Source organism: Struthio camelus, chromosome 2, assembly GCF_040807025.1.
Source record: "Struthio camelus isolate bStrCam1 chromosome 2, bStrCam1.hap1, whole genome shotgun sequence".
NCBI classification, from domain to species: Eukaryota; Metazoa; Chordata; class Aves; order Struthioniformes; family Struthionidae; genus Struthio; species Struthio camelus.
Window position 1 is genome coordinate 24,583,948 of NC_090943.1, and position 144,179 is coordinate 24,728,126.

General features: G+C 39.8%; 1 protein-coding gene across 1 annotated transcript; it reads left to right on the forward strand.

Annotated features, from left to right (window-relative positions):
* Window positions 1-1,826: 1,826 nt before the first annotated feature.
* Window positions 1,827-112,737, forward strand: ITGA8 (integrin subunit alpha 8). The gene is made up of 30 exons (XM_068934689.1): window positions 1,827-2,069; window positions 2,161-2,285; window positions 14,157-14,257; window positions 16,881-17,004; window positions 19,311-19,372; window positions 20,416-20,461; window positions 21,458-21,583; window positions 22,724-22,768; window positions 25,260-25,303; window positions 26,302-26,358; window positions 26,550-26,602; window positions 32,236-32,441; window positions 34,157-34,348; window positions 45,984-46,029; window positions 48,095-48,202; window positions 53,682-53,737; window positions 54,270-54,424; window positions 55,530-55,667; window positions 56,086-56,153; window positions 57,154-57,301; window positions 63,575-63,667; window positions 69,140-69,219; window positions 72,376-72,456; window positions 77,237-77,342; window positions 79,091-79,249; window positions 84,458-84,583; window positions 87,846-87,959; window positions 100,500-100,601; window positions 108,996-109,118; window positions 110,255-112,737. The coding sequence occupies exons 1-30, from the start codon at window positions 1,864-1,866 to the stop codon at window positions 110,339-110,341; spliced, it is 3,177 nt and encodes a 1,058-aa protein (XP_068790790.1). The 5' UTR covers window positions 1,827-1,863; the 3' UTR covers window positions 110,342-112,737.
* Window positions 112,738-144,179: the final 31,442 nt, after the last annotated feature.

Here is a 144,179-nt window from a genome sequence, read left to right on the forward strand (position 1 = left end):
GACCTGTGTGAGATGGATGCAGCACCCGCATGTGCTGCCTTTTATTTCATGTACCACAGGTCTGGTGTGTCATCTGAGCAGTTCTCCAAACCTCAGTGACCTTACTTGTGAAACAGAGTATTGAACTTAACTTTTATTATGCTAAATAAGAGGTATTATTATTATGTAGCATAATTCAGTATTTCCTATAGCTGAACTTATATTCCTATGTATGGTATACAACTTTCAAAAGCCTTCAGTTGCCTTGAAACTGCATCACTTTTAAGAGTAGGAGTTAAGCTCAGAAGTCATTAAAGTACTTCTGAATTTATTATTGGCATTTATCTCTCAGCAATGTTTGTTCAATGTAAAATAACTAAAAAATGCGAATGGTTATGTTTCATTCTAAGAGGAAGAGGAGATACTGTTATAAGGAATTAAGGAAAATCACAAGCCTGTGGGGACAGCTAGGGGGTCACACAGTTAATGCTGGAAATAAACACACTGTTCTATTTTAGAGAACAGGAATGTCATTCTTACCAGAGTAAATCTTGCCATAAAGCACTTAAATTAAAACAAACACAAAAGTAAAAAAAAACACAGAACCTCAGAACAAAACAAAATATTCTCAGCTGCTTTTGTAGGTATGCTCTACTATATTTATAAATGGGCTTCATTCTGAATGTTCTCTAGTCTTCTGATTTTTCGGGGATATTTTTGGACTTATCTATCTGTATTGTAAATGCTGAAAAACAATCCTTTTTTTTCTTTCCTATTTGAGTTGTCTCAATAGAAATTAGAATGTTTTTTCCCTTTTCTTCCTATCTTTGAGTTGGTCAGAAAAAATAAGAACACCGTTCCCTCAAGGTGTAGGTCTGATGTCCCATTTAGCCTTGTAGGGGAAGGGAGCGCTTCAGGCAGGTGCAGTTTTAACATACTCTTAACAAAAACAACTCCGACACTGTTGTGGGGCTAGCCGTGGAGGTAGGACAATGGAAGAAGGGAGTTAGACAGCTTCACTGTTTTTTCGTTACTTTTATGAAGACGCTGTTAAGAGGAGCTCTGTAAAAGCCCCACTCCATGCGTCTTGAGATGAAGTAGTGCTGCTCCGTTCTGCGGGAAAAGAGGCATGACACCTGCTCTTGCACGAGGACTTGCGGCAACGGCCACAGAGCAGTGTTTTCCTCTGTGGGAATGCAAGGTATTCCCTTCAGCGTAACTAAAGCTTTCTCCGCGCAGCGAGCGCTAAATGCTCGGCCCCTCGCCCCACCCGTGCAGCTCAGAGGCTTCACCGCCCCGAACGGGGCACGTCCGCCCGCCCGGGCCCTCGGCGCCCTTCGCGCGCGCCTTCGGCTCGCGGGGCAGCCGGGCCCGCGCGCGGCGGCCGCTCCCCGCCGGCCGCTCCCGCGCGCCCCGCCCCAGCGGCTCCGCCCCCCCCCGCGGAGCGTCCCGCACCCCCGGCCGCTCCGCCGCGGCGGAGGGCTCCTGTAGGCTCCTCGATGAGCGCCTCGCCGCTCCGTGGAGGCTGGTGCGGGGCCCTCCCGCGGCTCCGCGCCCCCTTTCCCTGCCCCGCGCCTCCTCAGGGGCCGCCGCCGGCCGCCGAGCCGCGCCGAGCCGCCTGACGCGGGGCGCCAGGGGGCGCCCGAGCGCTCCGCCCTCCCCGCGGCGGCGGCGGCGGCGGCGGCGGCGCGGCGGCGGCGGCGGCGGCGGCGGCGGCGGGGGGTGAGCGGGGCCGGGTCGAGCCGAGCCTCCCTCGCCAGCCCCCCGCCCCGCCGCCCGCGCGCGGCGGCAGCCAGAGCGCCGCGGCAGCGCACGGCGCCGGGGCAGCCGCGCCGCTCCCCTCCTTCCCGCCCGGCGAGCTGCGCCGGCCGCGGAGGGGCGAGGATGCTGCGCCTCTGCCGCGGGCGCGGGGCCGGCCGGCGGCGGCGGCGGCAGCAGCGGCCGTGCGCGCTGCTCCTGCTGGCCGCGCTGCTCTGGCCGCCGGCGCTGGTGGCCTTCAACCTGGACGAGGAGAAGCTGACGGTGTACAGCGGGCCGCCGGGCAGCTACTTCGGGTACTCGGTGGATTTCTACATCCCGGACGGCAGCACGTGAGTGGCGGCGGCGCGGGCGGCCGCGGAGGGGCGGCGGGGCGAGAGCCGGGGGCGGCGGGGAGTGACCGCCCGCCCGCCTGTGTTGCAGAGCGAGCGTCCTGGTGGGAGCCCCCAGAGCCAACACCACGCAGCCGGACATCGTGGAAGGAGGAGCGGTGTACTACTGCGCCTGGCCCGCCGCGCAGTGCAGGCAGATTCCCTTCGACAACACCAGTAAGTGGGTGGCTGCGTCCTGCGCGGCGCGGCGCGGCTCCCCTCGCGGGGGCCTGCCGCGCCCGCCCCAGCCGGCTCGCTTCGGGCTGCGGGTCTGCACTTCGCTAGAGAAACCCCGCGCCTGGAAGTCCGCGCAGATGTGTGCTCTTTTGCTAATGCCGTAGCGAAAGTTGTTTCCAGCGGATTCCTCGTTTTGAAACAAGCCTCTGTCTCGCTCGCCCCTCCGAGTCCTGCAGATCGCAGATTGTTAGTCCTTGGTGTTATTCTCAGCCAAGGGGTTTTCCGTCTGTTCAGATTGATGAAGTACCTCATGTGGCATGCTTATTTAATTCTTTACAGAAAACAAGAATTTTCTCTCAGAGTATTGGAAGCTAGATGTGAACTGATTTAGGCACAATGTGGATAGATTATATCCACTTCTAAAGTCCGAAGACAGATGTTTCTTATTTAATTGGAGAGAACGCACATTTTAAACAATTCAGGCTGTTTATGTTTGCTGTTGTTTTCTCTTTATAGGTCTTAAAAATAATTTAAACCTAGTGTTACCAGGGACATTAAAACTGATTGGTTTAATTTAGGCAGATTTTGACACTTTAATCATTAAACAAAATTACGATTCTTTAGGTTATATTTAATCTTAACATTTATGGTTTGTTTGTATATGAACATAATACAATTCAGTCTTTTTCTAAGCGCACCAATTGAATTAGAAGAGCTTACTTAAATGTAGCACATAAGCAGTGCAAATCTTCACCCCCTCTAGCCTGAGCCACTCATGCATCCCATTACTACGTTGGCATCCAGCAGCTCTGCTCAGGACGACTCTCATTCTGCTGGGCATTCTTCAAAACAGTGTAAGAGACAGCTCCTTTTCAGAGAGCTTGCAGTGCCATATTGCACATGCGTCTGGCTGTTTGGGCATGTAACACAGGGTATGGTTATATATAAATGTAGATTTACAGACACGCACAGTAGTCATATGATATTTTGTTGTTTCATGTACTGTTTGTGTATCTTTAAAACCGAGCTAACATTCATGTATTTCCGTCTTATAACTAAATAATTCATGCAACGGAAGCTGAATATATTACTTATACAAATTAATTTCAAGCTTGAATGGAAAACTTTCCGACCAAACACAAATTCCATTGCATTTTAAAGGGGAATTTTGAAAAATGAATGAAAGCCTAGTGATGAAACTTAGGCCAACATCTATCTTGCCTGTGGCAAACTCTGGAGAAGGCCGCTGAAAAGACTTGGGACAGCTCCGCACTCTTTTGGTAGAGATTTCCATTTAGAGATACCGTGTTTGGTGTACAGGCACAACAGCAGGCTAATGGCTGCATTAGCAAGGCTTTAGATTGTATCACACCACTTTCCAGGTAGGAGAGAGAGCTTGGCACCTCCAAAGTGTGGTTCGTTCTATCTACCGGAGGCAGTTGTTTATATCTTCTGGGAGTATTTCTCTTTCCAGTGGCTTTTGAGAGGGAGCCTAAGGACAGTTTCAGGCCTGAGGATTATATGCCTGACTTATAGATGAGACGCAGCATTTAGAGCTGCTGACTCTCCTGCAGCTAAGTTACGCAGGAGAGAGCCCGCTGTATACACATAAATACTCTGTACTTGGAGGTGTGATTTCAGCACAGGCAAGCTTAGCAGTCTTATTAGTAGCTGTCTAATTCAGGTACCAACAGCAGTAAAGGTGTTGTTTCACACAGTTCAGCACTGGCCAGCTGCCCTTGTATGCAAGAACCCCAGGAAGGTTTGCATAGCTTGTACCAAAGCCCGTAGAGCTGTGTCCTTACTGCCAGCACATAAAGACCATCTCCCATAGACCTGCTATAACTCTTTGACTAAAGCGTGGCTATACGTTTCGTGTCAGCTGCTTTAGCTCCAAAATACTTTACTTACAGGAGCAAATTTTCTGTTCCTTTCTACTCTTCCCTCAAAGAGAGCAGTACACATCATAACTAGACTAGATGATAGTATTTTAAATAGAGTGTTACACAGAGTTCCTTTTGGAGCCTTTGACTACTGTAGTGGGATATAGCTAATCCTTAATCAATATTACAGTTATTTTCAGATTGTGGTTCTTTCCTGTACTCACTTTGCCTTCTCCCTGCAACATCCATGAGAAATGCTGTTATTCCCATTTTATACTTATATTTGCATTTTTGTATTTATTCTGAGAAACAGGAAAAAATTGGTCTGGCTCGTCCAAGTTCATACAGGAAGTTGGTGATGACACTGGGGGCTGACTCTGGATCTTTTCATCCTCCTCCAGTGCCTTAATCACAAGATTATCCTTCCTCCCAAAATAAAAACACCCAATAACTATTACAAGACTGGGTATTCAATTCTTACAGCTTTAATTTTAAAGGGTAATGCTTCATGCCTCATAGGAGATTTGTAAAAGTCTTGGAAAGGTTTTCTAAAACAGAGCAGAAAGAATACATAGACTGCTTCAGGGCTGGAAGATTTCATTTTGATGCATTTTTATACAAAGCTTGCTTTTTAAGTACTTTTGGCTAGAATCTAACTAAACATTATCAGCTCTTTTGGTTAGATTCAGAAAGCACAACAAGAGAAACAAAACTGCTGAATAATTAACAACATTCTTAATTAAGACCACAAGTTAAAATTGGGTGGAATTAGAAAGCAAGGAAGAATATGATGTAGTACTTAAATGGGAGTGTGATCCAAAAAATACGTACAGAATTTATTAAATCAGCATTTTTCAGCCATGAGGGATCAATGGAGGGACTTGTAAAGGATTTGCAAGAGAAAGGCAGATTCACACGTGCTATATCGCAAGCTAGGTATATGACATTTCTGCAGGTCGCAGAAATTGCAGTTTCCCCTATAACATAAAAATTGGAGAAACCTACAAATCCAAGTGGTTGAAAACCTCTGGCTTAAATTAATGCATGAGTATGAGAGCTTTTGACGTGTTTTCAGTTTCTGGGGGCTGGATACACAAATGTAATTCAGGTATCTTGTGTTCAATGCAAGTTATGTTCTCCCATTGAGGAGGCAATGTGTAGTGCACTTGGATGCTCTTTGCACTTTTACTGCCAGCAACAGCCAAGAGACTTCAGAAGCAGAGAAAGTTCAGTGAAAGAGAACACTTTTACCAGAAAGCCATAATAGTCCTTGTGATTTCCACAAGACTGCAGTTACCTCACAAGCAGTGAGTCTGTGCTGCCTAGCACAGGTACTGTAGTGTATGGTTGGAAACACGCGATTGCAAATCATTACATAATCTCACAGTGCGTCTGTTTTGCTTGTGGAAAGAAGCGTACAAGTGGCCACTTCATTGGACAAGTGAGGCTTATATGTAACTATACAGACTATTTCACTCTTTTCCCAAGGAGAACAGACCTAATTTCAAGAAGGCTTCCTTCATCTGTAAGTGCTTTCATGCTGTTTGTATTAACAGTATGATTGTCTTCAGCCCTACTAAATGAAAAAAAGTGAGGGATCTGACAAGTATGCTGTGATGGCTTCAGTCAAGAACCTGGGAGTTTCCTAGTGTCGTGATGTGACAGATGTGTTGTCGCTCTGTCATAGTTTATAGTTACTCTGTGTTTTAGTGGTATTGGGATGTGTACTGAATGATATGGGTCCATATCATGGGACTATAAAGTTAAACAAAGGAAAAAGGAAAAAAAACCTCTCTCCACAAACATTTGAGGCTTGTTAAGAAGTAAAGCACACACCCATGAGTCAGAGAAGGAAAAAAAAAAGGATAAAAACAAATGTAGTAAGTTTGTAAAGTATATATTTCCTCAGATAGAGGGGGTACTTTTTCAGGAACTGATCTGAGGGAACCAAGTGAGTGATAGACACATTACAGAAAAACTCAAGTTCACTTAGGTTAAAATTCAGTGGGAAGCAATAAGATGGGATAGTCTTGGGTGCAGGCTGTTTCATTGAAGAGTTCCTTTCTTTATAAACAGTATCCTACTTTTTTAAAATAACTGAAGCTTTAGTTTTAAGAAAGCTATTCTAGATCTCATGTCATAGACTTCTGAAGGGAGAATACAGGTGCTAAGCCTACCTGGACCCATCATCCTGAACCTGATGTAAGAAAACTTTTGATCTCTGCCCCAGCAGATCAGAGATATGACACCACAGAGTGACTGGCAAAGTGCAGCTTACCTTCCTGCCACCACTGTGGCATTCAGGACTAAACTCTGCCCTTTGCCTCATGTAGGCTTTAAATGACAAAAGGCAAATCCATGTGTGTTGTGAAGACCTCTTGCTCCTTTTCTCTCAGAAACTAAAATTATAGGAGAGAGAAGACATTGTGTTGGTTACTAATGTAAACACAACAGGAACACTCAGTGTTCACCCAATTCTCAGTGAAAGATATGAAGCTACCTTTAAAAATATGTCACTACTTCTGAGTGCCATGTTCCAACTGTCAAACACAGACTGAGTTCCTTACTACTGGTACTGACAGTCAAAGAGGATACTACACTCGAAATCGTGGGCTTTTCTCTGTGGCACAGTTCAGCACTATGTGAGTGCTGGTCTGAGTGCTATGAGCCACTGCAAAACTTGTGTTAATGTGGAGTGTGAGCCAAACTTCCCTGCTGAGAAGATTGCATAGTTAGAGTTAGAACAAATGCAAGAATATCTGCAACACATTCCTAAAATCAGTACCACTTGATTGAAGTTGTTCTAGAGGGAATTCTCGCAAGCTGTCACTAATCTCTCAGCTCACCTACCTTTGTTCTTCAGAGCAGTCAGTCCAGCCATTTCCAAAACACTAAGGTGACTTAACTGCAAAATAGCATCAGTAATTAGTCCTCTTGATGAGAAAGAGTGTTTCTAGCAAGGGATAGGGGGCAGAGGAGGAAAGAGGGACAAAGTTTTGATATGCATAGGTGAGTTGAACCCCACCCCCATCCACACGCAAGTCATATAACAGAGTATTCCCTTATGGGTTGGCCAATGACATGGCCTTCAGCCAAGAAGGAGCTTTAGCAGGAACTCTCCATGTTTCCTGCTCCCTTGATAGAGCATGGATTCTCTTTCTAGTCCCAGGTTTGCAGTCCTCTAAACCTCCTTAAATCTGGGAGATGGAGCAAAGACTCTGGGAAGAAGGTGAGAGCGCTGCCCATGAAAACGCAACTGATGCTTTAACCCGCTTCATTGTAGCAGAGAGCTGAGATAAAGAATAATGGAAGGGCTTTTAGTATCCCCTTACCCCAAGAGATACGGACTAAAGGGCAGAGATTCTTCTCACTTGTTCCCTTCTTTTCCTGCCCCGTGACCCTGTCCTACTCCATTGCCGTGTAAGGCTGTGATACTCTTTGAAAGTTAATGAGAGCACAGGGGAACAAGGATTGGCATTATGTCGGAGAGCTTTGATCTGGCTTTCTTCTCTTACCTACACAAAGCCAGCTTCTTTGTTTCAGTTTCTCCATTACGAAATAAAGCTTGCAATGACTATTTCTGCTCTAGTATTGAGGTACATTTGTGTTTAACATCGGTGCTCTTCCTTTCGGCTGCCAGAAGAGGTAGCAGGAGAGCAACATGAGGAAAACTTTTTTCCCCTCACTGGGTAAGTTCTGGAGCACTTAAAGCATCTTGCAGCCAGGAGTAAACTTAAATGCCCCCTGAAGTAAACTATTGCATTTGAGATCTGTTAAAAAGCTAATAGTTCATATTTCAGAAACTCGTTTTTCACTTTAAATTGTCATGCATAACACACTGCAACACATTCTTACCTTTTAAATTAAATTACCTGCCTCAAAAAGGCAGAATTCTTAGATATTCTTCCCCGAAGTTTGCAAGATTCACTGGGGTGTTGTCTTTGCTGTCAGTGAACTTTAGCAGGTTTTGGTCAAATAGGGAATGTTTTCTAAACCAAATGGAGAAAATTTGAATCATCTTTGAAGAGGAACAGGGGAGGGAAATATAGGTCAGCTCTGGCTAAACGTGCAGTTGATAGAAAACATGAGCTAGTCTGGCCAGAAGTTGAGCTGATTGTAACAGAACCCAGGTACTGTATAAGGAAAGGATGTATTGTGGGACTCGAGAGATTTAGTTACACGAAAAAATCATTAACTTAAAGATAGTAAGATTCTGGGGAAAATTTCTGTAATAAAACAGAATTTGCATCTCAAGACAAAGTGCTGAGGAAGAAGTAGTTCATTATACTTTTAAAATGTTGACACATTTCAGTCAGCTATGCTGATATGACCTTATCTGGAACCTCATAGCTCACAGGTAGCATGTAACCCTTTGTGGATTTCTTTTATACATCTAAAGAAGGGAAAAAATACCCTTAGCTGTGTTAGTTCAAGCTCTGAGATCTTAATTATTTTTTGTTCAGATTGTACTTAGGCAAAAAATCCTATTGGGTTTGGTCATTTCTTTTTCTTGACTCATGGAATGAAAGTCCAAACAAAGATCCCTAGATTACGATCTATTAAGTTAAAAGAACTCCTACGAATAGAATCTAGGCACAACTGAAAAAAAAGAAATCAATGTTTGCAGAATCAGATCAGTTTAAAAATAGAAGCTGCTACTCTTGTCATCCAAGGAATTTGGATGTCCTTACCGCCTCAAAGCACTGCAAGCCACTTCTTTTCCCCAGTGTTAACACTGAAGGCAATTGCTTGGCTTGGTTCTCTAAATCGTAGCCTTTAGACTTGTATTTATATTTTGTGTCTCTGTGGAAGGCCTAGTATCAATGATCCTGCGACTGTTACTGACTTATCTTTGATTAGCAATGTGTGATTCCATGTGAAACTGTTAGGATACTGATACCAGAAAGTGGCATCCTGCCGTGATGATAGGGGTGCCAAGACCATCTCTTTCTTCAATTCTAGAATATGGGACCATGTATCCCAGTACAAACCCCTCCTACTCCAACTTCCCTCCTGTGAGCCATGACCCTAAACATTCAGCAGGGCTGATTTCTAAGTTAAATTCGGTTGCTCAGAGCCTTATGTAGTCTACTTTCCAAGGAGGGAGATGCCGCAGCCTCCATGGCAGTCTGTTCCAGTGCTTAACCACCCTCACTATGAAGAATTTTTTTGTGTATCTAACCAGAATTTCCCTTGCTGCAACTTGTATGTGTTGCCTCTTGTCCTTTTGCTGCATACCTCAAAGAAGAGGCTGTCTCTGTTTTCTCTTTACCTATTAGATATTGGATATAGTGCCATTAGATCCTTCTTTGTTATATCTTCTCTAAGCTAAACAATTCCAGCTCTCTTCTGGTGTCCCAAAAGTATATATGGTGTTCCAGATGTCACCTCTCATATGCCAAGTAGAGGGAAATAATCACTTTCCTTGACCTGTATGTATATATTTGTATAAATATACATGTTTGTTATATTTATATATTTTTATTCACATATTATAAAATATGTATAGGTGATTATTCCCCTCCACTCTGCCTATATCTAATTATATATAAATATACATAATAGGTCTTATCTTCTCTCTATATATGTATTTTTATATGTATGTATGCACAGATACGTACATCCACACATACATATACATATGTCAAAATGGGTATTTGAAGGCATTTGCCATCTTGAATGTAGTCTGGATAGGTACGGATTACTGGGGGCATTATAACTGAGCCTGCTGCAGACACTGAATTCATGGTCATCTATGTTTATCCGTTTCAGTACATACACCCAAACACACACACACAGCATATGAAGATAATACTTTTAAAAGTTTCTGAAGAGTGAGAACTAACTTGAAAGAGTTGTAGATTATTATATTGCTGGATATGTTGCTTTGATTAGGAACAATTTTCCTGTGTTGATTTTGAGAAAAATTCCTGATTTATTTATGTTTATCTGAGTGTTTTCAAATTGTAATAATGTTGCATTTTTTAATTTTAGTTTTCAAGAACTGAATGAACCACAATGAACCACTATTAGTGTTTGCATGTACCTCTTTAGTATGCAGATCCTAATTAATAGATACAAAGAAATATTTGTAAGGGCAATGTTTGTCTGGTGCCTGTTTAACAGTTCATAATGTGCTCCCTTAGTGAGTGAGATGAGACCAATCCACTCAGAAAGCACCAAATTTGGTCTAATGTGTCTAAATGATGGATTTTCACTTGCACTCATTCCAGGCTCAGACTTCAATCTAAAAATGAATCCCTGCACTGTTGTTTGTAATTACATAGGTTTGCATTTTAGCATCTGGATTCAAATTTTTCTGTTTGTCAAGCTGCTTCTTTGGCAATTTAAGGGACCATTTTCCTTACTCAAACAAATCTTCTCGTGAAGGAAATGGACAGTTGTCATGACATGCAAGATATCAGGTGGAGTGTGGTCCACTGTAGCTTGGACTGCGTTTGTGAGTGATAACAAAGCAGCAGAGACTTGAGTGATCATAGCATACATCTCTTTCTGAAACTGTCTTCCATGACGCAGCTAACCAAGGTACTACTCTGAGCTAGTATGCGCCTACACCTGCTTATACAAAATAATACGTGCCCTTAGATAGCTCAGGGCTAGGTGATGGGGCCCCACTGGCAAGGCTGGTAAAGGAACACTGATTTTGTGAATCATGTTTCACTATCTCCAGAGCTTCTTCAAAGCCGGATTGTGGGATAGTGCCACTGTAGAGGAGACTTTAGACTCCTGCAGCAGAAAATGAGATGCTTTTGGGCTGCTAAAATGTGATTTGAGGATATCTTTGCCCCTAAATGACAGGGGCCCCTCTGCTCCTTAAATACTCTTGGTTAGCTTGGCCTTAGCCTGCAATGCACTCTTAGCCAGTGTAATTAAGAATGACTCCAGCACCGAGTTTCAGGCCAAATTTGCGAGTCAGTCAGACTGTTGACCATCTGGAACGGCTCCTGGGCTGGCTCTGAAGCAATCCAGCTGGTACTCAGGCACTCCCTGCACCACACGGTGAACAGTCTCAGGCGTTGTATGCCCAGCCCAGCTGCTGCCTTGAATCCTAGCTATGCTTGCACTAGCGTCATGTATCGTGATACAAGATAGCCTGGATTCCTTCCTGAAAGGGGCCAGGCTTTCTCCTCCAGAAGAGAAGATGACCTTTTTATACAGCTTGAATTCAATCCAAGTTTGAACTGCTTACAGAGGTATACCTTCGCCTATGGGTAAGGCAGATCGCCACACATAGCCTGTGGCCCTCTGATGCCCATAAATAACACAGGGAGGATCTTTCCCTGTCTTAAGGATGTTGTGAGGATACATGCATGAAATTTTTTGAAACACTGGGATAACACAGTTTTGAAGGATGTAACAAAGACAGAAATAACAACTTTGTGGTTTTTAGAAACTTGAAGTGGGATTTATCTAAGTAAACAATTTTTATCTGAGTCTAGTTTAAGCTGGTCATGTTTGGCTCTCCACAGTTAGTGAAAAAAACTAAGTACTTCTGTGCCATGATTCTTCTGACTTTCTCATATGTTTGCTTCAGGATGAGAAGAACAGTGTGCTACGTTATACCCTCCGTTGTAAATAGAGTCTGGATGACTAGCTCAGAAGTGGACATTTTCAGCGTCTTTAGTCAGAACCTTCTCGTCTAATTGAGTGCGACCAGTGCACAATAGGGACAGTCCATGTGTATCCATGCAAGTTGATTGTATATGTATCTTCATTTTGGTAAAGTTATAGGGAAAGCGCTTGCTGTTTAAGAGTGATCTGGAATACTGATTGGATGTTACATAAAAAAGACCAAACTGTATTTTAAGACACAACCTCAGAAACTGGGCAGATGACTCCATAGCTCCAGCAAGGATCTGAAAGAAAGGTGGTTAGAGAGTTTTTGTTGAAAGATTTTTCCAGGGAAAAAACTGTTTTGATTATACCAATTTGAGTGTCTGTGGTATTTTACTGATTATCTTATGATAAAAATTGCATACCACATGATGAAGGATTCATGCTACACCATATACCACTAATGGGGGGTTCTTGCAGCTCTACTGGTAAATTCCGCTATGGTTTTTATAAATCCTGCAGAAACTATTATCCCAGCCATTATCTGAGGTTTGATTCCAGAGGAGCACTACATGCAAACAGTTGTCCTAGTTTTAAAACCTTACTTCTCCTCACATTTGAGTATACTTTTTCAGTAGACAAGTATGCTGTTTTGATTGAAAATGTAAGCTCTTTTCACGTTAGAAAACTGGTCGTGAGGATCCTTGGAGCCAGGTTAGCATTGGCTGCTGTAAGCCAACCATGGCTGATTTTCAAGCTTCAAAAGCTTTGTTTCTATCAAGACCTCATCTGTGAACATTGATCATGTTCAGATCTGCTGGAGCATTAGAAGAAAAAAAAAAAGAGGCCTTTAAAGTTTGAAAGGGTCTGGCTTCACTGGGAAAATTAATCAAAAGTGGTATTGCCAGCAACAGGGTAAAAGTTGGCAGCTCCTACAATGCAGTGTGTGTCAAAGTCATTGTCTCCCAAGCTCTTAAAGTTTAGGCCTAACTTAAGTAAAATGCATTTTAAAAGTGAATAGCTGTAGAATGATTTTATATTATTCATCCTCGGTTTTGAGGATCTATATATGTCTGAAATTTACGTCTCCTTTGTGAGATGTAAAGAAGCTAAGCATGGATTTCCATATCAGCTTCTGTAACTGGTGCAGCACAGAAATGCATATTTTTATGGAGGAAGATGTTTTCCCAGAGACTTTTCAAACTTTCACAGATTCATTCTTATTCAATTTTCTTCCATGCTTATTGGAAAAAAACAGTGATAGAATCCCCCTGTTTTCCAAATATAAAGGATTTTTCTTTCTAATTCAGTTTATATTTGTAACATTTATGGGGTTACCACGTGCTGAGGTAACCAGTGATAAAACATCCTGGATAAGAATGCGGATATCTCCTGTCTCCATCTGGCAAATCCCAGAAAGTGTTGGCTTTTTAAAGGTGACAATTATAGCAACTGCATTTTACCCCAGTTTTTTAAAAATCTATCTAAATCCGTATAATATAATATGACATTTCTTTTTTTTTTTACATTCTATGGTAGACAGTGTATGTTTTTATTTTCGCTTAGGCTGAATAAAAAGAATAGATTCTTGTGAAATCCCCCTTGATAGGAACCAGAAACAAACATAAGGGAATGCAGATACAAGGGGAAAGGAGTAATACCCTACTTATATATAAATTGAGAAGTTCATTAGGAATGACTGCTAAGGAAAGAGCATAGCTCATGAACATATGGGAAATCAGTTTACTTCAGAGAACTGAGGGCAAAAGGAAGGGATGTCTGCTTTTTATTAAAACCTGAAATGCATTATAATTGGCCTGAGTCTTTACCCAGATGGCTTCTCTTAATGCTGACATCTGCAAGAGTGTATATAAAGCAAAGTTAAGAAGTTGTCTCTTGTGGCAGTGTGTACACATGTAATTCAGTTATAAACTAAGTCCTTTGCTATCTGTAATGCTGTTCTTTGAATGAGCATGCTGAGAAATTTCATTTGTTTGACAAAAGCTAATTATAGTACATGCTTTTTTCACGTGAAAAATTTCTATCCCTCATGAAAAAGGTTTAGGTACTTTCACTCATTTTTGTAGAGATTTTTGTTCATTCTTCATCATAAATTCCAGGTGAACAAACTTTTTTGTGTGGGAAAAGCAGGGTTTCTTCTTAAATTACTTTGTTCTGGAGTTTAAATGTAAATATTTTGAATATTCACATGTGGATTTCAATAAGGCATCTTTCACCGATCAGTAAAAAGCTTAAGTGATATTAAAATGCCCATTCCATATTAAACTAGTAGGAGGATGACAGTGAATGCAGTAAAATTAATAAAACCATTAGTCTGTTTGTTTGTGTCTGTAATTCACAGGGAAATACTTTTTTAAATAAGCTGTCAACATACTGCTTCTTTCTCTGTTAGACAACAGGAAAATCAAAGTCAATGGCACCAGGGAACCTATTGAGTTTAAGACAAATCAGTGGTTTGGGGCAACAGTCAAAGCTCATAAAGAAAAAGTTGTGGTAAGTCTTATGCATTTGGTGTTCATTTGGAGATAATGCTTATCTTTTTTCAAATGTATATTCTTAACAGATCTCTGTATGTAGATTATAGACAGAACTCTGTGCTTCAGATTATCCTTAAGTTGTAAAATAGGTGATATATATAACTCAGAAAATAAAAACAGTCTATACAATCACGTTGAGTTAAACACTTGAAGATGATCCTTCTGGCATGTCAAAATAGCAGAATGACATTTATTGCCTATGGAAGCAGATGATGATTTTTTAACAGATAATGGAAATATTTTTTTGAAATACAGAATAATTCTGATTGCTATATGCTTAAAATGTTTTTTTTATTGTGAAGCTTTATGAGTAATGTTAACTGCAGAATTATGTAAGAGAAGACAAGATGCCATACTGAAGATCAATTAATAAGATGTCTTTTTTCACATTCACATTCTTTGGAATAGTTCTGTCATGGTAAAAAAGCTCCAAATCAGAGGATTGCTGTCAATGTGCAATGTCTATATTCCAATTTCGCAGAACATTTTCCCTACGCTGATAGAGGACACCAGCATGGGTATTCCTCCTGTTGTTTTGGGTTTATTCTTAGGCCAAGTTTTATTGTTTAGTAAAGGTAGTGGTGATGTTGCTTGTATACAGACATATTTATAATTTATGCACTAAAATTTACATTGAAAAGATTGCTAAAAGCATTGTGATATGAGTCATTAGTGTGATCATATTTTATTATTTTTGCAATTCCAAAGCCATAGCTTTTGTCTTGGGATTTGTTTAGGTGTTTCAATTATCAAAATTATTGCTTAATGGGAAGAAGTATCTGAAGAAAATGTTTTCCTTCCTTTAAGTAGTATGTCTTGTTAACGCTAGAGAAGGATTTTGACATGAAACAGGTAATGAATAGAACATCACCCTCTTCTGTTAGAGGACTAGTATATACTGTTAATTCCCTGTTGGTTGTATCGGTGTTACCATAGCTCTCAAATTTCATGTTTGATGCCTTCATATACCTCTATTTGGTACATGTACTTTTTTATGTAAAAGTTAATTACACAAAGAAGGTATTTGTAAGAGTAAATATTGTGTCGCTTTCTTAATTATCAATGTAAAAATTCTAAAAATAGCTGAGAGTTTGGTTCAGAAACCAAAACGGAATAGTTCTTTACCACCATTCACTGAATCTGAATGGAATGAGGAGTGGGAAAAACTCATCACTGATTGCTGTGCTCTGTCCCTACTAAGCAAACTTTGTTTTGCTTCTGATAACTCTTCTCAGGCTTTCTGGAACATGGATAGAGTCAACACTTTCTAGGCAAAAACTTGAACAGCAAAGCTAGAAGTCTTTATGTTTAAGTTCTGTAGACTGAAAGGAGAGAAAGAAAACATGTCATGAAGTTGTTAGGGACTCTTTTTACTACAAATACAATACTAAACTGCATTAGTTCAATGTTTATGATGGCGTATAATCCCTGTTTCAATCCGTTTTGCTCAATGCATCTAAAATCACCCTCACACGACATGTATTCCTCTTTGCTGCACTCTGGTTTTGCTCTTGGCATGTTTTAGTCTGTAAGCTGTTCTAGGCAGGGGCATGTCTTAGAGTCTTGCAAGCTCTTAAAGCGAAGTTCTAGAAGCTCTGAGTAGCTCAGTGGTTCATCCTGCTGGAACTGACTGCAGAACGAAGACTTATATAGCGATATGAATAACAATAGTGCCTTGCCACAGCTAGACAGCTTTCTGCTTGGAAACGTAAGACAAGGACAAAAATAGAAAATTTATCTGTATCTTACAGAGGCCAGGTTGTATCTTTTTTTTCCCCCCCAAAATGAACTGAAAAGTTTTAGGGCACAGGAACCCTTGGAGAATGACTTACACACCTGAAAGCTTACCTGTTTTATTTGTCCAGTTACTTGAGTTACTTTCAGAAAAGATCTTGCCTCTTCCTACACACGTTGTATGTCTTTTATCCTTAGACTGTCATGTTTAGCAAAAACCTGTTCATTGTCCGCCAGACCTTACATGTTAAGTACGAAAGACTGGAGAAGACTTACTCCCCAGCTGTTGAATGCCATATCATCTCCATAAGGATCTGAACCAGGGATTCATTTAGTGATAGATAATCTGATGATTGTGATAGAGAGTATGACACCTCAGCAAACGTCCTTCCGTTCAGTAAAGCAGAAACATAGCTGTTCTGCTGCAACAGCTTTTGTTTTACGACTCCTCAGGACAGAAGTACGGCCCTCTTCAGCCAAATGTATGTGATCTACAGCTTAAATTATGGGATCAAATCCTGTACTGTGAGTAGTAATGGAGCAACCATACTCTGCATGGAGCAGGGTTGGGGAGGATGTATAATGTATGCTTAAATATGAGTTGTACTCCCTGTTGAATTTCACGTGCTGAGGGCTACAAGTGAAAGGTCAGACTATGTTTTCAGATTATAATTTCATTATAAGCAGTAGTGGTCCTGCATTTTCTTCTATCAATATTCTGTGATCGTTTCTACAGGAATGATAGACTACTAGAGAGAACCCTTCTAAACTGTGTAATAAAAAATGCATCTGCTAAATGCATGAGTGCATGAAAGGTATGTGTGACATGGTTCCTGTTTTGATAGGCTTGTGCTCCCTTATATCACTGGAGGACCCTTAAAGATAGCCCTGAGAAGGACCCTGTTGGCACCTGCTATGTTGCAATTCAGAACTTCAGTGCCTATGCTGAATACTCACCTTGTCGCAACAGTAAGTATCAATAGGAACCGTCTGGCATTGGAGAAATTGATACTGCACTCAATGTTTTCATCTTTTCAGTCTTGGTATAGTTTGGTTGAATGAAAATTGCTACATGACGTTATTGCATGGAAGAAGGATTTAAAGGAAAAACAGCATTAAATTATATGTCTGCAGTTGGATGCTTTATCATATAATTGAAAGAGGAGAAATTAAGTAAATTAAGCTCATGCGGTTTTAGTGATGTGATAAAATTGGTTCAATTTAAATGGCTTTATAATGTAGCAAACAGTTCTAGATAAGAACCAGACAGCATTTAAAACCAATTACTCACACTCATGCTGAGTATAAATCTCTCATCACAGGATCACCATCTGAAGTCCAGACCCTACACAGAAACATACAAGCCTACATCACCACTCAGGCCAATATCACCCACAATAGCTCATTTGTATAGGACTTCCAGCTTGGAAGAAAGCCACATGCATTAACACTGCTGTTCCACATGCCTCTCTGTGATATTCAGAGGATGTGTGTCTCCTCTCCACTTGTGGTGGCAATCTCTGAGCCTTACTCCCTGCGGAACAGGAAAAATTAATGCATGTTTTTAGACCCAAGCTCAGTTACCTAGAAGTCTGCAGAAAATGTCACATATCAGATCAGTCGCTCATTCTGTTCAGCATCCTGTCTCTAAGCATTTGTGATTGTTATTAATACTATTACTCTCATTACTTCACTGCTCCAGTGACTTTACTGAACTTTAGACTGGCCTAGGCATACAGCAGTTACTGCACTCACAGATCAGAGAACTGTTCTTTCAGTTACTTTCCTAAAGGTAATGCGTGCAAAATAGCAGATGTGATGGGCTTACCCACCCCTTACAGGGGAAACCTCCACAGCAGAGCTATGAAGGTGTTCAATTTAGCTGAGAGAGGTAGCTGTTTCAAGTTGTATGTGCTAGGCAATAGCAGGAGAAGTCTGGGCATGGTTCCTTGTCAAGACACCTGTTTTGCAGAGAACCTGCTATGGCAGCTAGCATTCCTGCCATGTGCACATGGGCTAATTTTGCAATGTACCTTCTAGCTGTTGCTCAGCTGCAAACTGTGCTCCCAACTTCAAGTTTCTCATGGATTATTATGCCAAGAAAGTAACAGGCATTTTACAGAAAAATGCAGACTTTTACTACAGACAATTAAGAGGTTTCCCTCATGTGAAGATCTGGAGACAGCATCATAGCATGTCGCTGTATTTTCCTGACATCTGACAGGTGTGTAATAATGTAGACCAGTGATGCTTTCTGTGGTCTACCAGAAAATCTGCACACCTAAAGCAACTGAGATATTTGCATATACATTCAGTGTTGCTCTGTGGTTTTCCTTTTCTTATAGTATAGCTCTACACTGAGTTGTGCTACCAAGTCTTCCTTTAATAGCCTAAGACTTACACCTGGATGGGCAGGTACAGAAAGAAACCGAATCGATAAGAAATTATGCCCATAACATCTTTCATTTACTGCTGATGTCTCACTGTGGCTTTTTGAAAAGCTAATGCCTCTTGAAAAGATAGTTCCAATGGCCATTCCTACTCTCTGTTTCCTGATCTTACAGACTTCAGCACTCCAGTGTTCATATGAAAGCTCTAAAATGGATGCCAACACAGTTTGTAAAATTCTATAAGAATTTTCTACTTTCTGTACATTTGGAAACTGGACATAAAAATGGCAGAAGCAGGAAGGACAATTTTCCATGTATAAATGTGCATCCAAAATATTGTATTACCCTTCAGTCCTTATTTAGCCAAAGTATATCAATTAAAGGGCTGCGCCTCATGAAGAACACATACCCCCTCTCCCTCACCATGCTACAGATAACCAGGATGTTGTCTGAGCATTGACCCGTGCTGACCCCATCCTCCATGTCAGCATTTTTTTGAGTTTGCCTTAGTAAATATTGAGTTTTGTGTTTATGGCAGTGCAAGCTGTGGCAGCCATTCTAGGATTTGTTGTTCTGTTGTTTATTTTCATTTCTGCAGCCAAATTCAGACCAAATTCTTGGTACTTGGAGACCTTCCTTGGCAATGAGAGGAGAAAGTCCCAAGTAACTGATCCCATTTTGCAAAAATCTTCATGGGGGAACTGCATGGTCAGGGTCCTATAACAGGCCTTAATTTGTTCTCTCTGCCTCTCCTAAAAAGGAATACACATTTCTTTCACCTATTTTGGTACTTTTGCATTTATAGCTTTATTGCTGCAGGAGTGTTTAGCTGTCTTCTACATGCACTGTGAAATCAATAAGATGCTTTTACCTTCATAATTGCAGGCAATGCGGATCCTGAAGGACAAGGCTTTTGTCAAGCAGGTTTCAGTTTAGATTTTTACAAGGTGAGATTCTGCTTCTGAAATTCTATGACCAAGCGTACTTCTGATGTATCCCAAATGTTCACACACTGTCCCAGTGACCCAGAGTTTATCCTCATGCTTGTGCATGTGAAAAATTTTATGAAGTTGTTGCAAATTCTGTCCTTCTTTGCAAACTTCAGACTTCCTGGTTTAATTAACAAAGGAAAGAGTGTTAACAGCACCTGTTTATCTGTTAGCAGCACTCCAGTTTAGCTCTCCTCAGTCTATTTTAGTTTGGGCAATTGCACTGTGGCACAGGTTGTTCAAGAATTATCTGTGCTTCTGTTTCTGTGTGCCCCAGTGAAGTTGCTTTCCAGAGACCTGACTTTCAGGAAATAATGGGCAGCAACCAGGTAGCTTTTTAAAGTCAATATAGTTTATATAAGCATGCATTTGGAGGCAGACTAATCTTTGAGTAAGACTGGTCACTTGCGGAGGTGATGGAGGGAGAGCTTAAGGGAAATACCTAGTTGTTCCTATATACCAACAAGATGCTCCAGTAGCAATATTGTGGATCAGAGAATAAACATTGCAGCTGCTGTTATTATCTATGCCGTTATTACACTACCAGGAGCCTACATGTATTTGATTATTACAATTGTTATTAGTGCTGTGGAGCTACGTTCTTATTCATGTTATTAATTGCTGAGCAAGAAAGGCCTCAATTTAAGTTGGACGTAACCATATTTCTCTATAAAACATTACTTTTACTTCATTTAATGTGAAAACCCTCTTTTATGCTGACTTTATGTTTTGTTGCAAATAATAGGCAATTTTTAGAAAGTTATGTAAATATTAAAAATTATGGCTTTAATTCAAATGAAGATGCCTAGACTGATCTTAACTTTAATTTAGCTATGGATTTTAATTAAAATCCGTGCACCTACATCCTTTCCTTGATCAGGGCTATTCTCCTTTATCATGATCTTGATGCTCTTTTGGTCATTTAAATTGTTTTTCCCATGCATGTTTAATTTTGTTGTGTTCATTTGTTGTGTAATTTTATTCAAATCTGCTTTTTGTAGAATGGAGACCTGATAGTGGGCGGGCCTGGTAGTTTTTATTGGCAAGGTATGTTCATCTGGCTGGTTAACTTGATCTAAGAAGTGAAGCATAAAGTGTGGAAAATGCTGTTCTAGATTTCGATCATTTTCTCAGTTTAAGATAACTAATTTCCGGTCCATCTTAAGGAGGTGTAGATCAGAAGAATTGTTTAACAAGCAACTGAGTGTAAAAGTAAATCCGTGAAAATTAAGGCTATTGGTTCTGTAAGAGATGAAGCAAATAGAAATAACTATTTTAATGTTGGTATTTTAGCATATTTGTCATTTAATTAATAAGATGACTTTTTTCTAGAAATACTGCTCTTTTAAAAATAATTAATATTTATACAGTAAATATAATATTTTCAAAGCTTTTCTCGCTGTTTGTTAGTGACCACAATTTTTTACTGCTATCTGTATATATTTGTAGTTTGTGAGAACAATGTAGTTTCCCAGCTATACTTTCTCATATGGCTGAAGCCTGGTAGAGGGATAGCAGGGTGTTTTTGCTTTAGCCTGTTTTGATATGTGTGATACAGCTGATTCCCATACTCTGCCCATGAATCTGCCTCTCGCCAGCCCCACTGATGTGTGTTTTCGCACTGACATTAAGGAAGGAAGATTGTAGTTGATTCTGATAGCAAGGCACGCATAGCTTTGAATTCTCCACTGAGAAATCACTTCCATTAGTCTACTACATCTATACTGTACATCATCAAAAGGTAGATATTATGGAGAAGCTGAGCTTGAAAAAGCTTGTTCTTGGTTTGAATCAGCACCTTGAAATGGATCTGGAGTTGTTCTTGTGACAGTTCAATAGATTATAAATGCCTTGTTATATTGATTTATATGAACTCATGAGACTCCCAGGGTAATACTAGAAAAAGATTGAGTGAAGATATCTACTTTCTGCATCTGTGCCGCATTATCCCCTGCAGTTCCGTTCTGATGTTCTGCGAGCCTTGTTTTGTAGAAGCTGGCTCTCCGTTGTGTCCCTTTCATTTATGAAGTTGTTTGAATCCAGGTCAGGTAATCACTGCAAGTATTGCGGATATCATTGCAAATTACTCCTTCAAGGATATTCTAAGGAAGCTGGCACGAGAGAAGCAAACAGGAGTGGCACAACCCACATATGATGACAATTACATGGGTAAGCTAAGCTATATGTCAGTTTGCAGTATGTCCTTAAAAGCTTAGTGAGGCTTATGTGAATGTGAAAACAAACCCAAAATTACTGATGTCCTAATCCTGAGAGGATTTAAACTCATGTTTTGCCTTAAGCACAATAGCAAATTAATAATTTGCTAATTACTTCAGTAGGTTTATGACTATTCTTAAAATTATGCATAGTGACAGGGTTTGAAGGATGCAATCTTAAATGGATCTTAAGTGGGTGTTATTTGTATTATTTGATCTTAAAACAAGTAAGCACAAATACAAAATTCTCCTGTTTTGGTCTTCTCTTATGCCAAGGAAATGGATTGAGTTTACAGTAATTAAAGACTACAGTTTTTAACAAATAAAAGAAAATTTAGGTCTACAGTATTTCATAAGTGCTACCTAAATAGACGAGTCAATTTTTCCCTGATGTTGCAAGATGCAGTTGAAGTAATAACCTAGCTGGTTTGAAGATACAGGGTAGTAAGTAGAAAAAGCCCTCCAGGTGTACCATTTACTAGCACTGATCTGTAAGAATTTGCTTGATAGTCACATATCTCTGAGAATAACGCAAGGCTTTCTTCACATAATTATAGAAAAGATGCAGTGCAATTTCAGTGCAAAGATACATCCTTTTGTCTCTGCCCATAGAGCTGGAGTTACAATCACTGATACAATCCAAAAGTCCTTACTCTGTCAATAACAATTATCTCACTTACAGGTTTACTAAAACCCCAGGAGGTATTTAAATACATCGTTGGAAATCTGTCTTCCACACAGAGCTAAAACAGGATATTTACACATTTACAAACCTAAATAGCAGCAATAACTTTTAGGACAAAATACTGTTGTTCCTGCAGGTTTTTCAGATAAATGTTCAAGTATTAATGCTTTAATGGCTCATTTTGGGAGGAAAGTAATAAATATATTGTCCTTGGAGACCTACAGTTAATTTAGTCATGATAATTTGATAAACAGTTTTCTTTTCTCCACTCAGTTTTAATATACTAATTCAGAAGTTTTTCATTCTGGTGATCAGATGAGCAGACAAATCTGATTGTCCCTGCAGAAGCATCTTTTCTGGAAAGAAACAGTTTGTCAATTTTTTTGTTTGCAATTTATCTTTAAACAGGATACTCAGTGGCTGCTGGGGAATTTACTGGAGATTCTGAACAAGGTAAGAAGCCATATACTTGAATGGAGACCATATGGCTGTGCACCTATTAAATTCCCCAGTTGGGGTCTCTGCACAGGCAAATACTTCCTTAGAAGGTGTAGCATGGCAGAGCAGAATTTTGGGAAGTCTGAAGTGCCTGTTACGGTATCCTTCTGCCTGTATGTCTGTTCTGCAGTCAGAGCTGTGACAGTGGCAAAGGTGGACCCACCTGGGCTACTTAATTTAGCCAGTTTGGTGACCAGTAGTAGTAACATGTGGAGCCAACTGTACAAATCTGTACAGTCTTTGGGTCCACAGTCCAGTTACTCACCTGCACTGAAGTGCTGGACCTCAGCACTTTGCTTGCCAGATGCAACTTGGTTTGGAAATGTCTGTATACACCGAAAGCACATTTCACCCCAAAAGAATCAGATAACATCTCACAAGCTCAACAGCATTACTTAAAAATGTAATCACTGTGAAACCTTCACCTGAAATGTTTCATGATCCCAAAAGCACCACCTTCTAGGACTGGATGCATTCATAGTTTGATAAAGTAGAGCAACATACATACACAGAGTAAGGAAGAGGTTTTAAACAAAAATATAGGATGACTATTTTTTTTTTAATGGGCAGAATGTCTCTGTATAACTTAAAATTTAGCTCAAACACTGCGGTTCATGTTGTTCCCTCTGGCAAAAGGTGACACAGAATCATTATTAGTTTCATATGGTCAGGAAAGACTGCAATGGAAGACTGAGGCTCCAGCAACATAGTTCTGTAGTTCTTCTCTAAGGGCAAAGTCAGAGCAATCCTTTCTGCTGGGTCTTGGATTAGCAGCAGCAGTTCCTGGAATATCACTGTGGTTTTAACTGAACACCAACAAGACTTGAACCACACTAAACTGATGTGCTGAACGTGTAGCCCAAGGTACTGTGGCAGAAGAACTAAAAACAAACTGACTGTTGTTAGATTTTTAAGTTGTAAAATAAACTTGTGTGTGTGTTAGAAATTAAACGCTAGTTTTATAATGACTGCAAGCTGCATCAGTGTAGAACAATTCCTGTCACAGCTCTCTATTTAGTAGAGTATGTTAAAAATAATCAGTTATAAATATAAATTTCTCCATGATTTATCTATTTTCAGAAATTGTTTTGAAATTGTATAGGATTTCCAAGTATATATTTCAGCTGAGAAAATAGGTGGTCCTTGGTGTTTCATACCTTAAGAGTTATTGTATCTTGTGTAAGACTGACAATCTGTCATAAAGTTTTGCTTGAAGGATAGCTTTCTTGAAAGGGTGAACAGCAACATGGTCCAGACTCACAAAACTGATAGAAACAGTACATTTCTGCAAATGGATCCAGCTGCCCAGAACTGCTGCTGCTTAATCCCTTTGAAGTTAGAGTTTCCCATCCTTTGCCGCTACAGGTTCAAAAAGAAATAGAGGACACAATTTTGAGCCTAACTCTGTAACTTGAAAAAAGGAGATGTATCCCTGGTAATGGAAGGTTGCAGCCACCTTTTTTTTAATACATGCTCACAGTTTTATAAGGGTTCTCGAATGAGTAAGTTGAATGAATGATTGGCACAAAGAACACCATTGTTAGCTGATCCAGCAATAGTCCTGTGTCCTGTTCAGTCCTTCGTTACTACTTGCATCTCCCCTTGACCTACCATTGTTCTCCACAAACAAGTAGACAAACTAAACAGGAGTAAAGGCAGATGTTTGAGCTGCTCTGATGCCTGAGACTCCTGGTGCTGTCTTCTGATGTGGGTATCTTCTGGAGGGAAAATTTAGACAGTAAGACTGCAGGCTGTAGCTTTACTTTTTTTCTTCTTTTTCTTTTTTTTTCTTTTTTTTCCCCCCCACTAGTTCATTAAAATCTGGCCATCAGGCAAGAATCACACCCTGGAGAACAGCTAGTTTCAATATTTCCTGTTGTTCAATGAATTCCCCCTGTACTACTCACAAAAAGTTGCTTGCTGTACTCTCAGATGGACTATGCCAAACCTGATCAGCTATGTGTGCCGAACCACACACATGAAGGTGTGGGACAAGTTGAATAGCAGATGAGAGAAAATATTGTGCAGCCAGAAAAAAGGGGAATTTGCAGACAGCTGTGTTTAGCTTCTGTACTATAGTGTGTGGTGCCACAGTTAGTTCTGGTCTGATCCATCCACAGGTAACAAGCTGAACTGTACTAGAAGTTCTATTATACTATGCTCTGCTAAGTAAAGCTAAGCTAAGCAGAAATAGGCCTCTGTCCAGTTATGGACCAATGTATTCCACAGTTAAAGCTGTAGTATTTCATGTCCCTAGATGCACTGAATGAATTTTAAAATCTTGTGAATGAGTGTCTTGAAGTGAATTCTAGGTGTTTTTGATACAGACAAGAGGCTGAAATCCTAAGGGTTATATATCAAGGAAGATTTAAGTAGTGTGGGATGCATGTGGCATGCGCCATTCAGGTAATATCACCTATTCACTGCTCATCGTTTATCTTTTCAGAGCTGGTTGCTGGAGTCCCAAGGGGAGCACAGAACTTTGGCTATGTATGTACTGGACCCATATTTTATCCATTTTATAGTGATAATGCAGTTAGACTATTTTAAAGATTAAAAGCTGTACTGTATTCTATGTCTCTCTGTCTCTATTCTGTGTCTCTAAGCCTTCCATTCAGGCGTAATTGCCACTGACTTTCACCCTCAAGCTTAGGTGTTTTTGATACAGACAAGAGGCTGAAGAGTACTTCACCTGGGTTGAAGTACTTTACTGGCTTGAGCTTTGCATATTAAGCTTTCATTCCCTTCTGAAGTCTATGTTTTCAGTAGTCAATTACAAGCATGGTTTGAATATTACTAGTGTATCTGTACCCAGAGTGTCATCAGGCTCCAGCCTAGAGTCTTTTATGTGCAATTTTGTGTCCATGATGGAGAGAAGTCAAAGTTCAGATTATTCATATCCTGTGTTTATTTTCAGTGCTCATTCTAGTTACGTATACTGAATGCCAGATACAAAGAGTCATGATATACAGTTAGAAGTGGAGGGCGAAAACAATATACATGTGTGGATACAGCTTTTTTGTCACAGAAGAAAAGATTCAGGAACAATGTGATGGGCTAACTGAGAGATCTCAGCCACAAACACGTTCTGTAGTTTTGTGGATGCAAAATGCTTTGTATCTCGTCCCATGAGATGCATATGAACTTATTCATCCCATTTCTGAGGAGAAAGCTATATATCACTTTTAAGTTCATGTGTTTATGCCAATTAATGTAGCCACTGATTAGGTGGTAGTCTATAATACGCTGCTGTTCACAGTGCCTAGTAAGGAAGGAAAATACTCTTTTCCCCATTTTACTCGTGAGAGATATGAGATTCATAATGCCTTAGTGATTTATCCAAGATCATATAGGAAAACAGGTGAAACAGAGAAAAGAATCAGTGCTCTTTCTTGGCCTTCAGGCTTTAAAATTGTTTTGTGGTGATGTTACAGTGTTACAAACATCTCCTTTTGTGCTTGAAACTTTTTGTGTTTTTCTGTTACCAGGTCTCAATTATTAATTCTTCAGACCTGACCTTTATCCAGAACTTCACTGGTGAACAGGTAATGTCAAGGAACTGCACGATGAAGTATTTTATCTCTAGAGGACATAATTTCATCAATGTAGTTTCAAGAATATAGAAAATATTTTTATAATTTAGAATTAATATCTATGGAAACAAAGACGTTTATTAGTAAAACTTTTAAAAATTGATCTAAGATATGAATGCATATCTGTTGTTTTTTATTTCCAGATGGCTTCTTATTTTGGGTACACTGTTGCAGTATCTGATGTTAACAATGACGGGTAGGTTACCAAATATATTCATCTCCCACCGAACATACATAGAAGCCGTGTCTGATACTACATGCCCTAATCTCTCTAGGAAATTCAAGTTTTAGGAAATAGTATTTAAAGTGACAGTGACAAAAAGCGTCATTGAACAGTCATGATGATTCTTACCCAAACAGTAAAAGTTTATTTATTAATAAGCACAGGTTTTCGGGTGCTTTATACCTCAAAATCCTTCTGTTAGCTTTTCTGCTTTCATAATTTTAGTTGTTGACATAGGCTTGCTTACCTTTGTGCAATCACAGTGGCCTGAATACTTGCCATCTTAGTTTGGATAAGTTCTTGAAGATCTTTTCAAAGCAGTGTGGCAGAGTGGGAATGTCCATATTCTGAGGAAACAGAACCAGTTAGAGATGCAGTGAATAAAGAGTGCTAGCTGCTGCTGGGAAGAGACAGAAAAGGTCAAAAGCAGAACAATTCATTCTCCCCTTCTCAAAAGCAGATAAATCCTCCCACGTGCAGACCGACCATAGCCCCAGTTCTGTTTTAAGAGCTTTTCAATATCATTAGCTCCTCACTCAAGCATCTGCTAGTTGACCGTCCATTTGCATCATCAGTACGCCTTCCCGAGGACCTACCAGTGTCTGTGGCCCATAGTTGTTATAAAGGGCATTGTGCTTACCTGAGGGAGAATGCCTCTTCAGTTGGAGTTATGCCTAATGAGGCTTTCTGGGATTTCAGGTCCTGTTCTACAAAACACTTACAAACTTTGAATTGATTAAAAGCTTTAAAAGGTCAGGACTTTAGTAAGTGAATATGGATACTAGCTTTCTGTCAAGGAGATAAAGATCACTCATGCTCAGAGCTTTGGAAGCCTGCACAGAATTGAGCCAGGATTATATTAAGAGCTCTGTATACTTTTGCCCTTCGATGAGTCTATTTCATGTTCTTTTCTTGTGATTGTTTCATATTAAGTGCTTAAATATAGCGCATTAAATAATTTCTTTGGGGTAAATCATTGCTTTCCATCAGTGACTAATGGCCACAAAACAGTTAGGGATACAAGAAAAGAGAAAAGTAATGAGGCAATAAAAATGTTATTGCGGTTCCAAAACAAAAAAGAAGCTTCAACAGTCTCTACAGTAGCTTCACAATAATGAAACCTTTCCAAGCTTCTAAGGTCAAATTTACTCATAGTACCATAGATTTTGGTAAAAATTCCTGTATTTATGATATACGTCGTCAGGTTCATTTTAGTCTTACCATAAGGCATTGCTAACATGAAAGTGTGGAAAAACATTGACCTAAGTTACAGCAGGCTCTCATTAAACTTTCAGGAAACTTGCTAGTTAATTTCTCACTGTACCAAACTATTTCCTGTGCAGGTTATTTCCTGTGAATCATGGGATTACTTGGCAGGTCTCATATTTTCTGTGTACCTTTAAGACCGCAGTTTATATCAATAATATAATCAAACTGCTGTTGAGGCCTGTGTGGTCTCCCAGTCTGTATCTCAAAGGAAATCTAATGACTCTCTCTGAGATCTAAACTTCCCACACAAAACAAAACACAAAAAAGCTCTACTTGATAAACATGTCTGATTAAATATGTAGTCTGTAGATGCTGGATTGCACATACAGTCAATAGAAATATTTGTCTGAAAGGGAGAGTAAAACTGAAAAAAACTGCAAGAGGGAAATGACTACTTCAAATTGACTTGGGAGTTTTTGTTCAGCTAAGGACAGAGGAGGTAGTTAGTGATTTCTTTATCAGTACCAGAAACCTCATTAAGTCATATACTAAAAAGGTTAACAGGGATGATGCGTTTCTGTTATAAGGTATAAGGCTTGACTCTAAGATTAGGCTCATCCTACGAAAGCGGATCTGTGGACCTTCTGCTCCAGCAGTTCTTTTAAGTTTTCTGGGTTGACACTTGCCATTATACCCACATCGTTTTAGAGCTGCCGGCAGGACACAGAAATTGTAGGTATTATTTGAGCTACCCTAAAGTTACCCACTGCTAATAAAAAGAAATGCACAGTGAGTCCTAACAAATGTAGTTTTGCCATCAACTTAGGGACTCCATTCTTAGTAAAGAGAAAAAGGTGGACATTTTCAATTCAGACTAAAACAGTTCAATAAAAGTAATAGAATAAATTGTTTACCAGTCTTTTATTTGGCCTTTATCAAAGCTTCTCATAGTTCTAATTCGACCTCTTGACACTTCACATACTCTGCTTTTTATTACTCAGCAGGATACAAAGAAAATGCATACCGTCCCAGCAGGTGGTTAACTTGTCCTTTTTACTAATTTTTTTTTTTTTTATCAGTAGGGAAGTAATATTAGCTAGTTACCTTTATGTGCTGGAACAAATGCAAATACACTGAACTATATGTGAGCTACAACATCTTGGTGCAGTGATGAAATAACTCTAATGAAGCAGTTTAAAATACCACCGTAAGCTGAACTGCAGTTTATGGTTTAATGTTACTGTCTAGGGACTTTTACTTTTGCTTTGCTTTTATTGTCTTTTAAAGGGAACCACATCATCCTGAATTTGGCTCAGTAATCCGATTCTGTAAATATAAACTCTTCCAATTAAAAGCCGGTTGAAGTACCCTTCTTCAAAATTAAAAATAAATAATTTCAATCACATAGATGCTTATAGCCAAACAAGTGACTCCTCTTGAGTGCTTCAGGTCAGGTCAGGTAAAACTGACTATAAGGCAAGGTAAACAATATTTGCTTTCTTGTTACCCACTTGGAGAGAAACTGGGAAAAAGTAAATGAGGATCTCAGAGAGGCTGAAGAAGCCTTCCTCTCTGACTGTGGTACCTCGCTATGACCGTAGAAAAAAAGCCTTAGGAATGCATGAGGCAGAGGACTTGTCAGAGCAGCTTGCCCTGCCATGCAAAGCTCAACACTGGCAGAGAAGGGGGATAAGTAAAACGGTAAGGGGAGCAAGTCTTTGATAGGGGTGGAGTATGTCAAGGCCTGCAGGGAAGGCAAGCTAAGTGCTGTGGATGCTCCAGGTAGTTCTGCTGCCCATAATCAATTTGGGGATAAGTCCGTGTAATACAGATGGCTCCCTTCCTCCCACCCTCCCACCAGCACATCAAAATAGAGCCATCTTAGCTACTGGGTTCTGGTGCCTGTTCCCTGCACTATTCATACATTTTAAACAATCAATCATAGTCATTTTTTTAACAAAGTAGAAATTTTCCTAGAAAAGTAATCCAAGACTGGGCACTTTCAGCTGAGATGCCATAATCCCTAAACAGTAGACTCCACCTCCTGTCTGCTTGCTTTCCATCTCACCTTGTGAGTCTTGCATTCTGGGTTGATCAGTGACACCAGTTTGAGAGGTAGGCAGGGTAAGGAGGACCTGTGTTTCATCCCCTTAGGCTTCTGCCTAGGGAATTGTAGGCCACACTACGAAATAGATATTCTGCCTCTCTTCTTTGGATATAGGCACATAAATTACCAAGGTAGGCACTCTGAATATTGCTCCATGGACCAGTGTTTTAAAGGTATCTAGGTATCTACTTATTTTCCGTTGATGAACTGGGAGTTTCCTGGCTCTGAATCTTTTTGATTCCCTACCACCTTTGAAAGTCTGCCCTTAGTCTTGCGATGCTTTATTTGTAAAACATTCCCTTATAGTCTGCCTTTTCTATTTAGAGTGTACAATCACGTGAGCAAGGCTCATCTTTTACTTCGTGGTTTCTACAGTACATAACCCCGTGCGGTCCCAGTCTCAATGGGAACATCTGGACTGTGCTGTAATAAAACAATAATTGATGATAGTGCTACTGTGTAAAGCTTTTTGTACGTAGCAAATGTAAAGTATCTTGTAAAAAAGAATGTGTGTGATCTGTTTGTGTTGTTGCTATTGTTTTGTGGCAACAGTTTCAGCTAACGTTCTGTCCCAGTCACTAGCATCTTCCGTTAGTAGAGGGGGACTTTTGATGTTTAGTATGGAAGGAAAACCCCACCTTTGATATTAAGTCAGCATCTGCTTCCTTCCCTTTTTAGTTATCCGTGCCATAGGGTACTATGGGTAATATCTGACATATATAGAAACTGCACAAAAGTGACCTGACACTTGGAATTATAGTTTCCTTTATGGAAACAAACCATATAACTTAATGCAAAAATATCATTTCTATAATTATTTTGTCACAATTTATAGAATGTAAAAATTCTACAATGTGATTAAAGGCTTTTGGGTGAGATTTTTCTGTATTAAATTATATGGTGTATGTTAGAACTGTAGCGTATATCTCTGGTAAAATACTAGCTGAGTTGCTTCTACATTCTATGGATTTTTCTGTACAGATTAAGGAAAACACAATGATGTGGTGCATTTTTTACTAATTGGTTTCTTAATGGATAAAGCTTTTGTGAAAGCATCAGTATTGTGAATATGGTGAATTGAAAGATGAGAGTTTTCTGCAAGTTTTACAAAGTTTCATGTTAGAGCAAGAGAATATGTTTTCCACAGTAAAAATTCTAGGATCAAATAGTACTAGTTGTTTGCAGTGACAGAGTTCCTTAATATGGATGATCAGTGTCCACTGAATATAATGGGAATTTTCCTATTAGTTTTTAAGGGCTTTAGAGCAGTCCTTAGAAATTCCTATAGTATTGGTTCATATCTCAGAAGCAACTGCTAACAGTGTTTCTGCTTGTTAAATATTTCTATCAATCTTGCTTTATTTTATTCTTTATTCTCCAGTAAAGGGTCTTTAATTCTGCCAAATAAATATTTTTAACGTACTTCAAAACACCCCCTGCTAAAATAAAATGCAAAATATCCTTTAATTAGTCTCTCTGCTTGGAGTAGCAAAACAGATGGAAGGAGTTCTTCCTCACAGGCTCATTTTCCTGTGCCTTTTCAATATCTTTTCTCTTTAATACTTAATCTAACAAATTACTTAAGTGCTGCAGCTACTCATGTACCTCATATTCAACAGAAGAGTTTTTAGCAATGAAGCTTCAGCTTTGTCTCCCAGCTTCCATTTGCATTAGTGTTGAGAAATCCTCTGGTCATTGATGCTGTTACCTATGTTTCATGTATATTACTGCAAAAAATCTCCTGGAAAGTGGCATTTTTTGTTCTATTGTTTACATACTGATCTATAACTTTAAAAACTACTTCATGCTAGAATTTGTGAGATATTGCACACAAATACCAGTCACTTGCGCTATTAGTAGGATAGATCTACAGAATTTGTTCCAGTAACAGATCATCTCTAAGTTAAATTGCTGACCCCTGGATCATTAACTGCAAAGTATAGCATTTCCGTGTATTTTGTGGGCATCTATTGAAATACAAGGAATTCTATTTAAGCGTAAGAAAAAACTTTTTTATTGTGAGGGTGATCGAACACTGGAACAGATTGCCCAGAGTGGTTGTGGAGTCTCCATGCTTGGAGATATTCAAAACCCGACTGGACATGGTCCTGGGCAGCCTGCTGTAGTTGACCCTGTTTAAAGCAGAGGAATTGGACTAGATCTCCAGAGGTGCCTTCCAGCTTTACCTGCTTTATGATTCTATGATCAGTTTTCTGCTTCCTGTTTTACAAATGCATGAACTATGTGTTGATTGCACTCAGTAACACTGTTTTTTATTTGACTGTTGCAGTTTAGATGATATCTTAGTTGGGGCCCCTCTCTTTATGGAAAGAGAATTTGAGAGCAAGCCTAAAGAAGTTGGGCAAGTTTATCTATATCTTCAAGAAAGTGCTTTCCTCTTCCGGGATGCACAAATTCTGACAGGCACTGAAGTGTTTGGGAGATTTGGCAGTGCGATCACACACCTTGGAGATCTCAATCAGGATGGATATAATGGTAATCTATATAGAATATTGTAATATATTTATATGTGTAACATTTAAATTAAGAATGGCTAAATGGTGCATAATGGGATCTTTTTCGAATGCCTGTGGCACATATTTAACAAAGCATTCCCATAAGTAAACGGCAATTTAGGAAGAATTCAGGAGCCTAAGTTCAGGAAAGCAGTCCAACAGAACTATCTAACTTGCATAATGATCTGAGGTAGCCTGAATGCCTCGAGCACCTAGAGTTAGGCTCCAGTAGCACCCCGGTCTTTCCGGCATGCATTTCCTGACTTCCTATTTCCGAGATGTAGGGATCTGCAAATCAGGCATCTCTGCATCTAAAATGCCAAGGCGTTTTTCCTGGAGGAGTTATTTTGCGTAGCAACCTTAAAGATACCTTGCTCACTGAGGAGAAACTGATGGACGTAGCTCCGCCTTAGCTTGAGGGCTCTTTTTCACAGTGCTGTAGCCGTTAGACTCTAGGGCAAAGTGGCCAGTTTATGGCTCCTATGCTGGGATAAATCATCTGAGGAGCCACAGGACTATATTGGGTCCAGGGTGCACAAAAATCTGAATCCCATCCTGTGGAAAGGAGCCAATGGTTTGTGGCTGCTGAGAGTAGCCTCCCTGGGTTGTCCCGGAATCCCACTGTGGGGTCCCACTCTCCCCACAGTGGAGAGTTCTTGTTTCCCACCTGTGAGCAAGAGTGGATGCCCTCATCTTCTCTGGGCAGGGAAGATTGGTCTCCCGGCTCTTTGGCATTCTGGTAAGGAAGGGAGAAGACATTTCTGCTTTTTTCCTTCACTATTATAGAGCAGGCTGAGAAGCATCTAGAGCCAAGGTCTTCTACTTCTTGAATGCTGATGCCAGCCTCATCTCACTGAGCTTCAGTGCCTGAGTGAAGGCAGGAATTCCAAGTTCTGAAATCAAGTAAAATAAAGATGCCCAGCTTCAGCTGGACGAGAACATAGAAGTTAGAGCTGTAGATACATATCCTCCTTTAATGTTTCCAATTGGCTAGCTCAGCTAGCACGGCTGTTGAATCTCAGTCTGGACGTGATTCTCCCCACCTCCATGTGTAGGCCCTGAAATGAGCACTGTAAATGTCACTTCTTGGGTACGGCACCTTGTTTGTAGGTATTGCAGTGCACGGTTGCATAATGCCTAAGGCCTCCTGTTGAATGCATGACTCGGTAGTATTCCCGTTTCCCCTATTCCCATTTCTCCTATTCCCATTTCCTAGTGTTTGCTTGATATAGATGAAAACATTGTATTCCATTGTTCACTTTTGCATACTGAAGCACTGGATGTTTGAAAGTATTTTTCCCCTCTATTTTTTGTCTGAGCAAAATGAATTTTCTCTAATAGGTGTTATCCCTGTTGAAATCAGGGAAAATTTGTGTCTATTTAAATAGATAGAAGTAGGAGCGGCCATTCATTAAGTGTTAGTTTATTAAGATTCATTAAATTCCCTGGAAGTATGGCAGAGGAATCCATTGTAGATTGGATATTTGTGAGCCTTTATCATGAAAGTTTGACGTACAAAAGAGACTACTAATATTTTCGTGTATTTGGCTTAAAACTAGAAACCTTTAAGAAGTACAGAAAGTCATAGTTATGGGATATATATAGCAGAAGCCATTTATGCCTGTTTTCCTGCAGGAACTTCTTGCTTTATTTTAACTGTGTCAATTTTTTTTTTATACCTTTATTATGCCACAGACATTGCTATTGGTGCACCATTTGCAGGAGAAGACAGAAGAGGTAAAGTGCTCATTTACAATGGATTCAGTGATGGGTTAAATACTAACCCTTCCCAGGTTCTCAATGGAGCCTGGGCCTCACAGTCCATGCCTTCGGGATTTGGCTTCACTCTAAGAGGAGACTCAGATGTAGACAAGAATGATTACCCAGGTAAGATTTTTCCGTAAGAAAGGGAATTCCATACTTCAATTCTCTGGAAAATGCATCATGCCTGTACCTCTCCTTTTGGGAGGAAGAGGTCAATATAAAGAATAGACATGTTTTTGGACAGTTCTAGCTTGCTTTCCTGAAAGTTAAAATCAGACAAAACAAATACTCCCTTTCCTGTGAAAAGACATGATCAGAAGTGCAAGAAAGGTCTTAAATAGTTATATTAACATAAAACATGTGAAGTTTGCAATAAAAAGCTTAACCCTTTCCCCCCGCTTTCGAAAATTGAATGCTCTCAGCTTATTGAACTTGTAATGTCTCCTTCATCCTGACATTCCTTCTTAATTAAAAACATGTTGTGTTGTAGAAGAAGAGATTGACTTCGTTTTGTTGCTAAGTTGTTTTCTTAAAACTTTCCTTTCAGAAGACACACTGGGCTATATACAAGTTCTTAATGGTTTTGAGCTCATTACAAAAAAAGCACAGAGAACACGAAGACATTGCTTAAAAGCAGAGATTTCATGTGTGCCTTTCCATGCTTTTTTGTTTTCATTCTGCTATATGGACTTTTACTTTTCAGGTTGGCTTTGATTCTTCCTTATTAATTTACCTGAAATCCATTCAAATTTATCAAGTTTGTAAGATTTCTTGTGAGTTTTGCTGTGGAGGAGGGTTTTGTTTGTTTGTTTGTTAAGAGGAATGTTCCTAGCATCATAAACCGTCTGAATGTTGCTGATCTTTTACATGTGATCGTATTTACTCTCTGTCCTCTAGAAGCAAATATGATCTGTTTCTCTTTGTCAGAATTCAGAAGCCTAACAAGGGTGTGCAATAGAACTTCATATTTTGTTATTGTGAAAGGCTGATCCTCAGCAGAGTGCTAACAGTCTATATTTCATAACTCAGTATGAAATTACTTTTGTTAGCTTGGTTTGTTTCAAGGTTGGTGATCTTGAAAGTTGTATTGTTTCAAAAATGAAAGTAATGAGTTTCAAAAGGACGAAAAGTGTGATCTCTTTTGTCTTTTTGTGATGGATTGTAGAGAACTTGGGAGAAGTTTCTTTTTAAAAGTTAGGAGGAAAGTTTCTGTGGAGGGGTGTTTGCAGCGGAAATTAAGGTTGTACCAAATAGAAAAGCTGACTGCAGAGTAATAAACTGAGGCAGCCACAAGACTGAGGTGAGAGGACCTTTAGTAGTCAAGAAAAGAAAGAACTTTTAAACACTGCTGTGATTTTTTTGACTTTTTGTTTGCATGTTGTTGATGGTGCTATTAATAGTTCTTTCTGTTGTCCATGACTAATGAGGTTCTTTTTGACAAAGGGGCACTTTATTATAGTTTCACCATTTAAACATTCCCTAAAGTACCCACAAGGCCCCCAGCAAACCCAAAGAAAACAGGATGTTACATTCCTGACATTTCTAAGATTGAAAGATAGAAAGAGGCAAAGGAGAGATCCTTTCAGATCATCTTTGAGTCACATTGGGAAGGATGAAGAGTAAGAGTCTAAATAATATATAAAAATACTTTTTATGGAACATCTTTTAAGCTTATTAATGAAGATTTTGAGTGACACACCTGGAGCTCTCTAAATGTGCACTGACTGCTATAGTCAGTTCAGTTAAAAGATTTACTCGATTTATCCTGCTTGTCATCGTTGGCTCCACTTTGCATCCTACTTGAAGAATTTCACACTGTGATATCAGCTTACTGTGTGCTAGAAGGGGTTTGCTTTGGTTTTAATTATCTGACTGATTTATTTTAAAGCAGTAACAGCATTTATCATAACAGCTTTTCCCTCAGTCCCTCGGTTGAATTACATGGATGAGCAGTCTGGAGCACTGGTGAGAACCTGTCAGCAAATGGCAGAACAAAAAGTCTTGCTGTTAATCAGCCACCTCTTCTTTAATCCACAAAGACCTGAAGCACCAAAATAAAGCTGTAAAAATAGTGCAACCTTGGCACAGTGTTAGCACAACAATAGAATACCTTCCTATGGGAAAAAGAAGGAAAGAAAGGAAAGAATATGGGGAAATGTCCAGGGCAAACACACTAGGCAGTCAAGTAATCCTTCTTGTGTCAAAAAGCTTTTCTTCTCCACCTCCTGATAGAAATCCCAAAGGGCAGCCCTTGTACAAAGGGGAAAGGAAGGGCAGAACTAGGAAGGGATAGGAAGGAAGTTTTATTTTAGATGTCAGCTGACAGGTATTTGCTGACTAGAAGGTCTCGGAAACTGCTCTCTGTAATTCCTTGCTTCCCAAACTGCTGGTGATGACTGTAGTTCAAAGAGGGTTGTGAAAGATTAGGAAAAATCTCAGGATTTTTCAGTTAAGCTTTTTAATGTGTGTATTATGAAAATTATAACATTTTAAGAAGTAAATATAAGTATAAGAAAATGTATTATAAAATCAACTGTTTTATGAATACAGAAAAAAATTATGTTGACTAATCACCCTCAGAATTTCAGGTCCCTGGAAAATGGGTGATAAGAGCTAGCTGTAATGGCTGGCTGTAGGTGTAAACACACTTTGCCGTAGTCTTTCTTTGCTGAGCCCAGGAACCAGTGCTCTTAGTGCAGCAGATGACTGAGTTACAAGTCAGTTCCTAAAAAGTGAGGGTGAGCCACAGTCAAATTTTTCTGCCATGGGAGAAAGGTTATCCTATCCAGGCCTATCTTGGTTAGGGGTTTGAGTCAGGCTGGAATTTACCTATGTCTCCTGGAGAAGAACAGCCCATCTCATTTGATACAGGAAGTGGTATCTTTCTCTCTTCATCCAAATGCCAATACAAGCTCAGGAAGAGAAAAGGAAACAGGGAGCAGACAAATGCTGCCTGAAGCTCAGTGCTGTTCAAATCCCCCAGTTTTCCTGGGGTGGAGGGGTGGCTTTTCCTTCTTCCTCTGTCTGCAACTCCTGGCCAGCAAAGGGAGAGAGATCAGCTCCTGCTTCCTGGTCTTATCTTGAAAGGCAGATGAAGACCCGCTTGTCCCTCCTGGGTAAACAGAGCTGAAGTGAGGGAGGTTACATAACTAGTATGGGAGAAAAACTGTCAGGGACACATTTAACTGCAGCATAGTGGAGTTGCCAGGGAAGAACATAATACAGACATACTGGTAAGATCAAAGATCTGTTTAGCACCACAGCCTGTCTCCAACCATGGCTGATGGACATCCAAGGAAGAGTACAGTTGTTGTGGTATTTCCTAGAATATTCACCTATCCCTAACCATCCGGAAGAGCAAGGTGTGCCTGAGTCACAGGGGATATTTTAAATTTAATAGACCTTGGTAGACTTTTCTTCCATTAATTTGGCCAATTAGTTTTTGAACCTCCCTAAAATCCTGACACAAAATTACCACAGAAAATTCCCACAAAAACATGTGGCAAGGGGCTCCACAGCCTAGCTACATGTTTTGTGAATAAATAATTCTTCTCACTGCATTTCATTCAAGTCTTGAACTTTTCACTTTATATAATTTCATTGAATATGCCCTAGTTCTTACACTAAACAATACTTCCTGATACATCTTCTCCAGGCCACTTTTATTTTACAGATCTCTGTCATATTCCCTCCCTCAGCCGCACGTCTTAGGAATCCTTGGAAGGAACCCTAACTTACTTACTATTCCTTATGCAGAGGCAAATGTCACTCCAATCATGCTGCAGCAGGGCATGTATTTTTAAAGAAAGAGCAACTGGTGGCAGTGTTTAAAGTTTAAGTTTATCTTGTGTCTGGCTGAAGCATTGCCTCCAATAGAGATTCAACCGTTGAATCATGTTAGCACCTCAACTAACATCAACAAACCTGAATCTTCCCCACAGAAGAGAAAACTGAAATTTGCACTTGACAAAATAGTAATGCCAAATCTTTTTCATTGATATCAGTGATTATGTTTTTGCAAGCAAATAAGATAAACCGGGAACTGTGGTTTGGCCTTGGGGCCATGTGGCGCAGCACAGCTCACCATGACCTGAAAAAACCCTTCTGGTAGAGTACTAATTTGGGAGAGTGCTAATTTGCACAGTCTAAAATACAAAGATTTGTCTAACGTTTCAACGAGGAAGATGTTGTATTATTAAGCACAACCATTGATGTACATCTCCACAGTTTTCCAGGGAAGGACTTGTGTAAACTGTATTGTATTCACAAACACTCCAAATGACATGTGCCCAGAATTACTCCTTTATCAACACAGATCTGGGTGATAATACACTACTCTGTTCTGCAGGCTCAGTCTGCTTTGAAAGCAGTGAAAAACTGTCAGCCCTGGGAAGCATCAGAGGCAGAACACTACACTGATCATCCCGACAGCCGTGTCACTAAAGACGTGCAACTTGTCCTCTGTCACCAGTGTTACTTTTCATCTCCAGCTCCAACAGTGTTGTGCCTCACTTAGCAGAAGAATTGCAATGGCAAACAGTAGTGGTGGTGGCAACAAAGAGATAGGGTTATTCCTTGCTCGGTAGTCATGTAAGAGTTAGGCAGAACCTGACCAAACTTTACCTGTGCATTGCTCAGCTATTACAGTAATTAATATGATAGCTAGAGTATTTGTTTCTATTTTTCTATTGCTTTATTTATGCAGATTTTCTTTGGTGACTGAAATTTCTGTATTCTTTTCGCATCTTGTGCTCTTGCATCTTATGAAACAAACCTGAAAAAGTAAACAAAACAAAAAGATATAGAGAAAGTGGTCTGAGGCTTAATGCTGTACTTCTAGGACAAGAGACCAAAACGTAAGTTCAGGAGGTGGATTGTTTGTTTGAAATATCTTAATTTTGCATTTTTTTGGCAAATTGTGTTCTAGGAGGTAATATAAGAAGAAAAGGATCCAACCTCACTTATGCAGCCGTATATCAAGTAAATATTGACTTCGTGCAGTTACTCTGGATTGAGAGCAATGTAAAAAAAACGAACGGGATTAAGATAGAAAGGGGGTAGCAGTGAATGGAGCGAATAAGGATGAAAGATAGGGAAGTTTGCTTTTTTTTCATTGTTTTTTGTGCAAATACAGTGGCAGTTCGCATAAATTCTGTGCTGCACTTTCCAGTGGTGTAGCTAGGGTAAGGGCATGGCAAAGCAGCGTTGTGCTGCGCCTGAGACTGCCCCAGAGGGGCCCATCGTCCTGGGAGTTCATATAGCCCTGGCAGTCTCTGTAACTGCAGCTGCTCAAGGTTTGCCTAGGGTCTTCTGCAGTATGTGCCTCACCAGAGCTTTCCTGGCTGTCCTCTGTGCTGAAACATATGAGCAGCCTGAGAATAGTTTTTGATGCAGCGTCCACTGCCCTCTAGCTAAATCTGGGGCTTTGTTTGTGACCCCTGACAGACCCTTGTTTGTGTTGTCAAGAGACCTTGACAGGAGCAGATAGGTCTCACCTTAGGTTTGCATTTTGAAATGTTGTTTATTTTATTTATGGTTTTATTTATCTTTTTTTTAATGATGTCATTCAATTGTGACAGGAATAAAATCCATAAATGCGTGTAACGGGAAAGAAACTTTTTTCTTTTTTGCTTCTGAGCATCTGTTCAGGGCTGGTCCCCCACCGTGCTTTGGATCTATGATTATGTAGGTGATGGTGCTGTACTTCCAGCTGGTTCATCTATCAGTGCAGGGCTTATATATTTGGAGGCTGTACAGTTTCCACCCTCACATTTCAGCATATGTTCAGTCACTTGGTGGCTGATCATAGCTGAGCAAATAGTTTATAATGAATAACTTGCTCAACTCATTAAGCTTGCTTTCTTCTTGTGGCATATCCTCTAGCAAAGTGTGGTTTCTTCAAAGACTTTGTCAGCCAGAGTTATTTAACCAGTTTCTTTTAACAGCATGGGTAGATTCTGAGCAGTATGCTGGGTGAATTCAGTATTCCAAGTCTGTTGATTAGCTAATTAGTTAATTGCTCAAATAAATTATGCAGTATTGTTTCTGCTCCTTGCTTGCTTAGACACTTGTATAAGTCTTCCCTATTAACTTAGAGAGTCCCCTGGAGTCAGTGCTGCTGAAAGTTCATCTTCAATGTAACCCAGTTTTAGTGGACCCAGCTTTATTGGCTTATTCTTTTGGTTACTCTTTTAGTCAAGCCTTTGTCAGTACAGGGAGATGGATAAAGGCATCTTTGGGACTCCTTATTCTGGGCTCGGTTATTATCTTAAGAGTAACATGTAGGTAATATAAACAAATGGCTCTAGATACATTTTAAGAAGGAAACTGTGACAAGTCCTCTAAACTTCAGTAATCCAATGTAATCTTATTAAAATAGGAGTATTTAACAGCTCCATCTGCTAGGTACATTAACTCAAACAGCAGGAGGAAAACCCTGAAGTTTCTGAAAGGCAAGTGTTCTTCAGCATTCATAATTTTTTGAGAGCAGTAGGCCAACAATATCACAGAATGATAATCTAATGATGATTAAATTACGAAGTTGGTACAGGAGATTTACGGAAGACAAAAAAGATTAAATCAGTGAAAAGCTGTATCTGCTCTAATGAGGGAGGACTGTCATGTGTGGGAGCCAGAACAAGAGCATAGGTTCTGCCACGAAATGCAGCAAGGCTGAAGCATTTCTACCAGCTAAGTATGTTTTCACATGAATAGTCAATCAAAAATAAAGTGACAAGCCAAGAATCTCCTGCAAATATGTTCATTTTATGGCGAATTAGTGTTATCTGTTTAATTTACAGATAAGCTTTTCTAAAATTGTTTGAGATATTTAATACAATTCACAATAGTGTGCCCTGTGGAGTAGAAGAATAAAGAAATTAATCCCAATAAGTAGGGATTCACTGAAGTGATAGAACATTAACTGCCCCCTTTGAATTTGTTTGTAGTATAATGGAGTGAGTAACAACATTGTATTGGGAAAGGAGTTCATGCAGAAAAAGGGGAACACTGAAATGGATTAGCCTTAGTTGTTGTTATAACTGACTTGCTACCAGAATTGTTGAAAAATGGAGAAGAATCAAGGAAGTTGTGAATGGTAGATTTAGAAAAAAGTAATTATGGTGGTTATCTGTAGATTTCAACTCAAATTTTTGAATAATGTTGGCTGAACTGGATAATCCTGTGTCCTTTATTATGGTCAAGGCTATAATAATGGGCCTTTAAAGGAACTTTTATTCTAGACCAGACCTTTCCAGCTGGGATTTGGGAATTTAGAGCTCACTGAAACCAGCAGAAGACAGAAAAAGAAATCCAGTCATGGAGCTTCTTGGCACCAGATCAGCTGAGGGAAATAAGAAGGAAAAAGGCCCACAAAGATTTTTGGCAGGGTTTCCAGTTATTCAGTTTTCTCATTCTCTCTTTTATGAAGTTTCCATCAGTGCCTGTACTCATATAGGATTCTAATTGTTTTCCAGTCACTATTTATACCATGCCACTAAACTGACAGACTGCAAAAAGTGGTGTTTAAAGCTGTCAGCAAATCATTCTGAGGCCCTAAAGTGAACATTTTCATGCCTGTATCCTGATAGATAGAGTGGCGGTGGGGGTGGTCACTCAGACATCTATTGTTTCATTTTTGGGTTTCTTGCATGTGAAGTTTGTGCCAATTACGTAGTTCTTTGTTGGGTGTTGATTGTGGACACTGTCCCCCATGGAGATGAGACACGATGCCTCAGCCATTTCACCTGGGGCTGCTGAAAAAACTCCATTCAAACAGGGTGTGCCAAGTGAGCTACCTATCCTCCCTGCTGCAGGCCGGTCCTCAGACTCCTTGGTGGCTGCATCTTCCACAGGGGAGGGAGATGTTCTGTAAAAATACCAGGGACTGAAAGATTTTGTTGCTCAGGTTAATAAATGAATATCTCTTGGTGAGACTGGAGAAAGGCCTGTGTGACCCCAGTTATCCTGACTTCTTCCCGAAATTTGTCCATCTACCTACTTCCTCCAGCAGGTTGGAAGCTCATGCCTTCAGCATCATGGCAAGTTTCTGCCCTTTAGCACGCAGCCTTTCAGGTCTGCCGCAGCCACAGGGAGGAGGGTGCAGGTAGATACCAGCTTACAAAGCCCAGTGTGCCTAATCGCAGAAATAAGTAGAGGATTGTTTCACTTGCACAGTGCCCCTTGAGTTCAGTTAAGTACATACCAAAGATACTTGTCTCATGATTAAGCTCTATTAACTCCCCCAGCTGGGATTTTAGAAACTTCCCTTGGAGGTTTTTCCATGCACACAACCCTCAAGCTATGTTGAGATGCAAGTTGAAAATTCCTTCAAGGCCACTTGGTGCCTGTTTCCTTACTTATTGCATAGCGTGATTGTGAGCCTCACAGCTCGCTCAATCCACAGTAATGAGGCACAACCAACCTGCTGCTGCCAGCCTGCTGCCACTGGCCCCCCCTTGCAGCCCTCCGCTTCTCTGAAGGGCAGGAGCTGCTAGAGGATTGTCTCAATGCGATGGCATGGACAGCGTGGTCATTTGCTCGAGTCTGTGAAAAGAAGGTCCCTCATCCTCCTGAAAACATGAAATATGAGAAGAAAAGTGGAGAAGATTTTGTGATTCAGAAACTTCTCTCTTTTTCTGTCTGTCTTTAGATATGCACAGTTTTAATCGGGGCTTGAAAATAAACCCTGACAAATGCAAATGTGCAGTCAGAGGTTCTTGTATGCAAAAGATTTTCTTCAGGCTGTTTGGAAGGGTTACAGTTAGTTAAGCTGCCTCTTTTGCCTTGGAATTCCAAATTCCTTGTCAAACTGTTATTTTTCAGCCAGTGACCCTTGTATCAGTGATATTGCATGTGTAGCAATAATAAGCAATGAATAAAGACAACTTCTCTCTATTTTTAGGAGGGGAAAAGTTGCCAAACCAGATAATTCAGACATCTCATGCATTTTTTCATGGAAACAATTAATAGCTTTTCCTCTGCAGAACACACAATAAATTCAGAACTTCTGCTTATAAATGACTCTGATTTGATGTGAATTCAAATCTCATGGATTTCCATCTCTGTCAAAAATAGATTTTTCTAATGATGGGTATAGGATTTAGACACCACAGGACAATGAAAGAAAGAAGAATAAAACTACTGCTCTGCAACAGAACAAGTAAAAGCGGAGCATAACCCTAATGGATCTTCCAGAGAATATTCTGTCTGAGCATATAATGACTTCGTCCTTATTTTAGAATTTATGTATCACCACTGGGTATAAGTATGCTTTATTTTCTGCATATTTGTTATTGAGTCCTCTTTTTCTACTTAATAATTTCACAAGCTCTTTAGCTCAAGAGTAAGCATGGTTTAAAGCAGGACATGTCAAGGATCAAGTAACAGCTTCCAGACCAGAGCAGGATGAAAGCAGTCCCCGCTGCCACTATTCACTCACGTAGGTTCTGTGTGACGTTGCCCTGATTGAATGTCCTCAGCCTTTTTGCTGTGTCTCCAGGCCTGGCTGAGGTGGCAGTGCAGAAAGGAAAACTGCTCGTGCAAAGCAATCTTTTTGTGGTGAGGGTTTATCACTGCTCCCCTAGACCCATTACCCTATGTTTTCAAACAGGCTGGGTTCTGTCCCAAAGAAGCCATCATTTAACTCTTGAACAGATGTACAGAAGGCTCTCCCCTTTAATTTTAGAGTGTGGCTGCCAAAACAGTGGGGATATAACTCCGCAGAGCTCTATATATTCAAATTAAGAGCTCATTTGCACTAGAGAGACTAACTGCGTCTCACAGAGTCATCCTTTTTAGCTTCAAATTCAAACAAGCTACATATTATCAAGCTTCCTCAAGTTGGGTGTTCAGGCTCTGCCTTGTGCCCTTGAAGGGCTGGAGTGCTTTATTTTTTACTGAAAGATCAGGTTATGAAATCAAACCAAATCTGGGGTCTGGATAAGATGTGGATATCTGCCTATTTTGTCTCCACCACAGCCTAGCCCTGTACTGAATCCTTTTGGTTTATCTAGTCCCAGTATAAAACAGAACATGTCCTGAGTTGGTGTGCTGCAGAATTCGTAACAAACCTCCAGCCAGGAAGGACAGATCTGGTGGAAATCCTTCCATATTGTCTTTCACTATCTGTTTATAACACAGTGCTTCTCTTTCCATTTTATTTTTGAGAAATAGAATATTAAATCTTTTGGGGTTATTGTGCATGCTGCTATCAGGGAGCTGCCAGGGAAGGTTTTGTCATGTGCATTGCATAGCCTTTATGGTGATGGTTATGTCTTACCATAGTTGTTTATTTCAAGAGGAAAATATCTTTGGATTTTGGTACTATAAGCAAGTTTTTTTCAAAAGCCATTAATGAAAAGGACTCCTAAATGTCCCAAAAAGGAAATAGAAACAACAGTCATTTTCTTCTGCCATTTAAAGTGTTCCTAACACTGAAGCATATTTCTGTAAGGCCAGTGGAAGGAGGAAATGTAAATGTTGTACAAAAAGAGGATCAGACCCATAAACTGTCCATGTTTAAACTTGTTAAATCCTAGCCATCTGAAAGGTAGACAGAGCACTGGAAAACACTACCAGACCTGGCCCTAATCCACCAAGCTAATTAGCACTAAAGCGTTATGCCTAATGACTTCAGTGCCTCTTAAGCAAACCAGACTATGGAAATACCAAATAAGGGTTTGTTTAAAACCTTGAGTTCTGGTTTAATGAACTCATTTAGATCAGTTTAGCTCACTGATCTGTGCCACTGCAAGGTCTGTTTTAAGACTCAAGTCTCCTGAATTCCCCATTTATAAATCAAATCATATCATAAGAAGAGTGGAGGGGAAGAGGTGCCCAGCTGGACCTTTTGCTAGGGGCGTCAAATAGGAACAAAGTCCTATCCCTTTCTCAGACTGTGCTCCAGCTAGAGAAGGCAGGCAGAAGAAAAGCTGATCCTTTTTTCCCACTGCTTGGCTCCAGCAGGCCTCAGTGGTCCAGCAAGCTATTTTGGATCTTACCAGGGAGCCCTGTATGGGGACTACAGACAGAGAGAGAAAATTTGGGGGCCTACAGGAGTCCAACCCAGGCCTATGTCTAATAACAAAGACGTGTCCCAGGCCAGTATAGCGCTCATACTGATGACGCCGTTTGTCATCCAGGTGATGACTTGTGGGCAAGAACATGCCCTTAGATTGATACCATTTGTAAACCTTAACACATCCTGCTACAATGCTGAAAACATTAGAAGCTATGAAATTAACCATCTTTAGACCTATACGTTGTATTTATGTACACACAACGGTAATGCTTAAATTAGTGAACAAATGACTTACTTAAAACATGAAGCTGGATGGGATTTATACTGTCAGGAAGGAACCTCGTCAGCTTTCAGTGTGAACTGTATGAGAGTGCCTGCAAAGTGGGGTTGCATCCATTTCTGCGATGGGCAAGTAATGGTTTGGAATAAAATACATGGAGGTTAATGGCATGCTTGTTTCCTTCTAATTCAAGCTGGAGAGAAGTGAGATTGTGGCATGGGTGACCCTATGTTAAATAGATTGGCACTGACTGGATATAACCAAGGCATCTGTGGCCCAGTCTCTGGCAATGTGAAATGTTTTCTTTCAGATATGCTGTTAAATAATCACTTGGAAACTATGAGTTAGCACATTTGTTTTATGTTACTACGTTTTGAATATAAATGATGTAATTTAGACTGGAGAAAAATGTGCAAGAGGATACTTATAGTTCTTCTGAAGCTGTTTTGTTTTTCCAGATTTAATTGTAGGTGCATTTGGAGCTGGAAAAGCAGTTGTTTACAGGTATGTGGCAAATATAATGGAATTTATATTTCACAGCTTCAGTGGAAGATCTACAAATAAAACTAATTTCACATATCTGTGTTACTCTGGTGCAATGTGTAAAAGATGGTAATTATGGATAATAAATAAGCATATTTTAAACAACAAATGCTGTTGCTTTATTAGTTTGTTTTTTTCACATGCTCAGAGCTTCCCATTTTTAATGAAACCTTCCATGCTTATTCTTAGCTCAAGAAACTTTTTTTGGAAAGTAGGAGTCTCAGTGAATTTTAAATTAGACAAGAAGGGAAAAGGGCACCTTTTCTGTCTTTAAAGCAAGCCCGCCATTCCTGTATAACCAAAAAGATCTCACCGCAGCACATAAGAGAAAAATTCAAAAAGCACAATACTGAAAATTCATTTCTTTCTAGGGGCAATGGTACTAGTAAGAATTTTAGATTTTTCAAGGGATTGATTTTTTGGAGCTCGTTTACATTGAGGTGGGAACTATTAGAAACAAAGATTGCTACTTCTAGCTTCAGTTTAGCAAAACTATGAGATCCTGTTAAGTAAATCTCCATAGTTGTTGCTGACTACTGCAGTTTTCACTAAATGCACAGTTTGATTAGTGATATAAATTATGACTATCAAATGCATAAACTAAAATCTGCTGCTGCCGCTGCTGCCCTATTAGTCCAGCCATGCAAACATGTAAATTTTCAACTAAATATTCACCATTGCTTCAACATTGTACTCATATTTTCTGATTGCTATCTCCTCATTGTCTGTATTCCCAACAGTACCTATCTGAGAGAAGGCGTGTTCTAATTCCCAACTGAACATTTGTCAAAACGTAAGAATTAGGTAAAACAGGAACGGTAGCTCATTTTAGCTAGTTCTGTAGATACAGTGGGTAGACCCGATTTTCCTACTGCCCTATGGAAGAAACATGCAAATACTTTGCAAATGAATCACTTTGCAGCGGCATTAATGACTGCCCAGGATGTGAAACATTAGAGAACTAGATCCCATGTATTTTAGATAGCAATAAAAGATGTGCTTTATTTAATTTAAGTAAGTGAATAGCAAGAGGCCCTCAGCCTTTCCATTTCCTGGCCAGAGTGTATCATCAAATGTGCAACTTGTCATACTGGAGAAGCAGAGTTTTATTAAGTGAAATTTTCTAGAAAAATTTTTTTCCTTGTTGTACAAAAATGAAGAAAGTAATTTTATTTTCCAGTCTTGTTGGAATGATAAATAAACGTAATCATACAAGATCAACTGTTGATTAAACTATGAGGAAAATAAATAACTTTGCGATAAGCCAGTTTTGCAAGAATTATGTAAGTTACTGTAAAATAGTATGATTGTGCTAAAAAACAGAATTTAGACCCTATCTTGTTTTCCTTTCTCTTTTAATCTGCTCTCAGTTATAGCTCTTTACTTAATAACACGTTGTTATTGATAGGGATGTTTCACATTGGTATTCACATGCCCAATGGAATTTTATGTGATAGTTGTTCCTAGTTTACAAAGTCAGTTGGCTCAAAAGCTGTCAGATATGGTTTACCCTATTAGTGGTTCAGGATGTTCCAGACCAAATTCTATTTTAACAAAATTATCTTCATCTTTTGAAGAATCTTAAACAGAGGTAACAAATCTGAAAATGTCACTGTTCATGGAAAAAAGAAGAATCTGACAGTTTGTAAAATAATTACTCAGGAACTGCTATAATTCCCAAAAGTCAGGCTCTGCCCACTTGTGAAAATCCAATGTAATGGGATGTGTCTGGTGTGCCTGAGCTCCAGAGCACACTTACTTAAGTGCAGGATACTGTTCCATTGATGCTGTCTGCTGTTATCCTGTGATTTTTGTGAAGAAGTTTCAAAATATCAGAGTAGGATGGATCATAATTTCTGATAAAAAAGTATCCTTTTGGGTAGGAGCAGCAGTTAAAGTATTTTCTCCCAAGTAACTCTACATTTCCAGCTTCTCTGCGGCCATCTATTGTATGTGTTTTCTCTGCTGCAACTTAGCTACTAATGTGATCCTGCTGTACCTAGTGAACCTTATTTCTGTCCCTCAGAGCCAGGCCTGTTGTGACAGTGAATGCGCTACTGATTCTGAACCCCATGATTGTGAATCCAGACAATAAAACTTGTCAGCTCCCTGGCTCTCAGCTTTTGGTGGCCTGGTAAGTTCGTGATTAGACAAAAACATTGTCATCTTTCTCAAATAACTTCCTATTCCTAACTTCTTTTGCAGCTTTTTTGTTGAACCTCCAAGTATTCTAACATGCTATGAGTCCAACAAAAGAAATTATATAGAACAGAATTCTTTTTGATACCTTCCACTACCTCACAACTCCTCAAAATGAAGTAGCTGAAAGTTTGGTCCTGTGGTACGCTGAGTACCATTGTCTTCATCTGCATATGAGGATGCTCAGCATCTCATAGGATCAAGTGGCAAATTCACGTGAAGTATTCAGATGTCTAAATCGTAAAAGAGCTAAGACAAACAAAACACAGAAACATAGATGTGTCAAAACACACATCTTTTGGGGAAAATGTCACTAAAAGCGATACTAAGAGCAGATGGTTCCACCACTTTCTGTTCAGCAGAGAGATCTCAGTCCTTCATGGAAGAGAGAAGATGTATCACCTTTTCCTGCTACCCATCCAGAGAGCAGTTCACAGGATGTTGTACCTGGCTCTCATTGGTCAGAGTAAAGCTTTTTTAAAGTGTCCTATAGAACAATATCGCATACATCCTTAAAAGAGAAACTCTCCACCACAGTAATATTTAACTTTGAAAAGAAAGTACAATCAAAAATTTGAAGCTAATTAAAACAATTTAAAATCAGCTAAAAAGGACAAAATGCTTGTAGAACATTTGGAAGCTATTTAAAAACATATAATACCACATAAAATCACCTCTACCACATTAAAAAAGTTACTTAGCAAGGACCCCAAGAACAACTGATAAAAGAGATTATTAGAAATATGTAAGATACTATTTAACAAATGGAAGTCACTACAAATGAGGAAGTTAAAAACAAAACAGAGCATAAATGCTTGCAGGCTGAATGTAAAATACCAGTAAGTCTGAGAAGAACAGATTTCTAAGACATACAAACTATTCATATCATTTTATTTAAACGTATCAGAGCCAGAATGTCTACCAGAATGTGGGATGCATGAAAAGATTAGCGAGGTGTAACGGAGAACTCCAGGAGATACAGCAACTGCACAGTTATTGCACTGCCTTTAAACCAGAGGTGGTCAGAGGGTTTCCCCACAGTGAAGGTATTCTTTATGGGAGATTATGAGTCTGAGAAATCATCTCAAAAGGAAAAAGTCAGAAAAAGAGGTTTGAGAACAAACTGATAAATATGAACAATAAAAAATCATCATGACTAGAAGAAATTCATCTGAGAGTCATAAAGGAACTCAACTGTCATGTCATTAAACCACTAAATACATAGACTATAAGATGCAATTGATGCAATATGGGACTCAGGAAGTTCCTGCACCTGCTGATTGATTAACAAAATTTGGGAGAGGGTTGCCAGGAGACTTTCAGTTTTGCCCTTTTATTTTACTCTTTACCTGACTGCTCATTTTTTAATATTGCATTCCTCATTTCTACTTCCTCTGTAAATAGTTGCCCATCTACAGAGTAATAGAGAATGCTTTTGGTAGAAATACGCAGTCTCAGAACATTTCTATTTAATTAAAATGGTTTTAGTGAATATTATTTCAAAGTTCATCCTGAATTAATCCATATATATTCAGTGTCCCATGAGCTAGTCTAGGCAAACAACCTTCTACCAGAACATGGAGACAGGAAAATGGAGCTGGTTGGTTGACAATTTTCCATTGATTTGTTTCTATTGGAAAACACCAATTTTCTAAAAGCAAAACATTTAACAGAAACATATCATCTTCCACAAAAATGATTTTATAAGGAGGAACTAAAAACCGGTGTTTAAAAACCTTAGAACATCCTTATTTTTTGTTTCAAGCACCTTCTGTTTTAATATTTTATGCAATACATATTTTAAAATATCCAGATTGGGCTCAAGCAGTTTCATTGATCCAAATGATGTTTTTTTCAGAACTTCAGTTTTTTAGAATTTTTAAGAATAATTTATTTTGTAATGGAATTCAAAATCATAATGTTTACTGGCAGTTTAGGGGACGAAAAAGGGTGTTTTTCTACACTGGAGAAATACATAAGCACACTTCTGTTAAAAAACATTCCTGCTTTAAGATATTGTTTAAAAAGAGGATAAAAAGTGAATTATATTCTTTTAACGTGTATTTTTTTTATTACTTTTCATTTTTGTGTTAGAATAAGCTAGAAACTGTTTGGTTCTAGAAGAGCTTTAGTAGGAACCTAATTTATTTTCTGTCTGATTTGTTCTAAAATATTCCTCCCTAAGGATTTAGATCATAGTATGAAATATTTATCTTGGGCTTCCAAAATGACTGAAGAGCAGCTGCTATTTTCCATGCTGTAATTTTTCTCCTTAGTTGATATAAGCTTGTATTGTACATATGAAAACAATTAGCAGGGAAACTCCAACAAGCAAAGAATTCCTCAGTCCCATGGGATAGATTTCTCTATCTCTTAGGCAGCTGTGCAACTTGTATAAAATGTCTACTGACTGACATTACAAAATCAGGATGAAAGGAAAGCTCCTACCAGAAAAGTTTCATGAAGTGTAAAGTATGAATAATGTTGATTATTGTACATTTTCAAGTATTAGGAAAATATTGTTTGAGCCATAATATAAATTGGAAACCTGAAGCACAGAAGTCATTTTTATAGTGAGTCTTAAAAGAAATGTCCTGAACTCCTAGAAGTATATATGTTTCTTTCTCTGTTATGTTAAAACACAGATATTTCTTGAGTTCCCCAAACTAGCAAATTTGGAACAAATTCTGCAACTTTGAAACAATCTAAGAAAATATGAAAAAAACATTTTTAATGGAATTATCTGAAAGATAAAGGTTAATTATGTGTTGATAGTTCCTGCAAGTAAGCTTGAAATTCAACCACTACATTTTTTTACTATGCCTATAAATCAGATTTTAAATTTCATAAACTTCTACACTCGTGTCCTTTTTTTTGTGACCTATCTTTTCCTCATCTTTTCTTTTTTGTAAAGCTAAAGCATCCCTCAGAATCTCCACAGCATCTCCTTATCAAAGTGATGAGCATTTCCAGTTTGGCTGCATTTCTGGTCAAACTTTGTGATCTTGTTAGAACTGTTTCTGCCCTGAATATCCTTAAAATCACAAATGTGTGGCTAAATTCTGCCTGACCCATAATCTTGCCTCTGATATAGCCAGAGGCCAAGAGACTAACAAACTGCAAAGTTTTACTCATTTGCATTGCCATTCCCTTCTTGCCTGGGGTGGAGGGATTGAGCCTTGGCTCTTACAGGACCAGTTAAATATACAGCTTCAGTTATCAAATGTGTGTGATGAATTATTGGATTCATTACAGCAAGTTAAACTAGTGTTTCCAACCACTGCAACTCTTTGCAGATTAAACATACACTAAAATTGTGCTGTTTAGCAAGTAACATCTTTCTGATTACAACAGATCAGTGTATTTCAAGCTGGATTTTAACATGAATCATGTTTTAAATATGAGTGCAAAAATTATGTGAGATCTCAAAAGAGAGATCACTGAGTTTAGTACATGATGGCCGTTCATGAAGTTACATTTGAGGAAATAAGAGTCTTGTGTTATAACATGTCAGAATGGCCTTTGAAGCCTGATATCTAGATTGCATTTTTGCAACTAATAAGCTTTTCTCATTCTTGCTGTTCATGTCCTTGTGTATTAGCAAATGACCAGTTCTTCATCTGTTAAATTATAATTCTAAAGAAGTGGAAATCTGGCTGAATTTGCAATTTCTCCATGAAATGTGTATCAACACTCCTAGTATGTTTCATGGCTATGGTTAAGTATAGTTTAATAATGTACAGCAAATTGTTTGCCCAAGAGGAAGATGTTGAATAAGGTCATGAGAGCTGTATGAATCCCAGATGTGGCACATTTTCATTACATTTGTCAGAGGAAGCGAATACACAATTATAATATGGTTACAGCTTATTTCAGAGATGATATTACGGGTTTTGAATCCACTGCATGGGTAAGTTAGCATACTGGGTAACAGCAGTGAGGAGATTTAAGAGCAATGGCTATTTCAGAAATATTTTTATTTAACCCAAGCTGTTGTTATTATAAGATCTGTGGATTTCTCATCTCCCAGCGCAGACCTACTATCCATGTTTAGCTGAGTCTTCCATATACAAAACAAAATATTTTCTGAGCCCATGAAAATATTCTGGAAGAATGACTGGTAACCAGGGACTTCTACAAGTTGTAGGACGTCCTAAATCTTTACTCACCTGAACGATTTTGTTATTATGCGCAGGACATCTTTGGGAATAGTGGTGTGAAGAACGAAGCCCAATTGTATGTGAGAACAAATGTCGAACATAAGAGCACGTTTCCAGTCATGGCTTTCTTGTGTTGTCAGTTAGCAGGGAAATACGCCTGCTAATAGTATCAGTATCATTATAACAGTTTCCCTGGCCATCCAAAGTAGTTTCTGAAAGCTTTTTAAAACTATGATTCAGTTAAATATTTATATAACTTGCATGAACTCTTTACAAAGTGAAACCTTTCTATAAGCATTTACAATTTTTATATTTTATAAATAAATCTCTTTAGTAACCCTTATTTGGAGGTATCAGTTAATAAAACTATAGAAGGTTTCTTCTGGTAGATACTGAGTATAAATGGCAATCTATTGCCTGGCTCATAGAAAAGTGGAAATAAAAACTTCTTATTATGAGAAATAACTAATCGTGACTGAGGTGGAGTTTGTACAATACTGTTATCATTGTGATGCGAATATTGCTAGGCCCAAGAAAGGTTGCTGAAGGCTATGAACAGGCAGATGAAAAGTAAACTTATTAGCCTATAGTGCATTGCATTAATGTATTAAATAACAAACATAAATAACTAGTTTCTCTGTCCTTTTATTTAGTTCATGTAACTGCCATCTTCTGCAAAACTTAGCAAATTAAATGCAATACATTTTTCATCAGTCTCATGCAACAAAAATGAAACAATTCAATTGATATGTTTACAATGATTTCTACCCTTTTGAAATCATGGAAGTCTTCTGATAATGTCGAGGGAAATCATCCTCTGTGTTTTGATTTGCTGGAAAACAGCTTGGGAGATTTTTCTTTTTTGGCCATGACGAACCAGAAAGGACTTATGCAGACAGCTTCGTACAAAGATGGTTTGCTGAAGTTCAACTTCAGGAATCCAACTTTGCCAGTAGTATTTGCAGGGTGGTCTGTGCAGGCTGCCTCTTCAGTCAGTAGGAAAACACAGTCTTTTCTGTATCTTCCCTGGCAAGATACTCAGAGCTTTTCTTTCGTCTTTGATTATTAGTGGAGCCTAGGAGACTTTTTAGCTTAGTTAGGAGGTATATTAGGTGCCTAGATACATATCATTGTGAAGATCTGTTTCAAAAAAGGAAAGGAAAACTTGAATGTCATGATTTGGGGGATTTGCTGCTTCCCAGGTCAGCTCTCCTTCTGTTAATAATTACCTTTTTTTTTTTTTTTAATATATAGTTTCACTGTAAGAGTCTGTGCAACTTTTGAAGGTCAAAGTATTTCAGATGAGATAGGTAAGAAAATTTTTATAATTATATAAATTTACTCAGGCCCACTTAATTTCAACTGTATTTTTTTCTTACACATTCAAAGGTGATAGAAGTGAAATCTTTCTAAGGTAAGAAAATACTGTTTAAAAAATGTATAAGCACGGTTTTAAAATAGATATAAGCACAAAGCTTGTATTGTTCACTGGAAGGATTTTTTATTTAGTTAAAGCCATTGTCAAAACACAAACAAGAATATATATATATACAGCTATATGGGGGTTGTTCTCTTTTGAAAAAAAAAGTGCAAGAACCGGAAGTCCTATACAGTACAGATATACTCTGTAAACAAAATTACAAAACTTAATGGAAATTACACATATTCCATACTCTGAATCAAAAACTAGTGTGCTGCTAAATAGACAGGCACTTGTAGATGTGGATTAGTTTTACTTGGAAGACTTTGTTAGAGTAATTAACTGTAATACATAATGATTTGTTTACTAATTTTTCTTTCCACGCTAAATAAATTAGTATTCGATTTACTTGTATCCTCTAGTGCTGAAAGGTGAACTGCAGTTAGATTCATTGAAACAGAAAGGAGCTGTTAAGAGGACCCTCTTCTTTGATTACCATCAGTCATATCATTACTTCTCCATTGTGATGGAAAGACAGAAACAGCTCCATTGCCAGGACTTTCTTGTTTATCTCAGAGTAAGTTGTTTAAAATATTTTGGACTGTCATCTCATCATTTCAATAGTACCAGGGATTTGAAAAGAATCATAAAAAAGGAGTTTTTCTTATGGCAGTCATCTGAAAAGTAAGAACAATTTACAGGGGAACCCAAAATTACAGAAATGCAAGTTAGGTAAGGCCTGATATGGGTGTCCAGTCTATTCTTCTAACAGGGCAAGATTTCCCCTGTGAATCTTTAGCTCATGTTTTGTCAGTGTAAGTATAAAAGAAAGGCTTTCTTTGAAGAAGAGTATACAGTTCTATATACAAACATATTCATTTCATGCTTTTCTGGAAATTCTGGTTAAATTCTGCATCTCCTGCTACAGAAATGCAAGACTGATGTCTCTCATAGTATTCAGAGTGGGATAATCAACTAAGCATTTAAATGTCATGCCATTTCAGTTCCAACAGATATTTTAAAGGACTGTCACCAGAAGTATTGGCCTAAAATTCAGATTTTTTAAAATGTGTAAAATTAGAACTGTGAAACTTCACTGGTGAAAAAGAAATGGTCATTGGTTATTCACCTGTAGCTGGAATTACCTCATGCAATTGAAACAGATTTCAAGGCTGGTCCTAGAAAAGCTGTGAAAGGTGGAATAGAGGAGTCTCAAGCAGTTTGTAAGGGAGTATCTAGGCAATAAAGATAGTGGAGTTTTGCCCTCACTAATGCATATAAATCCTTGGTTATAGAACAAGCCACACAGGCTCTCCCTCCCTTCCAAATACAAGGAGAGCGGTAGCCGATAAGAGTCGGTTCTAGAGCAGCAGCCGATAAGAGTTGGTTGTGTCTGTGTTTTTTAAACAACAGCTTCATTTTAGGCTAATGCTTTGAAAAAATCCTGAGTCTACTCAGCTCAGCCAGCTACTTCTGGATGTTGTCTATGGAGGCATTTCGTTCTGGCGAGGCTCTCTGCTTTCTTAACGCCGCTACATATGGTCAGAAATTGTCCAAGGCCTGTCAAAGAACCATACCTTTGCCTTCAGTAAAGATGAAATTCTGAATCTGTTGCCATTCCATACTCAACTGGAATAATTATATCGATGTATTGTTTTTTATTATGTGATTATCACCCACAGGATGAAACAGAATTCAGAGATAAATTATCTCCCATCAATATGAACTTGAATTATAGCTTGGATGAATCCAGTTTTGAAGATGACTTGGTTATAAAGCCAATACTCAACTATTACCAGAAAAGCACAGTTACAGAACAGGTATGAATTTTGCACGCAACGTTTTCTGTGTATGAACAGGAAAACATTTAAGAATACTATTTGTAGCATCTTTCTTAAAACGGCATATAATTCCCAGAAATTACACAAGGATTTAATTAATTCAAGATGTAAATTGCATATGAATACAGAACCAGGCAGGTCTTTAAAGCATTTCCAAAACTTTGCGTTCATAGTTTTGATTCCCTTCTAGAATGTGTAAGCCAAGTTACTGTGGGAAAGGGCCTGAGAGATTACTGTGTTCTGCTAAGGATGTAGTTTACAATCTCAAATAGTCTCCAACACTACTCATGTTGGGAGGAGCTTATAGAAATAACTATTTCACTAAGGCAGTGCTAGTGATATTTAAGCCAATGAAGTGATTTGAACTTTGAAACGTGTATTCCTTACAACAATACAGGCTTTCATTCTGGTAGACTGTGGAGAGGACAACTTGTGCATTCCTGACTTGCAGCTTTCTGCTATGCCGTAAGTTTAATCAAATAAATGATACCATATATAACAAAATTCAGACACCTGTAGCTGCTTTAACAGAATGAAACATGCAAAACTCAGTTCAGTTGTTGGCAATAGCCATGCATTCTTATGTGATTTCCAGATTTTAATTAGTGCATCCATTTCATCTAGAAAACCAAGAAATGTGGGAATATATGCTTACAAAATGTATGTGTCTGTATCAGACACATTCACAGTGTTTAACAATAATCATAGAAAATATAGTTTACAAATTTTTATAAGAAATGTTTTTAGTTTTCTGAATGCCAAGAGGTAATGCAAATTGTTGTTGCAAGGAGCTTTTTATTTTATTTGTGTCAGTGTGCCAGTGAGTTTGAACTTGGGACACAATTCTCTTGAAGTCATTTTACAGTGAAATAAAAGAATCTCAAAACAAAAGAATTTCAGAACATGACAACAATTCCTCCTGTGGAGGGAGATATATGCCAGGCAGGCCAAGTGGGGAACCTCTGGCAATTATCTGACTCTGTGATAGCTGTGAAAGGAAAGGGGACAGTGCCACTGCAGGTTGCAGGAGATCTTTGTCATTGCTCATTATACAACAGGCATGAGGGGAAAGCTGAAATCCCACCATCTTCATGCCCTCCAGAAAGCATGCTGATGGAAACCTTGTGGCAATTAATTTCCTCCGCTAGATACTGCTGTCTAAGTAGAAAGTAGTCAGGCGCTGAAATTTCATACAACTAACTTTAAAGTTCTGTGGTACTTCCACTACTTCCACTACTTCCAGCCTACTTCCACTGTCCATTTTGTATATTATCTCTGACCTCTTTCCTTCCTAGGTGTACGCACACTTCTCCATGGAGTCATTTTTGTGAAAAAGTTTTACTCTTTGTTCACAAAATATTTTGCAGAACAGATGCTAAGCGAGTCAATTGGCTTTCTACTTTATTTCTGCTTATAACTTCGTTGTGCTTTTTTAAACTCCTGACAAGTAGTATGTTCTGTGTAGAGATAAAGATCAGCTCATAATTGGAGAAGAAAACTGTGTCATGCTCATAATAAATCCAAGGAATGATGGGGAAGGAGCCTATGAAGCTGAGCTACATATAAAGATCCCTCCTGAAGCAGATTACACTGGGGTTGAACGCAATAACAAGGTAAATGAAAATCAAAATGTAAGTGATAGTAAATCAGAAGAAGTGAGAGTAGAGTTAACCTGCACAGGATGTGCCAGCTGAAAGCAGCAAGCAGAGAGCTGGCTCTTGGGAGGGGAGATCCCATCAGCTCTCAACTATCCTTGCTCATATAACACAGGCTGAATATTGGCCATGTCACCAGAGATGCAAAAGTCAGGCTCATTCTATTCAGAGCCAGCTCAGATTCAGCTACTCATTATTGACTTAGGCACAGAACCGCACAAATACTGCTTTTCTTCTTTTAGGACTAGAACTATTTAGGTCATTCAGATTTTGAACCAGTAAACCCCAGCAGTACCAGGGAACGGCAGAACAGAACCACTTGAGTGCTTCCAACCTTGGATGTCCTGGTACCAGCTCTTAGCCACAGCTAATAAGCCCTGCTGATTCCCCCGCACTCAGACATCTCTGTCTTGTACTCCAGCACACCAGTATTTTTCCGTTATTAAAGGTGTCCTAGTCTCTGATATCCTGGATAATTGATCATTAACTGCAGTATGAAACTTAGCAAAGTCGAATTCCTTTCTAGTTGATTATTTTGTCTTACAGCTAGGTCAAAAAAAGCAATTATAATGTAAAATATGCCAGTATTCACAGAACAGCTGATGTAGACTTCAGCCCAGCTGGGCTGTACTGAACTTGCAGTTTCCTTTTTGTGTTTGTTTGTTTGTTTTTAAGAGCAAAGATGAAACACTATCCTGCAAACAAGCAGAGTGTTTAAGTACTCTCTGTTGGACAGCAAATCTGAATCACCTCATCTGCGCATAAATCTCCCAATCTGTTGCAACATGAACTTTCTTTTTTCTATCAGTGCCTGGAATTTTCAGAAGGGCCTCAAGGGTGAGAGTGGGAGAAAGCAAGTTAATTTCCTTTCTGAAAGCAAATATTTTTAACAAAGTTGAAAGTAGCTTACAAGGTATTTTCTTACACTTCTGTAAGTGTATTTACTAATGGATTTTAACTCAATTTGAAAAAAAGAATGACAAGAATTAGTGAAGTTATTGAAGATGATAATATGGAAATGACCTGGAACCTCACTTCTCAGAAGCACATCTGTGTGCACAAAACAAATAAGTAAAAACACCTGTTCCTTCCTATTCTCTGTATTTCTTTTTTTCTTTTAGCGTAATCTCTGATTTTTCAGACTACGATCCGTAAGACGTAAGAGAACTTACGTTCTTGTTAACATACTACAACTGGTTATAGTTTTTTCCTTTGTTGCTCTTTAGAAACCTTTGACTGTTCTTTTGGCTGTTACAAAGGATGTCAGGGGAGGCACTTGATCCAAAGCCCATAGCACATATTTGCATTTATCTATCAGTTGGACTGGACAGAAATCACTCAGGGCTTTTCAATAGTTTAGGCAAAAATTGAATTTTATAGTGGCAGCAGGGTAGACTCAGGGAGAGAGGAAGGAAGGAAGGAAGAGCTGGGAGAGTCTCTGGTGTTTTGGGTGAATGAGGATAAGTTAGAATGAGTTAGGGAGGAATGTTAATTTTCTTTTTCTTTTCTAAAGAAAAAGAAAGTTCAGGAAACATAATGCAACTTTTTCACTTCCTTCAGTTTTTGTGAATGGTAAAATTTTTCACAAGTCCCATTCTGAATCCTCCTTGATTTATAGTCCATTTTAGTCCAAATTTATTATTTTCCGCACATTTAGTTGGTTCACTACAGCAGTCTTTCTTTACTTCATATTTTCTTAATTTCCCTCCCTATTTTCAAAGAGTTGTTATTATGTTCTTTTCAAGAAATATCAGAACATTAGTCTTACTCTCTGTATCATTCTTATGGTCTTTCTCTCTGCACTGAAGATATGGTTTTCGCAAGGATTTCGTATGGTACTGAAAACAAATTGATTCTTTCTGTAAGTTTTTAAATTGTAAAACTATATTTTTGAAAACAGTGGTCTTCATAATGCTGTGGTTGCATTAAATAAACTCAAAAATTCACTTCAAAATGTTCATTTGAAAGAGAAATTGATATTGTACTTTTCCTTAAAAAGACAAAAACGAAACAGCTGTCATTCATTTAACTCCTGATAGAAGTCAGCTCTTGTTGTCTGTATTCAGTCACTTTTCTGTGCTGCTATATGTCACCTAAAACTGCTGTGAACATGACAAAGAAGAATATACAATCTTTATAATGGAAAAAGAAAAGTTAGAATGGAAAAATTTACATGTATTTTTATAACTCAAACATTCTTTTATATCCTTCCCATTCAATTTTCTCATTCACTTTATCCTGTAGGCAAATGTACAGAGTAAGTAATTTGGCCACTCAGAACGAGAATTAGCAGACATTTTCAATTGTTTTTCCAGAGTAAGCAGAATCTTAGGTATCTGAGAGTCATGACCAAATTTTTTATACTGATAGTATAATTGAGTATAAATTAAAGAGGAACTCAATTAATTGAAACTATAATGTTTGAAAAAAGGTTATAAAAAGTTAAATATAATTATATACTATAACTATAAGGTTACAAAAAAGTTATGGCAATCTGAACCAGGAGTTTAGAAGAACTTATCACACTGGTATGCAGGAAACACTGAGGTATACAAGGAAAAGATCTCTTGGTCTGTAAGCACTTGGAGACATGGATCATAGATGAAAACTAATGTTTTGTTGTCGGTTGCAGTGTAGTCAAGATTTGACCTCTTATTTTTGTGTTCGTGCAGACCTTGCCAATTGGGTGTGTGTGATTGCTCCTGAAATGTACTTTATTTAATACACAGTACTTTCAGTGAACAGGTGGATTGTGATAAGTACGGTTGCCATCATGCTCTTAAAACTCCATAACTAAGGATTTCATTGACTTTCACTGTATCAGTGTTTACAGTCTTCTCTGTACTTATAATTGAGGTTTTCTCCACATTGCAGACTTCCTTGTATTAAGACAGAGGTAATATTCACCTCTGAGCCAGCAGTACTAAAAGAGCTAGACTGAGGGCAGAACAAATGAAATGTAATGAGCCAAGGAAATCGCTTATTATATTTCTGATGCGACCAAAAAAACTTTAGAGCAAATCATTCCATTATGCTGCCATATTTCAAAATAATTTTACAAGATATTATGCTACTTTATTATAGGGCTACTCTGGATTTAGTCTAGCTAATAGAGAAACAAATTTATTCCTTAAATGCTTCCTGTCCAACGTAAGTTTTTCTATTCACATATGTGTCCATATGGAGGAGGTGTGGAGTGACTGGAATTAGGTGCAATGAAAAAAAGAATAATCACATTACATTGCCTCACATTTCCACATCAACAATAGATCCAGACGCAGTACACACTCATTGTAGGTACCTTCTAACACTACAGAAGCATGGTTGTACCTTGGAGCCCCAAGCCATTGACTGAATACTATACACTAGTCCTTAGCCCAGTGAAAGAGCTTCCCATATCGAACATCTCAGTTCTGCCTTAATAGCAATAGCTGGAACTCAAGCTCTCGTGGAGTAATTAGTGAAAGTAAATCAGATAAATACTTAAGCCTTCATAGCTATTCGTTCCATACCAAAATCATGATGTATTTTGGCATGACTGTCTCTGCTAAGGGTGGGAGCCGCAGAGCTGTGGCAAGTCACAACTACACTTACTTTGCAGTGGATAGTATCTGATCGTTAGCTCCACGTTATTCTGAATTATAGCGTGATACTCTTTTAAAATAGGAAAAAGACCTGCAACCTTCTCATCTTACCTGAAAATTCATGTTATAAGTACAAGGTTGCTGGCTAAATGAGACATGATTTGAGCCTCTTAAGGACAAATGCTTTCATCTATTAGATGAGAAACTAGATTCTGGCACCTTGTAATGGAGATAGATAGCTAATCTATCCACTTCTACTCAGAACAATAATATTGGAAGGTGCTGATCAAGGGAAAGAGGTATTTTACTCTGTAAAAATGGTGCTTACCTCTTCTGGCATCAATTAGTAATTCGTCACTAAGACCACCAGAAAGAATTTTAAGTTTGTAGGCTGCCTGGATTACATGGAGCATCCAATCATTCTCCAGTTAAAATGTACCCTGGGAACACATGTGTTAATTGTTGGGATTTTGCTGCAGCTCAAGACTGCCAAGAAGGCCATGTGTTACTATAAAAATATAAATTGCTACCAGTGGCAGTTAGAAGGATTTTGTGGCAAAACCTTCTGTCTGGCTGAGTTACATGTGAAATCAATAATTTGGACAATGCTGGGTGTGTAAGTCTCTTTCCTCTTGCTTGCTTCCTGCCTGCTTTTAATTTTCCTGTTTTGTGTTTAACCACCTTAAAAAGGTGATCAGTGAGAAAAAAAAGGCAATAAATCTCAATCCTGAAGGACTTCTATCACAGCTGACCCTTCATCAAATCTTTATAGTGCACAAATCAGCTTTTATGATGCTGGTCATATAAATTCTGTGTCATTAACCAATTTTAGTCTAAGACCATAGCCTTTGAATTGCCTAAAACTTTGCTGCAAAATTCATCTATTGGTTCAGCCTTTGAGGGACAAAAAGCGACAAAGAAACGTGTGATAAAGGCTGGTGTACTTTGCACTGGTGCAGGATACAGCATTTATAAAGAAACTGCAAAGTATTAAATATAGATGAAAGTCTATTTTATAATGTTTAGACAGCATTTTTTTTTAAAAAAAGCCCTACAACAAAACTATAAACCCACACACCAATCTAAAATGAACAATTTTCCAGAAAAGTGAGATTTTAACTGTGTTAGCAACCCTTCTCCTCCCATGAATTGCTTCCCACTCCTAATCAACCAGCTGGAAAGAGTGTACAAATCCCCCACTCCCTGCCTGAGAGGAGCTTGGAATGGCTATTAATTTCCTGGACCTGCTATGTAACAAACTTTGTTTCCTTCAGCAAATTGTTAAAGTGTCACTGTAAAATGAGGAGTGTACTGAGAGCATGCTTCCCGTGGGCTTCTTCTAGGACATGCCCTATCTTTTCTTTTAATCTCAGGAAAAGATAAGATCAGCGTGTCTACAGTGGCTGTTACAGTTGAGGAATGAATTGGCAGTCAGTGGGCTGGAAGTTACCCAGGTCTTTCATACAAAGACTGTGACCTCGCATGTATTGCTTAATCTGTGAGAATCAGAAATGAAAGATGGTGGGAGAGCCCTACAGCCACAGCTCTAGGTGCATGCTGCTTTGACAAAGCTAGCTTACTTCTGCGCATATATGCAAGTGTTTTCTCTTATTGAATATGCCAGAGAGAAAAAAAACAGGACGTTTTATTGGTTTGTCTTACTCTGTATATCTCCTAACTTCTACCACGTTAGAGCTCTTCCTCCCTCTATACAGTCTATTTTGAATACAGATGACGCAACTAGCGATAAAGGAAAAAGAACCCACAGGACACATTTTACAGGTAGAGCTTTAGAGGGAAATTATGTGAGTATATCCCCAAAGTTATCCACCAAACCTGCATTCCCAAACTGGGAAATGTTCAGCAAGGCCACATAATTAGTTAAAGTTTGAGCGTGGTACCTAGATCTTTTTCTCAGCTCCACCAGAAACTTCTATTTGACTGTGGACAAGTCACTGAATCACTCCAATATGCTGTTCCTCAGTTTCTCGGAGACAGTATACTGGAAAAAGCTATGTAACGCATTAAGAGCCAAGTGGACTCTGAAAGAGTAGCAGCTAGGAAACCAGTTAAATTTTGCTTATTGTTGTAAACAGTGAAAACCTTAACTTCTAAAATCCATCTCATTTGTTACTAAATTATGAACACAAGTAACAGTTTTTATGATTGCAGAAGTGTCTGCTGTTCTAAGTACTTTACCATAGGTTGGAAAATAAAATTCTAGGCTTGTTCTGCAACAAGCTTCTGCTATGCCAGAAATTCATTCCAGAGACTTCTAGTGACAGATAATGCAATTGTTGTGATTACTGTGAAGCCTATTTCCTTCATCCAGTTTTATCTACTCTGTTTTACTTCATTGTGGCATTGTGGCTATAGGAGTCATTCACTACAACAAAGCGGCATGTTAAAACTAGAAATAGAGTGATCTCATCCTGGCTCTTAAAGTACTGGGTTGCTTTTCCCATTTGTTTTTCCTTGGCGTCAGTTTTCCCCCATTGTCTGATGATAAGCAATTATGTGTTTTGATAGTGCGCTGAGCAGGTGTCTAAAATCAAAAGAAATGTCACAGTGAAAAAGGCATCGCTTTCCCAGCTGGATACATTTCCCTGTGATCTCTGACCTCCGTGTTGGTGTCCTTTTGTTACAGGCGCTGCGTGTATTGAGCTGTGATTACAAGATGGAAAATGAAACTAGAATGGTGGTTTGTGATCTTGGGAACCCCATGGTGGCTGGAGCAAACGTAAGGGAAAACCGGATGCATTTGCTGATTTTTATCTAACTGAATTTTAAAGGGGAGCAAATGGAAAACAGTTAGCAGAATGCGTCCCAATAAGCAGTACCTAAAACAAATTATTTACTTGGACCAGAAATTGTTGTAGTAAGAGCCTTCACTATGCTTCTGAAAAACTAACAATCTGACGTGTTTAAAGCTTAGTGATGTTAGAGCTTGTTTTTTATTTCACTATTATTCTAAAGAAAATTAGACTCATTGGTGTCACAGGATTTGCACTAGTGTAATGAGAAGGGAATCTCAATCCATGATGTGTGTGTTCATTTCTGCCTTTTAGTGTTCTTTCTGTTTAAGATATGTATAGTAAGTGACATGTATTAGTGTTCCCTTACAAGTTTAAATCATGATTTACATCAGTGAAAATGAGGTTGGAGTCAAGTTTTACTTCAGGTTATTAACAACATTTAAAAATTTTTCTAGGACAGTTATTTGTAAATTGTTCTGCTCGTGTAGGTGGAACATTAGCAGGATAGACAAAAGTGGAGCTGAATACTGACTGAAGATGGACTGCAAATAAGGATTAAACATATTTAGAGATAAGGAAAAAACGCTACCCATTCCACTGATGTCATCACTTGTCCCTGTTTCTTGGCAGAACAATTCAGGGCAAACCCCAGTAGTACTGAACCCAGGAATGTTCTTCCATGGCTTCCCCTTCAGAAGAATTCCAGTACTGCTCATAAACTCAGGGGCATAATGCTATGAGTATTTAACTAGAAATAGAAATTTTAACCCAAGCTTTTATACCTACGTAAACAGCTGCCCTAATAAAAAAGAAACAGTCAACTGCATGAACATATGTGGGCAATAAACAGTAGCTTTTAATGGAAAATTATCACTGTTTGCATTTCGTATTGGAGCTGCTGTAAGACTACAATGGACTGTAAGTTTGAAGGTGGGACTGTAAATAGCTGAAACAGACATTGCGCTTAGATGGCAAAATGGATAGACATGGGAGTCAGTGAGTGTAAAAAAGAGGGCTAAAAATTTTTGGTTTATTCTACTAAATGAAACCCCTAAAAAGAAAGAGTAATTGAAAACATTCTGAAGAATGAAGTTCTCAAAATGGAATGATGAGAGACACCAATATGCCGACACACTAGAAAAACCCAAATCAAGGCAGATAATTCCTCTTACCAGAAAAAAAGGAAATTCAGATATCTGCTGACTTGTTTATTGGTTAATTTCATGGCAGAAGCAAGTTATCAAGATACAGATAAAAGTGGACAGGTATTGTAGATGATTGGGAGAGAGTGGTAGGAAGGACATAAAACCCTATGCGTTTAGAAAAGAAGAAGAAAAAAAGGAAGGCTAAACACGAGACTCACTAACATCATATGTCAAACTAAGAGCAGATTGTCTTTGTGGTGTGCATATTGTCATAAACAGAGGCAATGGAGAGGTTTGCATATGGAGATGTTAGGCTACAGCCCTGCACCCTCCTCCCTGTGAATCCAAAGATTTACTCTCAGCCCTGTCTCCGCATCATCCTTAACCCAAAATGGTAGCAGTATGAGGACTTGGGGAATGCCATTAGGTGGCCACTGGAGTGGTACTGCTCTCTCCTGTCTCCTGATAAGTTTTCACATCATACTAATTCTGTTTTTCTTCAGAATCAGGTCTAGGGCTTCCATAAATGCACAGTTAGCAAATATGCCTAAGCAAAATAAATACTTCATAAAGAGAGACTTGGAAGTAGCAGTATAAAACAGAGGAGTTCATAACATGTTCAAGTATGTTCTAGCTTATAACAGAAGACTCCACTGCTTGAATATAAAGGCATATGAAGATATACCGTTACAAAGCCAGATGGCAAAAATGTTTGATTATAGTGAGTGAAAGCTTAAAGCATAATTTGATCTTTGAAACCAGTTCTCCTGGAAACTTAGTAAAGGTAACAGAACTTGAGGTTTTTCAGTCCAAACCTTTTTATGATGGCAAACATACTTCCAACAGCGAAATACCAGCCCTTTCTACAAATTGCATAAATCATGACAGGCTGCTCTGATCCATTTCCAGTTTTGCAAAACAATCCTACTCTGGCAGGAGATCAGTTATTCTCAAAATGTTCAGTCAGAAAGGGACTTTTTGTGGAAGTTGTGAAGGATTGGAGAGAGAAGGTTAGGTCAAAATCAAACATTCCTAAAATTCTTAACTACTGAGTCACTGTAATATCTTTTCAGCACCCTGAATCCCTAGAGTTCTTGAAGGCTTTAAGACCAGATTCAGAGTATGAGTCTTATGTCAGGATTTGGTGATGTACCCCAAGGGGTATTACTGCTTCAGTGGACTTACAGAATTGTCTGCCACTTCACATCTTCAACATGCATTATTATCAGCAAAATTGCTAGATCTCTGGCTTTTTGAAAATCCTTGACCATGAAATCATTGCCCACAAACAGCACTTAACCTTTTCCATAATTATATCTGTGTTGCAGAAGAGAAAGATAAAAAGAGAAGGAAAAGAAAATCACAACACCATATGGCCCAAAACGCAAATGAGATCTCTGTGATACCATTTTACGGGGAAATAGGAAAGACACTCAAAGTACTTATTTATGATGCTGAAACGGATCAAACTGACAAGCTTCCTAAGTCCTTATTGTCACTGATGTCTGCTGAACGGCCTTAGCAAGTGAGATGTAGGTTTTGTTAGAAATTCTGCTAGGGTGATGTCTCTACTTGCAATCTCATTATTGGCAGGGGAGGGCAAGGATTGAATAAACTTTGGAAGTGACTAGAAATAAGATTAAATAACTGGGAGGCCTGGAAGATCTTGCGTGTTTCTTAATATGTACCAAATTCATTCTTCAAGACCACTGATGCTATATCTTTCATATACACTTTAAGATACTTCAAAAAAAAACAAAAAACTAACCATCTGTCTTCCAGCATATTCCTAGGTGCTACTGAACATAATAACAGATTAAGAGACTACCAGTAATAAATGTCACGTATTTCAAAAATAAATATTTCTAACATAGCAAATAATGTAATTTCAACAAAACTAACTTCAATTGGAAAATTTAATTAAAATGAAACTAGTATGAAAAGATGAACTTCTGGCTAAAATAAGGAGGTCCAGTGATCACTAGGCCAGACTCACTACAAGTTCAAGCAAATTCAACTCCTTTGGCCTCAGTGGGTTTTCAGCAAGTACAGGTGAGCATCCTTGGCACTTTGTTAGTAGCAATGTCAAGGGCTACTTGATATTCGCAAAGTCATATGACCACACAAAAACAACATCTGCAGCTCATTAGAGCCCTACAGTAGGAGTACGTGTCAGTATGAAATAAGGGATTACGCCTAGGATGTGAGGGATGTAATAGATCATCAGAACTGCAGTTCATGTCTGCTCTGTTAGATCTTATGAAAAGTAGCTTGAGTTCACTGACTCTTTTTTCTGCTAGAAATGGAAACAAATTTATACAGACTGATGTAAAACAGTGAGAAAAATCTTGAATTCCATATTTGGAAATCTTTTTCTCAGAAAGTAAAAAAAAAACCTATTATATTATTTTTAAATTTGAATGAAGTATCAGGACAGTTGTTAAAATCATCTTCAAAAAGTGACCATACCAATAGCTTACATCTTTATTCCAGGTCACCTACTCTGTTTCTGTTTAGTTTAAGGAGCATTATCTTTTCATCTTAAAAAATTTACTTCCAGAAAGAGAGATTAGCTATAATTGCAATGCTAAAATGATCAGAATGCTAAGACTTGAACTTGCCATTTCTTTTAGGCTGATGCCATTGCTTTCAGTACAAGATAACAGAAGGAAGTAATTGAAACACGTTAACTAAGGCTAGTTCTGCAGTTGGATTAAAATTCAGTGATCCATCACTGCAAGTGAAGAAACAGAGAAAATTAAGTGAAGATTTAAAAAAATTAACAATGACTTGAAAACGAAAAATTGCTCAATTGGTGTGACCCCCCCCCCTTCTACAAGCAGTGTAAAGTACAGAAGAAAATCTTTCCTCTTCAGTGATATTGAACCGTGGTGCCTAAAAGAAGACTGTACATTATTGTGTCCTGCTGTGTTGCTGATGACACTATCTCAAGCATGCCAAGAAAAGCATGCCAAGCAGACAACTCTTTTTCTTTTTTTTCCAAACAAGAAAATTAAAATGAAAAAAAAAAAGCTTTTCAAGTGTAATATACTGAAATATTTGCAGAACTGAAGCCCTGATATCCTCGTTTCCGAATGCCATTTGATGAATTTCTCAGGGTGATTGTTTCTCCACATATATTTAACCATATTTTTAAAAAAAGAAAGCACAATGTGCAAGTTATCTGGCAGGAATTTCTACCATCAGGCAATACAGGGGAGAATAAGAAGTCATGCAGAATTACGGGCTGTATACTTTGCTCTCTGACTCAATGCAAAATTCAGAATTCAAAAATTGCCAAATTCAAAACACGTGCCGTTGAAAGCAGGCAATTAAAAGGATTAATTTAAACATCAGGGTGCAATTTTATTAATTTAATGTGGAGAACAGATGGCATCTCCCCGCCTCCCCTACCACTTGCATACCAGGGCTGTATCTGTGTCCAACGAGAGGGTTACAGAGACCTCACCGTATGTTGCTGTATATCCATTGTTTAACTAGCCCTGGAATTCCATTCTGTCTTCTGAATTACCTTGTTCTGCTTTACTCTGCATCCTTCTTGCAAAGCAAATGGAAGTCATCAGAGCAGGGAGGCTCAGAGTCTGAAGACTTGAAATCTTTCCTTCTTCCATAAACGCGAAGTGCAGTGGTGGAAGACCTCGTCTCTTTTAGCTTGGGGAGTTACCAGTTTACCCTTTACCTTCACCGGTCAGAAGCTGGAAGTTGTGGCAAACTGAACTGCAAATATAACTTTGAAGTCATATTCCTCTTAACTGGACTATGGCTCTCAGAAACTGCAATGAAAAAACCCAAGGCAAATCAAATTAAAACATCAAGCTTCTACTGATTTAGTCTCTAAAGAAAAAACAGGTGATCAGTCAGCCCCACTACACCTAAAACATGCAGCTCTTATGTCACAGTTATAGACAGAGATGCTAAGACAACTAAAGGAGCAGGAAGCCCTGGAGACCTGGCCTAAGGCATGCCTGGGTGGGGGCAGGGCAGAGAGGTGCCAGGCAGCTATTATTTTCTTTTGGTTTGTCAGTGTAAAGCAGTGAAGAAAGGACCATTTTGTTCTTAGGCACATGATTATCTCTTCCTCTTGATCTTTCCTCTGTCCAGTCAAGTTTTACATCTGTTGAAGTACACAGGCGGTGTTTTCTCCTGAAACTGACTAAGTGATATTATTAAATGCTGATTTGAAAAATAACAATATCCCATACAAGTCCATCAAGTGCAACATTAAATAATACTGCTTTCTCAATGGAGGAGGACCTGCCTTTTTTGCTAACTGTTTCATTTCTTTCCCAGTTCTCTACAGGCATCCGATTTTCTGTTCAGCATTTTGAAAATGCCGATTTCAACATCAGTTTTGAGCTTCAAATAAAAAGGTTAGATGTTTTATCAAGCATATGGTTATTTAAATTCTGAATTCCTGACAATATCTGAATTTAATTCATAAGTTCACTGTAACTCTTCAATGTCAGTAGTTATTTCATGGACTTTCCTATGGTAGCTTTCTTCAGGAGAATTGTAGAAGAAGGATGTAGAGCTCTGTTAGATAATTAGATAAATCAGCCTTAGGGTTATTCTGAGGATTTTACCTCATTAAAATTCAGGTTAACTGATTTGGTCAGTGTTCTGAGGTTCTTCCACAGAGCTGCCAAATTTGCACTTGGTTCTCCACTTCAGCATTAATGAACAGTGACCATTTTGTAAAAGAGTGCAGTGTTTAAAAACACGTCATCCTCTGAAGAAAAACATCCTGCCACTTCTTCACAGCGACGTAGAAAATAGGAGAGCAATTAAAGCTGCTCAACAGTTCTCCTTTTTTTTTTTAAAGTGGTAACTTCTTAAAAATAATATTGTCAATGGTTTTTATGCTTCCTGAATATTTGAAAATGTTTCTTGAAAGTCAAAAGTTAAAATTTTATAGGGGATCTAGTTCAAGATACTGGCATGAAGAGAGAAAACTATTTGTTTGATTCAGGTGAATCTTTGTCATTTTTTCATTAGTTTTCTCCACGTTTATGGGGGTGAAACACTACTGCTGGAGAATCTTCTATTTTATGCTGTGCAATACTTCTTTCTCAAGGATAAAAAGGTGCAGAACTCTCCAGAGAAGAGTAACTGAGTTAGAATAACGGCAAGAACAAACCCGAGCCTTTTTCAGTAGGTGGCAGGGGTTTTGCTACATCTGTCCTCATCAAATATACACTGGTGTTCCTCATGAGGCCTTTCTTGCCCCCCACACAGAGACTTAATTGCTAATGTCTGGCCTTTAATGAGGGCCTTGATCATGCTCACTGTAGTAAATAACTGAGACATTTAAAATGTGTAAGTCGTGTTTTCAGAATGTAACTCAGTAGGGAAAGGATATGCAGAAAGGCTCATAAACTAGGGAAGGGTAGTAGACACACGGAGCACTTGGCACACCACGGAAGTCAAAGAGGTGTATGGGCAGGCCTTATACCTAAATAGTTTTTGTGTTATAGGTCCACCATCCAGATCACTGTCCACTGTCAGGTCAACCAATACAGTTGTAAGATTGAAATGTGTATCAGAAGCTCTCCTGACCACCCTTTTCCGGTTGTGAGATGGAGAGGTTCAAAGCTTTTGGGGTAGATCTTTCTACTTAAGAAGAGTTGAGGGTAGGTCATTTTGGTGGAAGAAGTGTCAGGGCTTTACTGAGAAGTAAATTTGAACTTCAGGAGATAGAAACATCTCATACTGACCCCATGAGTGTGACTCAGTAAACTGTAAGGGAAGAAAATCTATTGGACTATCAAGAAGGCAGGGCAGTTTCCACAAACTGACATCAAAAGGCTGAACAGCACTCAAAAAAAGCAAAGCCTCTTGCGTAGGGAATATACCTTATAGTTAAAAACACACTGCTTTGTACATTCCTTCCCAAGCAGCACTACTGTTTATGCATTTTTACCTCCATAGTGAACAGATAAAACAATCTTTAAAAAATTAAGGTAACAGAAGACCATAGAGCAGAAAGAGGAAATGACCCAAAATAGAAAGAAAAAAAAGCAGAAAACATGTATGAATTTGTGTCTTGGCCTGAGTTATTTTACAGAGAGACCTTTAATTTACTCAGAGACATCAAGTGAAAAATAAGTATTTTGATTTGCAGAACGGAGGCTCATTACTTATAGGAAGTAGGCAAGGGGCTGAGTAGTGCCTTCACATCTGATTCTTTCTCTAATGTGGATTTTGCTATGCAGGTATAGACTCTCTAGAGAGGGAGATGTCCTGAAACTTTTATTTAAACTATTAGCTTCTGTACAAAATTCCAGAATGCACAAACAAGATTTTAATAACAAATATATACGATCAAAATCTGTGCTTTAACTCTATGGAAAGTACTACTATAATACAAATTGGAGAACAGCTTGTTCTGACAAATTAATATCATAGTCATTTTTGTACTTAAAAGCAAATTTTAAGTGACTGCAGCTCAAAGCAATGCCAGTAGAGGAGGATTACATCAAAAGTTCAGCTAATGTTTGAGGAGAATCTGCATTAGTTTACAAACAAATTAGAGCTGCCCTAATTTTAGCAGTCTGTAACCAGAAGGCCTGGATCAAAGCAGTATTGCCCTTCACTCCTCAGGAGTCAGACACTGGGAATGCTGGCCTGCTCTGAATGTTTTCATTTGACTGATGCTACCCAGATGTGATAACAGTAAACTGTGGCGGGAATAGACATTTAGTCTGCGTGGGGCAAGGAAGCCCTTCCAGGCTTGCTTGAAAAACAACTCCAAACTTAGTATCATTAATCCCATAATTAAATAAATTCTAAATCTCAAGATGGTTATTTTGACTGTCTCCATGAATTTGTACCTACAAACCTTTCTTTGCGTGAGAGGGCAATAGTCACACAAATAGGCCTGCTGAAGTGAAAGAATCTTTGGCTACTAAAGATTTGGAGTAAGAAAAGCCAGCAAAATGAATGAGAGCACCAGGCTTTAAATGTAAGGATCTATTTTCACTGCTAAGTGGGATTTAAAGTGTGAAGACTCTGGATGGGGGAAGGGAGAAAAAAAGAAAGGAGAGGAAACAGTTTACTTCAGTTATTTTTCCTTAGAGACTGTCATGCAGAAGTTACAAGCTTGGAGAGTCATAAAAGCAATCTTATTATAACAAAGGCTATCTTACTCATTAACGCTACCTTCCTCCAATATATGAAGCAACTTTGGATTCTGTTCAGATACTCAGATACATACAGATACCTAAATTGAACAAGGTAATTTACATGATATTCTGAGCTAAATACATTTGTATCATCATTTCCAGGCATAGGATTCTTTAATGGAAGTTTGAGTTGATTATGTTGTTAAACATATGATGAACATAAATAATATCGAACTTAAATACCAGAGTCCTACAAGACTAAGTGTTGCAACAAGCCACATGTTGTACAATGTCCAGTGGCACCACTTCCTAATTGTAAACATTGTAGGTTCTCAGTGCTGTATCTGTAACAGTGTAAAATTCTGCTAAATAGCTGTTTTTAACCCATATGCACATCTCTTCCAGTTCTAACAAGATTAATCCCACCAGCAATTTAGTTAACCTCCATATCAACGTCAGTGCTATGGCTCAAGTACAGATCAGAGGGTAAGTATTCCACCATTTCAATTCTTAACAGTAACTATTTTTTGTAGTGAACCTTTCTATATATTATAATCTCAAGGGCCTTATCCACCAAGAACCCAAGGGAATTGGGAACCCAAGGAATTCTCAAGGTGTCTCAACCCTGTAAGCCTTGCAGGATGGAGCTACTAAGGATTTATCCTGTCGTGTAAAGCAAGACTGCCCACGTGAACTCCATTACACTTATGGATGTCTATGCAAATGCAACACTAGAATCCTAGACTGTAATAACAGCAGTTGGAGCTAACATTTTGTCTGGGCATTCAGACTGTGTCCGTGGATGGTGCTAATGAAGAATGTCTGTTTGGATGTGTGGTCTGCTTGTGAAACCATCTATGCACTTAATTCTGAACACCAAAGAAGAATCTGCTGTTTTTATTACTGGAATGATGAGGCATATGTTTTATGGCAATGCATATGCTAACAGGGAGCATAGTGAGACCTTGGGAGAGAGGATGAATAAGGAATGAGCTATAACTATGACTGGAGTACAAGCAGCTAATACTGTAGATTTCTTACATTTTTGTCTGAAGCAGGTGTCTGTCCACTATACAGGGATACTGAAAATAAATGGGCACTGGGATTGCTTGAGGATTATAATTCCTACTTTCTGTATTCTCACATGCAGTTTGGTTTAGGAACCTATAAAATGCAATTAGTTGATAAGAATCTCAGACTACCCTGTAAAGTCTTTGAACTAGACTTCTATTTTGGCATCCTGGACGGAGTCGGCAGGATGTTCTTTAAAGCAAATAATTGTCCCAAATGCTTTTTGTCTGGGATCTCAGATTTCCTCCATCTCTCCTTCTCAGACTATAGCCCTGGACCTTACCCATGCTCAGCACTGCATGGGGAGAGCAGGAGGGACATGCTCCAGCTTTACTCCCATAGTCAGGCCATGAGACCTGGCTAGTGCACGAAGCGTTGAAGTCTCTTTTATGATGGACCTCTAGGGGCTGCCACCTGCCTCCTTACCTTAGATGCATGCAAATAAAAAATGCATTTAGTTATGCATTTATGGATTTATAAAAATCTATTTATTATAATTACTTATCAGACAATACTTTGATAACCTAGAGCCAGAAAAGATTTCAACAATTTTGCAGATCATGCAGATCATATTTTCTGGTCTAATATTCAACTAAGACTATTGGGGAGTTTTCTAAAGTATTTTTCATCACAATTTTTAAGTGCTTTCCAGATTAAGAAGACTAGCAATAATGTTGGAGATAAATAGAAAGGAGAGGATAGGCACACAAAAGGACATGCAAGCATAGGTTAATGCTCACATTTCTGAAAAGGAGCAGTAGAAAGATAACTCATTTAACAAGAACAGAAATAAGATTAGAGTTTCGTTTTCTGTAGTTGTTAGTAGTGGTCACAGAAAAAATGAGCTAAGGAGAAAGTGTCATACTAACAAGGTGAAAAATACAAAATGAGGGAGAAGGTAACACAGAAATAGAAGTAGAGGCTGAGAGAATGAGATTCAAAGGTGTTTGTTAGCCATGGGTGGGCACCCAGGTTAGGGAATGGCTAGAGTTTCAATGCACAAATAAAATGGTTATGGATACATGAGACTTTTCAGTAAGGGCTGCTTTCAGGGCTGCAGATTCTGATTTTTTCATTGAAGTTGCTCATCAGTTTCATAAAAGAATCTTATAAACTCTTTGGGTTCTTTACCATCATGTTCTTTCTATGCCATAATAAGTTCTTTTTAATTAAAAGCTCTGTAATAAATAGGCACAGAAAAACTGCAAAAACAACCTCAAATGTTAAAAAGAGCATGCCCACAAGAAGGAAAGAGAGGTTTGAATTGCTGTCTATAGTGCTAAAAAACAGGCAGTTAAATGCAAAGAAATTATTTAATTGAATAACTTCCTTTCCTCTTAAGTCCTTTGGTTTTCATATGAACTATAGCATGCATGTACAAAGGAAAATTCCCAAATGCTTTTTGATCTTGCTAATTATTTCAAATATGCTGAAACATACTCAGCTCCAAAGGAACTATTTGCTCAGTATTTCTTAGATAAAAATATGAGAGTGTGTCCACATTTGAGCAGGGAAACATCCTGCATTGGTTTCCCTATTCCTCTGTGTAGAGTTGGGCTTAGTGATGAAGTGGGACTGAAATCAATATATATATTACTGAGTAAAACCAAACACAGTTAGCAAATTATGTGGATGCACACATGCATATATATATATATATATATATATATATATATATATATATATATAAAATATATATGTACAGTGGGTGCATGTAAATACCACCTCTGTGAGAAAGGAAGAAATGTAAGGTAGTTTATTCAATGAGTAATTCCTTTGCTAACTGTTGAGATTTGATTATTCTACTTACCTTTTTTTTCCATAAGAAGTTTAACTGTTTACAGTTTTACAGTTGCAGTTGTGATTCCTACTGCTGAAAGAGCAGTGGAGGAATGAGGGGTTGAGGAAGGAAGTAATTTGTGTTAGGAGGACTTGAAGCAGGCAGAATTCTTATTGAATATCCCATGAATCACTTTTTGTAGAATGTACTTCCTTTACTTTATTCTTCAACAATCTTGTTGACTGAGCACCTAAAAGTCTAGGAAAAATCCTCATCTAATAAATCATTCAAATGTTAAAAATACTCTAAGTGAAATGCAAAATAAAATAACCAAAACAGAGAGTGTTTCTATTTGATCTAATTTTAATTCTTTTACATCAGTATCAGAAGTCCTCAAAAAAACTCTGTAAACTCTACCAAAAATGTGCATATCCTTATAGACTTAATAATCATTTTAATTAAAGGCATACATTTAACTTTGTAATTCTGCTGATGAGAAAGACTCTGCACAGGGAATATAATAGAAAACACAAGTCTTTAAAACTTTGCCTGCTTCTTTTTATTTATGTACGCTTTGTGTCTTGCAATATTTTTATGTTAGCTTAAGGATCCCTATGTCTGGGCTTTTCTAACAACACAGGAAAGTTCCTATTCTCCAGAGATGATTTATAATTAAAATACTTCTTGTAAAGCAAGGCCATTTGTGAAATATAGCAAGTTAGGCAAAGTACCTCATTTAAAATGGCTTTTTATGAATATGTTTCATTTTCTTTATTATTTGGTTTTAGCTTGTAAATTTGTCTTCTGGCATACTTGTTAGTAGGAACTTCTGGCCTTTTGAATACTGGGGAATTATTTTGAGTTAGAAATATACTCCAGGATGCCTTAAATTTCATGAAGTTTTGTACTTTCAGCCAGATGGTATTGAGTCATTCTTCTCCAGAATCCTATGTTATTTTAAGAAGCTGTATGCTGTAGACAAGTTTCTCTCAAACACTTATTTCATGGTACCTGACATTAGAGCTGGACACAAGAACTCTTTTTTCTTCCAAAAATATTTTGAAAATGTCAGCATTCACAACAAAAATAGTCTTCCGTTCTCAGTGGGCAAACTGCACTTGGAGTGGTGCTTTATATGTTTAGTTTCAATGGAAAGTCAATTAACATCAGTGGATAGAGGTCCATCATTATTATCTTCTCTTTTTAGTCAAACACTATATTCTGCAAAAAATTCATTAGCAATTTTAATTTGTTTTAAATTTGTTCTGTCAGCAAACTTCCAGCTTTGACAGAACACTTATTGAAATTGTATGCCTTTTTTGTACACTAAAGAATCTGGAGACCAGCAAAACTGAGTGAGAACTGACCCTTGAAAAGAAAGGGTAGTACTTAGTGTTTTCATACCAAGAGCTACCTCCAACACAAGTAGATGACAGATATCTGGGCCAGAATTCACCTATGATGCTAAGAGAAATTCTTGGGATCTGATTTCCTAAGATCTCAACAGTTAAACAAGGTTAAAGTTAATACTTGAACACGACCCATTCAGGGAGCTTCCAAGTTTTATCAGAAATAATGCTGATGATTCAAACAGAAACATTGGAAGGAGGCTGCTTGGTCCTTTCTAGAGGTCAGGCAGAAAAGGGAAAAGTAATAAAGTAGCAAAATAGTGGACAGATGTCATAGTCTAAGTCACTGTCTTTATTTATGTTTGATTTAGATTTTGAGTGTTGCAACAGTGTTTTCAGGCAATCACCCTAAGTGCCACTTTATTTGCCAAGCAGATGGGGAGGTATCCTGCAGTATTTCAGGCTCTAGCCTTGAATTCAGTTTCTTGATGCATCAGTTTCCATTGTGACTGCATGGAAGTAATTTGCCCTATCTGTACCTCAGTTTCCCATCTGTAAAATGCAGTAAATGACTGCCTGGACAGACTTTTTTAAGGATTAATAACAGAGGTTATGAGGAATTTACAGTAAGAGCATTTAAATAAATATCTCCGATACTAAAAACTGTATTGCAGGGAAGAAAGATGCACAGCATTAAGCACCTACATGCTCTTGATGAGAAAGAGAAAATACATTTATTTACCTACCATTACTCTAGTTCTATGGATAATCTGTTCAGATACCTCACGAGGGAGAATGATCTCTCCTGAGTCACTTCCTTGTTTGGAAAGGGCCATCCTTCAGGGGCAGTATGAAACTAAAATGCTGTAAGGCTTTGGTAGGGCTTTATGGAAGCATCATGTTGTTCACCTCACCTAATTCTGATGGATCTGCCTTAAATGAAATGTCCTTTCCAGAGAAATATCCTTAAGAGTTCAGCTTTCTACGGTGGTCTAAATTTTGCCTAAAGGTAATATCACTGATAACTGGCAACAGTTACCATTTTAATCCTTCTTATATATTTTAGGGTGTCTCACCCTCCACAAATTATTTTGCCACTTCACAACTGGGAACCCAAAGATGAACCTACAAAAGAAGAAGAAATTGGTCCTTTAGTAGAACACATCTATGAGGTAAAAATGACATATGTTTCCTTAGGACTTGATACTATTCCTGTTGAAATCCTGATGCATGTGGGTCATTGTCTTTACCTACAACTAGATAAAGTGCAGAATATGTAAATCTTATGACTTTAGCACATGGTCCAGATTTAATCAGGCAATTCACAACTCCAGTACCTATTCATGTTAGTGGTGGAAACACTAGTTTATGCTGGGAATCTCTTTGACATTTAAGGCATCTCTAAATATTTTAGATGTTTGACAGAATTAGAAACAGTGCATGCAAGCTCATTAGAGTCCATGTCAAACGTTTCCAGTGAATTCACTGAATTTTTATTAAAAGCTATGTATGTTATGAACAGGAAGGAATATATTTCTTTTAACATTTCGCTAACTGAAAAAATGTAGAGATGTAAATGTAATATTATCTCATAGCCCAGGAAATACTCTTTTGAAAATAACTCAAAACTCTTTTGAAGTATACGTATTTGTATCCTTTGTTGTTATTTTTTCTATTGGTCGTTCACAAATGAAAAAAGGAAAGAAGTTTAGGTTAGAAACAAGTGCTTTGAGTGAGGTTAAAATTTCGCAAGACTAATACTGAACTGCAGTGAATCAGACTATAAAATACAAAATATTATTTGTGAATTCCTCCTCTAAAAACATTTCTCTGTGTTGAAAAATCTGTAACAAATCTTTCTGTCTCACCCATTTGGAATGTTGGTAGAGCAATATGTGTGACCTCAAGCACACTTGAATAGTTAGAGTGATTAAATACTTACAGTGATTAAAGAAGCCTTTTTGGTGGTTTATTGATAGCAGCAAAGCATTAAAAACCTTAAGCCCCACCCCAAAACCCTTTACTGAAGAAGATTCAGTATTGAAAGTGCATTTTATCTGGTTCTAAATAAAGCCCATGAATCACAAAAATACTGTACATTTAAAAAGGAGGCCTCTTTTCATCTCTAGAAACTTTGAGTAAGGTCCCTACACTGTTCCTTCCTGCTGTGACATTCTGCTTCTTTAGCTCTCATACCCAGTGTGAGCACATATCCAAACTTAATGCGGTCGTCAGATATTTTCCAAATTATAAACTCATATACGAAAACGATTTTAATAGCCCATAGTTTTTTAGTTTCTATTATTTCTATTTTTACTCATTTTCCCAGGAAAAAATGTTCTCCTAGGATGTTACTCTAGGAATACTACTTCCTTTTTTTCTTTTGGAGAAACTTGAACGGAGAAGGTTTGAAAATAAGAGTTGTTAACCACAAAAACTAGTTGAGGATCCTGCTAAAAACTTTTTATTGCTGCACCCTGAAATGTGATTCTTTTCTGTCCTGAAGTTTCAGCTACTATTTTCCAGTATTTTCTGTTAATGATCATTGTACATGTTTGTATAATGTGTTTTGCTAGTATGCTTTGGTTTAGGGGTTAGATTTTTTTATTTTTGTTTTTAGGTAATTCCAGGTCTTTCATATGTAGGAAAAAATGGGAAAGATTATGGGTTTCTTAAATATGGACTCAGACAAAACAGGCTGGTCTCCCAGATGCGCCACTGGCTTTATAAATAACATGGGAAGGTCCTGTCACAGGTATTTCTATCAATAAAATGAGAATAATAATTTATACCTCTTTTCCAAAGCACTTTAGACATGTGAACGTTAAGAATTTGAAAATTTCTAAGTGGTGATTGCTGTGATTTTTTGTTATTATTTGCTGCCATGGGAAGCAGTACACTGAGGATATTTGTTTGACAGCTGCACAATATAGGACCAAGTGCTATCAACAGTACAGTTCTCCATGTTGGCTGGCCTGTGTCCAGTAGAGAAGAATTTCTTCTTTACGTTCTTCATATTCAGACACATGGACCATTGCACTGTCAGACAAGCTCTCCTATTAATATAATGCAAATAAAGGTAAGTCATCCCCTATAATTTCCATCTCTTTCTGCCCTTTGCTTGATTTTTTCTGCTTACTTCTTCACAAGGGGTTGGAGCTTTTAGGGAATTGTTGACAATGATCCTGAGATGATTTTCCTGGGTAAAAAGCAAGATATAGAGTCCAGAATGTGTGCGGTAGTGACAGGTGCATTGTGTGATACGTGTTGTTTCTATGCTCTTCTTATGAGAAGAAACTTGGTTTTTGATGCAGTATTGCAGAATTAGATATAAGATAATTTTTTAAATGGGAATTTACAGTTTTATTTTTTTACAGTATTATTTTTTGCGGTATTATTTTTGAGAGTCGTTTTTAACATGATTTTGACACAATCTTATGGTTCTCATGTGACCCTGAAAATTCTTGAGTCCAATGCAGTACATTAATTTGGAAAGTTACCTATATATTAATGCTTAGAAGATGAACTCCAAAGGTAACATAAGCCAATGTTATGCCAAGGGATCCACACTAACACGCTGCAGATGCTGAGTACCACAGTTCTCCAGTGTAGCCTGATATAATGTAGCTCTGATTGGTTTGCCAAAAATCTTATATACAGACCTATTAGCAATGGGGAAAATCCTGTGTAGCACTATAGTACAGTATTGTTAAATTGAAAGATATGAGGTTCTCAGCGTTGGTTAATAGACAGCCAGAATGCAAGGTATTGTGGCATCATGCATCTTCAAAGGGTGTACAATTTTAGTTTTTTTATTCTAATACTAATAATTTATTGCTAGTTTGTATAGTGGTTTGGGGTTTTTTTTGTTTTTTTAGGATCAGAAGATAATTCAGGTTGAAAAAGATATCAGGAGGTCTCTAGTCCAACCTCCTGCTCAAGCAGGGTTAGTGTGAGGGCAGACCAGGTTGCTCAAGCCTTTATCTAGTCTTGCCTTGAAAACCTCAAAAGACAGAGACTGCACAACCTCTCTAGGTAACCTGTGTCTTCATGTGCCTCATGCTTGATTGTCCTCTCAAAGAACAAAGTTTGTCCCTCTAGCCAGCTGCAGTCCCTCTTGTTTCAATTTATGCCGATTGCCTGTCATCCTCCACCATATACCTCCATGAAGAACCTGGCTCCATTTTCTTGATAACCTCCTTGCAGGTACTGGTGGGCTTCAGTCCCCTGCAAAGCCATCTCATCTGCGGGCTGAACAAGCCCCAGGTGCTCAGACTCTCCTCACAAGGCAAGTGCTCCAGCCCTGACCACTTCACTCCAATTTATCAATGCCTTTCTTCTGCTGAGCCCCCCAAAATGGGCACTGTATTCTAGACATGGTCTAACAGGTGCTGAGCTGAGGCATATAGTCACTTCCCTCGATGTGAGCTCGGGATGCTGTTGGGCCTCGTTGCTGCCAGGGTCTGCTGCTGACTCTTCTGCAGCTTGACTCAAGTCCTTTTCTGCAGGCTGCTTCTTATCTGGTCAGTACCCAGCATCTATTACTGCCAGGGGGGTTCCTTTCAACGTGTAAATTATAATACATATATATTTTAATATCATATAATGTATTTTATAGTATATTTAAGTTCAGCATAGTGTGAGACAATATACTTCGTAAAAGGGGAGTCCGTTTAGAAGCCTGTATTTTTCTACTTGTCTTAAAGAGCTCATGATTTTAATTTTTCAAAGAATATGCTTGGAATAACCTATAAAATGAAACTACCAAACAGAATTCTGGAAGGAATGTACTCAAAAAATGGGTTTTTATGAACTGCCACCTGATAAAAGGATTCATATGCTCTACAATTATTTCATGGCTTAATCAAAATTAACTCATAAAAGTTGCAACTTTGTCAGCAACATGACAGGCTATTTAGTTTTTCTACTTGGAAAGTATTCTATAATTATTTTAAACATACCAGCAAAAAGCAAAAAAAGCCACCAATTCCCCCCAATGATTTTCAAAGCAATACTTCTAAGTATTGTTTACTGTCTGTATTATTTTCCCTTCCTTGGGCATGCTTCTTCTTTTATAGCAGAGCTGCAGATCTCTTGAGTTTGGAGGAAACATAAACAAAGCTGCAGATCTCTTGAGTTTGGAGGAAACATAAACAAGGGGAAGCCTAGTAGCAGCCTCCTCAGCATTGATATGCTATGGTAGAAAAGCCTGTTTTAAAATCTATGTTTTTGATGGCAAATCCCCCCCTCAAAAAGCTGAGTTTGGCTCAAAGTCAGAAGATTTAGGAAAACACAGCTCTACTTATTATCCCATCAAAAGCAAGGTATCCAATTTATTAAGCATAACTGATTCCAGACACTTCTGGAGTAAACAACACTTCTCGAGTTTAACCAGTAGTCTGTTAAACATCTTGCAGGGAAAGCTGTGTTCCAAATGCTAAAACTACTGTATATCTTTTGCATACCAGGAGGGGTTCAAATTTAGTGTAGTGGATGAACGTAGAGATAGCTTTTTAGCAAAGGGGATTTCTTATCACTGCAGTCAGTAGCTACAGGACAAGGCTTTAGCTTAAACTTGTACTACAGTATGTACTTAGAAGAATATAGAAAAACTGGTGTATGCCATATTCGTTATGGCTAAATTTTTGTGTTTCACTCAGGAAGCGAAGAGGGATTAGGGTTCAGCCCTTTCATTTAGTTTCCATTGAGGAAGAAAAAGGAAATGAGTGATAGGGAACTGAAAATAGAAAATGTTTTGTTTTATACCCAAAACACAGCAAGTTTTGAACTAGAAAATTTTTTTTTCAACCCCATTTCCACCTATTTTTCAAAAGGAGCGAGGAACAAGAAGCTGCACCACTGCATTTGTATTTACAAGCCTAGCATCTCAAAGCCACTGGCCAGATCAGGTTGCAGGTACATGAAAAGGAGTTCAGCATCCCTCTCTCCCTAGCCACTGCTTTCTATTTTAAATTTCACTTAAGCTGAGACAGGAGCATTATTGTCAGAAGGGAAGAGCTCGGTGGAGAAGAGCCATAGTTCTTAATGACATTGTCAGGCAATATATTTTCTGATGATTTTTTAGCCTTTTGAGTTTGCTCTTCCTCTCCACTGCATTTTGATAATGATTACATCTGTTACATAAACGAGACTAAATTCTAATGAGGCTTATGTGAAATCTGCCTGTAACAATGAAATAATGGTCCATCTGTCATAGCAGAATATGGCTAATATGGCTTTAGATGCTCAGTCATTATTGCAAGAATTTAAACATCCTTTCCTTATTTTAGCTTTTCAAAGCACCGAACAGCATAAATACACAAGTTAAGTGTCGAATATATAATGTTATCTGTTGCTTCAGATGGGAACAGAATACAGAGGCAGCTTCCTTCAGGTTTTGTGTAAGCAGCAGGATATCTGGCTGAGATTCCCAAAGCAGGCTAAAGACTTTGACTCCTCTTGGCTCTCAGAACCTAGCTCTCTTAAAGTACTTGGATCCTTTCCTGTAGCTTATGCTTTCTGTGGGGGATAGTAAAATTAGGAAACTTGCAAAAGGTACTTGCAAAAGGTGTGAAGAGGGGCAAAAGGACTGATCAAAGGTATGGAACAGCTTGACGTGATGGGTAACAATGTTAAATAGGTTCTGTCTTCAGAAATCGTGTTTCCTTATCTGTTTAAGGGATTTGCAATCCAGTGCTCTTTGTGAATTATATGGCATTTGCAAATATATGCAGAATATTGTGAGTGAATATTCTGTGGCTTTTTCATGGTATGTCTTCCGCTGAAATCCTTTGATTATGATTTCAGCTACAAAACAATTATTTCAGAATAGCAAAGTACAGGACACAGGGCAGCAAGCATATATGTACATGAATAAGGGTGCGTCCTGTTAATCACTGAAGGCTATTTTTGAACCTTTGCTGTAATAATTTACTACTGAAGATACTGATGGTCTAGAATCTATGGAAAAAAAGTATATATAAAAATCTGTCTAATATTCAAAGGGATCTATATATGTATCAATTGTCATCATATATTAGTGCTTCTTTAAAAATATGTCATTATAGTGTGGTTCTTTTAATCTGTCATAATTAAAGAACACTACGTACACTGGTGAAAGAATCCTGTGGAGAAAATTCCCATATGTTATCACATTGAGAGGAAGACATTTACTAGCTAATTAACTGTTCCCTTGTTGCAGAAAGACAGTGTTAACCTAATTAAGCACAAGAAAGAAAAAAAGATTTTCCTTTCTATCTAAAGTGTTTTTCACCAGTTAATAAATTGTAGTATCTTTCACTTTGTAGGATGCTTTTGACCGAAGATCTCAGGCAAAGTCAAAAAAAGCTCCTTCTTTAGCCTCATCATTTTTATTAGCTGCATGGTACAAATTTGCCAGTCCAGTACTACTACACAGTATTAGTGTGTGCAAGGTCTGGTCTTGTGTTTTTATAGGTACTGTCTTCCCTTTGGTGCTACAACATTTCTTACAATTGCAAACATATTCTTTAAGAATTTATTTAAAAATATTGTTCTCAGAGGTTAAAGGAACAAATAAGATGCATCTGATGTAGCTGTTTCTAATCTGAGGGCCTTAATGAGCAGTGCTGCCTGTGTTTTGGTGAGTTCCTGTTGAGATCTTCTCACAAACTTCCACATATATTTTTTGTGGTTTGACATGATATGATGTCATAAATTAAAATTTATCTTTCATTCCATAGAAATTGGGATCCCAGGCATTTCTGTGAGGCTTCTTGAAAGAACAAGCTTTAGATGATTTGTGAATAAATTAAAGACAAGCCACCAACCAAAAACATAGGTTTGGGTTGTTTTTTTATACTAAGTTGAGTAAAGTTTGTTACCAAAACCAATCTTTAACAATGAACAAAAGATGTGTTGCTAGAATTCAAACTTCCCCTTTTTAGACATATTCTGATCTGAACTAACAACCAGATTATAGTGCAGCAACTTTGAATTTATCTTGTTTGTAGAGATCAGGATCTTGCCCCAAGAGTCTAACAAAAACAAGTACAACAATGAAATTGACTCGAGTGAAAAAGGGAGAGTGGAAAAAAGTTATCATCTACTGCAGTTCCTACAACCGGGCGGTAGCACTTGCTGTGCGATTACTAATCCTGCTCCTAGCTGAAGACAGTATATTCTCAGGGCTATGCTGTTAGATTGAAAAAACAACGTTAATCTAAATAGGCAACTTCTAAATAGGCAACGAATCTGTTAGAGTCATTGTATGGATATATCGTTACCAATCACTTTTTTATTTTTACAGTTTGCTGTTCCACAAGACACTCCAGAACTAGCTGCTTTTTTACATAATTCCACAATTCCCCATTACATCAGGAGAAGGGAGGTCACGTTGGCAGAACCTCAGAGGAAAAGCTCCGCAAAAATACTGGTAAGCTAGCTAAAACCTGTAAACCGGGATTATGTGTACAGCATAATCAGAATGGCTGTTGGTTTGACTGCAATGGCTTTACAGACTTTTTAATACCGTTCTGACTGCTTTTTAAGCTCTCATTTTTAAATAGTTTGTTACGTATCACGGTGCCACAGGTTAGAGATTTGTTTGACAGATTTTTACTTAAGGATCTTGCAGGCTAAACTCCTGGCTGTCCTGCTCTGGGCTGCATGCAGACAGACCCCTGTGGTCATGCAATGACACACTCAAGGCAGGAATTTCAGTGCAGATTTAGGGAATGGGCCCCTGCTGCACACGTAGTGCATCCCTGTGTCTCAGGGCCATAGTCTGTACTGGTGAAATTTCATATTTTGACTTTTGAAATGTAGGTCTCTTCTTGTTAAGCTGACCACTGGGGATCTGGCTCTTTCATTAAGAGTAGCTCACGCTTTAAATTAATGTTTTCGTATGAATTAACAGCTCTGACATACGAGTACTTTGGAGTGTATTTGTTCCCCCCAGTAAATACTTATCTCAATACTTACCCAAGGAAAGCTAAACATCTTTTAACATGCCAAGGCAAAAATGACCGTTCACCTCGTTTTTAGCATTCCAACCAATGCTTCAAAGCAGCTGAATTGTTTATAATGATGAGCAAGAGCAAAGATCTCTCTCCCAGCTAGTCTAGGAAAATATTTCTGATTAGTCAGTCTGGTACCCGAGTATTTGAATTTGGCTGTTTATTCTGAAAGGTTTTTTTTTTTTTCCATTCTGCAGTGTTCCATTTTTCACGTCCTTAAGCGTAATAGTTATTAGCTCCCCTTGCCTAGCGGCTGTGTTCTGATTTGGCCACCATGAGGTCGGTCGTGGGGTTCCTGCAGCCAGCGCTCTGCATTTATTTTTATGAACTGCAGGCAGAGCTTCTCTCATGGTGTCCAGTCTCTTATTAAACTGTTTAGTGCAAGCTCGTGTCCGAGTTCCTTGACATCACTAGAATTTGGCAGGAAAAATGAACTGCACAGCCCTAGATATTCTGGAGTAATAGAATTAAGGATTTTAATGTTGCTTCTGAACGTTAAATTTGGCAATTTTCATAACAGGAAAAAGACAGGATCTGAAAGTAATTAATACCATATTGTTACTGTGAACAGAATCACAAATGAACGCATTTCAAACAGTAATCACTGCTGATTCCTATATAATTCTTTTACCAACCTAATATCCTGGGAAGAATCTGATTCCTCTGATACTAAAGCAAACATGCCTAGGCTTTCGAAGACATGCCATTCAATCCCATAGAACACTTAGTCCAGTCTTCAGTAATACCTAATTCTGAGTTATCTTTCTCAGTAATAAGGCTTATATGCTGCCAATATAGAAATTGCAGCAGCAGCTGTGGTATACCAAGTTCATAAGCATGTACTGTGTCTCTTGTTACTCACTTTAAAATATGAAGCAGAGATTTTTCGGCTGCTTAATCTAAACTGATAGCAGTCAACTGAGTACACAGAAACCTAAAATTGGCACATGTGATGAGCAGTCTTCTAAGCACAGATTGGGATAGGACTGGGTACAGTGCCTATCACTGCATATATAGCAGGGCTTTTTGATCAGGATGGACATAGAAAAGCAAGCAAATGTATCATGTGTTCAATGAGGTAGGTGACACAATTCCATATGCCTTCAGCATTAGGTATTACGGATCAAAAAATGTTAAATTTTTTTGATTCATTGAAAGTATTCATGCAAAGTGAATGTTGTCCCAGAAAGTGGCTGGTCCAAAAATTATTTTGGTCTAAATTTTCCATTTTTTGGTCTGATGTTTTAAGTTATATTCATTTTCACAGAGAAGAAAAATGTTCCGAGAACCTCTTATTCTATTTATGCTGTTTATTAAACATTTGGTTTCTGTTCCATTAATTCTAATGTTACAATGTTCTGTAAATCACTAAGGGCTGAATCCATTGCTAAGAAAAATAGAAGTAAGTGCTCAGGTCCTAAAATGTCAGCCAAAAATAGGCATACTAATGATTTATTTTGTTAATACGTATTTTTGTCCATGATGATGAACAAAAACAGCCCTCCTTTTTCTTGCAAGATAAGTAAATCTGGCTGGAGGAAGTTTAAATATGAAAAGCCAAATAAACAAATCCTCTGAAATATTCATTTTAAACAAGGTTTATAGTTGCAAGTTTCAGGGTTTACAGTTTCGTTTTCAGGAGGATTTGGAAAACAGTGATTAAGCACACAGCTTCTACTTGTTATAATGTAAGAGATTTGTGGGGAATGCTGTCTGTAGAGGTTCAGGATTCCGTAAGGATGTTTTCAGATCTATTATATCCATCACCATATCAGTTTATGAAGTGCGGTCCTTGGTAGTGCAGCCATTCTCACTCTCCTAAGTGTGGAGAGGTGTGCTTTGTTGTTAAAATATGGATCAATTAAAACTTCAACCTTTTACCATTCAGTTAAAACCCATTTGTATAGCTATACATTTTCTCAGAACCATGACACACACTTAATTATTCCTCTATGAGATCTGCCTTCCTTTCTATGCCCCATACAACCCCATCATTTCTTTGATTACCCCATGAGACTCTCCTCATTGCCTTCAGTGGATTTCAGTCAGCTTTTAACCTTCTTGGTGGCACTCTTCTGGTGGACTTTAACAGAGTATGTAGTTTTGACTTGCATTGCTTGGCTTTTGCCTTCAGTCCTGCATGTGAGCCAGAATCACCGCTCATCAGGAATGTTTCGTGGACCACAAGCTTCAAATGGAGCAACTAATGAATCTCAGCAAATGTTCTGGCTGCTGTAATGTAAATATCAGTAAGAAGCCTAGGAGAGTCAGAAGAGGGAAAAGATTTAAGAGCATAAGTACAGACTTTGAGGTTAGAGAATAGAAGAAAACCTTGTTGAAATGACTGTTAGAGAAAATGAATATGCTTCAAAGATTGATAAGTACTTGGACGTTTTTAAAGTTCTTCAAACCAGATTGTTGCAAGTTGTTACTTTTATTTTCTTTGCTATAGGTAATTAGTTGTATTTGTTGGCGGCACAAAAAGAATCTCCCCCTGGTTTATAGTTCTCACAAAGACTCATGAGCTCTCTCTTATATATTATATTGGATGAAATTACTGATTTCAGGCTGCTTAACTCTTTAAGGGGAAGTTGATTGGTTTTGCTAATATAGAGCATTTGTAAGTGTTTTCATAGATTTTTAAGAGATAGGTATGACTTCCCTTTATTTTGTGCACAGAACTGTACAAATGTGAAGTGTATCCTAATTTCCTGCACTGTGGGACAACTGGAGAGAGGGAAGAGTGCAGCGTTAAAAATCAGGTCGCGGCTATGGGCCGAAACTTTCCTGCAGGTAATACACACAAAAATCTCTTTCTATACGCACAGACCGTTGCCTCTTTTATTTGATCAGATAGTTAAGGGTGTAAATGACAAACTTAGAAGGCCCAAATGCAAATCCTTTTTGTCATCACTTTGAAAATAACATCTCACTGGTTCCTGTTCATATCACACGCATGCTGTTTACTACTTCTTCTCTCACTATCAGTCCCTCTCAAACTCATATCTTGAATCTTTCCTGAAAACTCAAATATTCACCTTTCCTGTTTTTGTCTCTACTTTCTTGGACCCAAATCAATATTCTATTAAGTCCCCATAATGGGCTCTGCACCTCCGTCTTCCCTGGTGTATCAGGCTCATATGACATATAACATTCACATGCAGTCAAGCTGTGACTTACCATGAAAAAAAAAAAAGGGACAGTGCAGACCATAAAAAGGATGAGCTTCTCATTGCAAGTAGTCACATTTGCAGCTTCCCTGCTGTCAGGATTATATTTACACTGCATCAGGCAGTGGGATTGTGCTGTGAATCGTTACCTCTGTGGCTGGCCATGTGCCTGTAGTACTTTGTGGTTGTCAGGGACTTGTCTCTTTTTACAGTAGTGGTATGCAGATTTGCCAGTGTTTTCTGAGATGTCCAGTTGAAGAAATCCTCTCTATGAATTATGCATAAGCTACTGAAAAGATAAAGATATTGCAGCTTGTCTTTGGAAATAAAAAAAATCCCACGATACATATTGAGATCTGAAATGAACAACTTTCCAGACATACATTGCTGTAGTACTTCTCTGGCAAATATGTTTTTCTTAGAACATTTTTAAGAACTATGCATAAGAGATGGATGACAGAATATCAGCACTCTGGGCTTGGGTGAAAATCTTTAACACTGAGCAGTACATTGAGAAATTTATAATTCAGTTTTCTGTTACTAGGAAATAACTGCAGATCCTTTCTTAATCAAGCTGATTGACTGCCTCCTTCCTTCTGCAAGGAATTCAGAATCCCCCAATCTTTCTGCCTGGAATGCAAGAGCCTTCCTGTGTTCCTGGTAGCTGTGTGAGAAGGATGATTTACCCCCATAGCGCCTCTGACCCTAGAAAGAGAAGAATGGAGAATGCTCAACTACTGCAGGAGTTTTAAATTAAGCTTCTCACACCTTTTAAGTTAACCCTGTCCTTAAATGTGCAAGCAGATAAAAGAAAGTCTGCCTCTCTTAACTTGCTTCCCTGGAGAAATAAGAAAGCAGATGGAAGGGTATTTTGCCTAATTTGAATGCCAGGTGAAGAGCTAACAGTCATGGCTCCAAATCTGCAATGGGCACCTACTTAGGGGAGTCACAGGTCTCTCCTAGTGTACTAAACTACACCAGTGGGTACTAAAAGGATGACCTGAACAGTCCTTTCTATCGGTCAAGACTTAAGGTCACATTCTTTTTCTTCTGCAAGCAGCTAAAAGCTCCACTAAGACCTAGAAGAGAGTGTACAGCTACATGCTTGAGGGTGATTCCTAACCGACTCAGTAACACAGGACCTACTTTTAGATACTAATTGAATTAATTTCTAATTTGTCAGTACATTTTATTTCTATTAACAAACAGGATCACAACCAGCTTTCATATCTACTTTTCAGTTCCCTTAACGGAAATATGGTGCTTTTAATATCAGTCATATATGGTGCTCAATATCAGTCATATTGAGGAGCAACCAACAGATGTGTTTGAGAGGCGAGGCTGGGTGTACTGCATTTGGGCTTGTTCAGCACATCATCTGCTAGTGGGAAAAAAAATAAACTTTTTCCAAATTTAAGCCCAAAAGCCTGACAGCTGGGATGTCTCTCCAGCCTTCTAAGTCTGGATAACTGGGCTAGAGATCTTTTAGTGTAAGCTTTTGCAGAGGTCTTACAGAAGTTTACACAGAAAATACAGTATATGAGCATCTCTGAATTCACTGGAGAAACATAGCTATAGGAAAATATAATGGGAAATTTATTCCAATTTTTGTCAAACCCCAGTAAGAGATTGTTTGACCTTTGACCTCTAGACACGGGCTTAACATTCAGTTAACTCAATTAGTTCACCATTCCTAACCCACAGAGAGGAAGAGAGCCAGAAAGTCCTTATGCTTGGCTGGAAAAATGAGGCATAACTTTGACCACTGCAGTGTCCAAGCAGTGTCACAAGTGAGCCTTCCCCATCTTCTTCATCAAGAAAAAGCTAAAGCTTAGCTAGCTAGCTACCTTATTGGGAACTGGACCTGTGACATTCGGGATCCAGCCAAGTTCTTCTGTTCCTGATTCTGCTGGTGAAATACAATTATTTCTGTAAAGGGGCCAAAGCTTTGTCTTGTGAAGAACCGTACATATAAAACCTTTTGCATAGATCCTAGACACCAAGTTTTTAGGCTGTTTATTTAGTGCCAGTCTCATTAGTCTGGGAGTTAGTCTCAGTTAGTCTGGGAGTTTTTGTAAGACCAGGTTAGTATGTAACAAATAGTAATAATAGATTAAAGTTAAACAAGTTAAACAAGAAATAGAGAGTGGTTCTCTGAGTTTTATGTTTATGACAGGGGGTATATAAGAGATTGGACCAAACTAGCCTTAGAAGAAATGAAGTCTCCTTTTCTTAGTGTCTCCTAATCAAGATAGAATCTTTATCTAGAATCTAAGCGTTAGTCATCCTGACTTGTTAGGCTTAGGGTAAGGATAACAGCATGAAGTTCAGTGGTGTGTTTAATGTAGGAGCAATGGGTCTCCTCTTACTTCATTTTAGTCATCTAAAGTTAGGTGCCAAAGCTGGTTGTCCAATTCTTTGTAGTCAGTGGCAAGACAGAGTGGTATCTTAAAAGGATATTTCACCCATCCGATCTGAAACACCCTTCTCTGCCTTCCTCCGGATCTGGATGGTGCTGTAGGATCACAGCTGCACCTCATGCCTCATGACACGATGTGTACAAGCACACCAGGCAATGCCAGTGAGGATGCTGCAGGCCCTTTGGCTCCTCCTTCCACCTTAATAAATCCTGTTTGCTGTACTTGTGCCTCGCTCCTCATATGGTCCTCAAGGCAGAGGCGGGACCTTGTGCCAGGCTGTGGGAAGGGGGCAAGGATGAGCCATCCTGTAGGCTTCGTGGGTCAGAGACCCCAGGGCAAATGCTCCTGCAAACACATCTTTAGCTTACTCCCCTGTCCCTACATATCCTTGCTATCAAACTAGCTTTTTTATAGGCTGTGATAATTTTATCTGCTTTAGCATTTCTACTTCCTTCAGATATCCTCAAAGTAACTTGCAAGCCTTGTAAATGCTCAGAAAACTCTACTGAAAGCTATAGGATTTTTTTCCAATTAAAAAAAGTAGTGCCCAAAGAACTGTTGCACCCTCCCTCCCCCTTATGCCTAAGAAGCTACCGGAAGGAATAACCCCTGCTTCACATGCAAACTTATCTACTGGGAAGAGAGACAGAGGGATGTGGGATCTGGTTGCCTTCCTCCCACTGACCTCAAAACAGTTCCCTTCTTCAGAGCCCATTTATAAATTAGCAGTTATACAGCCATTGCCATAAAAGACTGCAGACCATAATTAATTTCCTAAAAAGGGCATCATCTGCTCTTAGTAAGCCTGTAAACTTCTAGTTCCCAAGATCATTTCAGGAGTAAAGCAAAATGCAACTAAAAAAACTGCTGGGCTGAACGCTGCAGATTCAAGCTGAGGATTAAAATGCCGTCGAAATAACCAGGCTGTGGTGATTCTGAACCAGGAAGCAGTGCTCAGGGGCCGGATTGAACCCCAAAGCTGTGGTTCTGCATGGAAATTTAGAGGAAATGCTGCTCTCTCTGCAACAACATCCCAAGTCCTTTTGCACATGTAATTAATAAACAGAATTTATATATGCCAGAAAAGCAGGATAATGGTAACATGCATCAATCCTCAGCTGTGTTATAATCTAAATGAAGATATGATGACCTACAGAAGAAATCCTTTGCACTTGTTAATAGCTAAGCACAAATTGTCACTGTGCACAATATTTTCTCCTCATGGATATGCTAATGGAAACCTGATAAGAATTTGATTATGATTAATATTAATATGAAATGTTTTACATTTCTTGTGATGGTTATATGGATCAACCTATACATTTTGTTGCCACAAAAGGTCACTCATGTATTGAGCAACTTGTTCCTCTGGCACTTAAGTTTAACTGACAACAACTGACCCCTCTGCCTCTTTACACCTTGAGATCCAAACCCCCGTAACAAATAGCAGTTATACGATGTGCAATGATTAGACGTGTCTGAGTAAATAAAGCAGCCCAAATTTTCCAACCAGCCAATGAAGATAGAGACAGACATTGTGCAAAGGCCAAGAAGAATCACAGATTTTTTTTTGGATTGACTTCAAAGCCAGGCTGTAAATATGAACCTTCTACTAAAGCTGGCTTTTGGATTCAGACTTGCTGATGTAGCAAATCGTAGCCCAATTCATGCAAAGCAGAAACAAGCTTACGTGGTTATGTTACGTTGTGTTCTATTAGGGCTGCTTTATGCCTCCATTTGTCTAATCGTGGTATTTCTGAGTTATCAGACGGAGATCCAAGGGGATCTTGCCCGGTGTTCTTTGAACTCTGATGGGTACTTTTTAATGGAAGATTAAGGAGTTGGGTAGTAAAACATCTGTTTTAAAAATGTATTTCTAAATGATGAATCTGTACCATCTGTCTGACTTGTGACGTTCTTCCAGGCTCCAAGCTCTTTGGACACTTACAGCATGGTGGGAAGTGGAACTCAGCTCATTCTTGAGTATTGTTTCAGCCTGTATTGAAAGTTCCTCACAGTGCTAACAAATCTCCTTTTGGGAGTGCCTGGGGAGACAGTAATGCAAAAAAAACCACAAAGGGTGTGCGAGGCTCCCAGGAGATTTGAAGTTTATTTTATGATAGCGTTACTGAATATAATTTTATTTTTTTTCCCTTGGCTTTTACACAGATCCAGATATTTGAGTTTTGCACCCCTGCCTGCATGAATTTTAATAACTAGAAAGGAGAAAAATCTTGCTTTAATATGTGAAAGTTGAAAAGCCACAGAAACATGGCAGCCACTTTGTAAAGGAGCACTTTGGGTGCTCCTTTAGAATACAAAGCTGTATTTTGGCTTCTCTGTTAAGCCTTTACATTTCCTCCTCCTATTTCTTCTTATGTGCCTAAATATGGTAATAGATGCTTGATAAAATAAAAGTGATGAATTCTGCAACACCCACATCTTACAGGCCTGTCTCCAGACGGGAATCCAAATCCTGAAACTAAGTGCCTAGTCTCCCTGTACAGCATACAGAGAGAGTGAGGTACCTCAGAAAGACAAATTGACTTGTGCTAACCATCAGGGTGATATGTGAAAGCTCTTCCTTATCAGGGGGATGGATACCCAAGTCAGGGTTAACCAGGGATAGTTCCACCCTTTTGGAATGCAGAATCTAAAAGTCACTCCCAAGGGGAGGTTCCTACAGCATTAGTTAAAAGACTTAAGGAGGACTTTTGTTATTTGTTTGTTTTGTTTTGTTTTTAACTTGGTATCTGGAGCTAGAGCTAGCAGTCTGGTAGTTAAAGAATTGATGCCTGGAAGACATGAATTCAATTCCCTTCTTAACTTGCGAAACCGCACTTGGTGTTCCCCTCTGCTCAGGCTGCACCTCTGTCAGTGCACAAAATGAAATGCAGGGATTTGGAAGGGGATAGGAAATGAGAGAAAGGCTGATGTAATACTTTGGTGTTCTGGGCCATCAGCTAAGAATCCTCCCATCTCTCCACTCTTTCTTTGCCTTCATTGCCCAGTGCCTAGAGCTGTCTGTCATCACTGTTAGAGTGCATGCTCAAATAGTACTTCCTAGATGAAGTATTCTGTTAAATTTGGTTATTTGTTAAATGAGTTTATTTGGTAATGATGTTATTTTGTTAAATGAGTTTATTTGGTAAGTTTTGTTAAGAATCTCTGTATTTTATTATGGGTGAAGTCAGTAACTTTTTGATTCTCTGTGGTTGAAATCCTCTAGGCCAGGTAATGCTTTTGGGACGTGGATTCAGTTTACCCGCACAAAGGCAATTGGAGGCAGAATGCAGATAACCAGTGCAGTGGGGCCACATAGACTGTCCTCTGCGAAGCACGTGGTGTTTGCAGAGACTTGGAAAGCAGAGCAGAGATGAACCAATCTAGGTACCCCAAGACATATGAGAGATCTAGCTCATGTATATACTCCTTTATTGAATCCCTTTTCTGCCTCTCCTCTTTACTATGGGAGCAGTTATTCCACCTGTAAGTGGGGTGCGACCTCAAGGAACATTTGTTTCTCTCCTCAGCATCGCTCAGCACAAAACCGCTTCCGGGACCCCATGGAAAGCATCTCCGTCTAAGTGAATCTTGCTCAGTGTTTTCCAAAGCATGGTTGTGCAGCCAGGCTAAATTCCCTAACAGTGGATAGAAATAGGGCACCAGACTCCCCAGAAACTTTATCCTACAGGAATGCACCTTAAAAGTTAGTAAGAGAGATCTTACTGGTCACATAAGCCATATATGGAAGTTTAAGTAGATGGTTTTAACTCAGAGAACCACAAATTTGATGCACTCCCCTTCAAGCAAGATATCATAACAAAAGAAGGAAGTTGTCAAAGAAATTTGCCTTTATGTTAGCAAACGTTGTCACTTGAAAAAACAAAATGTGTAAAAAGGCAAATTGTGTGTGGCCAAAAATACTGTATTATGCTGGATGTGATTGTTTACTAGGAATGAAAGCTAGAAAGAAAAAGACCTTGACACTGGGATAAAGTAGTTAGAAACTTTTAGGGTGTGTGCTAGTTTTGTGCTAGTTTTGTTTTCAACTGAATGTTATTTAAACTATTTTCAAAACATTAACAGTAGCAGAACATGAGAATCTTGCCAGATGTGTTAAAGTATAGGTAATGTTAAGTATCTCCAGAAATAAATGTCTTAAGTTCATAAACCCTAAAATCTGTATGATGAAGTGATCTGAAATCACAACAAAATGTCTGCCTTTATTATAATTTACATATGCCCTTTAAAAGAATGTAAAAAAATAATATGTCAAGTATAAGAAGTTAACGCTAGAGATGTATTGATTTTCAGAGGAGTTATATTCTCTTTGGTCACAGATACATTTGCAAGAGCATGCCATCTTGTTACAGATTGCACAACTACTTATTGATCATGCATACAATCATAAATGCATTTTTTAACAAATTAATACAAGAACAAATAGTTGTATAGCCTCTACTCACTGCATTTATGTAAGCTAGTCTATTTGTTGGCAGTTGTTCAGGTTTTTGGAGGTGTGGGTCAAAGAAAGCAAGCTAATGAATTCCCAAAGCACGTATTTAAAAGGTAACACCTTATTGCTTACCTGCTCCTCTTTAACGTGTGCCAAAGGAAATGAAGGAAAACAAGTTTTTGTCATGTAGGGTGAGTATTGTTACAACAGCACTGAACTCTGTATGCAACAGACATCAGTGCTGTGGGGAAAATTCCACTGCAGTATACAACTTGCAACAGGGAAAGTACGTGCCCTTCAGTTAGAGCACCTTCGCTGGGCTGCATCTAACAGGAAAAAAAGTCTTTCAGAAAATTTAAAAAATGTTCCGTAGAGGCAGTGGAACTAAGTTATTCTGGGGAGTCTTTCCAGTAGTTAAACTTTGAAACATGCAAAAAAAAATGACAACCTGTCAGACTTCTTGCAGCTGCTAAAAGCATTTAATTCCTCTTATCCTCAATCTAGCTACCCGTGGTCCAGATTTCCCCCTGCATTTTAGCCTGCTCTTTGACTAAGATGCCTCAAAATGCCTTGAAAATGCTTTGGTGAGACTTCAGGTCTTTGCCTGAGCTTCCCTCAGAAACCATCAGCATTACATTGGAGCCTGACCTCTCCTTCTAGATTTTCCAAGAGTTTCCTGCACTTCCCACATTGTTTCTAAGTTTACCTCAGCAGTACTTAGGGAAATATTGCAGTGAATATTTGTTGGAAATGCTTGCTTTTGTTTCCAGATGCTCCTGTGTTTCACAACTGTTTAAGAGAACAGAGGCTTCAGTTCAAAATTCTATTTGTGAAGCGCAAGTGTGTATATAGAGAGAAGCATTAATAAATACACTAGCAGGGATCTACCGCCCAAGCAACAGAGGGCATGGCCGTGTTTTGCCTGCTTGCTAGGATATTGGCAAACAGTTGTCTCAGCAATGTATGCAAGAGCAGGCTCTGCTTGCTCTACTGCTATGGGAACTTCAAAAGACCAGGGTAGCTGGAACTGGGCTCCCTACTGTTGGTCTTTAGGCACTGACATTCACAAAGGCCAAATTCCTCCTTCCCCTTACTCTGAGCCATAACTACATCTTCAGCTAGAACTGCAGACCCCAGGTCCTGCAGCTTACAGTAAACACTGAAAATTTAAACATAAGCAATATAAAAAATGATGTGGTAAAGAAATGCTGTTTCTCAAGAATGAATTGAGAATTATAAACACAGTTGTAGGAGAGACAGCTGCCTATGTCTAAGATGGTGGTATACATAAAAATCCTTTCTCTAACTGATGCTGACCACAGTCACTGTATGAAAGCCCTTTGCCACAACACATAATTCTGTGAATGCAAGAAAATACTCTCTAGTCTTCTATATTCTCCATTCCTGTAAAGCAATGGAGGTGTACCTCATTTCTGGAATCTTAATAATGGGCGGAGGAGAGTTGACAGCTCTGGGCACAACCCCAGGCTATTAACCCCAGGCAAGCATTAATCCACAGGAAGTGCCCTTCTCTGAGGTTCTTATTGCTGATATAAGCTGAAAATGAAGTAAGTCATACAAAGTAGGTGAAAGGGTTTCTTTTTCCATGAGAGTTGTGTTTTCTTTGTAGGATGTTTTAAGAGGGCGAATGCCCCTTACTATACCTTAGCAATCAAACTGTGTGAATTACTTTTCTATTGTCTACTCCTTTAGTAATGTAACATACGCTGCCCTCTTCATTATAGATTATTTTTATATATCATATTCGGAATCCTGCTTAATGTGAATTGCTTAGAATTGAAATCAGGAACCTTTTTTAGGTAGAAGAAGTTCTGAATTTCTTAGTGCAAATCCTTGTACAACTACGGAAACATGCCAGGGCTTTGCCTGAGATTTGTAATGCTCTGGAATAAAAGATGAAGAATAGCTTGAGTTTGAAAATGGAAAATAATTAGTATGATTTAAAAAAAGATTATTTTTGTGAAGACCATCTCATAAATGTTAAGTACCATAAAATTATATTAAAATTATCTTTATTTGCTGAGTCTAATATTAAGTCTATCTAATTTTTATTTCAAAACCAACTGATAGAAAATGTATTTTATCAGAAGCCATCTATTTTACGGAGCTGTTTTAACTATCCTTATGTGGTCACTTAAGGTAGTTTTCTTGATATTGCTCATTCCTAACATTGGCCCAAAGGAGAGGTTAAATGTTCTAATATTAAGTATTTGGCTACGCGCAATATTTTAAAAGAGCAAAGTTATAGCATAGCCAGATGAATTCCAGGAGGCAATAAATCTGCTGGCTTATATCACCAATAAACACTCTCACGTATTCAGAGACAAAGCTCTCTGTTTAAAAAGAAGGCAGAAGAGACAAGGCAAATAGCAAGATCACAGCTCTGGACTTCAGGAGAGCAGACTTTGACCTGTTCAGGGATCTCCTTGGAAGAATCCCATGGGAGACGGTTGTGGAGAGCACAAGGGTCCAGGAGAGCTGGTTGATTTTCATGGATCACCTTCTCCAAGATCAAGAATGATCCATCCTGATGAGCAAGAAAAAGCAAAGGTGGCAGGTGGCACATTTACCTTCAGTGGAGGAAGATCAGGTTAAGGAACACTTAATAAATTGGTTATGCTCCAGTCCATGGGATCTGATAAGATGCACCTAGAAGTGCTGAGGCAGCTGGCCAATGTCATTGTGAGACCGCTCTTGATAACCTTTGAAAGGTCATGGCGATCAGGAAAGGTTCCTGAGGCCTAGAAAAAGCAAATATCTTGACATATCTTCAGGATGGGCAAGAAGGAGGATCCAGGGAACATGCCAGTCAACCTTACTTCGATCCCTAGGAGGATGATGGAGAAACTTTGTGCGTGTGCCTGGTCATTCAACTACATCCAAGCTGCCTCCCACATTTAGCTTGTGTTTACTGCATGTTATGTTCGCAGACAAATCTTTCTCACCCGGTGAGGGGAATAGTAGCCAAAATCATCTTGGGGGGGTCTTTTTACCTCAATCTTTGCTCCACAAAGCAGCTGAAAGAGGTGAAATCTTTTTCAGACTGGGAGGGGTAATATCTTTGATGCAACAGGAAATCCCAGAAAGAAAGAACACCTGCCAGGGAGGAAAAGATTTTGAGTATTCACATAGAAACCAAACCTTGCCAAAGAAGCAAAACTCCCAAATGTGCCAGTAGGCAGAAGGAGCTTTGCAAAAGGCAATTTAGGAAGTGACAGTGATGTTCTAAATACACTGGACACAAATACAGTCAATAAAATAAACTGAAAGGTGTGTCTGGGGTAGAAAGATTTAAATGATTAATGAAGTGCTATACAGTGCAACATACAGAACAAGTTCCTAGGAAATATGGTGAAAGTTGAAACTACTGTGTTTCTTTTTAAATGGTTCTTAAATGCAAGTATGAATTGAGAAGATCTGAAATGGCTTTCTGTACTTCCATCAGTCAACCTTGAAAATGAGGGAGAGTTCCTAAGTGCTTGGAACTTTTTTTTTTAATAACCAGACTTCGCAACATGGATAAGGTAGACTTTACACTTGGCTCAGGTTACTGCAGTAATTTAAACCCCATGCCAGTTCATTTCTTGGCCACTCAATGTAATCTGCAAGCAGCTGGTGCCAGATTGGAGGACTGCTTTAGTTACCAGACTCTTTCCATAAATCAGCTTTGGAATACTATGTTGGATTCTGGTCATCGCATTACTGAAAGGTGTGAGGCAGGTAGCAAAAATGATTAAGGGCCTCAAAAATCCTCTCATATAAAAGATTAAAACTGTTTACCTCAGAGAGGCTAATGCAAGGGGATATAATGATAGTCAGAATTCCTAGTCCTTATGTAATGCTTTTCGGGACGTATCAAAGCACTTTTAAAGGAGATCCATATCATTATGCCTGTTTTACGTGGGATGGGATATACAAGATAAGCCACATGTAGCATTGCCCCCCAAAAAGCTGCAGAAATGGAATTAAAAACAGGTTTCTTGAGTTCCAGAAAAGTGTGGCAACCGCATAGCCATCCTTCCTTAAGATAAAAACAAGGAAAATAACTCGCAGTTAGAGTGCAGGATCATCTCTCTGTAATAAAATAACATTCAGTGAAATGGAAAGATGTCACACTCAGAGTGAATTGAAAGATTTACTTGATGCCTGATGTACTTAGCCTTCAGAAATAATTCCAGTAAGATACCGTTGATGCCAGAGCACAACAGGATTCAAAATATTTATCCTGAAGTTATTCATATCCATTGTAGGAAATATTGCAACCATTAAGGTTCTTTTAAGTGACATGGACTTTTACATGTCAGAGATTAAGCCAATTCATGATGGATTTAGGCAGATATTTTTCCAGCAGATGTATTAGCTCATAGCTATCATCTCCAAGGCAGTTTGCACAATACGGGACATTATTGTCAAGGTCATAACAGGACAATTGGTCAGAGGTAGTCAGTTCCTATCTGGCTTCTAAATGAGCTGAAAGCATCCATGGAAAACCACAGGATGAGCTACATGATGTAACAGTTTTTAGTCATTCTAAATCAGGGAGGATAATATCTAACCTAATCATATCTGATAAATACAGGCAAGTTTAAATGAAAGACAGAGAATTAACAGAAACATATGTATTGTTTTACCTGCACATCTTTGGTTTGTTGAAGTGCTTAATGAGAGCTATATAAATATTTTGCCAGGCAACCAGGTAAGCAATGGCTACTGTACATTCCTATTGCATTTGCACTATGTAGCAAAAAAAATAAGGTGAGTGGTTCTGGCTGTTTTGAACTCTACTAGAAAAAGAAATCCATCACACACTCTGATGGGAACGCACAGCCGTTCCTTTTACAGCAACAAGGATTTCTGTCAGGTTGATGTGAGCGTGGGCCTGGAATTCTTCTCAAGAGACCTTCAGTTCCTGTTGGGCTCGGTGAGCAGAGGCAAGGTTTTAAAACAGACACCCCATAAACTTCCTTTCTGTTTCGAACCCACCAGTCTCCTATTGCAAAGAGAAATATGAGGAACAACTGAATGTGCCTTTCTACAGATTGGACCCTTGTTCCCTCCTCTGAACATGCAGTGTTTTATTTCAGGTTTATGCTGTAGTATGTGTTTGTCTTGCAGATGTGTACATGTCCCAGGACTGCTCTGCCGTTTACCAGAAGAAACCATCTTTGCTTTAGGAAATCAGTTCTCTGTATGCAGCATACTTCTCATAATGCTTTTAAGTATAAACATGTTTTTTAATAATTTCTTTTTTATGTAATTTCAGAGAAAAAATGATCACTATACTCTTTTTTCCAATGTGTCCTTTGAAGTTAAGAAGATGCCATATAAAGTGCAGCCAGCAAAGCTCCCTGAGGGAAGCATAGCAGTAAGTAACATGAAAATGGTATCTTTGTGTGGAGTGCATGTCATTCTAATCATTCTGGTCATTTGGTCATTCTGGTCACAGCTGTTAAAGTATTTGTAGATGAAAATATTGAGATCAGTCTTTCTTATGTTTCTAGTGTAAATTCCTGAAATAATATCTAAAGGAAATATCTTTATTGCTTTCTATGGGAGTTATTGGTAATAATACCAGTTCCATTTTTAAATAATTGCTTAGTCATCAACATGCAGACTGCTTTATTGCAGTCAGGATGGACTTTTCACCTGGGGAAAAGAAAAAGCTTTGAAAACGATGTCTAACTAGCTTGTTTTGGGGCAAAAAAATCTGGAGGAAGTCTTTGTGCAAAATTTAAAATCTTATTTCTGTCAGGTTCAGTGATCTCACTCTTCTCCCAGTCAGCAGTTACCTCTTACAGGTTTATGGATTATCTATGGCATCCTCTCTCTTATCTATATTGTTTCTGCTACCCTAGCAGAAAGGTCTGTAAGCCTCTCTGAGGATTCTGCCTCACAGAGCATCAGGCACATCATATGACAGTACCTGTAATCCCTACAGAAGTGATAGCTGAATACCAAAGTCCTTGCCTTATTTGTAGATAGAGATTTGTATTGCCCTGGATTTTTATGAAAAATGGGTCTGGGAGGATTAAATTTGATTCAATAGTTTGCTAGTGCCAAAAAATTGTGTTTGGAGAGTAATTTAAAGGAATTTGCTTCTTCTTCTTCTTAGGTTTAATACAGTAGTTTAAATTCACTCTATTTTGTCATTAACGATAGAAATAAGTAAAATATGAGTGAAAATTTGATTATAGTATATAAGTCAGCTAAAATATGGAGGCTTATTGATCTCATCTTTATTGAGATTTATCATTCACAGTCCTTCTTTTAAAAGGTAAGTTCAGACCAAACTTTTCCAAATTAAATCCTGTGGCAAATATATCATGTCAGTCTGTCAAGGGGTAGTGGGAAGGAACAGAATATTTTCTTATCCTTAAAACCAACATAGTAATACAGTTTACATTAAATATATTTTAGAAAACACAGGCTGTAAAGTTTTGTTTTGAACAAGCACAGATTGAATGGTTGATTGATGCTTGTGCTGGAAGACACAAGGTGAAAAATCTTGGTCCTATAGGCTCAATGACAGAACTTCAACCTCTAACATCAGGAGAGCCATGATTTCATCCAGAGAGATTTGATGGTTAATGCATTGCTCATCCAAAAAGGTTCAAAGGCCCCAGGCTGACAGCTATGTTCAGACTCTCTTTATTTTCTTGCAGCATGTGTTCCGTAACAGAAACACATGTTGTGCAGAACTATATTGATAGTGGTGCCTTCATCTGGACTGAAGTGCTTTACCCAAGATGATAGCCTGCTGTTCTCAACAAGTGTCAGATGATCTGCTAAATGATCAGATAAGCATTTTGTTCTCTTACTCCAGCCAGTTCAATGCTTGTTATTTGGTACAGATGATTTACAGCAAAATGCCTGTAATGGCAACTGTAAAATGTTGAAAAATGATAGTGCTTTTATGTCGTTTCATATCTGGACATGGCAGTGGATGTTTGCCAGCTCTACAGCTTGACATGTTATATGCACAAGCCCTTTTGATGTTCCACTTGCAAGAAGAAAGTATTTGCTTGAAGTTGGGCAGTGCTTAATATTTTTGCTCCTTCTGAAAAAGATCAATGGTTACGTTTTAAAGTTTCCAACAATTTATTTGGAAGTTTATGGTTTTCTTTGAGACAGTGCAAGGAGGGAAGTGGAATACAGATTTTAATATTTTAAAATCAATTCTCAACAGCATATACTTCATAATTAACTAGCACCTTACAGTTTACATAGTTAATATAAGATATTCTAAAAGAACAGAGCATATGTCCTTCCTTTAACTCATACGGAACTGGATTCCAGTTATTCAGACTTATACCTACATTTAATTTTAATGGTATAAATAATCCTATTCACTTCAGTAACATACAGAGTCAAGTATATGCTTACGTATTTGCAGCACTGAGGACTCTATTTTCATCAGCATGGAATATAGGTCTTTATTGTCAACACAAATAGGTGAAACAGATATGGGAAAGGCTATTGTAAATGTAAGGAAATGCTGAATCTTTTATAAGTAAAATTTTATAGTGAAAATGGCATTGATCGGAAAATGTGTTTAGAACTTAGTGGAGCTTAAATCAAAATCCACCGGAATCCACAGAAATCTTTCCACTGATTCTGATAGACTTGGAATTACAACTATATGTTGTACAACTGGTTGAACTTCCTTGCTAACAGCTGTAACATTCAAAAGAAAATTGTCATTTTTCTTAAGAGATATTATTATGGTAAATAATACTTGATGTATTATTTCACTTTGCACATGAAATTCTTTTTACTATTAAAAATATAGAGTTAGAATAAATAGAAGTTTGTTCTTTTGTAATTATGTGATTCTTGAGCCAGTCTGGGAATTTAGTAAAATATAACTTTGTTTCTTAAATGTTTGATGGGATCTTCAGAGGGGACGCCTTTAGCATAAATTGTTTGACCAGTTTCTGACAGTGAACAAAATTAGTTTCAGACTAGGGCTTATAACTCCTTTTAGCTATTACACGACAATGGGTACTTTTATTTTAAATGAAATACACAAAATATACTTGTATACTTAGGAATTACCTATAGTTTCACGGTCTCCATAAGCAAAATAACCAAAGATTAGAGGCAAGTCATCATGGACAGGAAAAGTAGTAGCATGAGAAGAATAATTAACTTAGCTACTGCTTCTTAAAGTAGCAAATAAAATTATGGAGAAGTTAATTTTTTTTAAGTGCATCTCCTAAAGAATGAGAGAAAAAAATTGGCTTTGTGAGGAGCTCACTAGCAGGCACTGCATTCTTACCAGCTGGAAGTTTACTGCTGGATGTTTGCAACAGAAAACCTAATTCCTGTCTATCTGCAAGGGCTTTCCAATGACTTGCTGCCTTCTGCATTGTGCTGCCTTCCAGTGGAATAAAAGATAACTTTGAAAAACATATTGAGTAGCACCAAAATCGAGAGAAGATCCAAACGGTACTGAAAGCAGTGGCAAAAAACCTAATTTTTTAAATTTACTTTCAGTGCACTTATCTGTGTCATATTAAAAAAAAAAGACCCTCCCCACAGAAATACTTTCATGAGCAGGAAGTGATTTTCATGGGATCACAATAATGATTCTGAAGTCAAGACTATTAGACAGTATCCATTCTAAGACCAGACTGAATTTTATTTCTAATAGCAGACAAAAGCTCTACCTGTAGCTTTCTATTTGGCTTCACCCTCATCTCATGGTTGAGTCAGACAGCATTCCTTGTCACCCTTTTGCTTACCGAAGGTGTGACTGTTTCACCAGTTTTTTCCAGCAATGTGAAAAAGTCAAAAGGCTCCTCTCTTAAGTCTGTGAGGTGTACTTTTCACCAGCCTGACAGAGAATCGTGCACTGTTTTCAGCATTCAGTGTAAGTCTTCTAGGCCTGAAAAGAGAGGAAAGCTAATATGCATTTGAAGTACAGTGCCAAACATGCTACACTTGTGTAAAAATTCCACTGCTTCATATTGACCACCTTAGATGAAAACAGATAAATCCCCCCAAACATTCCCTGGCTCTGATCCCATAGTACTAAACCTACCATGAGGAGAAAAACAGAAATCCAAGCTGAATAATGCAAACTTATCTTAAATCAAAATCATATGTAAAACTATTGTGGACAGCATGGGGTGGGGTGAGGGGGCAGATAGTCTTCTGTGGAAATGGTGAAATGAGGCAGGCAAAGCTAAGGGGATGCTTTATTTCTTTCTTCCCCTCAATCTTTTGCCTCAACTATGTGGGTGTTCAGGACTTGCAGTGTCAAACTATTCACCAGAAATTGCATTAGTAGCCCTGCAAGTCTTTATAAGGAGTATAAAAGGCAGCAGCGCAGGGGCGTTATCTTCTACTGTTAATGAACACAGGCAGGAGTGAGACTGACGACTGGGTATAATCCTCTGCTCAGAGAGGAAATAAATCTCAAGCACATCTTAGCACTTAGCCCAACCCTTCCCTTGCTTTCAAAAATCTAAGACAAAAAAGAATTCATTGGAAAAGGCTGTGGGTGAGGCAAAATGATTTTAAAATGCAAATAATTCCCTTAGCTATTGATGCCTGTTTCTGGCCTCACTCCTGCTACAAGAGAAGAGTAATTTGGTAGCTTTGAAGCAGCATTCTGCTTGATACAAGGTAGAAGTCATTTATATTGTCCGTTTTACTCATCTAAGGATCATAAGCATGATGCTCTGCACTGCTGTAAGATTAAGGTTTCTTGTTTATATTTCAACATTTGTCAGGTTCCATCTGAGCTATCAAAATGGCTCTGCAAATTGCACACTAATTTCTGTAAAGGCAGAATGGTATAAGAAAGATAGAAGAGAGGATTACAGACCCATGCAATACAAGCAAGGCTGGGACTGCTATATCATTCCTTACTGGTTACGGTAAGCCCTCAGGAAGACCCAGATGTCCCTGTTGGATCCCACAAGCTGAGAGATGCTCTGTCAGCATCACAAGAAGAGCTAGATTGCCTTACAGCTTTCACAGTCTAAGATGAATGAAAACGCAGCAGGTAAATACAGTAAACGTATCTAAGAAGTGGTGCTTAAAAGGAGGTATGGTGTGACAACATAAGTGTCTCAGGTTGCATAGACTAGCTACTAGCCTTACCCAAAGCCTAATGAAATCCACTGCCCCTAATGAAATGTGCTAATTTCAGCAGGATCTCAAACATGTTTTGAGATCTGGATTGACCCCACCTAATTTTGAGCAGTTAACAGAGGCACATACATTAGGAGCCTAGTTGCTATATTCTTTTGCAATCAGTAAGAAGGCCCTTCTGACAGTTCAGATCCTAGACAACACCAGATAGACACTTAGCTTACCTATGTCCATCTGCTGAGTAGGGAGAACTGAGAGCGCTATGTTGCTGATGTAGTTGCCTTAAATTTGATGAACGTGCACTTAGTCCGCAAGGAGACAGTTGTGGTTCAGCCAAATATTATCTTTAAAAAAAATCTGTAAACACAGAATCCTTCCTACAAAGCTGCTCACCTACTCTGATCATTTCCATATGCAGAATGTACCATTTCAGTATCAATGGGTACTAACCCATTGATAATTGGCCAGTTTCTTGCCAGAGCCTTTTGTTCTGGATTGCTTACATTGTACACTCCTGCCCAGAGCAGCTCTGCTGACTCCATTTGCTGTTGTATCTATTTCAGCAACCTTATACCACTTAGGAATTTGACTCAAGGTATCAGTACCAGAAATAGCTAAAACACATATTTGCCAGGAACTGGGTTTTCCATGCGGTTTGATCTTTCATTAAAATGGAGTCAGTCATTTCATCAGATTTAAGAGGACAGAAAGCCCTGCTTGCATTTGTTTTTTGCTGTTGTTTTCAAATATTTGTTAAGATGCCTGTAGTAACTGCTCAGTCACTTTACTGCTCCATGTATGCAGCAACATGCTCTGATAACTGACAGTTTTAGTGTTAGAACAGAATTTCTTGTGAAGCTCAAACTTGACATCACAAGGCTGTATGCTCATAGTTTCAGATCCGTTTCAAATAAAAAATGGTAACTTCTTATTTGTGTAACATAGACTCTGCTAGCAGAGAAACCATACAGCATGGATGAATTTTTTTATCAGTCTCACTTTTCTCTGTCTTGAGGCCCTTTGAATTTTTATCAGCCCTTCTCAGCTCTTGTGCAGCATGTGATCAGGTTTTCAAGGTGTGCCTCAGGGCGTTCATGAGGATTTTCAAGCAGCAGAAAGGAGATGCTTTCTTTGTTACGCAGCTGAGCTCGCTGCTTGCTACAGACTTTATGCAGCCCATCATGTCCCTTCTGATTTCCTTAGCCAGATGAACCTTTTACTTGAATTCATCCTTTCCCTTAAATGGCTTTTCTGTTGCAGGAATAACTGCAGAAAGTTCAGCTGACCTTTTTCTCATTCTCTCTGCCCTTGCATTTTAATGACAGACACAGTGCTACTCTGAGACACAAGGAGAGCCATTCAGAAATACTTTGTCCTTGCTAAATGAGCACTGCTACTGCTGAATCTAGTGATACAGAGAGCCTATAAAATTTTGCAGTGCTTAAGAAGTGTGCCAAAGAGCAGACTGGGAGAGGGAATGGTATCACTGCAGTGGCATAGTTACTTACACTGGCAAGATACCTGCTGGGACCCAAGGATGGGATTCGATGTTTTCTGACTAATTTTGTTTGCTTTGAAATTAAAGCTCTTGCTTTAATTAGCCAACAAATACTTGTTCTTTGCATGTGCTGTGTTTTTATCCTGTCTAAAAATGAATGAAGTCTTGCAGAGTAATTGTTTACAGCTGTCCTAGAGAAGTGTATTAGCTGAAAGTGTTTGTTAGATCAGTAATGATATGATGAATAGATCAACTTTAACACCATAAAGGCTGGGCAGTTTCTCAGCATTTTCTGTGGAACCCACTATGTAAGCTTTGGTAGAAGAAAAGTGTCACCCACCTAGAAATTTTGTTCCTAATTTCAGTGATAATATTCGCTCTGAGTCCCATAACAATGAGGGATATGACAAGAATATAGAAAGATTTAAGCCTCAGGAGGCCTTACCCAGGCTTGTCCTGTTTCACACTAGAGGACAGTAGGCTGCACAGATGAAGCGCAGATGAAGACTTCACAGGCAGGCTTCACTTTGCAGGCTTCACAGATGAAGTCCTTTGGAAAGGACTGTTCCAGAGTATCTTCCTGTTAAATGTGACAATAGCTAGAAGAAAGCGCAGCTAGTGCTTACAAAAGGAAAAGTCTAGGAAAATGCTAACCATGAAAAAGAGTGAGAGCAATCAGGGCTAGATGTTGCAGAAAGGCAGAAATTTGCCATCTTCAAAAATATATGGTGAAAAGGGACAGACAGAAATGGGATTAAACTTGAATTAGACTACGGAACTATGTCCAGTCTTCAATTCAGCATGCAGTTCCATGAATAAACAAATCAGAATTACACTAAATTTCCGTGAGATGTATCAGCCAGTGAGTTAGTAGCAAAAACTGAGTAGAAAGAGAGTTTGCAGTGAGAGCAGATCAGGGGCTGAGCAATAGCCAGTAAATTCATTAAGAAGAGCAGGTTTCCTAGCTGTACCTCAAGCACTAAAAAAGAAAGATAATTTGAGAGCTTGTGTAACCAGCTTGCTTTGCAAACTGATTTCATCCTGTCATGAGGAACAAAATAGCTTCCATCTGCCACATACTTACCCTATTTAAAGGAAGATAGGAGTAAATGAGAGCAGTCTAATAGAAAACCCAGGAGAGAAATAACTTCCCAGTCTAAAAGAGAAGAAGAAAGTTTGGCAAAAAAAAAAAAAAAGGAGGAACATAATTTTGACTGAGAAGATAAAGACAGCTCAAAGTCATTCTTTCCCACTTGGGGACAGCGGGGAGATACCAAGTATTAATGAGTTTGATGAGGAGCCTTCCAAGCAGATTCTGAGGGCATAGAATGAATTTGGTACAAGGTGTGGAAGGGAGAGCAAGAGGGAGGTTACTTATTTGGATAGCCTCAGAAGGAAGAAGCCAGGAGGATTATAAATACTCTTTGTTAGGACGAAGGTCTAAAGAGATTAATTTTGCTAAGTCAGTTAGAGCCTTTCATAACTTGTTATCCACACCTGTGGCTTTCTAGACCCTCAGACAATGAGAGGTATTTTATGTTTACTTCCCATTTACGTGGCAGTCAGTATGCTCAGCTTCCTTTAAGAAGTGTAATGTTATATTGTGCATTATGCTTCTACCACAAAGACAATGCACTCTGCTTGAGGATTTTCTTTTTGGACTGCTTAGCTGAAACATAAGTCATAGAAAAAATATATACTGCTATGTCAGCAGAAGTTAAAATCAGAGTAATGTAGTTGGTATCTATTGTGGTTTGAATTAAGAGTTTGGGATGAAATCAACCATTGTTTTAGAGTAATTCTGTTTAAGTAAATTATACTATTCTAGGCTGTACCATCATACATGAGAAGAATTTTGCTCCTTGAATCTTCTTGAAGTATTTGTACAAACGTTCTCTTCTTGCTACGCTATATTAAGTGAAAATGATTCTTGTGTCTGATATGGCAAGTACTTTTGTATATGAGCAAATGCCATTTCTAGTAATTATCATGGACAGGGGAAAGGAACTTGCAGTAAGTGAAGCCAACATGGGAGAGATCCAAGCAGCCTGTGTTTCTGATCTGCAAACTCTACTGAAGTGAATACTTATAACCACTGTATTCTACTGTTAGATTTACTTGTTTATTTTTTGTTCATTTAATGTATTCTTTTCATTTCAGATCAGAACATCTGTCATTTGGTCTACTCCAAATGTCTCTTTTGTAATCCCTTTATGGGTTATCATACTAGCAATACTTCTTGGACTGCTGGTACTAGCTATGTTGACCTTAGCTTTATGGAAGGTAAGTTGTATTATTACTATTACTGTTGCCTTAATAAAACTGAAAAGAAACTAACAGAGTTTCAGATGAGAAAAGGAAAGGTTGGAACTTGTGATCTTTAGCAGTTTGGAGCAAAAGCAACAATACACATGTGTCTTCTTTGTTTTGGCATCTCTGACATGCTTGTGTCACTGACCTTTACGCAGGGAACTTGTTTTCAAAGTCCTCCTTTATTATTAAAGTCTGGTTATAAATGGGCATACAGAGTTTGGCTCTGTTTCCCAAGACCTATGATCCTCTTTTTCAGGATGTTTAGGTTCATAAAGAAGTGACTCTAACTTTGTTTTCTCTGAATACTCCAGGATTTTCCAGTTTTTGTCAGTGTGTGATTATACTCCCAGCTTTTAGAAAGCATTCTTAAATTTCCTTTTGTATTAGTATGTCATATTTTCTGGTTTTTAAGATTTTTAGTCCTGTGTTGGTTGTTATACTGCCTTCATAAGTTTTAAGACAAGTTGTTGGAAACCGCTATAATATAGGCAGCTGACATAGCTTTATGCCATCCGTTCAGTCCTCATTTAAAAAAAAAGAAAATATCTTAAGGTAGGCTATGGCTCATCCACCCTTAGCTACTAAATGTTATGGATTAGGTATCCAGTCTCTGCTAACTGTCCAGATTCCCTTTGTAGTCAGGTAATAAAAATAGGGATCCATCACCCTCCTTTGACCTCTGGTGAAGTGTGCACAACTAGTTTCAACCAGAAGGCTAACTTTTAGGCGGTTAACGTTAGGTGAGACGAATCCCATCTTTAGTGACCTTTCTGAATAAGCATCTGGCTAAACCGAAATCAACAGCTTCCTCATTAGAGTCAGTCGATATCAGCATTCATATCAGCCTTTATATTGCCTGCAAAGACAGCTTTCATACAAACTGATTTTTTATTATTCTTTGGACCTCAGTCCCGCATTCCTTGTACCTAAAACTTTCATTTTCATAGGGAACAATTTGAATAGGAAAAAAGGTTTCACAGTCTGTCAGTCTGCCATAGATTGTACTGCACCTTTTGGGTTGAGCAAATGAAGAATCAAACTGCAGCTGAGCTTTTCTGCGGTTGTGATACCTCTGGGTTTTTTTTTTTGTTCTTTGCTTTGTGCAGTGCGGCTTCTTTGACAGAGCTAGACCTCCTCAAGATGACATGGCTGACAGAGAACAGCTGACAAATAACAAGACTACTGATGCATAGAGGAAGACTGACAGTTCAGGTCAGAATCCTGCCTGAGACTAGAAACAAGATAAAGACGAAATGAAGGTTTCCTTATACCGGGCTTCCTTTGTACTTGCAAGTGAAATGATGTTGTAATCTGATCTATGCAACATTCTGAGAATATGCCACGTGATGGCCATCCTTGCCAAAGAAAGCAGCTTTATCACTGCCCTAAGAACATACTCACCACTGAGCAGAATGTTTTTACCATATTCCAGACGTTCTCCATTTTAACAGATGCTTTTGAACATATGTGGTATACTGAGATGCTTCCCGAACAAGCCCAAGTCTTACAAGGAGAGAATGCCTACGTTGCTGTGTTGTCTAGAAGATGGACTAGGACAAAACTTTCGAACACTACTGTATCATGCAGAATACCTTTGACACCTCCCTAAGGATAAGAACTTTTATGAAATTATGGCTCAGGGAGACAAGCAATATATCAGTACTGTTAAAGTACTTCTGAAAAACAAAGGTAGTCTATAAAGAACTTTCTAAATGGGGCACAATTATTTATTTTTTCACCTTTTCAGGATAAGTATCTGATGTAATCAACTTAGAGTCTGAGAGAAGGAAGTCATAAAATAGAAATCATGTACTTACCTTGCATGTAAATAGAAAAATGAATAGAAAAATGAACCCATTGTACCCACTGAGCACATTTTTCTGGGCCACAAGGTGTTTTGCAAAGCAGAGGATTTATACAACATTTGACAAGATAATGCATAACAAGTCCTTATTGTATCTCTTTCAACCCAGAGCTGGCAGCCTCACACCCAGTTATATAAATCCATGCTCAGTATAAAACTGTGGATAAGTCACCTCTCATCCCATTGCTGGTGGCTGCCACCTAGACAGCTGAAACAGGATACAGTCGTTTGTGAAACCCTGATGCAAACTGTCACAGACCCAGTGGTGATATTGAGAGAACTTGGAGGTCTTGGGCTAGGGTGAATTTCCTTCCCTGTTGCCCAGGAATTTACTTTGTTGAAACATCCTCTTGAAATGGCTACTGCATCTTGTGTTGAATTTGTGTCATCGATCCTAACACTTTGTTGATCTAAAGAAATCTCTACCTTGTTCTCTTTTTATAGACTACAGACTGCCAGTGTATTTAAAGCGTTGAAGAGATTTCGGCAAAGTTTAGGGCTGAATATAATTATTTCTCATAGCACAGTCCGTAGCAAAAGGAAGGTGTGCAGAATTTGTATATGTGCAGAAAGTGGGATACTAGCCAGCAAAGCGTTAACCCACAGAAGGAAAGATATTTTGAGGTAAAGAATAAAAATATATATGCTTCAATTTTCTTTTTTTTCTGGATTGAGGATTTTGAAGAAGAGAGGCTTCATTCTTTCTTTTCTATCAGCAAATGGCCCATACGTAAGCTCGAGCTTTAAGCTCTGGATTTATGCAAACTTGTCTGCCTGAAAGCCTGAGTTTTCTGGTATGAAATTTGCTATATTGTATAAATTTCAGGAGACATTGCTCATTTTCTGAAAAATACACCACGTTTTCCTTCTGCTGGGCTGCCAATACATCTCAGCTTCTTAATTAGCAAGCGGCCTCATCCATTCTGCTGCCTCTTGGCTCTTTTTAAATAACTGGCTTTCTGCTTCCTAAGACTTCAGGACAGGGGTAGCCATGTGACATGGTTACTTCTGTCAATCTAACAGGATATTTTGCAGTCTTACCATTGCTAGCTCCCAGGCTGACCTGTGAAGTCTAAGAGAGAGCTAAGAAACCTGAGCAGGTGTGTTCCATCTTCACCTCTAAGGGAAATTTGCAGGAAGACCGTTATAGAGTCTTTAGCGTATTGGCTGCAGTGCGCCTGTGAGACTTACTGAGAGGAGGAGATACGTCTCTCAGAAAAGAGAAGTGCAGCACACCCGTTTTCTGAGGATAGGGAGGCCTGACCACTTGCTGGTCCCCCAGAAAACTGTTGACAACAGCCTTTCCCAAAATGGGTTTGACCTGACCCCTTGTCAATTAGAGAGATCAGCTGACAAATACCAGCACAAAGCAAGCCCCTGTCACATTTGCACACCTCTGTATCCCATATCTTCTAGGCAAAATCATCCTCGCATGACAAAGACAATGAGCTTTTAGCTTTTGTAAATATTGAATTGTTGTGTGTAGCAGCTTCTGAAGGAAGATCAGCTAGCTCAATAAATTCACATCATCTATATAACTCCTATTCTAGTGAAATAGCAACATAAGGAGATACTGAACATATGACTTTTGTATGTGCAATACTTTACATATTACTTATATATCTGAAGCATGTTTACACTGGCATTTGTTTTTGTTTTTAAACTTTTGAATATACTGATTGATGATTACAATAAAGAAAAAAGAATAGGAAAAAAACAAACACAGCTCTGTTTAGTGTGTGTTCCAATGTGTTTTCAATCCTGCAGTGCCCTGAGGATGGGACTAGGTGACCTAATAAGTTCTTTGCAGTTTTAATGTCTATGGTTCGCTTTTGAGCAATTATTCTCCATTTTAATGATGGGCAAAACATGTTCAGATACTAAATTTAAACCAAAAAGAACCGCAGTCACTGTTGGGCCTGGCTGGAATCCATTGGCTGCAGCTGCATAATGTCACTGGAAACCAAATTAGAGGCGCATGATCTGACAAACAGTTACTTTGAGCAAAACTTTGTTTTATATTTCTACATCCTTGTAGATTAAACTTCCCCTATGGAAATGTCCGGAGCTGCATGCTTTCAAGGGCTCTAGTCTTGGGTCCCATAGTTTGTGGATAGCTTTTGCTGCAAATTGCAAACAGCTTTGCAGAGGAGGTTTCTGGGTTTAAGTGCTTGCCAAGAGTGTTTATCCCCTGGGGAAACTGCATCCTGGATGTAGACACTAGCAGGCAGTTGACATAATCTTTGTCCCCAGGATATTATTAGTAACGTGCTATATGATAACCTCTGCCACATCCTTACATGACTGAACTTTCGTTTCAGTGACATCAGCTTTGGGATGAGTTACTTAACGTGACTTATTTTCTGTAAAAGTAATTCAGCCTCACACTCCCAAATGTATGAGGTGAGCTGCTAATTGCAGAGAATATAGCAGTGGTCAGGGGAGCAGGAAAAAACAGGAGGTTACTTTATAAATGAAAATCCTTTAAAATCATTTATTGCTATGACCACCACAATGGTCTAATAAACAAAGAAGGCATTCAACTTTTATTTCACATGTTTCTTGCAGATTTTAAGAAAGGCTGTCCAGTTAGTTCAGCCATGTAGCAGACTTTTTAAGGGTATCCAATTTTTAAGAGTATCAAACGACATTTTCTGTTTTATGAAAATTTCATAATTTACATAACAGTGAACAGTACATTTGCATATGTTGTCACTTAGGATTTATTCTTTATAGATACCTAGCAAATACAATTTTCATGTAGCTACCAGGTTGTTAACAGCAATTTTCTCTTGGCACCATTCTGTGACTAATTTACAAATTTTCCTTTCCTCTCCAACTTTTGCACTTGATAGGTTTCCCATACTACCCATTCCCTGAAAATGCACCAGTTTTCCCCACCCCTTAGCCATAATTTTTTCAGTCGTTAGCAAGAAGGATCTTCAAGTAGCATGGCGTACTACTAATGGCGAAAAAGCCATTTGGGAACTGACAAAGCATCTAGATGTATGCAGGGGAGAGATAAGTCCCAATTGGCCATTGAGTAAGGTACTCTACTGCTTTGTAGTAAACTTTTCTTTTAATGAAATATGGTCTGCCTGACACACTGCCTTTAGGAATTGTTTATGAGTGAATGTTTTATTTATGATTGTTGGCGAAGAACCATATTAAAATGTAGTGTAATGGTAGTGCCTCTGGACAATAAGAAGTCTTGAGTTTAGCCTATGCAGGCGCCATGATGTGACACAGCAGGAATGCTTTTAATATTGAAGGATTGTTCTTATTTTGACTGTACATTGTAATTGAGGGGCATTTAACTATTCGAGATACTACCCTACCGTACAGATCTGATTTTTAGACAGGAAGAATGGAAGTAATTGTTCAACTCACTTTTCAGATGGTTTCATTTGTTTTCATGTTGTATTTACTTAACTGATGCACCATGTCTCATTTTACTGTGTACTGCTCCTTTGTTTTGGTAACAGTTTGTAAAGTGTAATTCAGCAACTCTTTCCAAAACTGGATTGCATCAGATAGTATGGCTTTTCCAGAGGCAATCTCAGGATAACAACGACAAAGCAGAATTTAGGATGTTATGAGAAATGGTCGGTGCATTGCAGGGATTTCCTTTTCAGCAGTTTTACACAAATTAAATCAGAGTCAAATTGACAAATCATCAGCCTTTGATTCTCCATTTCTCCTGTCAAGGAGAGCTAGGGTAGAGCTTTTCTTAATCATCACTGTTAATTCAAATTCCATATACCAAGCAATCCTTGTGGTGAAGTCAGAGGTGGGAGGCATAATTAATGACATTTTAGAGATGTGTAAGGGAAATGTAATGGGAAGAGAGCACAGCTAGACACAAACAGTGAAAGAGGTTCCTGCAAAGCATTGATGATAATTTCTTGACTCAGGTGGTGGAGACGCCAACAAGGAGAGGTGCGCTGCTAGAGCTTGTACTAACAAACAAAGAAGGTCTAGTTGGAGAGGTGAAGGTTGGGGGCAGCTTTGGCTGCAGTGACCATGAGATGGTGGAGTTCAGGATCCTGCAAGGAGGAAGCAGGGCAATAAGTAGGATTGCAACCCTGGACTTCAGGAGAGCTAACTTTGGCCTCTTCAGGGCCCTACTTAGGGGAATCCCATGGGGTAGGGCCCTAGAAGGAAGGGGGGGGGGTCCAAGAAAGCTGGTTAATATTCAAGTATCACCTCCTCCAGCAGTGCATCCCTCTGAGTAAGAAGTCCAGCAAAGCGAGCAGGAGACCTACATGGATGAGCAAGGAACTCCTGGCAAAACTCCAACAGAAGAAGGAAGTCTACAGAACGTGGAAAAGGGGACAGGCCACTTGGGAGGAATACAGGGACGTTGTCAGAGTGTGCAGGGATGCGACAAGGAAGGCTAAGGCCCATTAAATCTGGCAAGGGATGTCAAGGACAACAAGAAGGGCTTCTTCAAATGCATCAATAGCAAAAGGAAGACTAGGGAAAACGTGGGCCCGCTGCTGAATGGGGCGGGTGCCCTGGTAACAAAGGATACAGAGAAGGCAGAGTTGCTGAATGCTGCCTTTGCTTCAGTCTTCACTGCTAAGGCCAGCCCTCAGGAATTCCTGACCCTGGGGACAAGAGAGGAAGTCTGGAGAAAGGAAGACTCTCCCTTGGTGGAGGAGGATCGGGTTAGAGATCATTTGTCCAAACCTGACATTCGCAAATCCATGGGCCCTGATGGGATGCATCCGCGAGTGCTGAGGGAGCTGGCAGATGTTATTGCTAGGCCACTCTCCATCGTCTTTGAAAGGTCCTGGAGATCAGGAGAGGTGCCTGAGGGCTGGAAGAAAGCCAATGTCACCCCTGTCTTCAAAAAGGGCAAGAAGGAGGAGCCAGGAAAGGCTGTCACCTACAGGCCTGTCAGCCTCACCTCCATCCCTCGAAAGGTGATGGAACAGCTCCTCCTGGAGGTCATGTCTAAGCATATGGAGGACAAGAGGGTGATCAGGAGTAGTCAGCACGGATTCACCAAAGGAAAAGTCATGTTTAACCAACCTGATAGCCTTCTATGATGGAATGACTGGCTGGGTAGGGGAGGGGAGAGCAGTGGATGTTGTCTACCTGGACTTCAGCAAGGCTTTTGACACTGTCTCCCATCACATCCTCCTAGGCAAGCTCAGGAAGTGTGGGCTGGATGGGTGGACAGTGAGGTGGATTGAGAACTGTCTGAATGGCAGAGCTCAGAGGGTTGTGATCAATGGCACAGAGTCTAGTTGGAGGCCTGTAGCTAGCGGTGTCCCCCAGGGGTCAGTCCTGGATCCAGTCTTGTTCAACTTACTCATCAGTGACCTAGATGAAGGGACAGAGTGCACCCTCAGCAAGTTTGCTGATGATACTAAACTGGGAGGAGTGGCTGACACACCAGAAGACGGTGCTGCCATTCAGAGGGACCTGGACAGGCTGGAGAGATGGGCAGAGAGGAACCTCCTGAAGTTCAACAAAGGCAAGTGCAGGGTCCTGCCCCTGGGAGAAATAATCCCATGCAGCAGTACAGGCTGGGGGTTGACCTGCTGGAAAGCAGCTCTGCAGAGAAGGACCTAGGAGTCCTGGTGGACAACGAGTTAAGCATGAGCCAGCAATGTGCCCTTGTGGCCAAGAAGGCCAAGGGTATCCTGGGCTGCATTAGGCAGAGTGTTGCCAGCAGGTGGAAGGAGGGGGGGGATCTTTCCCCTCTCCTCAGCCCTTGTGAGGCCTCCCCTAGAGTACTGTGTCCAATTCTGGACTCCCCAGTCCAAGAGAGACATGGCACTGCTGGAGAGAGTCCATCGGAGGGCTACAAAGATGATGAGGGTACTGGAGCATCTCTCTCATGAAGAAAGGCTAAGAGAGCTGGGCCTGTTCAGCCTGGAGAAGAGAAGACTGACTGACTGCGATCTCATCAATGTGTAGAAGTATCTGAAAGGGGGGTGTCAAGAGGATGAGGCCAGTCTCTTCTCAGGGGTGCCCAGGGACAGGACAAGTGGCAATGGGCAGAAACTGAAACACAGGAGGTCCCATCTGAACATGAGGAAAAACTTCTTGACTGTGAGGGTGTCAGAGCACTTGGAACAGGTTGCCCAGAGAGGTAGTGGAGTCTCCTTCGCTGGAGATATTCAAAACCCATTTGGATGTGATCCTGGGAAATATGCTCTAGAGGACCCTGCTTGAGCAGGGGGGGGTTGGACTAGATGATCTCCAGAGGTCCCTTCCAACCTCAACCATTCTGTGATTCTGTGATTCTGTGAAATAAAAGGCAATTACATGAAGCTTATGGCAAAGACATAAGCAACATCAGTCTTCTGATGTTCTCTCCTGGTTGTAAAGGTTTACATAAAACTTTTCCCAGCAAAAAGAATCTGCCTGTCTATCACATTAGAGCAGCAGGAACAAAAAATAATCTCTGAAGTTGCAAGGAGTTTCCATGAATTTTGTATCATTTGTAGAATTTTTATATTTTGATAGCTCTTGACTCTTCAAATAACCTTATTCATGGTTTTAGTTTTTTGTTTTTAATGGCACTTAGGAAAAGTTTGATCATTTGATCACCATATTAAAAGCTGAAAAAAGAAAATATATTTAAACAGACAGTGAAGTCTCACAGGAGACCCAGGCTGGGTCTGGACTTACCTTTTCTTTTTTTAGCCACAGAAGAGGCATCAGCAGATATCTGGGATGCTTGCTGAGACTTCCAAGGGTGTTACAGCTTTGTCATAATGTGCAAATAGTCTAGGGCCAATTAACATGCAAAAGACAAAATTTTATTTTTGAAGACGTAACAGTGTAGCATTCCCTACCATATGTCCCTACCATATTAGAAAAGGCAGAGCGTGGATGAAGGGAACCATTACACTAGACAGTGGAATGGGAAAGTCACAGTTTGACTCAATAGAATTTTTCCTCTGTGAAAGGAAAAAGATTGAATTTTCTCAGTGCCTAAAAGTAAGAAAGATTTGTTTTCCTACAGGAGGACATGGTACTATTGACGCTGTCCTACAAGCATACGCTGTACAAGTATAAATGTATGATGACTGGGCACGAGGGACTTAATATTTTAAGCAGTTACGGAGACTGCCGGGTATTATGTTAACTATAAAGGACTTGCTAGGAGGCTCCAGAGCAGAAATTAAACCCTCAAGCATGTAGATGTTACCACAGAATAGATCAGGGACAAAAAAAAAGGTTGCTTAGCAAGATGGATGTATTGGGAATAAGGCTCAGATAGAGCATATGAGAAGTTTTGACCCCAGAAGATAACAAAACTAATGATCTACTACACTGATTTTTTTTTTGACAGTGACCAATTGATTCATTGCCCTTACAAGGTCTGAGGAAGAGCATCTCCCTAGTAATAAGATAGCCAAAGGAAAAAATTTGTCTGCAGCTGTGACGGGACTATTGAATTAATCTGTTAATCTCTCTCATTCTTAAATGAAGGGTTGTATTCACTTCATTGGCTTTGAGAGGAGGAAGGAGGTGATGAAGACATAAGACTTGAATTTGTTCCAATATCTGCTGAAAGCTGCTGACTCAACTGTTGCTTCAAAGTGACTGTTTTAGTGTTTGCTAAGGCTCTATAACATCTTTCACTGGAGTAGTAAGACTATGCTATCCAAAAGTAATAGAAAGATAATTTTGAAGCCAGTAAAACCAAAGGTTTTGGGGAAACCTCCCATGTGTGCTTGGCTCACACCCTGGAAGACTTGAGTACAAAGCAGTGGCCTTTCTCTTTTTTTCCTTTTTCTTTATCAAATGTTTTTATCTAAGTTAAGATGCTTTTCTATATATACATGGATAGTTTTAGTTTTTAGATTCCTCATACACAATTTTAAGAGTAATTAGACTGAAGTAATTCTTTGCTCACAATTGAAGTAGGCACAACTGAATCAACAATGGAGTTGAAAAGTTAATTGATGTGGTGAAAACAACCGTGATCCTATTTCCTTTTTAAATTTGTTTTTAGTGAAGTAAGAATGCTTTGTTTCAGGCTGATATTTTTAAACTTTACTATTTCTTTTAATGCTATATTTAATTTATTATGGTACTAATGAAACACTGACACTGTTAACAGTGGTATCAGTCTGTTTATTTCTGAGTTTCAGTTCCTAAGAATTTTCATCTGGAAAGAAGTTTTGAAGTCTCATTTTTCGTGCTTCTGCTTTGAACCAAAGCAAGGTTTGTAATGTTAATCTTTCCCATTAAAAGGACTCAATCTTCACTAGTTATACCAGTTAGCAGTATCTAATCAGGAGGTGTTTCCTCATCGTATGCCCAATGCTTTCCAAAGTCAAACAAGTTTTAAAAGATTCTTCTTTTCCCCCTTCTCCATATCATCTTTTCCTTCTTATGCAAGTATCAAAAGTATGAGACTGTGGATATTCATATAACTGCAGCTTCCATTTTTTTCTTTTTCTTTTCCTAATGTTGTTGTAATAAAGAACCAGGGTGGTGCACCCGGGTTCTTTAACTCCTGGGGAGCCCCCCAGAGCAAACCCCTCTTCAGTGGGCTGCACCATCTGGGGTCCAACGCTCGCCTGTGTGGTGCCTGTCAGCCTCCGGCCATTCTGAGCTTCCAACATCTGTGTGAAACCATTAGGTCTCTGATACATAGACTCTCTGCAGTGTCTTTAAAAGCAAACCTTCTTGCAAAACTTTTAAATTCATAGCAGTCACGTTGTGGTGTCTTAAACATCATCACTGTAGTTGGTATGCTTCTCTTGCCATATACAGATTTTATGGAGATTACATTTAGCTGTTGTACGTGAGTTGTCTTTTTCAAGCATGTGTGAAAAGACACGGAGAACTTCTAACGCCTCTCCACTGGCCCCTTGAAGGGAGTTTCTGAGCATGTCCAAGCCTCTGTGGAGATCGATGGCAGCAGGGAGGGCTGCGAGCACCTTCCACAAGTGGGAAGTAGGAGAGCGGAGGGACTGTGCCAGTGGGCGGCATTGCTGCAGGCCCAGCATGGAGGGGCTGTCTGGGGAGCAAGGAGGCAAGGAAGGAGCAGCAAGGAGGAATGGGAAGCCTCACGCTCTGCCTCTGGTTCCTTCCTCTACCCTCCTCCTTTCCTCCTCCTCCTCCTCCTCCTCCTCAGTCAGTTCTTCCTCCTTTCCTGGGGACCCCAGCCTGCCACCCCCAGGCTGGCCACGCAGCCTCCCTTTGCTTTCAGCCATAGTCCCCCCATGGTTACAAATCTGCCCCCGGTTGAATGTGCTGGGCCCCGTGATGTGCTGACCCCCTCTCTGAGCCCCATGGCTCAGAGGTGCCCCAGCGGGCACCACCGCCCTCGGCGGCAGGCCCACGCTGCCCCTCACCGCCGCCCGGGGAAGGCTGGCAGGGAGCGCAGTCGTGCTGAGACTGTGGCGATCGCATAACCGGCTGCTGAGCTGCCTCCCGCGGCGCAGCCAGCAACGGCCGCAGCGTCCCCTGTGCCCGAGCGCGCGTCGGGACCGGCGCGCGACGTGCAAGGCACGAGGTGCCATGACCCTGAGCCGACGCACGCTCAGGCACCCGCCTGGGGCATGTACATGCCGCTGTAATACACACGGCCGCCTTTCCCTCCCACCTTCAGGCAGAGGCAGGGCACCGCCGGCGCTCTTCTGAGCAGCGAGGGGAAGGCGGCGCAGGGCCAGAGCGCTTTGTTCGTGCATCCCGGTGCCGAAGGCGCTCTCGAAGGCAAAGCAGTCACACATAGATGGACATCGTCCAAATATATCAGCTCCTGCTGCTTCCCCTCACCTACACCTTCTCCCTGATGAAACCATCTCTCTGGTCTTCTCATGTTGCTCCATTTCAACCCTCTCACTTCTTGCAGCTTTTTTCTTTCTGAGGCGCCCCCTGGCCCACTCCTTGCAACCTGCCCCTCAGAAGCAACCTCCTCCCGCAGCGTTTCCCTCGCTGAGCTCTGTCTGTTCCTCTCAGCTGCTAACGCAGACCCGATCTCAGGAGTCACACGCGTGATTTGTACTCTGGGTCCTTCTTAATAGCTTCTCTGCTCCCCCCGTCCCCACCGCTCCTCTGCGGGCGGCTGCCGTTCCCGGCAGGAGTCGTGGGAGGGAAGGGGCGGCCTCGCGCTTTCGGGCGCTGGGCTAAGCGCAGGTAACCGCTGTCTGTCTGCTGGCTTGGCCCCTAACTTCCCGTGTGACTCTGGGCAAAGCGCTTCATCCCACGCTTCCTCGTCTGCAACGGGGCCCAGGAGAACAGAGCGAGATAAATCTCGCAGGTCAGAAACTCTCTGGGCAGAAACCAGGTCTCTCTGATTTCCTGAAGGCTGAGGTAAACTTATGACACTGTATCAATGCTGAATACCAACCGTCTCTAGGGGGCTGTTACTGCAAACTCAAGTGCCTGTATCACAGAAGAATCTGGCTGCTCCCTCCCCCCAGCCCACGAAACCATATAGAGTTACTTTTTTTAGCTGCTTATTTCTGCTCTGTTATGGGCACCAGTTATAACTGGTGAAATAAAGGAAAATCAGACTAACGAAGAACATACATAGGCATGGGCACTGTGATTTCAGCTATTTATTCATCTTAGGCCTGCCAAAAGAGTCTGCTTATTCCATTACCATCAATCCAGTCACATATAATTCAAACTCTAAAGCTACTGAAATGCCACAGAAATAATAGTTTCCCAAGCTGTTGGGTACAGTAATTCAGGTGGGAAAAAAACATTAATATTAATTATTTCTCCTTTCAACTTCGAATCCATGGACACCAAAGGGATAAGGCTTATTTTTCTTTCGAACATAGAATTATTTAGGAAATATGTGTAATTTTTATAACTTCTCAACAAAATACCCTGGAGCTTTTCAGCAATAAGTTAGAAATGTGTAGCCTTTGCTGTACTGTACACCAAAGTATTCCCTTTTTTACCTCTACAATTAAAGCAGAGCCCAGAATGGGAGTACAGACACACAAACAGCCTTCACCAAAATCCATACAGAGGATTTTGGTGAAGGAAAGTGCAAGTGCTTCAGCAGCATCCAGTCTGGGATGTCAACTCACATAAGCAGGGGTATTTGGTGGTTGAAGGTGAAGTGACTGGGGCACTGTATTCCTGGGAACCCTCTGAGAAGAACTGCCTGAAGCTGAGCAGTGAGAACCAGTAATAACACTTGCAAATCTTGGCCCAGGCATGGCATTTTGTTAAACCTAGCAGGAATAGTTTATAATAACACCCAAAACTTCTGTGAACTTACCAGGTATGAGTAGCAGTGGAGTGGCAGTAGAGCCTTTGCATTAAGGTTGTTTTTCTTTGTTTTGTCTGGCTTGTGGCACAGATCTAAAGATGACCTGTAAAGCTTTTGGGAAAACTCTTTCTGTCTCAGCACACTGACAATGTCGTTTACAGTTTAAAAAGGTAGATATGAAAATCAATCCTTCAATTTGCCCTCCAAGTCCTGAATTTTTGCTCCTACAGTGGGTTAGCAGGTACCATCAGGCAAAAACCTCAAATGTTAGCACTCAAAGTAGAAATGAAGCATTTTTATGAGCTATCTACTATCTTGCCCAGCAAGGCAATCCACAGGGCCTCTCCCAGTTACTCGAGCCCCTTATGCAACCAGCAGGAGTGAAATCTGTAGGCCTGCTCCCTCGTGCCCCTTGGCACAGCACTTTCGTGCGGAGCCAAGGAGGAGTCAGGAGCGCCAGCTGCGCCAGGGGCTTCTCTGCTGCCTGCCTCGGGGCTGAGGCAGTCCCCCCACCTTGGCTGGGACGCACCATTTGGAGATCATGCCTTCAGAAAAGCACTGGGCACAAATCTATCTTTTGTAATGTAAAACGCACGCGCAGATCCACCCAGTGTAGGATTCCCCCCCTCCCCGGGTGGTGGGGTGTCTCCCAGAGCAAGGAGGATGCCTGCCGCTTGAGCGCCCCGCGTGTCCAGCATTCTCCTCCACAACAGCAGCCCAGCGCACTGGGAGGGATGAAGCGGGCCCCATCCCAGACAGGCCCACCACCTCCCTATGCCGTAAATGGCTGCTCAGGTCTTGTCAGGCTGAAAGAAGGAGTCGCTTTCTCTGCTGCGTGCCTGAGCACTTTATCCAAGAGGCTGCTCCATGCGTGGTGCCCCACTCTCCTGTGGTCCTTCTTGAGCTGCACTCAGTGTTGCCATCAGCGAGAGGCACAGCCCGAGCAGGTTCAGTGACTTGGGGCTTCGGCTGACTGTCAGCTGTCCTGCACCAGTGGCAGAAGGCCAGGCGGACGCACCTCTGAGCACGTGCTGCAAAACGTAAGCACCTAGAGAAGCTGCAGACCAAAAGACATTGCTGAGTATCTTTGGATACCTCCAAGGTCTGGCAGCCCCAGCTAAAGCAGTTCAAATTGCTCTCTTGAACTAAGGCTCTTAAATTTCTCTTATAGCCAGCTTAGGTGTGCTAACAGTTGGCCTAAATATGGTGTCTTGCCAATAACAAATGAAATTAAAGGAGCCTGCAGTTTCTGCTATTTTGTTTGAGATTCCTGATAAATATGTTCGGAAGTTTACAGATTTGCCATCCTCCTCTAATCATTTAGGAATGTGGTTTGTTAGATGCTCTGAAGCTCACCACTTTAATGGTTCTTGTCTGAATGCAGCGGCCAAAACTTTTCCCATCTGATTGCTGAAATTAAGCACCCGAAATTTTATGTAGGCACCTAAATCAATACCTTGCTTTGCCACAGTCTGAGCACTGCATCTCTGAAAGTTAGCCACTTATTTAGGTACCTACATGTGGTTTTAAGGACCTAACTTCTGGCAGACAAATTCAAACATATTTGTGATACTTTCACGTGGTTTTAATAAGAATCTAAACATAAACCAGACCAAAGAAAAAGTGAAGGAGGGAAAGAAAGAAAAACAATACTCTATAGGATATCGGTGTGTTGACATAAAATACGGAACAATCCCTAGCTATTGCATCTGTGTATGCAGATCTTTTTTTTTCAAATGTGAAATATATTGAATCAGTAGTCCGGAGCATCCTTGGCGGTGAACTACTGTATCTGACACCTACCAGTGCCACAGGCTCCACACCTGGCTTTTTCACTGGAGTGATTCAGGGGCATGCTTGGGCACAAGTTGTTCGCTTGCTCCCATTTCCCCAAGTCTGTTGCTGGGTCTTCTCAAAAATGAAGTGCAGTACCACTGATGGGTGAGGACGTTCATGTTTCCTGCCCTTATGCTGTTGTCTTAGTGCTGACTGTCACCACACATGAGGAACTTTGTGTCCATACCTTCTAAAGCTTCTTGCTGGGGCTGGTTTTCCCTAGAGGGTGAAGGAGCAGCAGGAGGAGGTGGACAGGCAGCGCCTGGGGTGACCTCTGGGCATCAGGCCCTCTCTGCAAACTCACAGGCTCAGAGGAGTTGCTGGGTGAAGATGGGAGTCACGGGCATGATGCCAGCTAGTGCCATCTTGATGAGTTACCCCTCTGCCCAAAGCTGACAGCAGCAAAAATGACCTGGTTCAGCTATTTAGGGGTACATTTCTGAATTTACAAATTTGACAGGCTCATTACCTGGCACCTCAGGAGAAGTTAAATAGCTTCCCTAAGCTCCCTCAGTGAGCGATGCTTTAACACGGTGTTCAGAGGAAACAAACCCACAGTTTTTCTTTCATTAATGGGAGGAAACAGAACAACACACCAGCAGAGTCAGACAGTGGAGTAGAAAAACATCGTCTGAATATTTTGAGACTGTTGCCATGGCATCTTCATTTGGTGGAGCAAAGTCCAAAACCAGAAGTCTCTGTGGGGATTCGTTTCCTTCTTGCTGTCCCTTTCTGCTGGGGGACATGTCAGTCACTGATGTCAGTTCTTTGTGAAATCGCACCATTGTGGGAGCACCTCAGGGTGCCGGGCAAGGCTAGTGATTTTGGTTAAAAGAGAGCATCCCTCAGGCAGCACTTCAGCTCTCACCACGAGGCCAAAACACCACACTTGGCCCTGGTCCCCATGCCACTATACCAACAAAAGTCTCACTACAATGACCATTCATGGAAAGTGGGAAAGGTTCTTCTGCATGCAGAGGCTGTTAAGAGATGCACCTATGCCTAAAATTTAAATTGCATTTTTATCTAAAATGGCCATCACATTCCCACTGGAAAGACATGTAAGAAATGTGAACATGAGGCACGTTCCTTGTGTATTTTCTGATTCTAGCATCAGCATCAGCTGCCAGACCTGCATATTTGTGTGATCAAAACCTACCAGACAGGATGCATGTGGCACCTTCAGACTCTGATCTGGACCCAGGGTTTGCAGCAGGAGCCACAGAGCTCCTCATTCTAACCATAAATTGAGGCTAAGACTTATTTTCCTGTATCTACATGAACACACACATACCCTTCTCCCATGTAACATTAGGCAAGATGAATTCCACCTAGACAGAGGCATCCAATAGCGGTTTAGCACTTCCACAGCTTCGTGCTGTGACTCAGTTCACTAGCTGTAGTTGGATGCTGTATAATGCTTTCTTCGTTCTTTACATTCAGTACTTACCAGTTTGGTTTCCACCCACTAGAAATCTTTTCCATGTTTTTCTTCCTTACAAGGAAAATAAACTTGTAAAGAGGGCAAAGTGAAGGGTTACATCTGGAGGGAGTTATGGCTGTGGCTCAGAGGACCAGCTGGAATGTCTGAAATGCGGAAATTTCTTTCGCACAGCCATTTTCTTCCTCTTTTGGGGAAATACAGACACGCGCTGCTTGCTCTTAGGGAATGCAGGCCCAGGACAAAGTCCAGTGTGGAGACAGCAACAGCACCTCCGCAGAGAGCGTGGCCATGCATGTGTTTTTGTGCTTACCATGAGGAGCATTTCGTCATCAGAAACCACCTGCCTTGACACTAATCCTGAGTAGCCACAGCAGTAATAATAGGCGCAAATGTTATAACTGTCTAATCTTGAGGCTCTTTTGGGCTGTCCTTCTGACAAGCTGCGCACCAGTGGGTCCTGCTATGGCAGTGGAGGTCCAGTGTTTGCCGTCCCGGGCTGGGGCGGCATCCCCTGGAGGTGGAAATCAGCCAGCTTCAAGCTCAGCTCGGCCAAGAATTTTGGAGAGCGTTTGGGAAGAAGAGGCTGAAAAGGAAAATACTTTTCTGTGGTGTAAGTTAGTAACATGAAAATTGGGGAAATCTAGGTATCAAAGGATTCAGCTTGCATCTCGCTCATGTCTAGGATATCTGCTCGACCACACTTCCCAAGGGTTTTTTTGTTGTCGTTTCATAAAGCTAAACGACATGAAGTTCACAACCACTCTCTGACATCTTCTCAAACTAACATTGGTTTTGAATTAAACAATTTCTAAACAGAAGCTTGATTTCTGATCCTGAAATTCATACGTTTATCTCCATTGTTTTTATTTTTAAATCTCTGTTTAAAAAAGAGGAATTTAATTGCCAACATACTTAAATGCTTACCAACAACTCTCTCATTTCTGAAGACAAAGGTCAACAGTTGAAGCTCTAAATATTTATTTAGCAGAAGTCACAAAGTTATTTTAAATTGATGTGTTATCTATAAAATCGTTATCCTGAAGCTCTGCATTTTTTACACACAACCTTACAATTTTGAAATGTTTGCAAACAAACTAATCTTGGAATAATAAAAAAATATGGACAGATGTAAGGAGCCAAATAAGAGGAAAAATAATCTATGAGGCAATAACATCTACAGTGTTAGGTATTTTTTTTTTCCATTGATATTGCCTGGAGTATTTTAAATATACAATATCATGCATATTGTTCTTGTTTTGTTTTTCCCACAAGCGTGCCAGAGTCAGGACAAGGATCTGTAAAGAAATATTGACCTCTACTTGTCTTTTAAAGTGCTGTCTAGTGAAGAACTGAAACTCCCCTTTCCCAATGAGGACCTTCCTTTTGTCTGAGATGTTCTAGCCTGTCTTTGCTGTAATTCTTTCCTTCCTTTCTAAATTGTCTAGCAGAAAAAAAGTATTTTAAAGTGAAAGTATTGATTAAACAAAGAATTTGTAGTTCACTTCAGTGTTACTTAGTGTATTTTTGGAAATAATTTTGAGTGGAACAGCTACCAGAATTCAAAATGAACATCATCTGTGGTGCATCTAGCAACTGGCTTGTCAGACATTCCCATTTGTGCTTGAGGAGCCCATGTGCCAGCTCCAGTAGGCTATTCCTCATATTTATATGTGTCACGAGAATGGATGTGGATGGGCACTGGCGCTTAACTATGATGAAAAGCACTGTGGAAAAGTTAGGAGAGGGGCAACAAAATCTCCTTGCTTGCTCTTGAAAAAAATTTAGTGGTCCCAGCATAACAGGTATGAAAGCACTGGTCAGCAAGAGTGTAAGAGGACTGCGGCCCATCATCATGAAACCAAAGACTGCATCGTCTCGTGAGCTGCTGCTTCAGAGGCAGTCTCAGTTTTGACACTTCTTCATGTCTGAGCACTTCTCTGCATCTCTTCAGCATCCAGTTATGTCAGAATTAGTTATACCCTGTGTTAAATTCATCTGACAGATACTTCAATTAGGTGAGTTGCTCACTAGTTAGCTATCCTTACTGCTGAAAGTCTACGTCTCATTTGCAGTTCAAACTTGTTAAACTTCAGCATGCAGTTGCTAGATATCCTCACATCTTAGTCCTGTGGACAGAAGAGTTTGTTATCGATAGTTTCAGTTAATATTGATACTTTATATTTAATTTTTTTACAAACATTTCTAATACAATAGCAATGTTTAGGTTTCCTATCTGACTATTGACAAAAACATCAAATAACATGGGAGCAAAACCAGATTCCTTCTGGAAATATATTTGCACAGTGATGACTCTCCATTGCCAATTTTCTGCTTCCAAATTACATTTTGATATATATTGTCTATTTATTTCATGATCCACTTACTACAGGCCATACTCATCCTTTCTGAAGCTACTTTGTAATAAAAGTATCCTACCATATCAAATGTTTTCAAGAAGCCTACTTTCTATAATGCTGCAACTTTTATCAAATAAATTTATTATCTTATTTTTAAGGTATAGAGAGACAGGAATAGATTTCCTATGAATGCATGCTAACTGTGAAAAAAAAACCAACTGTCCCACTGCTCTACTGCAACAATAATAAGCCCATTCACAGCAGATTTGGAAGTCATTAGCTGTGCAGAACATAGGGTTGCTGGGGAAACTGCAGGACTTAGGACATATGGAAGTTTTCATGGCAGTCTGAGGGACAAATTTAAACCTAACAATTAATGCAGGGTCTACTGCTGCCTACTTAGCTAACTTTCAGCCAGGAAGGGACAACCTCTTATGGTTTTGCCCGCGCTAAGAAAAGGAGCGCTGCTGCCAGTGATAGTTTTATGCAATCTGAATGTCAGAGAAAACACCTTGGTTCCTTCTCTGGTGCAAGACAGGCTTCTGTGCCCAAGTCACTATGCTCTCTGGGCTCTGGATTTGTAGGTGTCTTTTCTGCTTTAAGGAGCTGCACTGTAACTGTGAGAAGTGCTACTCTGAAAGCAGACTGCATTGTAAGGAATATAACTCAAGGAAGTGGAGTGCTGCGCAGACAGATCTGGAAAAGCATGTGGACATATGTGCCACAAAAAAGTTAGTTTTAGACTTGTTAGTCAATTGTAGAAGAGAATTCCTGCTTGTAGGCACTAATGTCAATGGTAACTTCAGCTACAAAAGGCTCAGAAGCACTGAAGCCCAAATTGCACCCCTTTGCCACCTGCAGTCTGAGCTGCCATGAGCGCTGAGTGGCGGGATCGCACCTTTGCTCATGTCTTAGCCAGGGTGGGAAAGTAGCAGCTTTGGCTCTTTAGCTCTTATTGACTTTTCAAGGATCTTAGTCTTTTGCTGTTTTCTTAATTAAAGAGGAAAGGGCAATTGAAAGTTGGAAGTTGATGAGTACCCTAGCACACTCCGTTTCTGGGTTCCTCATGTGAGAAATACGCAAAATATAGCAGGAGGTGAGATGTCTCTGTGTGACATTTCTGTTGTAATTGTGTTAAGAGTTATAACTATGCATGCAGCTATACTGAAAGTTAAAATGGGTGCAGTTATGCTTGAAACAGTTTGGCCTTTACTCCTACAATGCAAAACAGCCACAAAATTATTTGCCATGTCAAGAATAAAATAAATCTTCCATGCAGCATAGGTTTGAGGGGAAAGAAGGAAGCACTTTTTATATAGCCATGCCGGTTTGGCAGGGCTCCCATAATTTTTCCTTTTGCAAAATGTTTCTTATCAAAATGGCTATTTGGGATCCTTTTATTGTTTTCTATTTCTTAGGGGCTTTTTTTAAGTAAAATGTTTAAAGATTTGAGATATAAGCCCAGTCTTTACTGCTTACCTTTCCAGACTCAGAGCTGCCCACAGATTCTGTGCTCCCTGGCCCAGAGGGCCAGATGGCTGGAGGGAAAGCTGCTGCTTATAAATTTTAAAGTACTTGTTTCATCCCTTCTTCATTCTGTTGTCCAGTCATCCACATTCACTCTGGATTGAAAAAGTAAGTTAGAACATTTATTGTTCTTCCGCAGGCTAAAGGACATTTATTTTTAAAGGAAAATCTTCATAAATAATACTTTGACTTTGCTTAAATAGGTGGGCAGCAGAGGCTGTAATGCTGTGAGCCTTTCTCTCCCAAATGGCCTGCAAATTAACAGTGTCATGGAAAGACCCTCACTGTGGCATGAAGCCAGGACATTAGTTGAGATGTTTTACTCAGGTGATGTTGGCAGGATGGTTTTTTCAGGTGTGATATACCAACACGCCAGCTTGGCTCCCTACTAATCCCAGGCATAAGCTGATACATGCTACTCTATGTGCTGATATGCCATAGCTCTGCACAGCAGAGGACAGCTTGCAGCAAAGGAGCACAGACCCAAATTCATTAGCACACGTAGAGATATGCTGGTGGCTTATCCCTCCTTGGAAGACTGAAAGGAGAGCACAGCACGGCCACGCTCACCGCCACCAGCAGCAGAGCCCCACCGGGAGTCAGGCCTTTAGCTTCACTCTTACCAACAAACATCACACTGGCATAAATGACAGATGTGTTGAGGGGAATGGGATTAGATAAGGAATAAGAAAGAGGGAGGAGGCAAAAGAGAAATACACTCTTTGTGCTGACATGTCATCTCTGGAACATCTGCATTATGTCTGGGTGTGCTAATGATCTCTTCCTTGAAACCCCACTGTGAGACAATTAGGGCTGATAAATCATAAGGTTTTTTTGGTGATTTAAAGATCCCAGATGCTATGGGAGGGAAATGGGGGAGAAAGAATGGACACTTTATCTCACCTTGAATCTGCTGAGTGCTGACACAAAAAAAACATAACTTTAAAAAGATTGTGGAGTGCCATAAAACACAAATAGGCTGGCAGGTTTTTCCACTTTGTCTGAATTCCAATTCACACTTAGGACAGGCGTCTTGACTCTCTCCTTTTTTTGCGTAAAGAAATTAAAAATGTGGAGCCCGGTCTTTAGGCCTGTGTATATAGATTCTTGACTGGTGAACTCTTTCATGCATACATGAGCTTCTTTATCCAAAAAAAAGTCATTTTAAAAAATCGAATCGTAAATTACAGGATGATTTCATAGCAAAGGTTAAGGGAAAGTCAGATTTGTTTGCTAATGTTTATTCTTTCTGCCTCTAGAACATACTCAAAAGACAGTATTTATCAGGGGCTTTTCCAGTTGTGTTTGTACACACTTTCTCCCACACCATCAAGCCGAGGTAGGAAGCACAGTACATGCTGTTTATAAAGCTAAAGCTGGACAAACGATCTGCAAAAGATAGTCTGATTAGCATGAGTCTTTACCCTGTTCACAAATTCTCTGGTAGTTGGTCATCACATTTCTACTGGGGCTTGCCTAAGCAAATGATGGATTGGAGGAGCTAGGCATGCAGCACACCGAGCTAGAGCACGGCCCTCGGACACCTACAGCGGACCTTGAAGACTGCTCCTCGGTGAACTGGGAGGACCTGATCAACCAGTTTAAAAACACATCACTAGCAAGTCACCAATATTAATTGTAAGCTTAGTCGTTTCAGGAGTAGTCACAGTGGCCTGAAGTCAGTGGTTTCTTAGTACAGAACTCCCTCTCCAAAGCATTCGGAAAACACATCTTCCAAAACATCAAAACCTGTTGTTTAAACCAAAACAGGGACAGGCTCCTGTGGGAAAGTACCACTACTAATCTCTTGACCTTCAGTGGTCAATCATTGCCTCGATTTCCTTCGTTAAGAAAGACACCTATGATACCTGATTATCCGATGATGATCCTGATGCTACTAGAACTATGGAAAATTCCTAAGAATGATTTCAATGACTACAGGATGCATAAGATTTCACCAAGGTATACTGGTGCCATCATAACCCGTATGCCACTAGGGGTATTGCTTGCATGGAAGGTACTCCCAGCGTGCAGGGTTTGCTTTGCATACTTTCATACCTCAGTGAATTTCAGACAGGCTAGGCGCTGTGCTTGCACTTGGGCTGTATGGGCTATTAAGAGACTTGGACACAGTCTACTATTTGAAGCAGCTAACCTCTGCTCCAAATTGACCATATCCCAAGAGTTGGAAAGACCCATTGCTCTGGCTGGTGCTATGGAGATGAGCAGGAACAAACACTTTTTTTACTGTTGATGAATCTGTGCTTACTACATATGTGCAGAATGGGATGATTTCCCACTGAACTGAAGCACCTTGGCCTTTGTGTGAAAATGAAACACCAGAAAAACTAAAGAAAAGCTGTAGTGATTTTCCTAGGACATTCTCAGGAATGTTGTTTGAGCAGAGCATATTTGAAAGAAATGACAGGGGACATGCTAGGGGAAAAGCTTTTGGCATATGATTCTGCTCACGCAAATCATTTACTATGACGGCCTTTCCCCTTGGCAACCGCTGTGAACTCTTGGAGGCTGTAACGGCCTGACCGCAGCATAGGTCTAGGATAGAGGAAGAAGGGTCTTTGACTCCCAGAAGATAGCATCGCCAGAAAGAGCTTGGTTAAGGGTCCTTCTGGTCAACTACCACTCCTGAAAGGGGATTCACAAATGCTCCATCTCAGGACCTGGGGGCTCTGTGCAAGTGAGAGGGTTGCCCAGGGGAAAGGGAAAATAGAGGGTGAAGAGCAGCTCTGGTGAAGATACTTTCCAGCAGTGATGCCTTTTCAGCTATCCCGCAGCTGCTTGTCTTGTTTGACAGTTACAGTATGGCTGCAAATAAAAATAAAAAAATAGTACAGATAAGGAGGAATAAAAAGGTGCTTGAGAAGGCAGTGACTGGCAGGTGGACTGTTACAGAGTACCTTACCTCCGTGGTTGTGGTCATACTTGTTTAGCTGGGAAGGGGAACCCATAAAGCAACTAGCTTACATCTGCCCCAAAATGAGGATTTAGACAAGCAGCAGATGTGTGTTATAACCTGCTATGCCTGTGATTTATCACCACAGAACCACGTCCAATGCAGTGCTTCTATCAGCCTCAGAGAAAGATGATTGCCAGTGGAGGTGAGAGGCACCCCACTGGGCTGTCTAGACCCAGTATCACTAGTTCTCAGCTGGGTTCCCATATACATCTGTCCAGTACCAGGCAGTACTCAGTGTCTTCTGCATGGATTAAGTTCAAGATTTCAGTATCCAATGCCAAAATCCTGTCCAGCTCAGCTTAATATAGATCACAGTGGGAGGCACCACCAGAAATCTGTGTTTAACATCTTAATATCCTTTGATTTAACTCAACACTGCATGGCATCCCTGTGACTGGCTGGCCATTCCCTCGGCAGTCTCCTTATTGCTGTTGGTATGTCCTCATTCCTTTTTCGCACAGAGCTGGGAGATCCAGGACAGCCCAATTCAAATGGCAGGCAATGAAATGGCCCAGTACAGGGCTGGAGCAAACTACTAGAGTATGACCCACTAATACAAACTGGATGCATGCCAGCATGTAAACAGGGTGGCTTCTGCGTGAGGTGACTGTAGATCCACACAGCCAAATATCCTGGTTAGTCTCAGCAGAGTACAAAGCGATATGGGAAGGCAGCTGGAAAAACACTGAAATAACTCACAACCTAGATATCACTACGCAAATGATACCACTACGCAAGTGACTTGGAACATAAGAGGAGCAAAGCTGCACCTCTAGTCACTGCCAACATTTTAAAGAAATGATTTGATGAAAGTCAGAGCTGTATTTCAGTAATTTTATTATTCTAAAATCACAAACAGGTTGCAGAAAAGCAGACTCCTCATAGCTGGACAAGTCTGCTGAGGCTGGCCATTAACATGATATCCTAGATATACCCTACTGAGACCCTGCTATTTTCATAAAGAGTCAAAGAAGCATGAGATAGACAAGATCTGCAAGGTCATCTAGTCCATCTCCTTGTCAGTGTTTGTTGTTTTTTTCTCCCTGACTTCCCACATCTTAATTTAAATTTGTCCTTATTTCCTTCCTCCTTATCAGCCATATGAATCTCCTCCTCTAACCCTTTAAAATAACTGCCCTCTTCCTCAGTATCAGATCAGGTAATAGAATACACATTTCATGTCTTTCTCTTGTAGTACCTGAAATTAATCTGCCTCCATTAAGAGCTCAATTGCTGTTAATCATTATTGTCCCTATTGTCACTATTGCTCTGGGCACTCTGCTTTTTGCCAGCTGTAGCCAACAGTTGCCCCTCCCTCACCCACTTGTGTGAAATCTCTCTTGCATTTACTCACACAACTTTTTTTTAATCCTGTCTTTAAAGATTACTGTATACTAGGTCTGCATCTGATTTTATTTTCATGAAAGGCAAGAGCGATGGACTTTTGGGGCCAAAATAACATGTCTGTTTTCAGTATTTCATAATCCTAATCCTGCTCTTCCTTCCTTGCAAGCTCATTAGCTCGCTTCCTTTATGATTGCCTTTAGGCCAGCCTGATGTTTTCTCTTGCTCTTTCTTTCCTTGTTCCTCCTGGTAAACATTCAATCCATTTGCAATGTCTCCATCATTATTCTTTGTAGCAATTTTATTATTGTCCCAGAGCCTGGGTTGTTGTCCAGAATGACTGCTTAGCAAGTCTATCTTGACATTTTCTAAAGGCAAGAGCCTTCAAGACAGTTGACCCCAGGGTAACAACTACTAATTACAACAAACTAGTAACTAACTACCAGTCACAAATAATTGCCTAGCTTCTAACAGCTCTTTTCTTTGGCCTTTATTTTTCTTAATTATGCTCATTTAAAGTCTTACTGAAATTTATAGCAGTTTTGCTTCAATAGATTTCATGTTATTGGAGCACAAAAATAAAACATGCCAGTATCAGCTCCATTAGTGCTCTAGTGTGTGCATCTTATTAACAAGGCAATCTTGTGAGTGCTCCGGTTGCTGAAGTAGGAGAAAATATAGTAAAGATGAGTGGTTTTCTCATCTTTATAAACTGGTTACTAAAACAGCCATGTAAAAACATGAACCTGAGCCACCACTATACGCAGGAGCCAAGGGACCCTCAGCATTTTACAGTGCCTTTACTGCATTTTCAACTTCCTAAGGACATAAGAAAATTTGAGTGTATTTAGGCCATTTATTTTGGTTTGGTCAAAATATTTTCAATACGCAGCTGTCTTAGTGATGATTGGGCAGGCTGTACATAGTGATAGATGCGTGTAAGATGCAGGGTTTGTCCTCCCGTACCTCTGTTACAGGTATCTAAGCTTATCTTTTTCTGGTCACTGAACCTCAGAGGAAAGAGTAATCCCAGTATCCTCACAGGTAATGAGGATTTTGCACCTGCAGCCTTTCTAAAATTCACCCTCACAGGAATGCTTTAGTGGCTTTCAGTTAATATGGCCATCATTGCAGAGCTAGACTGCAATGAACTTCTGCCCCAGCTTGCTTGCAAAAAGAGTAAGAGATTTTCATGGAACAACACATTTTCTCCAGAGAACAGGCCTCAGTCATTTTCTGGGTCAAAGAGCTTCCAAAATAAAAGTTGAAACAAAGCCCTTAAACTTTATCAAGAGAAAATGCTCTGACTTCACTCAAATGAAACGTTCTGATAAGGCCATTTTGGTATTCCCAAAATTCAACTTTGGGGAATACTTGGTTTATGGAGGATTATGAATTTTTGACTTTTCATTCCAACTGGAGATGAAAGGAAATGTCAGATGGCTAAAATTTTCTCCAGAACAGAACTTCAGCATTTCAATCAGCTCACAGCAGATTCCCATTCACAGCACCAATTTCCTATCTGCTCTACAACCTTCTCTTGGAGTTTGAGGCTAAAATTTTCTGCTCCCTCCCTCAGTAGATCAACTGATTAGAATAGTATCTATTCCTTAGTAACCAAAGGCTATAGCTTAAAAAAACATCATTTCCCTCTGTCCTTTATTTTTAATTCCCTAAGGGAGTGTAGAAAAAGCAAATATTATCTACGGATATTTTTTGTTTTCAGAGGCCACACACATAAAGTTCTCCCCCGTCCTTGGAATTGTAACCCCTTCCCCTATGCTTGCTGTGATATCTTTTATATCATTCCTCTTGCTATTTGTTGTGCATCTTCCAAAACAAACACAAATGCACAACCACAGGATAGCCTCAGATGGCGAGGCTTAGGATCACAAACTGTATTGGCTTTAGGGCAGAGGCAATGTTGCTGCACTTGGGTATTTGAATTAAATCTCTTTAACGGGCTGCTATTTTTTCCATTCCCCTCTAAATACTAAAGCAATGTTAACAGCAAACCTCGCCATGCTTTTCAAGAGGCAGCCACTTGGTTTCATGTTTTGATAAACGGAGAATGTTCTTGCAGTAATTTTTTTGTTGGAAAACTTTATCCCATAAATGCATTATGCAAGAATTCTCTAGAGGATGTGGGATTGTTGTTGGTGTAGTCAGGAAGGCAAACTCCTGTGCTCTTGGGCTTCATTTGTGTTTCTCAGATGGGAGTGTGGGAAACTAGAATTCCAGTTCAGAGTTGTTTCTGTGCAAATTAATCTACAGTTCTGCACTTCACAAATGGCACATACCTCACATGTCTCATTGCCCAAGCCCCCAGCAGGAAAGAACACAACGTCTTCACATCATCCTAACACTGTTGCTCAATTCCTAAGTAACCTCTTCAAACCAACTTAAGTATCAGTTTGCCAGACTCTACAGGAGGAGGGAAATTGCATGTGAACTCTAGCATGTCATGAGCAAAATAGTCTATTTTAGAAGCTTAGCTTTAACTAATAAGCTCTAAAGATTTGTTATTTTAAAGATGAATCAGGAATACAGGAAAACCAGTACGATTTGCACAAACGTGGACAAGAACTCACAGGGAAATCCATATGTTCCATGTGATAATGCATTTTCTTACCTTCAGGGAAAGCGGAGGGACTTCGGGCAGATATACAGATGGAGGTAGACAGACACATGCTCATTCTGCATGCTCTCTGAGCTGGCAGGACATAAGCCAACTCCCAGCTGGAAACCGTATCACTGCATTAGCATGGCACTGTGCCAAACCTAACATACACTACCTTTCAGCGCTTGGTCCTTATTAAAGGGCTGTTATTCAACATAATGTTCATTATAAGGCCCCATGACTCCAGTCAAATGTGTGAAACGAATACAACTTCTTTGGGAGGCCATCAAATAAATGAGCACCATCCACAGAGGGGTTAACTATATGCTTTCTTCACGTCTTCTTCTTCACAAAACCTCAAATGGCAGCCTGAAACCTTGCCCTGGCTATAAAAGCCATCACTATATACTGGGAGCCAAAATGCATGTCAGTAGGACTCCAAGTATTCATCTTCTCTTTTCCTTTTTATTTTTTTTCTCCTTTTATCTTATTTTCCCTCTTTTAAAAAATAAAATCCAGAGAAAACTGATACAGGTGTCAAAATCTCAAATGAAAGCTGCACGGAGCATGCAGGAACTGAGTCAGAACAAAGACAGGGTGAGGGCGATGTGGTTCAGGTGCCCAAAGATGAACATACTGAGCTCCCACTGCCAGCCAGGTGTACAGCTGGAGATCCTCAGCGGCTAGAAGAAACAGGAGAAGGAGGAAGCATCAAAATGATTTGCAATGGCTCCAGTACAGAAGACCGGAAAAGTTGCTTTTACCCTCTTACATCAGCCTTCTTAGCAATATCAGTTTCTGGGTTTTAGTCTTCGTAGATGGAGCCTGGGAGTTCTCTCAGTCTTTATCTACAGAAAGAAATAGTCTGCTAATAATATCTGTTAACAAAAAACTTTTTACTTTCTTCAGCTGTCTAAGTTCCATATTAGGTAAGGAAAATAAAAGTCTTAATATTTTTTAATAAAAATATTTTCTCTCGAAGAAAGAGGCCTATTCCTGTGACTCACCTTCTCTTGATTTGCCTCTCATAGCTTAGTCCTACTAACTCCCACTCATGCCGTCTTCCAGTAAAAAGAGAACAAATATAATTATATTTGGTGTTCTAACGTGAAATACAAGTAGAAAAAGAAAGCTTTGTGTGGAGGTAGGACATTTTATATTAATTTCAAGGGACAGTTCCCAGTATCCCCTATTTGCTACACTGATTGCAGGGGAAGAATGCAAAAAAAAAAAAAAAAAGCACTGAACCACAGCCACAGAACCTGATATTGTTACAGTGTTTGCGGTGATTCAGTATGTCCTCACTCCACACCTTAATTCAAATAATATACATAATAAGAAAGATACTTTACTGCAAAAGCAATCTCAATCTCAATTACATAACGTTTACAGATCTTTATATCAGGTCGCACTGTCTTCACCTAAGGTTAACACAATCTCGGATAATATGTGTCAATTAGGGCTTTCTTAGCAGAGCTGAAACTAAAAAGTCATCAGAACTATCTAAAGATTACAAATACCAAACAATATACATTCTCATTTCTGCCTGCTTATGACATTTCAAGAAGTCTCAGGAAAAATAATTACATAATAGTTTATATGTGATTTTACTTTTAAAATAGAAAGCTACATAACAGGTTTGTCCAAAGGTCAGGTGATAGCTGTGGCCAGCTCCCAGTAACAGGCCCCTCAGTTAGCTCTCAGAGGTATGAGTTTCACTTTCAAGAGTATAGTAATTGAACTAATACACATACAGAGTATACTTTATTCATAACCAAAAATAAAATGGTAGTTACCGATATTTATGTGTTTATTATTTTCATGTGCAGTGGTAGAGTTGTAGGGGATCTTGCAATGGTACAATTCATACTAAATTCATATTCTGTAGCTGTATGCAGAGCTACTATGGGATGAAAGGGTCTCAGATGATCCGCTGTACTTTTATAGTACCCATAATACCAGAATTCCCAAAATCTGGACCAAATGCAGTTTGACTGGGATGAATGAGATGTGGCGCCACGAAGGATCCCAACCTCCGTTTTAAGCTGAAGTTACTTTAATCTGCTGTGGTGATAGAATGGAAATAGTCCCACAGTCAGTGGTTGTAAACAGCACTTCTGAGCCACTTGACTATCTCAAGGGTGTTTTGGGTAATGCTGTGTAATCACTTTCAAGAAGTAAAGATGAGAAGAGTTTTGTAATATTCAAGTAGTTGTTTCCACTGTGCATAACACACAGATGATACGTGCTGAAGTAAAAAAAAGTCAACAAAATTAAAAATTATCTCTGGAGCGTGTTTATGCTTATGTGCAAATCAAAAATAAGGCACTTTTTTCTGTTTTCTTTTAAGAGTAGAAATGAAAAAAGCAAAAAGCCTAGGTAAGATTAAAAAAGGCAAAGAAAAAGAAAAATGTTAAAATGACTTTTAAAGGGATTAGGTGAGGATAAATGATTTATTTTTCCTTTAAACTGGAATTGACAAAATGAACGCCTGCCGTGAAGCCTAGAACTGTCCTTCTCAGTTGCACCCTGGGCCTCCCACCCTTGCCTGCATTTAGCCATCGCTCAGCTCTGCTCCGAGGCAGGCGACCACAAGGCTTGTGCGCAGGGCTCGGGGAGCGGAGGGCGCCGCGAGGCCCAGGGCTAGTGGGGAGCCTGCCGGTGCCACGGCCCCACCACAATGCTGGCAGTCCCTCCAAAACAGCCGGCAGCACCCAGGGCTGTCACTCTGCCACAGCGCCGGCCATCAGTAGACTGCCCAGGCTGGGCAGCCATGCCCTCAGCCCCTCAGCCCCACAGCCCCCATAGCCCCTCAGCCTCCACAGCCTCCACAGCCCCACAGCCCCTCAGTCCCTCAGCCTCCACAGCCTCCACAGCCCCACAGCCCCTCAGTCCCTCAGCCCCACAGCCCCTCAGCCCCCAAAGCCCCACAAGCGCAAAGCCCGACAGTGGGGGCCAGGACGGCGTACGACGAGCTCGCTGGACGCACGGCTCTCTCCCCTCCTACCCTCCCTCACAGCACGGCCCTGACCCAGCTCAACCAGCCCCTCCGCTCCAGCGGCCGCCGGGCGGGGCGCGACGGCGGCGGCGCGGGGCGGCTGCGCCATCGCCTGTGCCACAGCGCCCCCCTGCGGCCGCCGCGGGCAGCCCCGGCCCCGCGCCGCGGGAAGGGGCCCCGCGGGGCGCCGTGGGGCGCCCATGGCTGCCCCCTCCCTCCGTCGTAGCGCGGCCTGCCCTTGCCTGCGGCGGAGGTACCTGCAACGCGCGCGATCCCTTCCAAGCTTGCTTAGGGCGGCTGCTTGCGGGGGTCGCTTGCGCACGGGGTTTTTAAGTCGAAATAGTTGCTTTAAAGTATACGTTTGCTAATGTAGGAAAATCATTGTGTAACTTAATGACGAGGTGAAAGCATGGCACAGCGTTAACGAAACTGCAATCTTCTGAGGCCATCAAAGGGTGGTAGTGCAGCGGGATGCACTGGCCGCAGTTTGAACCGAAGCGGAGGCTGTGTGCAGCGCGCCTGTCCCGAACCTTCACCGCTGCCTGTCCCGAACCTTCACTGCGCCTGTCCCGAACCTCCGCCACCACCTGTCCCGAACCTCCGTCACCGCCTGCCTGTCCCGAACCTTCACCGCTGCCTGTCCCGAACCTTCACTGCGCCTGTCCCGAACCTCCGCCACCACCTGTCCCGAACCTCCGTCACCGCCTGCCTGTCCTGAACCTCCACCACCACCTGTCCCGAACCTTTGCCACCGCATGTCCTGAACCCTCGCTGCTGCCTGCCCCAAACCCTCACCGCCGCCTGTCCCAAATTCCCTGCTGCTGCCTGTCCCAAACCCTCGCCGCCACCTGTCCCAAATCCCTGCTGCTGCCTGTCCCAAACCCTCGCCGCCGCCTGTCCCAAATCCCTGCTGCTGCCTGTCCCAAACCCTCGCCGCCACCTGTCCCAAATCCCTGCTGCTGCCTGTCCCAAACCCTCGCCGCCGCCTGTCCCAAATCCCTGCTGCTGCCTGTCCCAAACCCTCGCCGCCGCCTGTCCCAAATCCCTGCTGCTGCCTGTCCCAAACCCTCGCCGCCGCCTGTCGCGAAGCTTCGCTGCCGCCTGGCCTGGGCAGTCGCAGCATGGGTTCAGCACAGAGGGTTTCATGCTCTCTGAGGGAGGCAGCAGGAAACAACCGCCCGTTGAAAAACACCAAAACTTTCTCTCAGCCTGACGGATGCTGGAATTAACCTTTGCAAATTTTCTGCCTTGCTTCTCCCTAGCTAGCGCCCTCCTGCAGGCACGGCTGCTGCCTGCCAGGGCCTGCCTGCGGAGCCACCCCGGGGCCCTGCTCCCACCGGCGCAGGCACAGCTTGCCGCACTGCCCGTGCTGCCGGCAGCACCTGGGCGCCTGCCGTCACAGCGAGTGGCACCCTGCTTGGCTGGGGCGATCTCCTGCGACGTGGTTTTGCAGCGCTGAGCATGAGGGGGCTCAAGAATAAGCAACACTGAACACTGCGACCGTCTCCGGTGCTGCTAAGTATCTCAGTAACTACAATGATGAAAATAACAGTGCACTGCCCCTGTGGTACTAGTGGGAGTTCAGTTTGCCCAAGAAAGTAATGGCAAATATCCTTACTCAGCATTAAATATTTGCAGTGAAACAGAGTTCATATTTGTCATTACAAATAAACTGGTTTGTGAGAGGCTGAAAATGTAACATGACGTTTGTCTGTGAAAAACAGCCATTCTGAAGCTGAGTAACTGGTGTGTGTTTTTGTTGGAAAATGCATTAATCCAATAGGCTATGACCATTTCAGTCTGTCTTATTGTGGGAAGTCTCATGGCTTACATAAATGAATATAAAATTTGACAAGCTGCAGACAATCAAATAGCAAGAAATCAGAGACAACTTCTTTTAAAATCTATTAGCTTGGTTACATTTTAATCTCAATAAAATATTTCTTCTTAATGTATAAATGTGGTCGTTTAGCAGATGGGGGCAATTCCCTAATTATTATGCAAACCTAATATAACAGCAGTCCAAAAGAACCACATGGAAAAATTTGGAAATTGAAAAATGAAGATGTTTTGACATCCCACCTCATACCTATTGAAAATTAAAAAGCTAAATTCTCCTTGTGACTGTTGATAATTTCAGCAGAACAGCATTACTGATGTGATTTGCACAGTATATGCTGTCTAACTGTACACTGGATGAATCAGTTGGTCCATTTTATACGGCCACTCTCCACTTTGTTGCTGAACGAATTAACATCTATTGTGGAAAGTATAATAGTAAATGCATTTCAACTACATTTATTAAAATCAAAGGCAGTGGCTTTCAGTATTTATTCTTAGCTGAAAATAATGCATTGTAGTTCTGCTAAAGGGGATTTTTTTGCCTTAGTTATTTGTTACAAAGAAGGGTGTCAGTGAGCTGTAATGATTATGCTTGATGGTTATCATTTTTAAGTTAGTCCCTGTAGTGTCTGCTATGTATCAGGGTACCTTCAGAAAAAGACAATTTTAGGAGCTTTCAGCATATGTGAACTGTTAAGCAACATATGGAATACCTCAAGTGGTAGTTTGCATATTGATCATTTTTTGCATTTTGTGTCCTCATTGTAAATAGCAGGTTATTAGTAGTACTGTAGTAGTTCTGGAGTAGGCAAAATGTTGAGAAGTAGTCATTGGATCTGCTGCTCCACTGGAGCTGCTAGTAAATACGCAACACACTATATTCTGTATGTAGAAACGCAGGCTGGATTCCTGGAAGCTATTGAGGAAAGTAAAGTAAGTGAAGCCCTTTTAAAAGCAAAGAAACCATAATCCTAGAGCCACAGACGTCATTGGAGTCATCTATGGAGCAATTAGGGCATTGTTACCTCTTCCAAAGTGTTCCATAAATTGTATGGAAAACTGAAATATGAAATGGCAGAGGAGTCATCAATGGAAGCTTCTCAAACCCACCATGTATTTCTGGGTGTAGTCACCCAAGAATAAAATTATTTATTTCCTTCATTTTTTCCAGGGAAATTGAAAATAGATGTTTCTGTTTACATCACCAAAAGATTATTTTGCCCACCTCTCGTAACTTGATTACTGTAGTACTCTAGGAGCTCAGGCAATATTAAATTTAGAGTGACTCTAATACTGACTTCAAACAGTGGCCCTTCTCCAGCATGCCATGGAGACTATTGGTCACCATAAACACTCCTGCTGCACTCGGGGGCAGTTCAGAGATCGCATCTGTAAGTCATTCACATGAGCGCCTTTTGCTCCACATTCAAAATTTCCTGCAACTGTCCAGTTCTGGAATTTTTATGTGGTTAGTGTAACAAATGTTAAATGATCATATGTATGTATATACAAAACAGACAAAGGATAATCATAGGGTCAATGAAAAATGATAGTGAAGAATAGATATTGGGTGATAGGAAAGAGCACATTTGTTACACAGCTCATTTGTAGCTGTCTGCAGAAAGGAAAGGGAGGGTAAGAGTCTGCCCACGTGCTGGAGATAACAGCAGTATCATCTATAAAAATACTAGATGCACTAAAAGCAGACAGATCCTAGGGTCCGGATGATGTATGTCCATGAGTTTTTAGGAGAGACACATCTGCAGTCCTTTCACTGACATTTTCTGCAAGTTCACAAGGGTCAAGAAGAGATTCCTGAAGATTAAGAAGTAGCAGATTTGAATCCCACGTTTTAAAGGGGGCAAAGGACAGGAAACTATAAACTAGCAAATGGAACATTGTTTGTAGAGAAACCTGGACACTGTTTAAGTGGTCTGGCTAAAGAACACCTGGAAAGGTTCACTCTGAATAGTTTATATTTATTTAATTTATATTTAGAATGGTTTATAATCCATTATCTTGTTTGAGGTCTTTAGAGATATTAGTGCCATTCAGTTCTTTGTAGATATTATGATGGCTGCGAATCAGATGCATTCATTTGTAGTGTGGTCGTGAGAGTCTGGTTAGTGTGAAGCTACAGCACATAATGCAACTTTTATGCTCCGGCTGAAATTTCCATGGAGGTGCAAGGAAGGTTAGGTGCTAGACAGAGTCCTCTGTTTTCAGTGGTAGAACAGAGGCTAAAAAAGAATATTAGAATACCTTTTTTCCATTGATTATTTTTAGTTCAATGTTAATGATTTGGGGGAGTTTTTCTTAAAAATTATGTTTTAAATAATTAGTTTGATACAAAAACATGTATTCTTCCCTTGGTATTTTGCACAGCAACACAACAAATCCTAATATCTTGCAGTCCGAGCAAAATAAATTTCAGTGTCAAAATCAACAGAAGACCTACACAGCAATACATCCCCTTTCAACTTGAATTGAAGAATGTGGGAGGTGGAGGCAAATACATGGTGAAGACCTCTGTGGTCTGCACAGACTTTCTACAAAGCCAGTTCTGCCTTTGGTTTTGCTCTCAGGAGTGCTGGATAAGATGGAGCTGCACGAGGCATTGCTGCAGAGAGAAGCTAAGGTAGGTCCTCAGCCCTCTCCTCTACTGACCTGCCCGCTGTACAGACAAGGTGATGCAGAGTTTGCTGTCCCTTGCACTGTGTGCTCAGACACCCTGTGTGCCCTTGGCAGTGAGCAGGAATTGATAAACAGTAAGTTATCAGCTGTAAATTAGAGGTCTGAAACAAGGATCTGCCCCTAGGTGAAATTCTCAGACTTTCACCCTCCTTTCCTTTGCCTTCTCGAGATCCTGCAACACCAATTCCCTCTCCTGCGAGAGTTTTTCTTTTTCTACGCTGCCACAGCTCCCATGCAGAGGTGACTTTTTGGTGGATCTCTCTTCTACATTTTCCCTTATCTCTAGAGAGTTGTTCTCCAGCTATTTGTCATTTAAGTA

Bases quoted from the DNA above. Each gene is read 5' to 3' on its own strand.
- ITGA8 (XM_068934689.1), top strand. From the start codon at position 1,864: ATGCTGCGCCTCTGCCGCGGGCGCGGGGCCGGCCGGCGGCGGCGGCGG. The intron at 22,769-25,259 runs GTAAGAAGCCAT...TTATCTTTTCAG, and splicing joins TACTGGAGATTCTGAACAAG to AGCTGGTTGCTGGAGTCCCA. The intron at 79,250-84,457 runs GTAAGTCATCCC...TTATTTTTACAG, and splicing joins TTAATATAATGCAAATAAAG to TTTGCTGTTCCACAAGACAC.